Source organism: Anabrus simplex, chromosome 3, assembly GCF_040414725.1.
Source record: "Anabrus simplex isolate iqAnaSimp1 chromosome 3, ASM4041472v1, whole genome shotgun sequence".
NCBI classification, from domain to species: domain Eukaryota; kingdom Metazoa; phylum Arthropoda; class Insecta; order Orthoptera; family Tettigoniidae; genus Anabrus; species Anabrus simplex.
Genome location: NC_090267.1, coordinates 465,804,611 through 465,926,506, shown reverse-complemented (window position 1 = coordinate 465,926,506; position 121,896 = coordinate 465,804,611). Strand labels below are relative to the sequence as shown.

The 121,896-nt window shown below is 40.0% G+C and overlaps 1 protein-coding gene across 1 annotated transcript; it reads left to right on the top strand.

Annotated features, from left to right (window-relative positions):
- Positions 1 to 3,673: 3,673 nt before the first annotated feature.
- On the top strand, positions 3,674 to 62,880 carry LOC136866525 (inositol oxygenase). The gene is made up of 7 exons (XM_067143572.2): positions 3,674 to 3,830; positions 40,763 to 40,928; positions 44,790 to 44,998; positions 52,386 to 52,522; positions 52,617 to 52,751; positions 57,011 to 57,106; positions 62,400 to 62,880. Exons 1-7 carry the CDS (start codon positions 3,804 to 3,806, stop codon positions 62,506 to 62,508), a joined length of 879 nt encoding a protein of 292 aa, XP_066999673.2. The 5' UTR covers positions 3,674 to 3,803; the 3' UTR covers positions 62,509 to 62,880.
- The last annotated feature ends 59,016 nt before the right edge of the window (positions 62,881 to 121,896 follow it).

Here is a 121,896-nt window from a genome sequence, read left to right as displayed (position 1 = left end):
TCGGTAGTCGCCTGACCAAACATCCTGTTTTTCCTGCCGACGTACTTAACTTACACCAACTACATCTAACTTTAGTCTATCCATCTCCCTATGCAGATTCTCTAATCTACCACAACGATTCAAACCTCTAACATTCCATGCTCCGACTCGCAGAATGTCAGTATCCATCTTCCTGATGATCGCCCCCTCTCTTGTAGTCCCCACCCGGAGATCCGAATGGGGGACTAGTTTACCTCCGGAATTTTTTACCCGGGAGGAAGCCATCATCAGTATATCATTCATACAGAGAGAGCTGCATGTCCTCGGGAGTTAGTTACGGCTGTAGTTTCCCGTTGCTTTCAGCCGTGTATCAGTATCAACACAGCTAAGCCATGTTGAGTATTATTACAAGGCCATATCAGTCAATCATCCAGACTGCCGCCCTTGTAACTTCCGAAAGGCTGCTACCTCCCTTTCGATGAACCATTCCTTATTCTGGTCTCTCAACAGATACCAATCCGATATGGTTGCACCTGCGGCTCGGCTATCTGCTTCATTAGGACACGCAAGCCTCCCCACCGCGACAAGGTTACATCAGTTTACATAAATTTATCATTGTGATCTTCTTCGCTGTTTGCAATTATTTCATTTGGCCTTGTGGTAATATTAACTGGGAGATTCTTGAAGTAGTGCTTAATTGGAGGTATATAGGGCAAGAGGTCCATCATGCCCTTGTGTTTAGCTGCAGCGATCCATCGTTGAATTCCATATAGGGGATTTTGAATGACAGGTGACAATGATAACAATGAACGTCCTGACTTTTATTTAGCGCAAGAATTATGTCCAAGAAAGACGAATCTTCATTCAGAGTTTCCTTGAAAAATATTCTGAAATGGAAACCTTTCACAACTCTTTTTTTTTTTTTTGCTAGTTTCTTTACGTCGCACCGACACAGATAGGTCTTATGGCGACGATGGGACAGGAAAGGGCTAGGAATGGGAAGGAAGCGGCCGTGGCCTTAATTAAGGTACAGCTCCAGCATTTGCCTGATGTGAAAATGGGAAACCACGGAAAACAATTTTCAGGGCTGCCGACAGTGGGGTTCGAACCTACTATCTCCCGAATGCTGGATACTGGCCACACTTAAGCGACTGCAGCTATCGAGCTCGGTCACCACTCTTAACCACCTTATTTGTAGCCAATTAAGGCTTGACCATTATCAGTCCTTTTTTCTGTTGGCGATCCTTCCTCCACAGCCTTTGTGTATAAGAATGCTTCTCTCTTCACCTTGATCACTTTAAAATAAGGATTCTTCCACTTTGATGATTTCATAATTTGCACCCAGTCTTCTGAGGTGTAGATATTTGTCAAATGATGCATTAGGAAGATAATCTTCACCGTTAAACATGTTATGGAACAAATAAAACACATACACTCATAAGCAATGGTGGTCTGTAGATTAATGGACTTGGTTCACTATGGCGGTGACAAATTCTTAGCAACCTTCACCTTATACAGGAAGTGCCGCCCTGTGTGAAGCAGCAAACGAGTTATGGACTTAGTTTGACATGTCTGTCTGTTAGGTCATCGGCCCAGAGGCTGGTTGGATCCTCAATTAGCACCACCAAAGGTTATGCGGTTATAAGGAAACCGCAAAAACCAATGGCAGCACCAAAATGAGGCGTACTAGGCAAGAGGAGGAGTGAGGTAGTTTGCCATTGCTTTCCTCACTGGGTCAGAAAGTGCTATTGCAGCACGACTGACCCTATGAGCAACACCTTTCATAACACTCAGATGCACTAGTCGTGCTCTGAATGCCATTACTCAGCACCACCCATACCCCAGCAGCTTCCATATTGTCACAGCCATGGATGAGACTGGGACTTCGGTGAAAGCTATACTTTACTCTGGCCTGTGCCAAGAGATGGATACAAAAATATCAGTGAATAAATCGAAGTCTTGTTAGTCCCAGACTGCATTAATTCGCAAACTGACCACTGATGGGCTTGGCCCACTTTGGTTGTGAACTTCTCAATTGTTCTGGCGATAGAGGTGTAGGTGCGTGCGCGCTACTGATGGACATACGCTGCAGTACCAGGCGTATGCATAAGGTTTTGCCTGTTTTTTTTTTTTTGGTAAGGAAAACAAGCAATTTTCAAGCGAAATTATTATTTTTTGTTTATTCAAAATACTGGCTATTGGCTTTTACACACTTCCCCTATATTTCAGGTAAGTTATGGACACCATGCCAGAAAAACTTCTTGTCTTTTGCGGTAAAACCATTCTTCGAGCCATTTTCTAACTTCCTCGAAATTGCTTAGTGCTGGGTGCGAAGAGGTGATAGTCAGATGGTGCCAGGTCAGTGAAGTACGGCGGGTGCAAAATGATGTCCCATCCAAGTGATTTCAAGGTGTCTTTCACTGGTTTTGCTCTGTGTGACGGCGCATTGTCGTGTAACAAAATCACTTTGCCACGTCTTCTCGCCCATTCTGGTTGTCTTTCGATCAATGCGTGATTTAAATTAATAATTTGTTGGCGATAGTGTTGTGCATTGCCGGTTTCGCTGGGCTTCAAGAGTTCATAATACACAATACCGCTCTGGTCCTACCAGACACAAAGCATTGTCTTTTTGCCGAAGCGATTTGGCCTTGGTGTTGAAGGACCGGCTTCACCAGGTGGCAGCCACGATTTTCTCCGCTTCGGGTTTTCAAAATAAATCCATTTTTCGTCATCCGTCACAATTCGGTACAGAAATGATTTTTTTTCCGTGGCGTTGAAGCAGCATTTTAAAAGTGACTTTGCGATTTTCCATTTGGCGTTCATTCAAATCTTGAGGGACCAATTTACCGAGTTTATTGATCTTCACCATAGCTCGTAAACGTCTGCTGATTGTTTCTTGTGACACATTTAATGCTTTTGCCAATTACTGTTGAGTATGAGTTGTTTTATCATCCAGTAACGCCTGCAATTGCTCGTCTTCGCACTTTTGTGGTCTATCAGAGTGCGCAGTACCTTTCACATTGCAATCGCTGCGTTTAAATTGTCGAAACCATGTCTCACATGTTCACCTTCTTCTTCTTCTTCTTCTTCTTCTTCTTCTTCTTCTTCTTATTATTATTATTATTATTATTATTATTATCTCCCTTTGTGATTACGAGGAAGAGTGTTGGCCTCATAACACCGCAGAATGAAACCTGACAGAAAGAAAAAGGATAGAAAAGAGTCAATTCGGCCACATGGTCTAGAGGTATCGAGCTTGCCTCTTAACCTGGGGCCCTACATTTGATTCCCAGCCAGGTCAAGGATTCCTTTTTTATTCTTTACCAGGATATGAGGGCTGGTTAGAGGTTCACTTTGCCTACGTGAGAACACTTGGGAGCTGTCTGACGATGAGATAGCGGCCCCGGTCTAGAAAGCCAACAATAACGGCCGAGAGGATTATTATTATTATTATTATTATTATTATTATTATTATTATTATTAACATTAACAGACAGTTGTGAGTATATAATTCCTTGTAATTTTTTCATCACTTTATAACAAATACTGATTTGAAGAAATAATAAAATGGTTCGTTTTTTAAAACACAATTATTTTCCTTCGGAAGGTTATTTTCACGTTTTCCCCCCTCCTTCTCTTTTCTTAAATAAGAGGATTAGATAAGTAATGATGCAATCCGTGTTGCATCAGTATTGGTCAGGCGAGCGAGTGTATAACTTTTGCAAAGGCATCGTTGAGCAGTGAAGGTCAATTGATAACGAGTATATTAGGGGCTGTGTAATGGCGGCCGGATCCAGTAGCTAGAGCTATTTTATAGTGCCACGATGAGTCTCACAGAGCGGAGCCCGGTGGTGAGTTAACTTATGTAGAGCCGTTGAAATACTTCGACAATTTAATCCAAATTTTGGATCAAATGTATCGGAAACTTGTATAAGAAATTTTTGGGGGACATTTTTCTTAACCTTAAAAAAATTAATAATGTAGCCATACTTTTGAATGTCGACTCAGTTAATCTACGAATAAAATAAGAGTTTTGTCTGTACATTGATCAGAAATTTAAAAGAATTATATTTCTGTATCGGTCGTGTGCACAGTAACAAAGAAATGCACTTATTCATTTTCCGTCATGTCTGTCTGTCTGTCTGTCTGTCTGTCTGTCTGTCTGTCTGTCTGTCTGTCTGTCTGTAAGCGCATTACGAGGAAATGACTGAAGAGAATTGAATTAAAATCGGTATGTAAAGTCAGAGAATAAGGCGCTACAATCTAGACTATACATAATTTTATTCACGCTGAGAGAAATGGTAGTTTAGGGGAAGGCCTAAAATTCAATTTTCAAACATCTTTGTTATTAGTGGTCTTATCGATAAATAATACATAACTAACGTTATATAGAAATAAATTTCCGCTAATTTATGCCTTCTACATGTTTACCATACCGGCTATGATAACAGAGATATTTATGAATTTAGATATTTGTTGCCAAGTCCACATCAATGCCGAGCCAAGAGAAAATGGGTAAACAGAATTTAATGAAAATCGGTATGTCAAGTCGGGGAATAAATCACTACAGCCTAAGATATGAATATATTCACGTTGAGATAAAGTGGTAGTTTAGTGGGAGGCGTCTAAAATTTAATTTTTAAATACCTATGCTGTTATGTAATGTAATAAAATATTATTCATAGCGTGTACACGACTTTATCTAGAGTTCTATCTATGCTATCGCCACAATACGAGGTTCAATAACCATATTCCGCAATCATCTACATAAAATTTGAAGAACCATACATCATGCCACATTCCAAATTTATTCCTGAGCCTTGTGATGGTTATTTCTACCTGGCACACTACCAAACTCACCAATAACTTAGAAGACGAAATACAGTACTGTGTGGTCGATATACTCATCATGGGGAAAGTTGTATTAATCTTAATCAATGTAGAATTCTGTAGCTTGCCGAACACTATAGCATACGTGTAAAATAATTCTTTGTTTCTTAGTTTGTTAGTATACAAGGGGTGTATTATATATATAGGCCTATATATAAAAAGGAACTAGGCAAAATTACTGTTTGCCTGTTTACCAAAAACATGTCCTTCGGGATGAATTTAAGGTCGGGCCTGCCCCCTGATGAGAATTAAAGGGGCGCGGTATTTTGACCGTGCAAAGATAGCATAATCATTAGTCTTTTAATTTAAGGCTGGAATGAATGGTTTGACGAAACATTAACTGTCTCTGTATAATAAGTGGAATTTAACTTCTGAGTCAAAAGGCTTAGATGAATATAAAAGACGAGAAGACCCTATTGATCTTTATACGAAGTTATGTTTATTTTGTTCAGTGGTATTGTAAATAAGTATATTACCGTATTTTGTTGGGGTGGCATGAAGATAAACGTAACTCTATAATTAAAACATATGGATGATTGATCCGTTATTAACGATCATAAGATAAAGTTACCTTAGGGATAACAGCGTAATTTTTTAGAGTTCTTATCGACAACAAAGATTGCGACATCAATGCTGCATTTCTTTCTTTCTTAATCTGTTCACCCTCAGGGTGGGAGGACCAGTACTTCGCCCAGGCGATCTCATCTGCTATGCTGAACAGGGGTCCTGTGGGAGATGGGAAGATTCGAAGGGATAGACACGGAAGAGGGAAGGACGCGGCCGTGGCCTTAAGTTAAGTATTAAGTGCCATCCCGGCATTCGTCTGGAGGAGAAGTGGGAAATCACGGAAAACCACTTCGAGGGAAACGACCCCCCCCCCCCCCCTATTCAGTTGAACTCGCGAGGCGGAGTGGACCCCGTTCCACCCCTCGTACCACTTTTCAAATTTCGTGGCAGAGCCGGGAATCGAACCCAGGCCTCCGGGTGTGGCAGCTAATCACACTAAACACTACACCACAGAGGCGGACAGTGTAATGTTTTATATATTATTGCTAGTGTTTTCAACAGACTGAAAAGCGTTAAAGTTGTATTATTTCTCAGCCTTCATAGACGCAGTTGGAAGTTATGAACTACGCAGTTTCGGAGTACATTTGTTTGCATTTACTCTAGAACTGCTTAGCTCAATATGCCATCAAGCATTGCAAATTATATGTCAAGATTTATTTGTCCACATTCGTTATCTCCAGCATTACTAACACCACTTATTTGTGGGGTTGCAATGCGAACTGTGTTCTCCATTCGCTCGAGTATTAGGTTGTTTATAGCCAGCCCCGCGGTGTAGGGGTTCGATGCCCCGAATTCGATTCTCAGCCAGGTCAGGGTTTTTACCTGGACTTGAGGGCTGGTTCGAGGCCCACTCAGCCTACGTGATTATAATTCACCGGGCGAGTTGGCTGTGCGCTTAGGGGCGCGCAGCTGTGAGCTTGCATCCGGGAGATAGTGGGTTCGAACCCCACTGTCGGCAACCCTGAAGATGGTTTTCCGTGGTTTCCTATTTTCACACCAGAAGGCCACGGCCGCTTCCTTCCCATTCCTAGGCCTTTCCTATCCCATCGTCTCCATAAGACCTATCTGTGTCTGTGCGACGTAAAACAAATAGAAAATAAAATATAATTGAGGAGCTATCTGACGGTGAGATGGCTGCCCCGGTCTAGAGAGCTAAGAATAACGGCCGTGAGGATTCGTCGTGCTGACCACACGGCACCTCGTAATCAGCAGGCCTTCGTACTGAGCAGCGGTCGCTTCGTAGGCCAAGGCCTTTCGGGGTTGTTGCACCGTGGTGGTGGGGGGTAGGTTGTTTATAGTCTAAGGAGGGAGTTGTTCTTTCTTGGTTGTTCATTAAAATGTCAATTGCATTCAGTTAAATGATTAAAAGTATTTCATATTATCACTTACTGTATTCTAAAGATTGGGCATTCTGAGTTCAAATTTGTGGGTTCAATTTCAGCTCAGGATGGTGGATCTCCTGTGGCGGGATGGTGATAGAATACATCCACGGTATCCCCTGCCTGTCGTAAAAGGTCACTAATAGGGAAACAGGGCGTGTAAATTTGGAAGCGTGAGTTGACGACCACGGTTTCCTCAGTTGAGTTTGACATTGCTTTCATTTTCCTGTGTCAGGCTTCATAACTTCATCCTTGCTATCTTACCTCTTTTGGTCAACTCTTGTTTTCTTCCGAACCCGGGAAGCCAAGGGAGTCTTTTGTTTTCACGCCCTCCATGGCCCATCCCTTTCTCTTATTCATACTTTTATTCTTCAAAGTGTCGGATCTCTTCGATTTCTCTTCCTCCCTCCTTTCTTTCTTTCTTTCTTTCTTTCTTTCTTTCTTTCTTTCTTTCTTTCTTTCTTTCTTTCATTCTTTCTTAATCCGTTTACTGCCCATGGTTGGTTTTCCCCGTACTCTACGATGGACCCCACTTCTACCGCTTCAAGGGCAGTGTCCTTGAACCTGAGACTTTGGGTCAGGGATACAACTGGGGAGAAGGAGGAGGACCGGTACCTCACCCAAGCTGCCTTACCTACTATGCTGAACAGCAGCCTTGTGGGGGATGTGAAGATGGAAGGGATAGGCAAGGAAGACGGAAAGAAGCGGCCGTGCCTTCGGATGTGGCAGCTAATCTCACTAACCAATACACAACAGAGTTGGACCGATTTCTCTTCTGAGTAGTGTTAACAGAAAACGGTTGTCCAATTGCATTTTCTCTTAAAACAGTAATCACTACCACCACCCTCGTAGTCACAGTTCATCCTCATAAACAAGTGCCTGAAGTAAGATATTCTGGGCCATGTTGTTTCTATGGCGATTCTTCTTTCAGCAACTTTGAGAAAGAATAATAAAATATTTTCTTCCGTGAAATATAATCGTATGGCATTTTCTAAACTGGGAATGTTCTGTACATTCCTTGCAGGATTAAGCGAATAATTCCCCTATTTCCTCCTCATTCTGTGCGAACCATTCAGTAAACATCATGGGATGAAATGGTAGAGATTTGTCTTCGTGATTAATAGTCTACAGTCGAACCCCGATACCTCGAACCTCCATTACTCGATTTTTCAGTATTTCGAAGTAACTTAAATTGCCCGCTCATTTGTCATATTCTTCACGTGTTTTTATTTCTCTATTACTCGCAATTTCGATACACAAATATCTCGATTTCTCGAAGCAAATATTCCTCTCTTGGTAAAAAAATACTCTGTTATTCGAATTTTGTGCAACATTAACTGTGCAATACGGCATTTGTGGTTTGTGAGGAACAGTTAACAAGAAAAGAAAGGGTTACAGTGATGCTGGCAGCTAATATGACGGGAACCAAAAAACTAAAACTTCTAGTGATCGGAAAATCGGCGAAGCCTCGCTGTTTATCGGGTGTGAATTCACGTACGAAAGCAGCCACGGAAGTCGCGGATGACAAGCTCCATGTACGAATCTCGGCTGCGTGGTATTGACGAGAAATTCGTACGTAAAGAGAGGAAAGTTTAACCTAACAAACAGAATAGACTAACGGATTTTTAAAATCGAATGTGTTAATGGATGTATGTTCCTTGTGTTACTACTGTATGTACTGAATCCTGTCTTCTAAAATGGTACTAGGCCTAAGTTGTTATAATTTAAGTGAGGTAAGGGTGTATTCTGCCCGAAGGCAGGTCCGAACCTCCGCAGAGGTGTCCTGAGCCGGAGTTTACGTGCGGTAGGGTGGCCAGTTCCTTTCCGCTCCTGCTTTTCCTTAACCTCCACCAACAGCGCGTGGCAAACCCATCCAAATCTTGACCACGCCCAATGTTGCTTAACTTCGGAGATCTCACGGGATCCGGTGTTTCAACACGGCTACGGCCGTTGGCATAGTTAAAGTGATGGCGTAAAAAATAGAGTTTGTTTGTATATTTTTAAGTGCTGTTAAAAATAATGTATTCAGTATAATCCCGTAGATATATGTGATTCAATTATGTGCTAAACATGCTCAAAAACGGTATTATCGATATCTCGAAATTTCCTTAACTCGAAATAAAATTTAGCTCACGGGGTGATTCGAGATATCGAACTGGAACTGAGTAAATAGCTGGGCTGCTTGGATTACGTAGCTATCAGCTTTCATTCGGCAGATAGTGGGATCGAACCCCACCCAGCCTGAAGATGGTTTTCTGTCTTTTCTAATTTTCACAACAGGCAAATGCTGGGGGTGCACCTTAATTAAGGCCACGGCCAGTTCCTTCCCACTATTAGACCTTTCCTATCCCATCGCCGTCATAAGAATTATCTTGTGTCGGTGCGACGTAAAGCAAGTTGTATTTACTAGAAATGATTTAGTACGGTGGAACCTCGATACTTGAATCACCTCGGGAGCTAAATTTTATTTCGAATGATCGAAATCTCGAGATATAGAGAATACCATTTTTGATCATGTATAGCACATATTTTTTTCTATTTGCTTTACGTCGTACCGACACAGATAGGTCTTATGGCGACGATGGTATTGGAAAGGCCTAGGAATTGGAAGGAAGCGGCCGTGGCCTTAATTAAGGTACAGCCCCGGTATTTGCCTGGTGTGAAAATTGGAAACCATGGAAAACCATCTTCAGGGCTGCCGACAGTAGGGCTCGAACCCACTGTCTCCCGATTACTGGATATTGGCCGCACTTAAGCGACTGCAGCTATCGATAGCACATAATTGAATCATATGTATCTACGGGCTTGTACTGAAAACATTATTTTTTAAAGTATTTAAAAATATACAAACGAAGTCTAATTTATGGCATCACTTTAATTATTGCACTTATTATAGTAACGTTTTAGAAGACATGATACAGTACATACAGTAGTGAAACAAGAAACATATCTTCGTTAACACATTCGATAAAAAATACCGTTAGTTTCTTCTGTTTGTTACGAAGTTTAGATTTTAATTTTTTAAAATAAAAAATAATATATCCAACTAAAGAGAGTACTTAAAACCAGGAAATAATATATTTATTTTTACAAGTCACTTTACGTCGCGCCGACACAGATAGGTCTTATGGCAACGATGGGATAGGAGAGGGCTAGGAGTGGGAAGGATTTGGCCATGGCCTGGTGTGAAAATGGGAAACCACGCAAAATCATCTTCAGGACTACAGACAGTGGGGTTCTAACCCACTATCTCCCGAATGGAAGCTCACAGCGGCGCGACCCTAACCGCATGGCCAGATCACTTGGTAAGAAATAAAATGTAAAACCTACAAATAAGTAATATACATTCAGTTACTGCAGGTAGAAGTAATGCAATATACTGTTGTAACTTTAGTTAATAATAATATTAAAAAACCGGGCGAGTTGGCCGTGCACATAGAGGCGCGCGGCTGTGAGCTAGCATCCGGGAGATAGTAGGTTCGAATCCCACTATCGGCAGCCCTGAAGATGGTTTTCCGTGTTTTCCCATTTTCACGCCAGGCAAATGCTGGGGCTGTACATTAATTAAGGCCACGGCCGCTTCCTTCCAACTCCTAGGCCTTTCCTATCCCATCGTCGCCATATGACCTATCTGTCTCGCTGCGACGTAAAGCCCCTAGCAAATAAATAATAATAAATGATCATAAATAAAATTACTCATAAACTTGATAAAGTACTTTAAATAAATTAAGTTAATACAAATAATTAATCGAAATGTCCGTAGTATCGGCGCCAGAGTTCACCAAAATGGATCTCTCGAATTTTGATAGAGTATGATAATCAATTCTTTCTCTCCCAGGGCGTGTACATAAAAGCTGCGTACTAGTACATGTGCTTCAGACCTTACCTAACCTTCTGAAAACGACTAAATAGGTAGGAACTACACATAGGTTCATTAATGTGTTGTATGTGTTGGATATTCAGCCCGAAGGCTGGTTTGATCCTCTGCAGCTCCGCCAACAGCTGTCATAAATAGCCTAGGCGTCACTGAAGAGGCGTACTAGGGAAATGAGGAGTGAGGTAGTTTCCCGTTGCTTTCCTCACTGAGCCAGCAGTTGCTATTACATATCAGTCTGCCAAGCGCACTGAAATACATGCACCAACCGACCCTATGAGTGATATTTTCACACCATTCATAACAGGGACTGGCTGCATAAGGAATGGTATTACTAGCATCACTCATACCTCAGTCACTTTCATATTGTCAAAGCCAAGGATGAGACTGAGACAGGTCAATGAAAGTAACAAATTTGATATAGCCCATATCAGAAGACATAGTGCACTGTAAACACTACATCTCGCCAGCAAAGGTTCATCAATAACTCCACTTATTCTAAAATAACTAACTATATTCTCAATAAAATCCGTGCATGAACACCTCATCAACACCCCAAAATATACATATAATACACACACAAAATATTCCTGGAAGACTCCATATTTACAACAACAACAACAACAATGAAAACAGTGGGAAAACGAAAGTGAGAACTAAGCCACCATTTGTAGTTAGTCCGTTGAACAATGTATATACTGTATATGTACAGAATGTTAGTGGTATACGTGCAGATATTAAGCTGGTCGGCAAAGAAAAATACATCTCACAATATATGCTATGTACTTTTTACCTTGTTCTAATAGTTTGCCCATAACAGAGCCAAATATTTCAGGACCTAATGTGTTTTGAACGGTCGTAGCAGGATACGCCGGTGATGTCATTCTATCCACGCGTAGTGGAAGTACAGTAGCAGAGTATAGGGCTTGTTGAACCTGTTTCTTATCGCAGGCAAACACTTGTTGTTGTGCACTTCCCCTAAAGGCTTGGCAAGTAGGAGTGGTTGACTCGCGTGCCAGGCCACTTGCTGTACTCGAAAACCGGTCTAGGGTAGTCTGTGTGAAAAGTACACAGAATCCTTACAGATCCGTACCAGCACATGCATGCGAATCAAGTGTTGTGTAGTTGTGTGTGATTTATAAGACGTCAATGGCATTACTCAGTGATCCAAGCTGACAAAATGAAAGGAAATAGTTAATAAGTAAATGAAAAATGGGCGCAATATTTCTGTGCTGTTATTGCGACAGTCTACGATGAATTTCTGATAATAGACAATGCGGGTTGTCTATGCTTATTCATAAACTTTATAGGTCAATGAAAGGACGATGGACACTGAAAGAAAAGGCTATAAGTATTCAGTGAAATTGTTATTAATGCGACAAATTTCAAAAACATTGCTCGGAGGAAAAAAAAGCTACTGTGGAATTGCCGCCGGACATTTGTAATAGAAGGCGTATTCTTCTCTTTCCTAATCTGTTTACCCTCCAGGGTTGGTTTTTCATGGGACTCAGCAAGGGATCCCACCTCTAGCGCCTCAAGGGCAGTGTCCTGGAGCGTGAGACATTGGGTCGGGGATACAACTGGGAAGAATGACCAGTACCTCACCCAGGCGGCCTCACCTGCTATGCTGAACAGGGGCCTTGCGGGGGAATGGGAAGATTGGAAGGGATAGACAAGGAAGAGGGAAAGAAGCGGCCATGGCCTTAGGTACCATCCCGGCATTTGCCTGGAGAAGTGGGAAACTACGGGAAACCACTTTCAGGATGGCTGAGGTGGAAATCGGACCACCTCTACTCATTTGACCTCCCGAGGCTTAGTGAACCCCGTTCCAGCCCTCGTACCGCTTTTCAAATTTCATGTCAGAGCTCGAAATCGAACCCGAACCTTCGGGGGCGGCAGCTAATCACACTAACCACTACACCACAGAGGCGGACAGAAGGCTTATTACTGGACAGTAAGTGCCGATAGGTAAAATGATGACTGTAATGAACCCGTTTAATTAGAACTTCCGTAATAATATTACTACTATACTACTACTACTACTACTATTACTACTACTACTACTACTACTACTACTACCACTACTACCACTACTACTACTACTACTACTACTACTAATAATAATAATAATAATAATAATAATAATAATAATAATAATAATAATAATAATGTCTTTACTTTCCACTAACTAATTTTCACGGTTTTCGGAGACGCTGAAATGCCAGAATTTTTTACCGCAGTATTATTTTAATGCAAATAAATCTACAGACACGAGACTGGCGAATTTGAGCACCTCCAAATACCACCGAAGTGAGCTGCCATCGAACGTGCCAAGGTGAGATCAGAAGACCAGCGCTCTATTGTCCGAGCTGCTCAGCCCGGTATTAGAGCTTAGAGCAAGTTGGTCGTGCGGTTAGGGGCGCGCAGCTGTTAACTTGCATTTTGGTGATAGTGGGTTCGAACTCCACTGTCGACAGCCCGGAATATGGCTTTCCGTAGTTTCCCATTTTCACGTCAGGGAAATACTGGGACTGTACGTTTATTAAAGCCTCGAACGCTTCCTTCCCACTCGTATCCCTTTTCTCTCCCATCGTCGCTGTAAGACCTACTTGTGTCGGTGCGACGTAAAACAATTTTTAAGTACATGTTTCGGTAATTTCAAAGACATGTCTGCAATTATAAGATTAATAATAATTCGGACTTGTTAAAAGTTCACTATATTCTTTAGTGTTTTCTGACAGATTACGAGCTACGAAATTTGAGTGGGGCGTTTAACTTTTATTTTCATAATTGTTAGTAATAATAGACTAACAGTTATTATTATAATATTGCTAGTGGCTTTACGACGGATGCAAGCTGACAGCCACGCGTTCCTAATCGCACAGCCAACTCGACCAGTAATAATTTAATTTAATTTATTTAATAAATGTGCCACCAACAGAGACACGCTCCAATTATAGGTGGCTTTTACAAATTATTTGAACAAATAACATAGAAATACCAAAAAGAAGAAAATGTGAAAACGCTATGTAAATGAGATGATAATGCTCTGTACGAAATGGATGAAACAATATCTCATATACAGAAACCTGTTAATAAAGCAAACAAAAAAGTTGTAACAAAATCATGTAAATATTATACATATAAACAAATGACTTCGACGAGAAAAATTCTTTTAATATATTTACATATGTGTCATATTCATAAGCAAAGTCAAGATCTATATGATACTTATTAATTTATTGTATGTTTTACACATATTGATAAACGGAGAGTTCTTAAAAAATACAGTTTTGGAGGCTGGAGTAATAAACAATTGCCGAAATCTTAAATTTCCTTTTCCAACATTAAAGCATAACTCGTGAAGCGAACTATTATCGTCAATTAATGCATTAACCACCTTATAGAGATAAATTTGTTGAGCTATTACACGCCTACCGGCTAGCGATACATATTTAAATTCATTAAACAAAAATCCATATGAAACATAATTTCTAAAGGGGAATATCTTATATTTTTATAATGAATATATCTTAAAAAGCGTTTCTGCACCCTTTCAATTTGATTTTGATAAGATTTATAACATGGAGACCAAATTATACATGAATACTCAAGTTTTGATCGGACAATACTATTGAATAATAGAGTGAGTACATACGTGTTAGAAGAATCTCTTAAATTTCCAATTATAAAACTCAATTTCTTATAGGAATCATTAACCATTGTACTAATATGCTCCTTGAAAGATAAATTTCTTGTAACAATTACCCCTAAGTCATTAACAGAGTGAACAACTCTGAGTTCTTCATTATTAATTTTATATTTATAATTCAATGTATTTTTCTTATTTGAAATCTGAAGGAAACAGCATTTATTTATATTAAGTTACAAACAGTTTTCAATACTCCATGTGTATAAGTAATACAAATCATATTGTAATTTCAACATATCATCACCATTTTTATCTCCGTATAAAGTTTGACCATCAGCATATAATAAACACTGAGAAAACCTAATTCTAGTAGGCAAATCAGTAATATATAAAATAAAGAATAAAGGGCCAAGGTTAGACCCTTGTGGTACACCAAAAGTAACATTGTATGCGAAAGACTCATGTTGATGATAGTAAACATATTGTTTCCGTGCACTAAGATAAGATGCAAGCAGTTTTAACCAAGGAGGGGTCAGACCAAAGCATGACAATATTTTCATTAAAATGCCGTGATCTAATTTGTCGAAGGCTTTGGAAAAATCTGTGTATATTACGTCGACTTGTCCTTGGTTATTCAAAACGGCATGCGCATATTGTATAAATTTTAATAGTTTAGTCGTAGTTGATCTACCTGGCATAAAACCATGCTGATTGATATGTATACCGACCCTCACATGATTAAATATACGCGTGTACATTATTTGCTCAAATACTTTAGCCGGTGCACACAAAATACAAACAGGGCGATAGTTTTCAATATTTTTACTGTCCCCACAGTTATAAACTGGACACACTTTCGCTATCTTCCATACTTTTGGAAAGGTTTGCGATTTTACCACAATGTTATATAAGGCTCGTAAGGGGAAATCCAACACATTCGAACATGCTTTCAGTACGTACGGCGGTATTCCATCAACACCACATGACCTTTTAGGTTTTAATTTTTTAATAGCTAACATATATTTCTTTTCATCCACTACTTCTAAAGATAACGGATAATTAACATATACATCAGATGAATCAGGAACATCATAGGTTGGTGGAGGTTTCGAATATACCGATCCAAAAAAGTTTGCAAAGTCATCAGCTATAGTTTTATTATTATTAAGTAAGATATTGTTAAATTTCATGCCCTGTTGCAGACCCTCCTTGGTATTTCTTTTGCATTTCATATAGCTCCAAAACTGATTAACATCACTTTTGATATTCTCTTCAAGTCTAGAAATATAATTCTTATACGCTTTACTGATCATATGTTTCGTTTCTCTCCTTAACTGGTTAAATATTACCCTACTATACTCTGAATGTTTCCTTCGCTTTCTGTGGATTTCCTTCAGTTTCAAGTTATTTATTATGTCTTTAGTATACCATGGAAGATATTTTTTCTTTGTGTGAAAATTCTTCATTGGTACCGTTTCACAAAATACAGAGTGTACCTGAGCATAAAAATACTCAACAGCCTGGTCAGCGTCTGTAAATTCCACAATCCTAGACCAATCCATTCGCTCGAACATTTTATACATTTGAAAGAAATTAGCCCTTCTAAAGTCAAATAGCTGCTTAGGTTGTTCAGGTTGTTGTGAAACATGGCTACGCTCTCTGTTTAATAGTAACGTGACTGCAACTGCAGGATGATAACTATCCTCCTTAATTAAGGGGCACTCATCTCTATATACTGTTAATGTGTTAACATTCGTAATAATAAGAACAAGTGTATTTCCATTTGCATTAAGAATATTATTGACCAAGTGCAACTGATAGAGTAACATAAACTCAGCTAAGGATCTATATTAGTGTTCTGCGTTGTTCGAACTTGAGACGGGTAACCAAGACAGAACATCATGTGCCTTGCTGCATATGCAACCAGTATCACGCATGAGTGGAGCGTGTAAGCTAAAATGCCCGAGTTTGCTGAAATTCGTTCGACAGGCCATGTTCGAAGCGAAGCTTGCTGACTAGCGAGGATGGCCTTGCTTGCTGTACTGGCGTTGCAAGCAATTTGGTTTTTCCAGATACAGGGCGAAGGAATGGTTGAGTTACCCGTTAGTTTTGAGATGAAGCTCACCATTCCACGTGAATCGACGGACAGCGTTATGGCTAAAATTCAAAGCAGTGAATATAAGCTAATCAAGAAGGATGGGCTCAGTTCTAATGTTTAGAAGGAGTTCCTGCTTGTGGTCACTGCAGATAGTCAGCAGACAGGGTATGTTTCCTTTGAAATATGCAATGCACTGTTAACATATAAATCCCGTACAACTCGTTTAAAAAACACCTTTACAAATTTAATGCTAGTTTTTCTCGCCAAGTATTGCACGGCATTACAAAGCAAATCATAACTAGCGCGTGTGTTTTCATGTGTGCCAAAGATTTCCGACTATTTAACACTGTTGCCGAGGAAGGTTTTAAAGAATTAGGTCGAGAACTGATTAATATCGGTGCTAATTTTGGAAAAGTAGATATTGTGGATGTGTTACCGCATCCTTCCACCAGCAGTAGAAACGTCCAAGCAAAGGCAGATGAAATACGAAGCGAAATAATGCCGCTGATTATTTCTGCTATACACTACAAATGTTGCTCAGCTACTGTTGGTATGTGGACTGACCAATACTACCAAACCCATTATCCGACGCTGACTACGCAGCATATAGACAGAGAGTGGAAGCTGATCAGTAATGTGCTTTTTACTACAAAATTTCCAGTACAAAGAAAACAAGCGCAAGTATAATTCAGGAAGTTCACGAAAGAATGTCCGAGTTAAACATTCATAAGAAACCTTGAACAAAGAGAAATATTTAAATTAATTTTGAGGTTTATATTTAACTTTATGATTTATAATGACTTAACTTGAACAGTTGATATGAAAGGTCTTTGGTATAGTTAGTAGTGAAACATACAGCTTATGCATTAATAATGCACATTTAGTTTCCGTATAAAAGCAGTAAAGTATGCTAGCCAGGAGTAATGCACGTGGCAGCATGTGAAATTCATTAACCACTTCTCCGACAGGAGCGATATTTACTACATTATTTTCCAGTATTGCTTACCTATATATACGAGGCCGCCAGAGTTCAGTATATTGTAGAATCACAGTCTAAAAAAAGAGTTTAACTATTGACAGTTACATGCCCAGTCATAAGTCCACCATTGAGGCAAAAGCGAATGTTTCGATAGATAAAGGTGCGCGAGACGAACAGCAGAGTACGGCTAAACAAGAACGAGGGGAAGCGAGCACTTCTACCTGTGCCTGAGACAGAGCGTGAAGGAGCGAGTATGAAGGGGCAAGTTCGAACATAGCTCGCCTCGCCTGCGACAACCGAGGCTCCGTCATAGCCATACTCGCCAAATATGAACCGAACATAGAGCGTGTTTTGCACGACACTAATCTATATGCAGGTCCAAAATTTACAAGATGACTTTGCTCACCAGTAATTAATGGCAAGTTAAAGTCACCAGCTATAATAAGATCTAAATTGGAAAGGTCTTTATTAACTTCAAACAATCTATAGAAATCCAAATATGCTTCCAATTTGGTTGCAGGTGGAAAATACACTGACATTATTAGATAACTGTGACCATTAACTATAATTTTTACATATAATGCTTCAGTATCCCCAAAATCTAACGTTATTTGTCTTGATACTATATTTGCGCCTCCTCCCTTCTTTTACCTCCACGATCTTTTCTATACACATTAAAATCCCTACTAAACAGTTCGCTGTTAGCAACATGAGATTGTAACCATGTTTCTGTAATCAACAGAATATCGTATTCTGATTCACTATTGTTAACATAAAACTCCGAAATTTTAGTGTTTAACCCTCTTACATTCTGGTAGTAAATATTAATTGCATTAAAAACAGTTTTCTCAAAACAAAAAGTTATACAGTCTTATTTAATCCACTCACATCGTTCAGGGTTTTTAGATTAAACACCTGCCGATCACCCTCTCTTTTTCGGAGTTTAATGTTACCTCCATGACCTACGCATAGAAAAGCATAATTTCTCTCCTTCTTAATTATTCGAGCTTGGCCAAGGACATTTCTTCGTAGGGACGTCAAACTGTGGTTTATATACACCGTCTCATACTCAGAAAATCGGAGATGAGACGCATTTAAATCCCTTTTAACCTTGCATTTTTGAATGAGTTCATTCTTGACACTAGGGTGTACAAGCTTCACTACAATGGCACCTGAAGCTTGATGCAATTGCCTCTTCAACCTATGTTATAGATCAATCGAAAACAACAACAATAATAATAATAATAATAATAATAATAATAATAATAATAATAATAATAATAATAATAATAATAATAATAATAATAATAATAATAATAAATATTTACGTGCCAATGGAGACGCGCGGTGTCGGAATTTTGCCTACAGGTACTCTTAACGTACTTGTAAATCTACCGATCAGAAGCGGATCTATTTGAGCACCTTCAAGTACCAGCGGACTGAGCCAGGATCGAGTCTGCTAAGTTCATGAAACTAGTGCTTGAACCGTCTTAGCCACTCAGCCTGGCAACGTTTATTTTGATACGTTTAATAGGCACTGCAAAATTAGCAGTAAGCTAGAATGCTTTAATTTACCATTAAACATGTTCTTTTCGTTTGGAAAGACGAAAGGAAGGTACGTTTAATTTATTTATTTTTATAACATGTCCCTTATTGCAATAAAGCAAAACGTTCGATGACCGGGAGAGTTGGCCGTGCGGTTAGAGTCACGCGGCTGTGAGCTTGCATCCGGGAGATAGTGGATTCGAATCCCACTGTCGGCAGCCCAGAATATGGTTTTCTGTGGTTTCCCATTTTCACACCAGGCAAATGCTGGGGCTGTACCTTAATTAAGGCCACGGCCGCTTCCTTCCAACTCCTAGGCCTTTCCTATTCCATTGTCGCCATAAGACCTATCTGTGGCACTAACAATAGTAATAGTAATAATAATAATAATAATAATAATAATAATAATAATAATAATAATAATAATAATTGTTCTTACGTTCCACTAACTACTTCTTACGGTTTTGGAGACGCCGAGGTGCCGGAATTTAGTCCCACTAGAGTTCTTTTACGTGCCAATAAATCTACCGACACGAGGCTGACGTATTTGAGCACCTTCAAATACCACCGCACGGGGCCAGGTTGGAACCTGCGAAGTTGGAGTCAAAAGGCTGTCACCTCAACCGTTTGAGCCACTCAACCAGGCAGGAAGCACGAAATGTAGGTGCGTTTAATTTATTTAGTTGTATAACATGTCCATTTTTCGTTTGAAACAAAACGTTCGATGTGCTTCGATAACTCAATTCCGATGCTACTCATATGGATATCCTATCCAATGCATTCGTTTGTTGGCGTAAGGAACTGTCTTCCTTCTTCTACCTTTACGCAATGCACATCGGGGATCGTACCGTATTTCACGTCCCGGCGCGCCTATCCCAACCAATAATTATATCACACGCTCGTACAGGTCCTGCACCGACACAGGTTTTCAGGTCATTGCCATACTCACTAGACCACAGCGCTGACGACCACAGATATCCCAATCCCCTAAAGGACGTAACCAAATGAACCAGTATTAACGCTGACAGTTTAATACATCTCCAGGGTCCGAAACCGATAACTAGTGCTGTCTGAAGCCCCGAAGACGGAAACTAAATACTAACAACAACAAAACCAGTCTGGCGAGAATGTAATAAATCTACCGACACGAGGCTGACGTATTTGAGCACCTTCAAATACCACCGCACGGGGCCAGGTTGGAACCTGCGAAGTTGGAGTCAAAAGGCTGTCACCTCAACCGTTTGAGCCACTCAACCAGGCAGGAAGCACGAAATGTAGGTGCGTTTAATTTATTTAGTTGTATAACATGTCCATTTTTCGTTTGAAACAAAACGTTCGATGTGCTTCGATAACTCAATTCCGATGCTACTCATATGGATATCCTATCCAATGCATTCGTTTGTTGGCGTAAGGAACTGTCTTCCTTCTTCTACCTTTATGCAATGCACATCGGGGATCGTACCGTATTTCACGTCCCGGCGCGCCTATCCCAACCAATAATTATATCACACGCTCGTACAGGTCCTGCACCGACACAGGTTTTCAGGTCATTGCCATACTCACTAGACCACAGCGCTGACGACCACAGATATCCCAATCCCCTAAAGGACGTAACCAAATGAACCAGTATTAACGCTGACAGTTTAATACATCTCCAGGGTCCGAAACCGATAACTAGTGCTGTCTGAAGCCCCGAAGACGGAAACTAAATACTAACAACAACAAAACCAGTCTGGCGAGAATGTAACGTAACATGTTATACACTGGTAGCAGCCTTCAGCCGTTATCGTAGGTCAGTTGCTCGTAAACATAAAACCTGTTTGGCAAGTATATTACGTAACATCTCGTGGCATTGCATAGGTAGCGCTCAGCTGTCACAGTAGTACATTTGCTCTTAAACATAAACAGAACAGAAACCAGTTTGGCACGGATGGCGCGTGACTTGCCTGTTATCAAAGAAAAGCTATTCATTCCACAAGAACAAGGCATACTACCTATTCTAAAAATATTGTATCCCTTTGCTCTCGAAAATAACTTCCGAGGATTACTAAAAGTTTGATATATAGTGGTTCATCACATCGTTCTCTATTGCTACAAGAAATATCTGCACGTATACACCTTAACACTCTGTATACTGTATGTAGGTAAGTACCCTTCACTGTCTCTGTATCAACACGGCTTGTCGATTGTTATAATCGGCACTTATTATATCACACAGATACTGTACCTCATAATACTGTGTTCACTGACTCTAACACTTGTTTTAAAGATATATTCACTTCAGCAACACACGCTTGTCGTTCCTGAACATAAATTATGGAAAGTCTGAGATCTTTCACTAACATATAATACCAAACCACCACATGTGATACAATACCAAGTGCGTAAGCACTCCACAGTTGTAGGTCAGTCAAGTTCCATAAACATAATAAGACTACGTTCCACAAACGTTTGAAATCCAGTCCAGAATATTGCAGCAGTGTCACTCCAGTACAGTATATCCAGTTTCACTCCCGTATCGTGTGTGTACTTGTCGCCGTTTGATCACCTGCATATACAGAGCTCTGCTTCCCCCTTCTTCTCACATGATCCGTCGAGATTGATCCTGGCCAGCTAATTATGAGTAGATCCTCTAGTCAAGACCACGCCCTGAACTTCTTCCTGGCCCCAAGAAAATAACACCATCAACGGACTCTTGGGCGTTTCACATGAGTCATCGGAACTTTTCGATTACAATCAACAAGCTCACCTCATCGAACATTGGGCTATTCACATGATCATGACTAGTTATGACTAGCAATATTTCCCCAACAGTTTGTACAAAACAAATTACTCATACCACATACCAGCTTACAAATAGTAATGACAAAAAATACAACTGAAATAATAATAGTAATAATAATAATAATAATAATAATAATAATAATAATAGTACCGGGAGGTACACCTCAACTCCGCACATTAAAAAGAAGCGCCTTAAAGAACTCTATCTATCAAACCAAACGTGAAACAGCTACTGCATGAATTTGGGACATTAATCAGAAGATGTCACTATTGAATAACTTAGAAGTTTGTCATTCCTAAGTTTCCTAAATTGATTGGATATCTTTGTTTTGGTGTACATCAAGAAGTTTGAAATTTTCTACATTGATATCTCTACAAAAACTGAGGTCACGCACTCTGGTGCAAGGTGGAATACATTGTTATTGAAAGAAATTTTGTGTGTATAGGTTTTCTCAAGGAACTTAACTTTCATTTATTTTTTATATATATTTCAAGGCTTGCAACACTTCCTTTTCTTCGCGCCAGCTTTGGTGTCTGTCCAATCAAATTTTTCTGTAATTATTTTTCACCTATCACAGGCTTATTGTTGGTTTTTGGGTGTAACTTTAGATTCTGCCAAAAATGAGAGGGTGTGTCCGGATTTAGTCCAGAATCCTCTCGAACAATCCCCTCGGGTATATAAGCTGAGGCTTTTCTGGCTACCTTGTCTTATTGATCGTCGTTCTTCTGAGTGTGTGTTTTAAGACAGGAGGTGGGGGGGCCTCATTCTTCGGCAGGCAGAACACCAGCCCAGGTAATGGCCACCAATTGTCTATTTTTGTAGCTGTCTCCGCTACTTACGCGAGGGGAAGGTTCTAAACTTTAACTATGTAACCATCTCATTCTGAAATGTAATAGTCTTCTTTTCTAATGTAAACTTCATAAAAGTCTTTATCTTTAAATCAGGGATAGAGAGTGTGTTACCCTCTCGAGTTCCCATTCAATTTATCCTGAGGTGACTACGATTTTGTAACTGTTTCTCTTTTCCGTAAAGCATTAAATTAACCTTCATTCGAGTCACCTCAGTAGCTTGGGATTAGCCCCTGTATCATCGGGCCGAGAGCCCAATTAGGATTTTATACTAAATTTTCTAGGAGTGTAAGTGTACGCCTCCATTCATTTGTGTTCGGGCCAGTAATTAAACCTGTTCTTTTTCCACGAGGACCCAGTAGGTTGGGTACTAGTTAGCCCGTGTACTAAATTGTAAAATTGCAAGTTGGGCCTAGAGAGGCCAGAAATACGTAAGATTTTGTAAGAAATTGGGAGCGCAGTCTCCTTGGGTAATGTTCTAGAGCATGTAAGCTCCTTTCTGTGATTGCTGTAATATTGAGGGTGCCTTTGGAAGACTGTTTTGTAACCGCTGGAACAATGTGCTCTTAAATGGTAGTTTGGGAGATTTCTATACTTATCTATCTAAATTTCACATATGGATACTTGTAAATTGGGAGCCTGAAGCTCAAAATTTGTAAACTACTTATCCTTGGGTTTTCTATTTTGTACCTGATTACCAGTAGCCTACCTGAAAATATTGTTCTAAAAGAAATATAACCTTTATTTAAAGTTTTAAATTAATTTTTATATCGTAGTTAGACTAATTTAAGCCAACACCTTCTTTCACCTCTCTGCGTTCCACAGATACCCCGGAATAATAATAATAATAATAATAATAATAATAATAATAATAATAATATCTCTTACTTCTAAATACAGTGCGAGGGTCTGATATATGTACTATCACACTGTCAAGCTTGTAACTGTTCGACCCCTCATCAAGACACTTGGGCAGATGAAAGTTATTACCTGGGGACACATGAATATCAAATAAACTATTTGTGACTTGGCCGCAAATTGCCACGCAAATAGAAACAATTAACATTCCATGGTTCCCCATTTCTCTATGTGATGTTTGGGCGCCAGGGTTACAGTTTTAAACAAAACTGTAAACCGAAATTTATATTTACTAGCATAGAGACTTATACTTAAATCACAGCGGTAGGATTTTAAATAATTAACCATTAAGTATCGCTTAACAAAGAAAATTAACGCAATAAAAATACAAATTAATTTATTATACTAAAATAATGAGATGAATCGGAAAAGTTCCTTAAAGCGTGGAGGAATTTAGAATTTACTTTACTGAATTTACTAAATGCTTGCTTTATCTAATTGAAGCTCACCAATTGCAGCTTCCGTTGAAGTCATCTGGTTTCCGTGGTTACTCGTTCTCTTCTTCTCAATGTAGAATTTGCTCCATGGACATCCTTCCTTCCTTCTCTGATATGGTACGGGCTATCTGGACTAGCACTCCCTAATTGCCTAGTCTTTAAATTATACATTGGCCCTATACTTGTAAAAGCTGATCAGCGTTGATCGTATGAGGAGAAAATTCAGAGATATGAATTTTTCCATATTAGTAGAAATCTCAATCCAACTGAGCTATAATAGTTATACGGTACAGACTTGTACCAAATTCCGTAGACTTGAACTAAACATAGTTCTTCGTCCCGAAGACTTACTGAATATAACACAAGCCGTAAGCTTGTTTCGTCTCACGCAGATCCGATAACATAACCGCATCTAAGTACTGTATCGAAGCGATAACACATTGTACAAAATAACTATGTCGCGGAGCGACCACACAATGTCTCGAAGCGAGCACATACCGTCTCAGAATCAATAACGTCGTTCACAGTAGATGTTGTAGTTAGGTTCACAGCAGAAGTTGTAGTTAGGTTGTTAGGTGCCGTTCTCGTGGTGAGAATCTGTATATATCCGGGCTCACCCCCACTCTTGGTAACAGTTCAATCTCAAAACTCATATACAACGAAGTATCTGATTCGATAGCTCGAATTATCAACTCCCCTTCTCTTCTTTCTTGACAAGTCCAGTAGGCGTGGCGATGATGTTGCTGACCAGCTTGCAAGCCTCGCGCGCGGGTCACTGTTTACTAGCCTTGGCTCATGAGTTAAACCCATGACTCATGTAATTTTCCACGCTCAAGAATAACCTTCTCCGTATACACAAATATGAGATGAAATGACAACAACAATATTTCAACATATTAACCAAATCCAATACATAATAAATTCCTATCTTTCATAATATAATAATAAATAATAAATGGGTTTATAATATATACAATACGATTGCAAAAAACCTTATTGACGTAGAATAAATATGTTATTACGAATAATTGCCGATGGCGGATAAACTTGATATCAAATGATATCGCGTAAAATGATATTATCTTAAATTAGTAGGGCTGGAGAAGCCTGGACGGTTACAAGCTATACAAACGAAGGGATTAGTAATTAAGGCACATTAAGATTGTTAAATGCAGTGTTTAATATATTTGATATAATTATTTTAAAATAATTTGGTTGAAGGTCTTTCGTGAGGAGCATGTCGCTGTGTTGCGAGAGACGGCGAGGGTCAGTACTGTTTACAGCTGTGCTGTGTTTCATTCAGTACAATTACAGTATGCAATTCCTCTAAGAAAAAAATTGTAAAAACGAATTATTTCTACTGGTTTTACAAAACTGTCCTGACTGTTTTTGCGAGGAGTCAGCGGGTCTCCTTAAGGGCCCGGGCCTGCTGCATTGCTGGCCCTGAGTGCCCTAACGTTACGCTCCTTCTTAGCAACCGTGCAGGTTGTAATATTGGGTATGGGTGGATGGCCAGGCAATGAGATAAGAGAGTAGGGCACAACTTCGTTTTTATCTCTTACCGTCACTTAACAGGCGGAGATAACTCACTTCCGATAGGATAACATGTTCCAACAATGGTATCAGCGAAAATATCGCACTCATTACAGAGAAACACTACAACGCTGGCCTCGGTGTTATCAAGGCGTTAGCTACTTTCTTTTTTGCTAGTTGCTTTGCGTCGCACCGACACAGATAGGTCTTATGGCGACTATGGGACAGGGAAGGGCTGGGAATGGGAAGGAAGCGGCCGTGGCCTTAATTATGGTACAGCCCCAGCATTTGCCTGGTGTGAAAATGGGAAACCACGGAAAACCATTTTCAGGGCTGCCGACAGTGGGTTTCGAACCTACTATCTCCCGAATGCTGGATACTGGCCGCACTTATGCGACTGCAGCTATCGAGCTCAGTCAAGGCGTTAGCAGTGACAGAAAGGAAACAGTATTGCTCTTATGACAATGCAGTTGCCATATCCAACGGCTCTGCTCAACACCTCCACGGGAAAACGGCGGCACATAAATTAGTGACATTCAGTATTTAAGTTCAAGACAAAAAGCGGAATAAACTAAGCTACAAATTATTTTTATGAACTAAAGGGGACGGGAGTTTTACAGAGGTATTTTTGGTTTGTACACAGAGGGAAACTAAGGCACATAAAAAATCCTCAGCATTGAAGTGTAAGGCAAACTGGGCGAAAAAAATAGACAAATAATTTGTATGAGCTTGAGGGGTGAGGGATGCATTATATTGCATTTAATAAATTCCTCCAGGCGATAAAGGCTAGAAAACCGACGCAACAAATAAATACTGTAGATGACTCTACAAAAGATCACAGTATTAATATTAAAGAAAGAAATCACACACGTAAGCTTATCGCATAACTCTCACTCAACACAAGACAATTAGGGGAAAGTCGGGAGGTACCGGACAGTTTAACTTTTCTGCCATAATTTGTGTATGGAATAGGAAAAAATTCATGTAATGCATTTTATAAGCATCTATATTCTTGTATCAACGTACTCACTAGAATATATTTAATCACAATTAAAAACACGGACAATATTAACAAATTAAAGAGGTCATTACACTTTCGTAGGTTTGAAAAATGGAGGGTGTTATCGGACGGTCAATCTTCTTTAACAAAAAATTATTTTTTTTCACATTCAAAATAAAACAAATTAACGTTTAGCCATTCTGCAAATATCACACTCATTAGCGTTGAAGATTCTTGATGGACTAAACAAATATTTAGTCACAAGATCATTTAATTTATCAAAAATATGTCCACTTGCTCCTTGTTGAAGCCTACTGCTCGCTGCAAGCTGATAGACTCAGCCGTCCTCAACGGAGGTCTTAATGCCTCTTCATAAAATCATAAAAAGGGTCTTTCCTGCCATCATTTTAGTTTTATTAAACCTATGTTCAGCTCTCAGTTCCTCAGGAAATTGATACACAAGTTTTAAAAATTCTGTTTTGATGAGTGGCATGAGCTGACTGTCGGGGCCTTCCTATGCATGTACAGGTCATTCTCTTCTTCATCTGAGAATGTTCTCTGAAAAGTCTCACTGTTCGCCGTACACGCTTTTATTGGAATCTCTTTACCAGCTTCAAGAGCTTTAATTCTATCATCTAACGTGCTTTTGTGGAACAGAGGAACATTGACTGGCCTCTCTAATACTCATTTTATCGTCCCTGACACTATTCACTGCTAATATTATATTGCTTTCTTCCCATTATCCTCGTATCTTCCCCATGCTTACATAAAACAAAGGATAGTACTATCAGTAACCCGGACGGAACTGCAACCTATGTGTCCGATACCGCACGCCAGTTTCGTGTCCGATAGCGCCCGAATGACTCCCTTAACAAAGAACAGGAACTGAACGTTCGAAAAGAAACTGATTCTAAACCCACGATATTACAGGGTAAGGAATACTGCTTCTACTAATGTACTTAAAGTTCAATGCAACTTGTCCTTGTTACTGCTACTTCTTGGTAAAAGTAAATCCGTGCCGGCCGAAAATCACACAAAGGACAAAAATACACCACCACCCATAAACGACTCTGCCTTTCGACTGAAAAGGATGTACCCACCCTTCAAACATGCAGGCGGACCTGTGTGTAGGTAAACAGGTTCTGCCACATGCTGCTAACAAAGACATCTGTGAATTGTCCGATACCAGCCGCCGTCCGATACCTCCCGACCTTCCCCTACGCACTGATTTAAAGCCTAAAAACACACACGCAACAAATAAATACTGTAGATGACTTGACTAATGAAGTGAGCTGCCGGCGGTTCACAGAGTGAGGGACTGCACGAGGCTTGTACTGTACCAGAGCAACACAGAAGAAGGAAAATGAAGGAAGGCAACGAAGTGATGGCTGTTCCCGCCACTGTGCTTCCTCCCTACAAATGTAGGCTATGTATCTATCTTTCACAATACATTAAATTACTCCTTGTAGGTCCGTAAGAGCAATACTGCTTTCTTAACGTGGAATGCACCTCAATGGTTTGTTGTATCCAGCTATCCATAATGTCTGTATACAAATAGAAAAAAGAAAAAAAGAAAAAAGAAAGGAAAAAAGAAAAAAGAAAAAACGCTCATAGAATATCCCGATGCCCTATATTACCCGTGCAACAAACCAAAAAATGGCACCAAAATAAACCAATAAATACAATATACGGTAATAAAAAGTAATCCTACACCCGCCTCCAGTCATTCTTGCACTTCAACATATCCTCAGAAGCACTAATCCTTTTCTTCTCCATCTCCGTCTTCCTCCAATCCAAAACAACCCCCTCCAATTCCTTGGCCAGGGAGAGGGTGACACCCTCTAGGCGGCCCGCTCCACCCCCTCAGGGTGGGGAATGAAAGCGTCCGAGCGAGCGAGCAGCTCAATGTTAGCTTAACGCAAATCCCCTCCCCCCCTCCCCCGTGAAGGCTGCAGTAGGCAAAAACTGACCTGCGGCCACTATTCGGCAATATTGGGCAATCTTCACTTCGATTGGCTCGTGACGGAACACGCCCCTCTATAGAGTAGAAAGGGACAGGTCAAGCATGACCAGCGACAGAAGGGCAGGGTGGAGTTATTCCCTGTTTGCATTTTTTGCAGGGTTTCACTTGGAATCCCATAGGTACTCTTGGAGTTCCGAGGTCTATACTAGACTTAACTAAAGTTGGCGTCTGACAGGTAAAGTTGGAGGGAGGAGCACTGCACGTGCCATTTCACGATGTTGCCACATTCCAGCATTCCTTTCTACATGCTCTTACCCCTCGCTTCCGGCTCACTTGTTCCTTCATTCTGACCGCTGTGATCTGTTGTAGACTACCTGGCCAAGTGGTGTCGTCCCATTTGCGATCACTCTTGTACAATCAGGTTCTTATCAGTGACAGTGACAGGTTCGGCAACTCCCAGCAAGACGAGCTGCCCTGAAGTTTTATCTCTATGGCAACCGCAGTCGCCCGACACTCGTTTCCATGCCAAACACACAGCCACTTCCTTTATCCCGCCTCGGCAGGCAGTAAACGGACCACCCTCTAAGAAATGTCAGACACCAACTCTTATTATTAACAGTATAGCAACCGTGTAGGCTACGACTTGTGGCTGATGGACATCTGAAATTAGCAGACGTTGATGGATGGCCATGATCGAAAGACATATTTATGATCATTTGACTTTCACAAAGGGAAAAGTGGTTTAAAGTTTTTCAATTTTTTTTTTTTTTTTTTTTTTTTTTGCTGCTTATGTTCTCACATAACAAGAATGTAGATGACTGGACTTGACTGAGAATGAGATATTTAATCTTTGTATTTTATTTCTCAATTCTTCTCGAGTAAGATTTATGAAATGTTTGGGCAAGAGAAATGAAAACACTCTCCAGAACGGTTCACTAAAAAAACGATCTTCTGATTGTGTAATTATATAAAGAGAACCGTTGAATCGTGAACTGGAAGTCATTTAGGGTATCGGTAATTCTTGAATCGCACGACAGTTCATGAAAGAAACGCTTGACTACTTTCAGACGTGTTGGTTGCAATTCGTATGTTATTTTCCATGACCTAGCCAGTTCCTTTGCTTCTTCTAGAAAAGAGGAAAAATTCTGATTCAAATGCGACAAGGTATTGTACACATTTCTTAACAACGACGAAGCAAAGTTAATATCACGTGACTCCCTCTGTAATACTTTTGAAGATTCTGCAAAGTAAACAGCAACACAAAATCGAATTTACTGAGTTGCTTTATGAGTGACAGTGCCTCACTTACCTCTAACGATTTCGGAATATGCAGCATTTAGACATCCCGTAACAGAGGGGAAGTTATTTCTAATAGCCAAGACTCAGTGAAAGCTGGTGACCATCTCATCACGTATAATTCCTTTAAAGTCTCTCCTTCCTCCCTCTCTCTCTCTCTCTCTCTCACACACACACACACACTCTCTCTCTCTCTCTCTCTCTCTCACACACACACACACACATATTTATTCTGTTTGCTGCCAACGAGGCAAGCTCTCACCGAAGGAAACGTAGGCTCGCACATGCCGACTGAATAACATAATAGCATTGTGGCAATGTCCGACTCGTTGGTCAGCGTACTGGCCTTGGGTTCAGAGGGTCCCGGGTTCGATTCCCGGCCGGGTCGGGGATTTTAACCTTAATTGGTTAATTCCAATGGCTCGGAGGCTGGGTATGTGTGGCGTATTCAGCATTAGAAATCATCCTAGGTAGGGCCCTCATCTTCACAGACATGTAGATCGCATAATAGGCCGTCTACGAGAAAAAGACCCGCACCAGGCCTCTCCGCAGGCCATACGCCATTACTATTATTGTCGCAATTCAGAAATACCGGAAAGCGAGTCACTTAGCACCAGATTAAGATTCTGGGCTGCACAATGGATAAAATTTGCATTTGCTACCAGTCCCTTAATCTTTGCTTGAAGTCCATTATACTTTCCACTTCTGTTAGCCGCTCCATCGTAACCCTGCACTCTATATTTGTTGAGGCCAAGTCATTCCCTACCTATCTTATCTCTTGAAAGTCTTGCTAAGATGGCTAACTAGTCAAACACATTGAGAAGCCGGTTACTTTCTGTTATTTAGTTAAAGAAAATAGTGTTGAACAACCACAACAAGCATATTTCATTTCATATCTACGGACAGTTTCCCAATAGTATCAGAGACTAGCAGTTACCCGCGCCTTCGCTCGGGTGGATTTCGTAATTTGATCAAGGTAATCGTTCAACGGTACTGTACTAAGACATTATCTGAAAATCCCTAAAGTATAAAACCTCACCGAAAAACTGAGTTTCATTTATCCCTGAAACTCTTTATAAACCACCTTTGTGGTATTGCCTTTTGGGGCTAAGATGGCCATGCGATATACAACTGTACATGTGAGAAACAGTCTTCTCTGAAGTCGAAAAAAGAAACGTGTTTCTTTATTTTTAAAGGAGATTCCAAATACCTGTTTCCACGTCTGTAACATCTTCAGTTTTTGAGATATAAGTGTCCTCTTAAAAACAATTCAACTCTTTTTTTCACTTCTTTTCACCACCGTTAAGTGCCTTTTCCGAAAAAAAATATAAGTATCCTCATAAAAAGAATTCAACTCCTTTTTCACCCCCCCCCCCCTCCCGTTGAGTTCATTTCCTACCCCCAAAAATGAGTGTTTCTTTATTTTTAAAGGAGATTCCAAATACCAATTTTTACGTCTGTAATCTTCAGTTTTTGAGATAAAAGTATCCCCGTGAAACGAATTCAATTTGTTCACTTTTTTCATTCTGCCCCTTTAGTGAATTTTTCCAGAACCATAAAATGCGTCTTTCTGTATGTATAAAGGAATTTCGAAATACCAATTACTACAACTGTAACATCTTCAGTTTTTGAGATATACTGTATGTATCCTCATGAAAAGAATTCAACTCCTATTTCACACCCCGCCCCAACACATGTTGATATTTCCCCAAAATTGCGTGTTTTCCTATTTTTTAAAGGAGATTCCAAATAGTACTTGTTCACGTTTGTGTAGTTTATTTTAAGATATAAGTATCTTGATACAAGTAATTACACGAATGTTTCAATTCTTTCATCCCTTAAGTGGATTCCGAAAACAAAAAGAATACAGTCATGTTTATTTTTAAAGGAGATTCCAAATACCAGTTTTCACGTCTGCATCATCTTTACTTTTTGAATTATAAGTACCCTCATACAAAGAATTCAACTAAATTTTCAATTCCTGCACCCCTCTTAAGTGGATTTTCCGGAAACAAAAAAGTAAGTACTTTTTTTTTAAAATGAGACTCCAAATACCAATTCTCACGCCTGTAACATGTTAAGCTTCTGAAATATGCTGTAGATATATTTATTTTAAAAATTCACCCACTTTTCCCGTTTCTCTTCAGTGGATTTTCCGAAAACAAATTATCCATGTTTCTTTACTTTTACGTGAGGTTTCAAATACCAATTTTCACGTCTGTAACATGTTACATTTCTGAGGTATACTGTAGATAAAGTGTTTTTTTTTAAATTCACCACTTTGTCGCTCCTGCCCCCCCCCCTGAATTGTATTTTCCAAAAACAGAAAAAAACAAGTGTTTCATTTTTAAAGGAGATTTCAAATACCAATTTTTACGTCTGTAAACTTTTAAGTTTTTGAGATACAGATATACTCATTTAAACAATTCACCACCGAGCTCGATAGCTGCAGTCGCTTAAGTGCGGCCAGTATCCAGCATTCGGGAGATAGTAGGTTCGAACCCCACTGTCGGCAGCCCTGAAAATGGTTTTCCGTGGTTTCCCATTTTCACACCAGGCAAATACTGGGGCTGTGCCTTAATTAAGGCCACGGCCCTTCCTTCCTACTCCTAGCCCTTTCCTGTCCTATCGTCGCCGTAAGACCTATCTGTGTCGGTGCGACGTAAAACAACTAGCATATATATATAAACAATTCACCCCCCCCCCTTTTCACCTCCTTAGCGACGGAATATAAAAAAATTCCTCCCTTAGTGAGCACCTACACTCTAATATAAATGTATCCCCAAAATTTCGTTTCTTTATTTCCAGTAGTTTTGGCTCGGCGATGATGAATCAGTCAGTCAGTCAGTCAGTTTCGGTGCGGTCACAAAATATCCGAACAGGAAATTAACAGAAATCAGCTTCAAAATATCCGCAAAAAATATGTAGCCGAAACAAATACGCTAATGAGTCTCAAAATATCCGAGAAGTGTAAAAGTGAATGTAACTGCATAGGTGACAGGGGTTTTAAAAACGAACATTTTTTTAAAAGTTCGTTAGCTTTGTGTCCGTTCCTTACTTCTCTACAGTGAGGGTGAATTTTTATTCATTATATTTGGAAGATGTCCGCTTCTGTGGTGTAGTGGTTAGCGTGATTAGCTGCCACCCCCCGAGGCCCGGGTTCGATTCCCGGCTCTTCCACGAAATTTGAATGGTACGAGGGCTGGAACGGAGTTCACTTAGCCTCGGGAGGTCAACTGAGTAGAGGGGATTCCATTCCCACCTCAGTCATCCTTGAAGTGGTTTTCCGTGGTTTCCCACTTCCCCTCCAGGAAATTGCCAGGATGGTACCTTACTTAAGGCCACGGCCGCTTCCTTTCCTCTTCCTTGTCTATCCCTACCGATCTTCTCATCCCCCCATAAGGCCCCTGCCTAGCATAGCATAGCCGCCTGGGCGATGTACTGGTCCTCCTCCCCAGCTGTATTCTCCCATCCAAAGTTTCACGCTCCAGGACACTGCCCTTGAGGCGAAAGAGGTGGGATACCTCGCTGAGTCCGAGGAATAAACCAACCCTGGAGGGTAAATGGATTAAGAAAGAAAGAAAGAAAGAAAGAAAGAAAGAACGATATTTGAAAGATTTTTTCGACTACTTCGCCGACCAGTGGCTGAACTTGAGCTGTGGAACTGTCTTGGAAAACGGCACGAAACAAACTAGTGCCGTTGAAGTATGGAATTCTATGTTCAATAGTCTGACGATATAAAGACATCCCCGTCTAAGGAGTTGGTATCTAGTTTGGAAGAAAAACCTGAAAATCTTATTTTCAAATATCCAGGACGGATATGAATCTCTTTTTTTTTTCTGCTTTACGTCGCTCCGACACAGGTATGTCTTATGGCGACGATGGTATAGGAAAGGCCTAGGAATTGGAAGGAATCGGCCGTGGTCTTAATTAAGGTACAGCCCCGCCATTTGCCTGGTGTGAAAATGGGAAACCGGGGAAAACCATCTTCAGGGCTGCCGACAGTGGGGCTCGAACCCACTATCTCCCGATTACTGGATACTGGCCGCACTTAAGCGACTGCAGCTATCGAGCTCGGTGATATGAATCTCTAAGGTTCGAAGAAGGAGCTATCATATTTCAGGAGAAAGAGCCAAAAGGTCTACAGCTAAATGTGACGAAACTGAAGACATCGATTTTTTAAAAGAAAAATTCTTGTCATAAAATTGGACTGAAGCCTGTGAGCCGAGCTGGGTAGTTCAGTCAGTAGAGCTCTGGCCTTCTGATGGTGTGGTGGTGATTATTGTTTTAAGAGGAAGAACAACTAGGCAACCATCCTCTAAGGCCTCGAGTGCTGTAATACAACCAGGCCAGAAAACACCACTGTTCCACACTCTAATGACGTCATGCGCGACCTTACTTCACAGATCCCGTGAACGGATTATAGCTATTCAGCTCCCAACCGAAATATTCTGGGTTCGTATCCCGAAAATTTCTAGTGGTGTTTTCAAATAGGATGAGTGAGGGTTTTTATTTATATCGTGTCAGAAGCAGAGTTACATACATACAAACATACTGTATGTACAAAAATGTCTATAAAATATGAAAAAGATAAACTGTGCAGCAAAGGCTCAGATTGTGGTGCACCAGAAATTAGCGACGTCGAGTGCATTCCTCGTCGCCTCAAGCAGCTCTTTCTCAGTACATGTGGCAGGACGAAGATGGCATTCTAACAGATGGGCCGTAGTATGCACTTCACCGCAGCCACACAAAACAGAATCCCCAGTTTTGCAGATTGCACCTTTTAACACCCGAGCACGGCCTATTTAAAGATCTCCAACCATTCTTCAGGAGGTATTTTCCATTCTGGAAGGTGCTAAATTCTAGCTCGCCACAAAGTGAGTCTTGCTTGCTGTTGTGTTCCTTCAAGTTTCGATGTGGCCTTCAAGAAACGTTTGCGTGAACTTAACCGTGATGGTTCTATTTGGAGTCCATGGGCCTGTTTCATAATGCTACAAGCCTACAAGCATCAAGTTGTAGTTACAAGTGGATGTTCCTACACTTGTAGGAAAATTTCTTTTCATAAACAAAATTTCTACAATTGTAAAGTTGGTACATTTTACTACAAGTCTTACAAGTCAGCTGATTTCTGTAAGATAGCCAAGTGGAGTCAAACATGAGTAATTCTAAACAGCAACAAGTTGCAAATAAAATGTTAATCCTGAATAAAATCAGGGAAGCGAACGAAATTTTGTTAGGAGCTTTCTATACTTCACTCACGAAAGAAGACAAAGTTAGAGAGTGGAGGAATATTCATAAAATTGCCTTATCTCTGGAAGAGAATTTCCTCTGAGGCTTTATCTCACCCCACAGATTATTTAGAAATTGAAAGGAGAAAGAAGATAGCCCTTCAGAATGAACTGTTGGAAATAAAAATGTATAAATCAAAATTGGAAGCTTTGAAACTTGAGAGACTTGGGCCTACTCAAGTCTCAATACGCAAAGGACCTTACAAAGTGTGATGAGAATGTAAAAGAGGGGGGAGGGGGAGGGGGTATATAATATTTTAACAAATTAAGTGGCTGAAGAAGCAAATTTATGATTTTTCATTTATATTTTATTATTTTCTCCTGTATATTAAACGTTAAAGGAGTTTGTCTGTGTAAATATCTGCCTTTTATATGACATTATTTTACTATATCTTTTTACCTTTATAAGACATTATTTCATTTGATATTTTAGGTAAGCACACTTCCAGGCCAGTTAGCACTTGCATAGTAAAACTTAAGATTTGGCCCACACACTACCATGCAATTTATGGAATGGTTCCCATGCCTATCAACAAAGTCGCTCTCATGTACTACCACAGGAGCATCAATGTTTATTAGTGTTCCATCAATACATCCACATACTTGAGGCATATGAGCAATAGCCAGTCAACAACTGTGGGAAACTTGACAATATTCGCTGCATTCACAACTGAATGAACAGCTATGCACACACTAGATTTTGATACACCATGCATATCACCTACTGCATGATATTGCCCTCATTTCTTAACCAGTGTAATACTATAAGTAACTGTTATTTTGGGGACAGAGCACAGTTTCTGTTAATTGCATGATGAAGTTGATTACCCACATATTGTAGAAGTGACTCCAGTTTTACTGAACTCATTCTAAATCTTTCATTGTATTCATAAAAGCTTGTGAAAGCCATGTTAACTCTACTTCAGAAAGTTCTTTTACGTCTTTATCCATCCCCTATTATATCTTCATCATTATCGTTGCTACTTTATAACAAATAGATTTCCACACAAAAATTAACACAAAGCTTGAAAACTAATTGATTATTGAGTATTTAACAGCAAATTACACAGACTTGTATTCAATCTTACATGTCTAAAAACTTGTAAGAAAAATTGTATTTTCTACCAGTTCTTGTACTCTACAAGTATCTTTGTGAAACACAACATGAATTTTGACTTGTTGACAAGTGTTGTAACTTGTATAAATACACTTGTACCTACAAGTGCTTTTAGGAAACAGGAATTAATTTTTTCAAAAACTTGTATGAAAAATTACTGGTAACTTGTAGACTTGTAGCTTTATGAAACAGGCCCCATACAGTGGATGAGCTTGGGATTTTAATGATGGGGTCTCCTTACGGGCTGCTACCTCATGTCAGATATCAGAAGGTGCAATGCCAGCCAGATATTACAATTTTTCTTGCGGTGTAGGTCTTTGACAGCCTATGATGATGCGTCACGCTTCATTAATTGCTACGTCTACTTCTTTGGTATGGCAAGATCTGTATCATACTGGGCAAGCGTAGGCCTACTCTGCTGCCGAGTGACCTAATGCTAACGCTGAGGTTCTCACTGTGTCTGACTCCAGGTTGTTCCAGTCATCTTCCGTACCATATTAATCCTGGCAGCCACTTTGTTTTTGATGTTCAGACAATGCTTTATATAGGTTATTCCATGTTAAGAAAACAATATTGCTCTTATGGACCTACAAGGAGTGAACACAGCCCCTCTTACACATCCATAATTATTCGTGGTTAATGAATATTATAATGTACTTTAAGTTATACTGTATTATGAAAGAAAGAAAAAGGAAGAAGCATATTTTTCTCGTGAGTTATTAAAAATGACTACGTATCATTCTCTACTTCATAAATACATCCGAAGAGAAAAAGCACAATGGCCTCCCTTAATTTCCCTTGTTAGTTGCTCTGGTACATGTAATGCGTAATCCGTTACACTGGGCATCGCCGGCAGATTATCACTGTTGATCTATTTAAGTGTGTATGTGTTCTAATAGGGGCTGCCTTGCCGAGGCGGTAAAGGCGTGCTCGGTTCGCCAGGAAGGACGTGGGTTCGAATCCCCGTCAGGAAGTCTTAAAATTTAAGAAACGAGATTTCCACTTTCGGAGGTTCATATGGCCCTGAGGTTCACTCAGCCTACACCAAAAATGAGTACTAGGTTAATTCCTGGGGGCAAAGGCGGCCGGGCGTAGAGCCAACCACTCCAGCCCATCACGTGCCGAGGTAACAATGGCGCAAGCCTTTACCTTCCACTCCTCCAAGGGCCTTCATGGCCTGTACGGAGGTGACTTTGCTTTATGTGTTCTAATATTCTCGTACTGTACAGCAGTTGTTACGCAATATTTTGATGCTATAGTGTGCAGCGATACTCTACGCGCAGGGCCTCTCAAACGCTCAAAATCTCACGGGTGCATATCGAGGCGCAGAAACTCCGTGCACTGTGCATCGTTCCGACTCGACTCAACTCGGCTTGACTCGGATGGTGTAGTGCGCTTAGAACGACGAAGCGTTCGGTTATAGACGGCTTGTTTATCAGTGAAATAGATAAGCGCAAGACAACAACAAAATAATGGGGCAACCTGTTTCAAAGAAAGCAAAGACTTCAGAAAGTCCATTTCAGTCGAACTGGGAACTGTCGTATTTCTTTGCCAGTCGTGACGATAAAGCCAATAATTATGTGATTTAATCAAAAAGATCTATTTTCCAATACAAAGGCTTTGCTCAAATTCTACGAAAATTTGTCAAAGGAAGATTTTCCTAAGCTGCATCGAGAAGCAGCTAAGATTATTTCTATATTTGGTTCTACATGCATATGTGAACGGTATTTTTTCCTGCTTTGACTTGTACGAAAACTAGATTGCGTGCGAGTAGGCCTATTTCTGATTGTAATTTAAAGAAGCCTCTCAAATTGCTGTCAGCCGGTCCCTTGTTCCAGGCATAACTGGTATCATTGCAAAGATAAAGGAAAAGAAGAGCTAGAGAAGATAAATTGTCTGCTCAAACCAAATTGAAAGAAGAGTGTTTTAACACCGGTAACGTTGTCTCATACAACAGTGTCCCCGCTCACCGCACATAAACATTTCGCAGTGAGGGGAGGATCAGCGGGGAAGGTGGAGAAGGCGAAGACAGGCCCAACGGGTGAGACAGGTGTAGGGGAAGTGGAATGGGAGTTTGCACTCTGGTCAACCTAGTAAAGTCGTCTCCTGCACCTTGCGCCCGTGCACTGCACGGCGCATGCACCCTGAGAGGCCCTGCGTTACGGCATGACTTGTACAGATGCAGAAATTCGCTATGATTTTTATCTGTGCTTAGTTTTGTTACTTAACTGTTGTTTCTTAAGCGCATTTTATTTTTGCCACCGCTTTCCGGTATTAATGTGAAAATCAAAATTAGCCTTCCCTAAAGGCCCAGTCCCCTTGAGTTCCTGAAACTAGTTTTCAGCTTAATTTCTTTCTACTTTTATCTTGAAATTAAATACCGTACTGAGTTTCACCAATATATGCGCCGCCATTTCTCCGCTATGTTGTGAGCAGGAACGCTCGATATGGCAACCTTGTTGTTATAACAGCAAAATCGTTTTCTTAACATGGAATGGCCGAGCTCGATAGCTGCAGTCGCTTAAGTGCGGCCAGTATCCAGTATTCGGGAGATAGTAGGTTCGAACCCCACTGTCGGCAGCCCTGAAAATTGTTTTCCGTGGTTTCCCATTTTCACACCAGGCAAATGCTGGGGCTGTACCTTAATTAAGGCCACGGCCGCTTCCTTCCCACTCCTAGCCCTTTCCTGTCCCATCGTCGCCGTAAGACCTATCTGTGTCGGTGCGACGTAATACAACTAGCAAAAAAAAAAAAAAAACATGGAATGACCCATACAAGAAAGTGTTCGGTCTAAAGTAACCCTGAGATATTTTGGGACTTTATAGTGTGCCATCTTGAAAAGTAGGGCTCTTTCTCTTAAACCCACGGCCGAGACTTAAACTTAATCTGGGTATTCAGTGTCGTCCCATTTGCGATCAGTATCATTTGCGATCAGTCCCATTTGCGATCACTCTTATCAGTGACATACAGTCAGGTTGCTGTGAGGGAATTCCCTACTGAAGGACTGGTACAGGAAGACATCCCTCAAGTAACTGGCTAAACTATGATATTTACCGTTTGAGACAATGCGTTAATACCGGGACTGACAGAGAATAAAAAGGACTCAAATGAACCTTTTATTTAGAGTTACCAGATGGTTGTGGGTGTAAAGGCAGTTAAATGAGTTTTAAGAAGTAAGTCAAAAGATGGGCGTATTAAAACCGTTGAATTTTACACTTTCCGATTTCAAAACAAAGGATTTTGCTGTAACATTTTCTTGATATGCGGTGGGGGATGAGATGAGATTAATTTATACGGCCTATTTCTATGGCCGAATGCCCTTCCTCACACCTCAGTTGAGAAGCTAATGAAGATGAAATGTGTTATGGTGAATGAAATTGGGTAACGGGGTGGAAGGAATCAGCTCTGGCCTGTGGATAGGAACTGTCTCGGTATTTGCCTGGAAGTGAAAATATTAAACCATTCTGAGAACAGCCGAGGGTGGGGTTCAAACCCACGCGTTTCTAGAATGCAGAGCTTGGCTCCATAGCCGTAGCGCGTTAAAACGCGCAGCCACTCAGCCTACTTTCACCTATATAAGTAAAATTAGTCTGTACGCTCGGATTAGACGTACAAGATTTCAGAACTTAATGTTAAGAAAATGTTTAGATTAAAATAAGTTGAAGAAATTATAACTTTAAAATGATAGCGCGAAAAGATGAGATTGCATTCCGAAAATAGTGGGTTCGAACCCCATTGTCGGCACCCCTGAAGATGGTTTTTAGTGGTTTCTATTTTCACGACAAGCAAGTGTACCTTAATTAAGGCTATAGCCGTTTTCCTTCCCACCTCCAAGCCCTTTCCTATCCCATTGTCGCCATAAGACCTGTGTCCGTCCGACGTAAAGCCAGCGGTAAAAAAGCCCATGTCATCAAACATCCCTGACTTTTCCGTAAATTTCTGTAAAAGCATCCATAATAGGCCTATAAAGCACAAGGCTTGCCTCTCTTCGTCTCATTGGCCTGCATGTCGTAAGTAAGCACGCAGATAACAACAAAAGCTACATTAACGATGCATGACTACAGCTGGAATAATTACAGTATGTTAAAAACTATAGACTAATATTACCTCAAAAACGTTCAAGAGAGAGGGGATGGGTTGGGAGAATCCTTATCACACGGTTGCGTGGAGTGCGCCTTAATTAGCAGTCCCACTGCTGCATGGACGTTGGAAAACCCTGATAGGCTGCTGATAATTTTACAGTGATCGCAAATGGGACACGAACTGGTCTTTCTTCACATTCTTTTTTTTTTTTTCCACTGTAATAGGAGTGATCCCAAATGGGACAAATTTTGCTGTGATCGCAAATGGGACTGATCGCAAATGCGACACAACCGGGTATTCAACGGGCCCCACATAAACGTAGAAGGTGATCTTGAAAAGGAAATGGGCTTTAAAGGTTATCTTTCCTTAACGCTTTCATAATTCAAAGTCGAAGATCTTCGTCGGGACTGGAATTCGAGTCTTTTGCCCTTTGGACTATCACGAGAGAGACATAGTCAGCTCTTAATTATTAAGTTTGAACCCTGTATTTAATGTGGTCTGTCTAATAAGTTCATACAATTTCGTTTCCAGAGCGTGATCGACCCTTCCGAACATCTCCGACCGGAGCCCATATATGCAGGCAAAGCGCTGAATGCCTTCCGAAACTATGAGGTGGACGATGAGGATCCTATCAAGAGAAGAGTTCGGGAGACCTACCACAAGATGCATACCTTCCAGACAGTGGAGTTCGTAAAAGGTAATGGTATTATTATTATTATTATTATTATTATTATTATTATTATTATTATTATTATTATTATTATTATTATTATTATTATTATTATTATTATTATTATTACCGTGGTTGGTGGATCAGCAGAGGTGAAAGAAGGTGCCGGGGTGAACGGGCCTAACTACAAAGTCAAGAATGGAATTTAAAACTTTAACCAAGGTTATATTTTTTCTTTTTCAGAATTTCAAACTTAACAATCTTAACAAACTTAACAATCTTTCACTAAGTGAACACAATAATATATCAGGTACAATGACAAACTAGAAACAAGACAAGAAAGATCCAAATTTTAGTGATTTTTACACTCTTGGGCTACACGCCCCTAGTTTTACAATTTTGAGCTCTTAGCTCAATTTTACCAAAGCACAAATTTTAATGCAAGGGCAGAAAATCACTAATACATGGAGCACTAGCTCCAGCAATGACAATTTCAGCCCCCCCCCCCCCCTCCCCCGCCCCCCAGAGGCACTATTACAACACTTGAAAAAGAGCTAACGTGCTCTCAGTTCACAAGCCTACTCAAGGCAATATCACACTTTATAATTACTTGCCATCAAGGCACAACTTACACAAATGAAACGGGGGTATCTCGTACCCAACCTACTGGGCTTTAGCAGAAAAAGAACAGGTTAAGTAAACGGCCCGGAACACCAAGTTAAATGGAGGCGTGTACTTGCACTCCTAAATATGCATTCTTGAAACCTAAAAGGCACTAGGCCGATGAAACAGGGGTCTATGGAGGTGACTCGTATAAGAATAATTTAAGACATTACGGAAAAGGAAAAGACCAGTTACAAACGTAGTCACCTCAAACCAATGTGAAGGGGACTCGAGAGGGTACAGCACTCTCTATCCCCGATTTACAGTTAAAGATATTTACATAAGCCGGCAGAAAATTACATTACATAAAAGTAGGTTACATCGTTAAAGTTTCGGACCTATCCCTCGGGTTAAACTGCGGAGCTAGCAAGAAATAAAGATGTTAAACGGCCATTACCTTTCTGAAGACCTGCTGCCTGATGAAAGGGGCACCTCCCGCCTCCTGCTTCACATACACACACTTAGTTAGATGTTGATCAAGTGGCCAAGAGCCTTGAAAATCCGCAGTTTATAAACCCTCGGGGAAAGTTAGAGACCTTTCATGAATAATCAAAACACACCCACAGAATTTTATTGGAGGATACCAAAATTTACACTCAAAATCGAAGAAGAAATACGTGATTGGTTGGAAATAAATTACAGACATAATTCAAAACAGGCGGAAAGAAAGGATAAATATTGCCAAACCAAAAATGAATGAATGAAATTTAGTAACGAACTAACTTATGAATACAAAATTTCTTCAAATAAAGTTCCTTCACTTCGCACCAGTGTGCATGATCATAGTTTTTTGTAGTGACCTCTATGAGAGAATGTCCAAATTTCTTGATGAACGGAAAACAAAAACAAGTTGAAATACACGCAGTACAGGAAACTTCACCATCACAAAATTAAGGAGGTGACATCTTCTGAGGAAAAGTTTAAGTAGATTTAGTTCCAAGTTCAGTGTTTCTTCTGTAGACGAGTTTTAATTGGCGCAAGATTTAAATGTGCGGCGTAGAGGTGTACTCCCGGTACAATTATTATTATTATTATTATTATTATTATTATTATTATTATTATTATTATTATTATTATTATTAATATTATTATTATTATTATTATTTGAACCGCTATTGAGTGCATTCACAAAAAAATAAAGGAAATATAAAATAAACAAAGCATGAGACAAATTAATGACAGTTGCAGCACTCGTAAATTAAAATTAAATCCAGGTTAGGATGTGGGAAGCGGCGGGAGCCCTACGAGGCAATAGAACATAAGTCTTTCTTGGCCAAAACTTCAAATAAAGGCAATTTTCCTAAGAATGTTATTTTAAAAAGGAAAATATGGTTGAAAATTTTTTAAAAACGGAAAAACAAGATTTACGAAACATTCGAGATATAGTTGGGGACAAAACATGACGGCCTCAGTTCCTGGAAGCGAGCTGGAAGCCAGTAGTTAATCACACCCTGCACCCTGCTGAGTTAACAAGTTCTAAGTGATCCTTGTTTGTTTTGAAAAGGCTGCCAAACCACTTTCTTTCTTACTCTCTGTAATATTTACCCTTTCTTCGTGTAGAGTGCAGTAGCCGATTTGGCAACTCTGGCTGCAGTAGAGGTAGTAAATCCTATAAGTCGCTAATAGACACCGAGCTTCCGCTGGAAAGTAGTGGTGTGAGGCGAGGTCGTCATGATTTGTCCCCAACTACACTGACTGACAGAGCAAATGCAACACCAAGAAGGAGTGGTCAGAACTTTATGCCAATTGCAGGGTAGACTGACGTCACTGAGGTATGCTCATGATGTGAAATGCGCCGCTATGCTGCGCACGTAGCGAACGATAAATGGGACACGGCGTTGGCGAATGGCCCACTTCGTACCGTGATTTCTCAGCCGACAGTCATTGTAGAACGTGTTGTCGTGTGCCACAGGACACGTGTATAGCTAAGAATGCCAGGCCGCCGTCAACGGAGGCATTTCCAGCAGACAGACGACTTTACGAGGGGTATGGTGATCGGGCTGAGAAGGGCAGGTTGGTCGCTTCGTCAAATCGCAGCCGATACCCATAGGGATGTGTCCACGGTGCAGCGCCTGTGGCGAAGATGGTTGGCGCAGGGACATGTGGCACGTGCGAGGGGTCCAGGCGCAGCCCGAGTGACGTCAGCACGCGAGGATCGGCGCATCCGCCGCCAAGCGGTGGCAGCCCCGCACGCCACGTCAACCGCCATTCTTCAGCATGTGCAAGACACCCTGGCTGTCCCAATATCGACCAGAACAATTTCCCGTCGATTGGTTGAAGGAGGCCTGCACTCCCGGCGTCCGCTCAGAAGACTACCATTGACTCCACAGCATAGACGTGCACGCCTGGCATGGTGCCGGGCTAGAGCGACTTGGATGAGGGAATGGCGGAACGTCGTGTTCTCCGATGAGTCACGCTTCTGTTCTGTCAGTGATAGTCACCGCAGACGAGTGTGGCGTCGGCGTGGAGAAAGGTCAAATCCGACAGTAACTGTGGAGCGCCCTACCGCTAGACAACGCGGCATCATGGTTTGGGGCGCTATTGCGTATGATTCCACGTCACCTCTAGTGCGTATTCAAGGCACGTTAAATGCCCACCGCTACGTGCAGCATGTGCTGCGGCCGGTGGCACTCCCGTACCTTCAGGGGCTGCCCAATGCTCTGTTTCAGCAGGATAATGCCCGCCCACACACTGCTCGCATCTCCCAACAGGCTCTACGAGGTGTACAGATGCTTCCGTGGCCAGCGTACTCTCCGGATCTCTCACCAATCGAACACGTGTGGGATCTCATTGGACGCCGTTTGCAAACTCTGCCCCAGCCTCGTACGGACGACCAACTGTGGCAAATGGTTGACAGAGAATGGAGAACCATCCCTCAGGACACCCTCCGCACTCTTATTGATCTGTACCTCAACGTGTTTCTGCGTGCATCGCCGCTCGCGGTGGTCCTACATCCTACCGAGTCGATGCCGTGCGCATTGTGTAACCTGCATATCGGTTTGAAATAAACATCAATTATTCTTCCGTGCCGACTCTGTTTTATCCCCAACTTTCATCCCTTTCGAATCACTCCTCCTTGGTGTTGCATTTGCTCTGTTAGTCAGTGTATATCGAACTTCCACTGTACCTGTTACTCGTGCTGCCGCGAGTTCTCGTCAGACGCAGAGAGTACTCTATATACATCTAAGAGCTATATATTTTACTGACTAGAAATGTTTGCTGCAGGACGAATGGAGAAGTGGCTCAAATTTGACCACTTGAAAGCCACCATGATGGATGTTCTGGTGAAACTGAACGAGCTAGTAGACGAGAGTGACCCTGACACGGATGTTCCCAACATCGTTCACGCCTTCCAGACAGCAGAACGTATCCGCAGAGACCATCCTGATGACGACTGGTTCCATCTCACCGGACTTATACACGACGCAGGAAAGGTATTGTCTTAAAACACTTTCAGAGTTACTTTGATTGTTATGTTCCTAAAAAGCAGAGAAACGTAATTTCAGTTCAAGACTTTTTTTTGCTACTTGTTTACGCACTTCCAGTCTTTCTTGAATGCGAATGGGATGCATGAATGAAAGTGAACATGATTTTTTATTGTAACGTGTTAGAGAATGTATTCTTTTTTTGTTATTTGCTTTACGTCGCACCGACACAGATAGTTCTTATGGCGACGATAGGACAGGAAGCGGCCGTGGTCTTACTTAAGGTACAGCCCCAGCATTTGCCTGGTGTGAAAATGGGAAACCACGGAAAAACATCTTCAGGGCTGCCGACAGTGAGGTTCGAACCCACTACCTCCAGGATGCGAACTCACAGCTGCGCACTCCTAACCGCACGGCCAACTCGCCCGGTGAATGTAGTTGTAATTTATACTTTAGTTTTCATATGTCTAGGTTAGGTCATTTCAGTTTTTATACTGTTAGTATATATTAAAATGTAAATTGTTGCAATACTTAAATTGTAAAAATGATATTGTACAGTAGATACTCATTTATATACATGTGTCAGAAAGGTCCAGGAGCCCTAACTTCACCACAATAAAGTCGCTTTAATAATAATAATAATAATAATAATAATAATAATAATAATAATAATAATAATAACAATAATAATAAAAATAATAATAATAATGTCACATAAACACACGGAAGGTTTCCGGTGACGGAAGAAAGGGAAAAGGTTAGGATTGGGAAGGAAGCGACCGTTGCATTAATTAAGGTACAGCCCCAGCATTTGCCTGGTGTGAAAATGGGAAACCACGAAAAACCATCTTCAGGGCTACGGACAGTGAGGTTCGAACCCACTATCTCCCGCATACTGGATACTGGCCGCAATTAAACGACTGCAGCCATCGAGCTCGGTATACTTTGTTTTAAAAACCTTGAAATGATTTGAAACGAAAGGAAATCACTTGAAGTTAAGTCTAAAAAACTGTTTTAATGGACACAGTACCTTAAAATTACGCCAAAGTATCCAGTATATCTTCATCTTTTTCTTGGCGTATCTCCCTTTTCATTGGAGTCCAACGTTCTGCAATTTCTCCTCCATTTCATCATGTCCACTGCATCAGTTTGGTCGTCGGTGGATGCAGAGTAGCTTTTGGCCTACTAGTGGCAGCTGCTGATCCGTGGTTCGACAACTCTGCACTCCAACCGGCCAATCGAGCAGAGGCGGGGTGGCCACTGCTCCCTCGTGGCTCCGCGCCTCTTTATTCGGGAGACGGAGAGGGGCTAGTGCCCACCGTCGGCTGTCCTGAGAATAGTTTCCGTGGTTTTCCATTCCCCTGCTCTAAGGCAAATGTCGGGACAGTTGCTAGTATAGGCCACGGCCACTCTCTCCAAACACCACCTTCAACGCTCCTTATCTCCCAGGTCTGAGGGAGGGTGCTACCCTCTACTTTTCTAGTTAGTCACCTGGGTAAACACTAACAACTTGCATGTCAGAATTTATGATTTTGACCATTTTGGGCTGATTGGTCCGTATTGACTATTCGTCCGCCTTTTCAATTCTTACATATGTAACAATTAATTATTATTCACATATTAATTTAGGTACATGTTTCGGGTTTTTTCCAATCCCTTCATCAGCCATTATACAATATCAACATAACATATCAAAAAACCTTTCCACTCTATATTACTACATTCCACTTAAAATATCTAAACCCTGGATGTGTTATTAAAATATTATACGGACACTCGTTAAAGGATTATGGTTGTCATTAAAAAATCCTTGCATGTCTTTCTGCAGGCAGTCCATCCACCAGTTAAATCCTCCTGGTGGTCGTCCCCCATCTAGAATGAGGTCGAGGTCTGTTCTTGCAGCCGATGCTGGATCACACCGACCATGTGACCGTACCAGTTCACGGCTTCGTCCAGCCTGTGTCCCGATATTAATCGCACTGCCTTGCTTCTTTAAGCTCCCTTAAGGCCCCCATACACGATCAAACAATTTGCGCAACAAAGAGTTTGTGAAACGCCTTGTTTGCGTAAACTTTGATACGTACACGTTGCAATGGTTTGTGCAAATCTCCGTTCATTTTTTAAATTCTCGAGAGAGGATGTCCGACACAGAAGCTGCTTGCGCGGTGATAATTATTACTTGTTTGCTGCTATTGAGTATCTTACGTTCTCTACGGTACACACTAGGGCCCTGTCTGCTTTGGGATCAATCTCCTACATCTTCTCCAGCAGTTTCTCACACGCCACATCCTTCATATTCCTTTTTGGATACACCTCTCTCTTCACTTTCCAACTCGCGATAAACCTGAGATGAACTCTCACCAGAAGGCTTTATGAAAGATTCTTGTTGACGCCGTACTAAATCGGACTCAGGTAGATGCAAGGTAGATACAGGCGTACGCGTTGCCCACCGATATCCATGGAGTTCATCAGTATCATGTAACATATTTGGACGTAATGTTTCATAATCTTCCGGAGAACAGTTGGAATTTCTTATCGCCTCGGAAGTAGTGATGGGTAGCTCGTGAATGAGTCGTTCATAATGAACGCTTCACTCTTATGAAGTGTGAACTGACCACTCAATTTCAATGAACTGGTAGTTCAAACACTTCACAGTTCTCACACTTCACGTCATTCACAGTTCAAAAACTTCATATCATTCACAACTCATTCGATTTGTCTGTCGCTCGCTCACTCTCTCTCTTCTCTACCTACGTCATTCATTTCCTCCTTAAATACTCCCAGTCCCATCCTACCTGTCAATTGTGTTATTACACCATTAAAGATATATAGCCTACAAAGACAATGACAATCCGACAGAGTGAGCACAGCAGACATGCAAATAAAATGCTTGCCTTGAGAATCTGGAAGTAAAAAGTGCGCTGAATCTACAACCGAAAGAGTATCTTCCTTGCAGTAGTGTTCATATCATACACAACACTTAATTAATTAAACAAAACTGCACTTGGGGAATAGACTAATTAAATAATAAATCAAAATGAACGGACTTCTAGGTAACCATCCTCTATTAAAACTAATCAGAGAGAGAAAAAAACTGAAGGGATCCGACACTTCGAAAAATGAAGGTATCGGCCAAAGGAAGACAAAGGCCACGAAGGGCGTGAATTGAAGGACTCCCTAGGCCTCGAGTGCTCTAATAAAGTCGGGGTCGGAAAAGAATACGAGTTGACCAAGCAAGGTCGGATAGGGTAGATGAAAGTGAGGAGGCTGGCACAAGTAAGTGGAAGCAATGCCAGGACTCAGCTAAGGGCCCCGTAGTCGCCAACCCACGCTACAAAATTCAGAGCCCCTGGGGCCCCTTCTAGTCGCCTCTTACGACAGGCAGGCGGATACCGTGGGTGTTATTCTACCGCCCCCGCTCACAGGAGGATAACTATATGAAAGATTCATCAAGGTAGATAAATAGATATTTGTGGCAGTGGTAGTCATATTCATTCTATTTCGGATTGAATTTTAAGAGGAAAAAATATTATGATATGCGGAATAACGCTGGTAACCCTGGTGTTTTTCACGTGGCAGATAAAGACACTGTTGAGTGCATCATGCGAATAAGATGACCCCAGATTAAATGTATTTCCTTCGTTATATCTTTATCTTTTCCCTGTCCTTATCAACCATCATCTAGATGTTGTAAGCAAGCAAGCTATTTGGTCCATAATTACATAGCTCTGCCATCTGTTGATAATATTATTAAGTATTATGAAGCTTTATTGAGTGAGTGAGATACCGTGAACGAAGTCGCTGCTGAACGACATACTCAGCAGCTTCATCAGGCTTGATTACTTCATGAACTACTTCATGAACGAACTACTTCATTTGAACGGTTCACAGTAAAGAGTGTGAATGAGTGAAGTAGTTCATAGGAATGAACTGGTTCGACCCATCGCTACTCGGAAGCATTGAGGCTGACAGCAATGATTTCACCTTTTGCGTCACAGCTGTCGGAAGAGGACGGTCATGAAGTCTCCCGAACCCTCGAAGCTGAGAAAGATAGCTTTCGATAATGTCTTGATTACTTCTGTCACCATTTATTTAGGCCAGTGGCTTTAAGGAATACATGAAAGTGCATGTTTTGTTCCTTCGCGTCCCTGCTATGTTTTGTGCAGTCTGCACTCGCATAACAAACCGTACTGAAAAGTGTACACCATTACTGATTTTTACGTTTCATCACATAAAATAAACACACACGGTTTCTTATATACCACAGATATGTTCCTATCGTGTACTATTAGCACCTAGCTTCTGCGTGCACAGCGATTCTTATTCGAATTACCTCATTCAGGGCAGATTCAACGCGAGGGTCCTGCGTGACGTCACAGCTCTGCTTTGCTACTGCGCACCTCTCTCGTGATCCCTACCTTGATTTCTACGTACCTTGAGGTAGATGCAGGAAAGGTCTTCACGCGGCCAACTGTCGTCAAACACTGCCATAGATGTTCAAACCGCTTGTCAAGCAGTGTGTGTTGCGGAAATAATTTCGGTCTCTCCCGATTTGTTTCAAACAGTTGTGCAGCTAGTCAATCCGTGCCATACACTATTAAAATGTTTGTGCAAAACCCTTTGTTGCGCAAGTTGCTTGATCGTGTATGGGGGCCTTTAGTCTCGTCTACTTATCACTCCGCCGGGCTGAGTGGCTCAGACGGTTAAGGCGCTGGCCTTCTAACCCCAACTTGGCAGGTTCGATCCTGGCTCAGTCCGGTGGTATTTGAAGGTGCTCCAATACGACAGCCCCGTGTCGGTAGATTTATCGGCACGTTAAAGAACTCCTGCGGGACTAAATTCCGGCACCTCGGCGTCTCCGAAGACCTTAAAAAGTAGTTAGTGGGACGTAAAACAAATAACATTATTATTATTATTACTTATCACTCCGGTCGGGCGGGGTCGGGACAATTTCGCTTGGAGACGACGCTCTAGCCGATACCGCAACATCACTTTGATTCCCAGGCACGATGATGCGATATGATATATCGGCCGCCTTGTCGCAAAGTCTGACGCACACCCTCCTCCTTTATGAACGCCTATGACAGACACTAAGATTTCCTTGATATGCTCTATTTCCAGAGTGATTGTTCAGTGCGTTCATTTGATCGTTAAAGCAATACAGTTATTAAAAATTAATTAATTAATCATGTTACGTCATTGCCCGCTTCTGAGGTGTAGTGATTAGTGTGATTAGCTGCCACCCCCGGAGGCCGGGGTTCGATTCCCGGCTCTGCCACGAAATTTGAAAAGTGGTACGAGGGTTGGAACTGGGTCCACACAGCCTCGAGAAATCAATTGAGTAGAGGGGGTTTCGATTCCCACCTCAGCCATCCTCGAAGTGGTCTTCCGTGGTTTCCCACTTGCCCTCCAGGCAAATGCCTGGATGGTACCTAACTTAAGGCCACGGCCGCTTCCTTCCCTCTTCCTTGTCTATCCCATCAAATCTTCCCATCCCTCCACAAGGCCCCTGTTCAGCATAGGAGGTGAGGCCGCCTGGGCGAGGTACTGGTCATTCTCCCAGTTGTATCCCCGACCCAAAGTCTGAAGCTCCAGGACACTGCCCTTGAGGCGGTAGAGGTGGGATCCCTCGCTGAGTCCGGGGGAAAAACCGACCCTGGAGGGTGAACAGATTAAGAAGGAGAAGAATACAATGAACTTAACTACACAATTTAGATTCGAGAGAAAGTTAATAGCACAATATAAAATATACAGCTACTACAATAAATTATGATTACAGTGGTGCATAATACAAAGCAATACATTTAGTTATGAAGTTAAATTATAAGAACAGTCTTGGAAGAAAGTACCAAATACACATGGCACACACCGGCTGAGTGGCTCAGACAGTTGAGCGCTGGCCTTCTAACCCCAACTTGGCAGGTTCGATCCTGGGTCAGTCCAGTGATATTTGAAGGTGCTAAAATACGTCAGCTTCGTGTCGGTAGATTTACTGGCACGTAAAAACACTACTGCGGCACAAAATTCTGGCACCTCGGCGTCTCCGAAACGGTTAAAATATAGTTAGTGGGACGAAAAAGCAAATAACATTATTATTAAACAAGGCACAGTACGCAAAATAATTCTCTGAGAAGAGAAATAGTATGTTTAACATAGGTAATTTAAAATATTGTTGATTCAAATATAAGAAGAGGATTTTAACAGTAGAATGCAGAGATAAGAAAGAAAAGAACAACTAGAAGAATTTAAGCTGACATGAAGACAGTACAGAGATGACCTTCAGCAGTATATATATGGTTTATAGGAACCGGGCGAGTTGGCCATGCGGTCAGGGGCGCGCAGCTGTGAGCTTAAATCCGGAGATAGTGGGTTCGAACCCCACTGTCAGCAGCCCTGAAGTTGTTTTTCCGTGGTTTCCCATTTTCACACCAGGCAAATGCTGGGGCTGTAACTTAATCAAGACCACGGCTGAGTCCTTCCTACTCCTAGGCCTTTCCTACCCCACCGTCGCCATAAGACCTATCTGTGTCGGTGCGACGTAAAAAGAATAGCAAAAAAAGGGGTGGGGGTTATATGGAAGTATCAGACGCCGATTCAAAGTTGATTTGCTTCATAAAAAGGATATGCATATTGTATGTATTTAATTTATTATAAAGTTTTAGGTCCGTATCTGTAGTGTAGCGTTTCGATTCCCGGCTCTGCCACGAAATTTGAAAAGTGGTACAAGGGCTGGAAAGGGGTCCACTCATTCTCGGGAGATCAACTGAGTAATTGCGGGGTGGGGGTGGGGGGTCAGTTCCCACCTCAGCCATCCTGGAAGTGGTTTTCCGCAGTTTCCCACTTCTCCTCCAGGCAAATGAAGGGATGGTACCTAATTTAAGGCCACGGCCACTTCCTTCCCTCTTCCTTGTCTAGCCCTTCCGATCTTCCCATACCCCCCTCTACAGCATAGCAGGTGATACTGCCTGTGCGAGATACTTGTCCTTCTCCCCAATGATATCCCCGACCCAAAGTCTCACGCTCCGGGAAACTGCCCTTGAGGCGATAGAATTGGGATCCCTCGCTGAGTCCGAAAGAAAAGCCAACCGTGGAGGGTAAATAAATAAATAAATAAATAAATAAATAAATAAATAAATAAATAAATAAATAAATAAATAAATAAATAAATAAATAAATAAATAAATATAAAGTTATAGAATTCTGTTAAGAGGAGAATTCTTATGGCTTTTGTGTGGCAATTCTTATTGTAAAATACATTCTTGAAGCAGCCAGCCCTCATTTATCTTGGTGTATGCTTGTAGTATGCAGCAAACGCTTTGAATGAAAGGGAAAGTGACCTTGTTGTAACGTGGTATAGACATTGTTGCTCTCTACACAATCCTTTTTTTTCTTACAGGTGATGGCCTTTTTTGGTGAGCCTCAATGGGCAGTCGTGGGTGATACTTTCGTTGTTGGCTGTGAGTGGGGTGACTCCATCGTGTACCGGGAAACAAGTTTCAAGGACAATCCAGATGGACAAAACTGCAAGTATAAGTAAGTGGTTCATAAGAAACACCTAATTCAGGGCCATTTTAGGTTATGATATTATAGAATTTTGGTTCACATTTGTGCGATACTTTATTTTCAGTTCGAAGTATGGAATCTATGAGCCTAACTGTGGTTTGGATAACCTCGTGATGTCCTGGGGTCATGATGAGTACCTCTACCGTATGCTGAAACATAACAACACGAAGTTACCTGAAAAAGCACTGAACATGATTAGGTTTGTATCTGTTACATAATTATTAAAATTACATTTCACCTCATCTCAAACTTACAGCATTACAGTAGTATCTAATTACGTTCCTCACGTCGGTCTCAAAAGTAAATACACACTTACCAATCTAAGTCATGGAAATAATTGTATAGCACACATCAAGTACCAGGAGACGAGCAAGTTACAAATTTGACCTTTACTAGGTCAGGTAAAAGAGACTTAAAATCTGGGCAGTAGTCTCGTGGTAGGCCTATGCATTAATCAAAGATAAATTGGGAGAGGCACGACGGTTTCTTTTACTTTTCCCTGACCCATCACCATTTGAAAATATCAAAGCGATGTTTGAAACGTACTTGTTAAGAACCTTAAAATGATCAATCAATCAATCAATCAATCAATCAATCAATCAATCAATCAATCAATCAATCAATCAATCAATCAATCAATCAATCAATCAATCAATCAATCAATCAATCAAAAATCAGTCAATAAACCAATCAATCAATCAATTATTCAACAAATCAATTAATAAACCAATCAGTCGATCGATCAACCAATCAATCAACCAACCCAACAAATCAATCAATCAATCAATCAATCAATCAATCAATCAATCAATCAATCAATCAATCAATCAATCAATCAATCATCTGCATTTAGGGCTGTCATCCAGGGGGAAGATTCCCTATCAGTTGTTTACCGAGCCCTTTCTTAAATGTTATGAAAGAACTTGGAAAATTGTCGAACATTTCCCTTGATAAATTATTACAATCCCTTTTTCCTCGGCCTATAAATGAATATTTGGCCCAGTTTGTCCTCTTGAATTCAACTTAATCTACATACGAGGGTCGAGTCATAAGTCATGGCAACTATTTTCTTTTTCTCGCGAACAGGAGACAACGCGGAAAATCTAAGATATGCATTTTAAAATATAGGGCCTGTACTTATGCATAGTGCCTGAAGACAAATTCTGACTTCCAGAGATTCTCGTAGGAAAGTGACAGAACACAGGCCATTGGTAAACATTGTTTTATTGTGGTACTAGCTGATGTACTCGTGCTTTGCTACGGAATTCTACATTGTATAGAGAATTCTAGGTTAGGTAGTGTACAGGTTGTGAGCAAGATTGTCTTAAATTTTATAGCTCTTAACGTTACCCTAGAAACGCGATGGGAGGTCACCAAACATCTTTTCTCATATGAAGACTGAGGGAATTTTCACTGTAATGGTAGACCCAATTTCATACCATCAGTCACAATCAGGTTGGGATGTTTTCATTTTAATGCCTTTTTATATCCTCTTAGTGGTTTTCCCAACTGAAATGAACATAGAATGACGTCAATAGGAATGGCGCAATTAAAAGCAATGCTTTCATATTACGAAATACTCGTTCAAATCAAACACCACACATTTTCTCACTTTTAACGAACAGGACTACGCTGCCTATCTAACAGTCCAAAGTTCCAGACCTGGAATGACCAAACCGCAGACAGCCGTGATCCGTGAACACTCTTCGGCTTTCTTCGGCGGGGAGAGGGTCGAATTGTGGAGACTCCCAGGGCAAAAACTATGCCCAGTTATTATTCTGTTTCCTAGGAGTACCGATGAGTCGGAAAATATCAATTCACTACACTGGCGGCGGAAAAATCTATCGACTTGAAGGCAAATTTTTCCTCCAAGCCAGAAGAGAAACCCCCTCTTCACTGCTAGTATGGAACAAATTAAATGTAGATTTTAATAAAAGTGAAGAGATAGAATTTTGAGTTATTTAGTGAATATTGTGGTGCTATAATTTGGAAAAGGCCTAAATTGTTATTATAGACCAGGCCATACTACTACTACTACTATTACCACCACTAAGTGAGGCTCTGCCTTAAGTATGCACACTACTCATTCGCTGAAATACTATGATGATCCAGTGTGTATCAGAAAATGTATGAACCAGAGGAATGGCATGCTAAAGAAGAAAGTTTTCTAACTCCCCGGCTATTTCCCACAATATTCAGTCAGGCTGTTATACTCGGTACGCAGCAGTAATCCCATCTATCGGAGTTGAGAGGCAGCATAAGAGACAAAAAACATCACAATAAACAATTGTCATTGTAATATTATTGTTGATCAATGTTATGCACTTTCGATATTATAGGCCTTCACATTTCGTTTTATTCCGACTCTGAAATACCACTTTTATCATAGTCGGTACGGTAAAACTGAATAAAAGATAAATGATCGGAAATTGTATTCTCTATAACTTTTTTATATAGTACTTTTCGATAGGACCAATAACATTGGTATTTAAAAATTACATTTTAGAAGCCTTCCCCTAAACTACAATTTCATCCAGGATGATTAAAATTGTTTATAGCTTAGACTGTAGTTTCTTATTCCCCTACTCTATATACCGATTTTCATTAAATTCTGTTAACCCATTTTCTCGTGGCTCGGCATTTATATGGACTTAACAACAAAAATACAAATTCATGAATATCTGTGTTATCATAGCCGGTACGGTAAAAATGTATAAGACATAAATGGTCGGAAATTTAATTCTCTATAACTTTGGTTATGTAGTATTTATCGATACGACAATTAATAATATAAATATTTGAGAATTACATTTAGGCCTTCCCCTAAACTACCATTTCACTCAGCGTAAATAAAATTACTTATAGCTTAAATTGTAGTGGCTCATTCTTTGACTTTGCATACCAATTTTCAATGAAATAGGACCACTAATAACGTAATTATTTAAAAATTAAATTATAGGCCTTCCCGTAAACTACCATTTCACTCAGCGTGAATAAAATTATTTATGGCCTAGATTGTAGCGACTTATTCCCCGACTTTGCATACCGATTTTCATTAAATTCTCTCTGGCCGTTTTCTAGTGATGCGTGTACAGACAGACAGACAGACAGACAGACAGACAGACAGACAGACAGACAGACAGACAGACAGACAGACAGACAGACAGACATTACGGAAAAGTAAAAAGTGCATTTCCTGGTTACTGTGGACATGACCGATGCAGAAATACCATTCTTTTCAAATTCTGAGCGATGTACAGACAAAACTCTTATATATATATAGACAGCAAATACACAAGACTACGTACAAAGGACAGGTCTCAACTGGTTACAGACCTTCGAAATAATCATCCAAGGTTTCCACTGTGCGTTGCCAGCGGTGGGGGAGGCGCTGAATACCATTCGCTGCATGTGTATCGCTAACGTGTGACACCTCTCTGCGAAATGCTGTTACGGTGTCCTCTTTGTTAGCAAACCGTTGTCCACGTAATAGCTTCTTGACTTTAGGGATTAGATCATAGTCACTTGGGCTCTGCATGACTTTGGCGTCCATTTCTGCCGCGGTGAACTGCTATTTTAATATACGATCGTTGTTCCTGCTTGTTGACTTCCATTTTGTGACGCTCTCACTCACACACTGAACTTAGGGGCATGCTTAGACCCGCACTGTTGTTTACATACACCATCTAGTGGCATCATACGCAAGTACATACCGTACGTTTCCAAATGCATATCTTAGATTTTCCGTGTTGTCTCCTGTTCGCGAGCAAAGAAATAGTTGCCATGACTTATGACTCGACCTACGTATTATGAACTTTTTCTTTGGAAGGCCCCACTCAAGCTGACTCTCTAACAATGTAATCCGCGCCAACTCTCCCCTGACAGCTCGGAAAATACCGCTTCCTCGAGCAGCTTGTCCCCTTACTCCCAAGTCTTCCACAACCCAAGTTTGCAACATTTTGTACCACTGCTCCTTTGTTGAAAATCGTCCAAAACAAATCGTGCTGCTTTCCTTTCGATCTTCTCCAGTTCTCGAATCAAGTAAAGTAATCCTGGTGAGGGCCCCATACACTGGAAACAAGACTTATACGCCCTCTCCTTTACATCCTTACGACAGCCCCCGAATAATACCCTAAAGAATCGCCAAGTTACCAACACCTGTTCGTTTGTTCCATTAACTATGTCTACTTTACTGCCCCTTCTGTTCACCTCCGTTATTTAGTGCGAGTGTATACAGAATTGTCAATTCCTGAGGAGGTATTTCGATAGGAATTAAAACGTTGAAAATACTATGTATTAATCCGGTATGAGCACAAAATAAATTAAACTTATTTTCGTTTGAAAGAATACGTGTAAGAATGTGGATGTGGAGTCTGTTTTGAGTCAGACTGCTCTTTATAGAATCCAATGCATGCCTAATAGCTGAGGACAAATCACTTCTTGCTTTCCTTGACGCAGGTTCCACTCATTCTACCCGTGGCATGCTGGTGGTGACTACAGACACCTGTGTACAGAGAAGGACGAGGAGACGTTGAAAGCGGTGCTGGAGTTTAAGTAAGTATAAAATTCATTACTTCCTTATTCCACTATAGTGTCATCCGTTTTTGTACAGGGTGCTTTCAAATTCCATGAGTTGTTGTTGGTGTGTTTGAGTCATCAATCCATAGACTGGTTTAATGCAGCTTTCCATGCCACCCTATACTATGCTACCTTTCCATTTCTACGTAACTACTGCACCCTACATCCACTCTAATCTGTTTGTCATATCCATACTCTGATCTACTCCTACCGTTCTTACCGGCTAAACTTACTACTACTAAATGTTTTCATTCCTCAAGGGGGAGGCGGGCCTCTTAGACGGTGACGCCGTCTCTCAGGCAGCGAGATTTGTTACGGTGAAGGAGATGTGCGGAAAAGGAGAGGGAATTGGCGGCCGAGGCCTATACTAGGAACTGTCCCGCCATTCGCCTTAGTGCAGAATGGAAAACCACGGAAAACCATTCTCAGGACAGCCTTGTGGTTCAACCCTCTCTGTCTCCCGGATGCAGAGGCGTAGAGCCATGATAGAGCTGTGACCACCCCTCCTCTGCTCGGTTGGCCGGTCGGAGTGCAGAGATATTGGTTCACGGACCAGCCGTGGCCACTTGTGGGGCTTACACTTCCCTCAAAAACTAACTCAACAAGTCCTGGTGTCTTAAGATGTGACCTATCATTCTGTCCCTTCTTCTCAACAAATTTTGCACAAATCGTTCTCGCTTCACCACTTTGATTCATTATCTCTTCATTCGTGATCCGTTCTACCCAACCCACCTTCAGCATTCTTCTGCAACACCACACTTCAGAAGCTTCTAATCTCTTTATTTCTGAGCTTGTTATCGTCCATGTTTCACGCTTCAGACGAAAGTCTTCCAAAACATCTTTCTGATTACTATATAATTGTTCGAAGTGAGCAAATTGTTTTTCTTAAGAAAGGCTCTTCTTGCTCGTGCTAGTCTGCATTTTATGTTTTGATAGTATGGTTTATGTCTTACTTCCTTCATATGTCATGTATGTATGTTCAGTCCGTCAGCGGTTCCGCTGGTGGGATCGTCAACAGCTCTGCCATCAGCTGTCATAGATAGCCTAGGCATCACTGAAGAGGCGTACTAGGGAAATGAGGAGTGATGTAGTTTCCCGTTGCTTTCCTCACCGAGCCAGAGTTGCTATTACATATCAGTCTGCCAAGCCCACTGAAATGTATATACCAGCCGACCCTATGAGCAACATTTTCACACCATTCATAGCACGGACTGGCTGCATAAGGATTGGCATTACTAGCATCGTTCATACCTCAGTCACTTTCATATTGTCAAAGCCAAGGATATGACAGAGACAGATCTATGAAAGTAACAAAATTGCTCTAGCCTATACCAGAAGACATAGTGCACTGTAAACACTAGGTCCTGCCAGCAAAGGCATTTATGTCATATATAATACTATATTGTCACCTTTTTGAAAGTCATTCGGCTAAAAATTAATTGAAACATCTATCTATCTTCTATTTTAATCTGTTTACCCTCCATGGTTGGCTTTTCCCTCGGACTCAGCGAGGGATCCCACCTAAGCAGAGGAAAGAAGTTGAGCTACATTTTTGTTTAACCGAGGGAGTTGGCGAGCGTTCAGGGTCGCCTTGAGCAGACCCCTTGATGTTATTCGACAGGAGTAGGCTACATAGCGACACCGGGTTTCACCCTCTCCCTACCTCATTTTCACAACCATCACACATCTAGATGCGCAGGTCACCCATGGGGGTCAATTATAAAGACCTGCATCATGCGAGCCGAACATGTCCTCGGACACTCCTGACACGAAAAGCCACACGATAAATAAATATAAAAATACAGAGCAAATGCCACCCGCCCTTGTCGATGGTCTGCCTTACATTCACTGCGTCGAGCTAGCAAATTGTTATCTATATATTATTAAAAGAGTTTACTAAAACCAGCTTTGGCAAATCCTTCCGTCCGTTCTACTGGAGCGATTTGCTTCATTTTTGTTTTATTCTCTCAGGAATTACCTGCCAGTGAATCATGAGATATTGGTAGGTCTCTAAGTTCAGCCAACTTTGAGTAATCATAAAACCAAATCATTAAATGATCACTCCAATAATTGCAGGCGAAGGCTTACCCCAACCCGCAATACATTCTGTACTTATCACGTTGCTATGTGACAAACACTTCCGATATATGTAATTTTCATCCTTAGTAATGCCATTGCATGCTGCCATGTTTGATAACTACCTGTCAATGATCACGGAAGAATACTATACCCTGCTAGATACTCTTTGATTCTCTAACCTTTCCCAGCTTCCAAATATATTCAACAGATGGCAGAGCGTTTTTAATAACTTACATGCTGCTGAGAGAAAAAAGTCTACGTACAAACAGATCTCATCATGACATACGCCTTAGTCATTATCTGGGAACTAATATCGAAGGATAACTTAGCTACACTAGAAGGAGTGAAGGCCATAAGGCCATGTATCTTAAAAAAGTTCTCTGCCTGGCAAAAAACACTCCTTCGAGACTAACCTATGAGCTCACAAGACAACCGCTCTATATAGAAAAACTGCGATTAAAAATACCATTGCCTTTCCACAATACCAAGCTTTACATCAAGAACTGAAAGATAAAAAGGCGAATATATGGATAGATTTTTACCAAAATGATGACGTCAGAATAAATTAATTCTGACTACTAACTGCGGCATACCATAAAGCGCTTCTATTTAATGTTCATAAAACAATTGCAAAGGGCAGGCAAAACAATATGACTATGACAGGCATATCAAGAGTTATCTGACCTATTTATAATAATAATAATAATAATAATAATAATAATAATAATAATAATAATAATAATAATAATAATAATAATAATAATAATAATAATAATAATAGGTCAGATAACTCGTCATAATATGCCTGTCGTACTCATGTTGTTTTGCCTGCCCTTTGCAATTGTTTTATGAACATTGAAAAAAATGAAAACTTACAACCTGTTTTCCAGTCATTGACCGGGTCAGGGATGGAATGAATGAAGGAGATATAGGCTGTTAGTACGATGGGGTCGCCACACCCAAAGTGATTTATTAATGAATGAGAGATGCTATGAAATGAGAATGGAGAGTGTTGCTGGAATGAAAGATGACAGGGAAAACCGGAGTGCCCGGAGAAAAACCTGTCCCGCCTCCGCTTTGTCCAGCACAAACCTCACATGGAGTGACCGAGATTTGAACCACGGTATCCAGCGGTGAGAGGCCGACGCGCTGCCGTCTGAGCCACGGAGGCTACTTTTTATGAACATTAAATAATAATAATAATAATAATAATAATAATAATAATAATAATAATAATAATAATACAATTTGATTTACGTGGCAATGACACATATAGGTCTTAGCGACGATGGGATAGGGCTGCCGTCAATGGGGTTCGAATCCACAATCTCCTGAATGCAAGATCAGGGCTGCGCGCCCCTAATCACATGGCCATCTCGCTTGGAATGTATTATTATTATTATTATTATTCTTGTTACGGAGGTCTCCTTGGTAGTTAGAGGTGAAAGAAGGTGCGGGCTGGAATAGGTCTCAACTACAAAATTAAAGTTAATTTAAAACTGTAACAAAGGTTTTATTTTCTTTTCAAAATCAACAAATAACAGAGTATAACAGGTACCAAGTAGCAGATCAACAATTAATAAATACAGCTCATTACAAAATTTGGGCTTCGAACCCCAAGTATACTTTCTGAGCTCTCAGCTCACGATCACAATTGCTAAAGAGCAGAAAACCCCTAAGTACAAGGAGCACTTGCTCCTAATTACAATGTTAAGGAAAAGAGCAGACCCGCTCTCAATTTGACAAGCCTCTCAAAGGCCACAACAACTTTCACTTCAGACTGCCCTCAAGGCACACCAAGAAACAGGGGTATTAGATACCCAACCTACAGGGCCTTTACATGAGGAAAAACAAACATCAGGTTAAGTTACTGGCCCGTAATGCAAAATAGAATGGAGGCGATAACTTGCACTCCTACACAACGTTTTGTCTAAAAACCTATGTGGCGCTAGGCCGATGATCAGGGGCTAATCCCAATCTATGGAGGTGACTAGCCGGCAAAATAAGTTTAAGACTTTAAGAAGGAAGAGAAAAACGGTTACGAAAACATAGTCATCTCAAATTCAAAATGAAGGGGAGTTCGAGAGGGTGAAGCACTCTCTATCCCCGCTTTATAGTAAAAGAGATTAGAAGTTTTTACATACACAGAAAGGAAATTTACATTTTAAAGGAATAGGTTACATATTAAAGGCTTCGAACCCTCCCCGAGAGTTAAACTGCTGAGCTAGCGAAAAATAAAGATGTTAACAGGCCATTACCTTGTTGAAGAACTTCTGCTTGAAGAAAGAGGCGCTTCCCGCCCCCTGTTACATATTCACACACTAAGAGAGATGTTACTGAAGTGGCACCGAGACAAGAAAATCAGCAGTTTATATACCCTCGTGGAACCCAAAACCTGAAAGAAAGAAATTTAACAAAGAACAAACTTATGGATACAAGGTTTCTTCAAAAAACAGTTCCATCACTTCGCACCAGAGTGCACCATCGTAGTCTTTTCTCTGTAGAGACATCTAGAAGAGAATGTCCACACTTCTTGATACGGAATAAACAAACACAAATCGAAATAGACACAGTTCAGAACTCCTCAAAATTACCAAATTTACAATAGTGACATCTTCCGAGAAACCGTTGAGTTAATACAGTTTGTTAAAGTTCAGGCTTTCTCCTGTAGAGGAGTTTTTAACTGGCGCAATATTTAAATTGCGGGGTCGGGGTGTACCAACCGGTACAATTATTATTATTATTATTATTATTATTATTATTATTACAGTAATACAGCGATAAGTAGCTCAGGTGGTATAGCGCTGGCCTCTTGAGCTCAAGTTGGAGGGTTCGAACTCGGCTCAGCCCGGTGGTAATTCAAACTGTTTAAATACGCCAGCCTCATGTCGATATATTTGCGGGCACCTAAAAGAACTCCTGCGGGACAAAATTCCGGCACTCCGACGTCTCCGAAAACCATAAAAGAAGATACTTGGGCGTTAAATCATCATCATTATTATTATTATTATTATTATTATTATTATTATTATTATTATTATTATTATTATTATTATTATTATTATTATAACGTAAATACGGCAACTATTTAAGAATAGTATTAATTTGTTATTCATTGTCATTGTTCTTGTCTCGGGCATGTCTGAGTAGAATTTTAACTGATCATGCATTGATTTCTTTCTGATTTCAGCAAATACGATCTGTACACAAAAAGCGATGAAATACCAGACATTGAGAGTCTTAAGCCATACTACCAGTCTCTCATTGATAAGTATATACCTGGAGTTCTGAATTGGTGAGAACACTCCCTGTTCCGGTTCTTCTCTAACACTGGATGGAAATGAAAAGAGAAGAACGAAGAGGATGATACTAAAGAAGAAATCTAGAAAAGAGATCATAATAGATCTCTTGACATAGTTCTTGCTGTGCAAGATGAATTACTGGGTTCAATCCTCGTCTTTGCAGTTGGACGTTCGGAGAGAACTGGGACGAAGGAATGTCTTTTCTGTTTGAGAATCGGTGAATTGAGCAAATAATTCTGTAGTGTGACTATTTTATTAAATGTGTGGACTGATTTTTATTGAATATTTACCATATTCATAGTTTTTATTACTATGTCCTTATGGGTTGTATATAAATATTTTGTAATTAAATAGTTGTTCTCAACTTGATTGTAAATTTTCAAGAACCATACCTGTTCATCATCATCATCATCATCATCATCATCATCATCATCATCATCATCATCATCATCATCATCATAAGAAGAAGAAGAAGAAGAAGAAGAAGAAGAAGAATGTAAATTATGAAGGAGTTATCTAGATCTATGAAGTATTTCCTTTGAGATAACAAATTATTGTTATTATCTAATAATCGAGAAGAACAGGAATTGAACTCGGGACCCCTTGGACGGAAGACCACCTTGTTGACCATTTAGCCACGGAGCCGGACACATAACAAATTACACAAGGTAAAATATCCGGCATGCTGGCCTTTGATCCAAGAGATCCCAGATTTGATTCCCAGGTGGGTCGGAGATTTTAACCTTCATTGGTTAATTCCGATGATTTGGAGGCTGATTGTTTGTGTAGACTTCAGCATGTGCACCAGGCCTCTATAGAGTCCTTATATATATATATATAAAAAGACAAACCGCTCGATGATTTGTTCATGCCGATCTTGACGTATGACCTCAAAATTTATTTTCAACACCTAGAGAAAATCAGAATGCAATTGAGCCCGAGATATAATATGTCATATAGGTTCATAGGTGAAGCAAAATGGATTAGTTCAGGAAGTTGAGTTTACATAAGGGTTGCTGGATGGAAGCTAATTGTATTACACCACAACAGCCAGCCTAGGGTTGTACGACATTGAAAAGGCATAGGTAAAAATAAAAGATCAGTAAGCATTGTAAAACACTGGACTATTATCTCAGCAACGAGATATGGTAAGACCTACTAAGAGTGCAAATGTTATTGTTTGTTGTTAGTTTTCGTCAACCAAAATCTAAATTTTAAGTGCTGAAGTCCGATTGAATTATTCTTTGTTGAATTAACCAAAGAATCATGAAGTAATTATTCAAACCGGCACATAGATTTGTTGTAGGTTGATTTTAGAAGAAAAAAGATTAAAACACGTTGAACTATTCTTGGGCAACTGGCATCTTAAAACAGCGGCGTCCAAAACCGCTTCACAGTGTGTACATTGGCACATTGCTGTGAAATAAGAGTCGGCAGTGGAGGAGGAAGGAGAACACCAGGTAAGGAGTAGTGCGAGCGAGATATATCAGGGATTCGAAGTGATCCAAGTCCATTTGGAATACTTAAGTCCTAAAGTTTCTAGCTCATAAATAATTTTTGGAAATTTAAATACAGTTTAGAAAATGCTTAATTGCCAGGGTATTTTCTAATAATACAATTTTAATGTCATTGGCTTTAAGTCTCACTAACTAGTGTTTTTACGGTGTTCGGAGATGCCGATGTGCCGGAATTTAGTCCCTCAGGAGTTCTTTAACGTGCCAGTAAATCTACCGACACAAGGCTGACCTATTTGAGCACCTTCGAATACCACCGGGCTGTGCCAGAATCGAATCTGCCAAGTTGGGGTCAGAAGGCCAGCGCCTCAACCATCTAAGCCACTGAGCCCGGCGAGTATTTTCTGACTTAAATTTTGACATGCATATGAAATGATAAGTTATTTACTCCGGTGAAAAATTTCATTTATTAAACGAAACAAAAATGGGCTTGGTTCACTCCGGTTGTAAATTGTAATTTATTCGATGAAACAACAATTACGGTCCAAATTACTTTGTAACAGAAATCACTGTTAGACCATTATATGTGACTGTAACATGATTTAATACAAAGTAGAGAATTTTAAACATTTTTTCCACGTAATCATATAAACACAATTCAACTCAATCAGTGTATACAAATTAATCATTGTGATCTTCTTCGTTGTTTACAATTTCATTTGACCTTGTAGTAATATCAAGTGGGAGATTCTTGAAGCAGTGATTAATTGAAGGGCAAGAGGTCCTACGTGTTGTTGTGTTTACAGTAGCTACAGAGATCCGTCGTTGAATTCCATGTAGGGGCTATTGAATGACAGGTGACAATGATGACAACGATCGTTCTGCACTCTTGTTTGGCGCAAGAATTACCTCCAAGAAAGACAAATCCTCATTCAGTTTCGTTAAAAAATATTTTGAAAGGGAAATCTTTCACCACTCTTAGCCGCCTTATTTGTAGCTTCACCCTTAGCAGCCCTTTTCCTGTTGGAGATCCTTCCTTCACAGCCTTTGTGTATAAGAATGCTTCTCTCTTCATCTTGATCACTTTAAAATAAGGATTCTTCCGCTTTGATGATTTTATCATTTGCACCCAGTCTTCTGGGGTGTAGATATTTGTCAAATGATGAATTGGGAAGATAATCTTTACATGTTATGGAACAAATGAAACACATACACTCACAAGCAATGATGAACTGTAGATTAATGGAATCTGTTCACTGTGACAGTGACAAATTCTTAGCAACCTTCACCTTACACAGCAAACGAGTTATGGATTTAGTTTGATATATCAGTGAATAAATCGAAGTCTTGTTAGTCCCAGACTGCATTAATTCGCAAACTGACCACTGATGGGCTTGTTGTGAACCTCTCAATTGTTCTGGCGATAGAGGTGTAAGTGCGCGCGCTCTACTGATGGACATCCTCCACACACACACACACACACACACCCCCGCCCCAATGGTGCAACAGCCACGACGGGCCTTGGCTACCAAGCGACCGCTCCTCAGCCCGAAGGCCTGCAGATTATGAGGTGTCGTGTCGTCAACACGACGAATCCTCTCGGCGGTTATTCTTGGGCTTTCTTGACCGGGGCCACCATTTCATTGTCAGAGGGCTCCTCAATTGTAATCACGTAGGCTGAGTGGACCTCGAACCAGCCCTCAGATACAGGTAAAAGTCACTGACATGGCCGAGAATCGAACCCGGGACCTCCGGGTAAGAGACAGGCACGCTACTAGGCTGCAGTATCTATACTCTATGATCTGCAGCACTCGATCTTGTCAATTTGTCGTAAGTCCACTTGCTCTCGATCCGGGAAGGGTCAAGGGATTATTCAATAAATTATGACTTTGTATATTAACGATTCTTTTCAGTATTAAGGTGAGAAAGAACTGCCAATCTTGCCCATGCTAAATGACTAAATGTTCACAATTCTGGTACACTTTTCTCAAAATATATTTGGGCTAGCAGTCCGACTCCATTGCTAAATGGTTAGCGTGCTGGCCTTTGGTCACAGGGGTCCCGGGTTCGATTCCCGGCAGGGTCAGGAATTTTAACCACCATTGGTTAATTTCTCCGGCACGGGGGCTGGGTGTATGTGTCGTCTTCATCATCATTTCATCCTCATCATGATACGCAGGTCGCCTACGGGAGTTAAATCGAAAGACCTGCACCTGGGGAGCCGAACATGTCTTCGAACACTCCCGGCACTAAAATCCATACGCCGTTTCATTTCTTTTTTGGGTGGGCAATTAAAAAATTTTAACGCTTATTATTTGCACCTTTAACAGTAACAATGAGAATTATTACCGAAATCAAATACCTTTACTAAAAATGTGCCAACAATTGTAATTTAATTACAACTTATAGAAAAAAAAATTCTTCTCATTTCTCTTAATTAAGGTCATGTTGATGTGCAGAAAGAAATCAGGGATCTACCATTAGTTTTCTTGTAAATGGTACCAAAGTACAAAAATATACATAAGTGAGGAAAACTACGCTAACGTTTTAGGATAATTCTTAGAATACTCCTGCCCCATATTCTAGATTATTCTTTCCTCCTTGGTTACTTTGTGGTTCCTCCTCTTTCTTCTGGCGATGCAGTATTTGTAATCTCTTCAATCTTTGCTAAGAATTAAATATACCGGGCGAGTTGGCCGTGCGGTTAAGGTCGCGCAGCTGTGTGCTTGCATCCGGGAGATAGTGGATTCGAACCCCTCTATCGGCAGCCCTGATGGTGGTTTTCCGTGGTTTCCCATTTTCACACCAGGCAAACGCGGGGGCTGTATCTTCATTAAGGCAACGTACGCTTCCTTTCCACTCCTAGTCCTTTCCAGTCCCTTCGTCGCCATAAAACCTATCTGTGTCGGTGCGACGTAAAGCAAATAGCAATAAATAAATAAATAAATAAATTAAATAAATAAATAAATAAATAAATATTTTCTTTGAAGAACTTGATGGAGCTGCAGTTCTTGCGTAAGGTTCAACTTCAACATGTGGTGAGTACATGAAGGTGTTTTATGCAACATTAACTTCTACCTCATTTGAACCATTCCCAATTTCATCCAAACTAAGCTCACTTACACGGCGAAATGTCCATGTATATATTACTTGGCACGTAAGGCTATATACTAAAAAGCAAACATAGGTGCCCTATTCTCTTTTCGCAATTGCTCATCACTGCTGCCAACTTGACTAGTTACATATTGAAATCACCAGACGTAATCATAACAAACTGGATGCCGGAAAAGTGCGAACACGGAAATTTGCGAACACATCATTAAAGCGGAAATTTGCGCACACTTGGGATTATTACTACCTGACTAGGGTTTTCCAGGTCTTGGTAAATATTTCGTTGCCGGAAATCTGCGAACACTATCCTGAGATTCCCATCTGATCAGCTTTTCGATTTTAACATTGTCTTTGCAACCTCCCACACCATGTCACGAACATCTACAAGGTAGTTTTGTAACTATGCGAACAATATTGGGGATTTCCGCTGCGGCTGGTTCCACCGACGGTTCGGGGCGCATACCCATACTTTTGCTCACTTTACTTTTAACCTCTATAGCGTTAACAATTAGTGGTGGGGACGGAGCGGTTCGGTTCGGAGCAAGTACTGTGACGTCATTACTCGGTTAAACCGAGTACAACTTTATAGCGGTAAATTTAAAATTGATATTGACCTTCTAAGCTACAGTTTACATTCATGAAGAAGATTATCAATTATTATCAGTGGTACAATACTCCGTACTATCTGTTATTGGTTATTTGCACAATTTTTATAATGTAATATAAATTTAACAGATAACGTAACAAACAGTGTAATTACAGCCCTGTGCTTAATATGAGACACATCAAGTAGACATAAATAAAGAAATAAACATACAAATGAATAAATAAATACAATAAATATAAATGCACATGGATAAACGTACCGTATTCCATAATGTGATAATTGACGAAACGAAATCTAGTGCTTTGAAATGTGCCTAAACTCATATAATATCAAACATTTCATTTATAACTATGTGGTAAAGAGTTAAATGAAAAATCTGTTAAGATAACTTCAGTAATGGAAATAAGTACAGTATACAAATGAACTCAATTCTTCATCTTGTGACAAGCATTAAAATCAAGACACAATACGTTGTACACAGACAGTATGGGAAGTACCGTTAGTGTTCTGTATTGCATGGAACAGGTGTTATATAGGAGGAATTTCCATTCAGAAATATCAGAGTTTCAGCTCGTTTTGCAGAAAGCGACGACCTTCGGTCCGAACGAATTTGTCCAGCACATGCAAAACACCTCCAATGCGGGCACAGATGTAGCAGGTACGCTAAGGTAAGCAGGAGCAAGTTCACTTAAGGGTCAATGAATATTGAAATTTCACGACCGTATTGTAATCAAAATCGACTTTCAACCTATTAGGTCATATTGCATACATCTAGTGCGTGTCGAAGAGATGTTAAGTACAGAAAAAAGTAGCGAACTGGACACCAGTGGGATCCGAACCCACAACCTCCCGAGTTCGCGTTGGTAGCTCTACCAACTGAGCTATGGTGGCCTCGATGTTTTTTGCTCTGTTGGAAATGATCTAAGCTACAGGTCTGGCTCTATCCTCTACAACCCTCAGTGACTGCTTGTCTTCGCATACAAAAGTAGCCAAACTCCTATGCAACTCACTTTTTTCCTGCACTGTCTCATCCATACGTAGGAATGGAATTACTTTCACGATGTGCAACTGTATTTGTATCATGTCCTTACGATACGCCCGTTTTATGTGATTCCATAAATTTGACGTTCCTCCACCTGTCCAATAGATTTGATAGCAAATTTTAGAAGTAGCGGATTTTCTACCTGGACTGCTAGTAAAATACTGCCATGCTTGGGAGGACTGTCATGGCATTGTTGCTTCTTTCCTATTACAAATATCGGTAGAAAATATAGCGCAACAACTTTAAACAAAGACATATGTAGTATAAGGAAACACAAATGGAACACACAGTGGTGTTGCGAGTCTAGCCTGGCTGGAAGGTTTACCGAAACACCCGCAGCGCTATACGGAGTATTCGAGTTGAATCGGTGCTCCGCTGTGACGTCACGAAAACCTGAAGAACCGAGTTACTCTCCAGTTCTACTCGCTCCGTCCCCACCTCTATTAACAATATTGAGTATAGAAATTGTTACCACGATCAGGGGTAGGCCCTCCGCTCATTACAATGGTTACGCGTACCGTAAGTATAGAGAAACAAAAGCAGGTGTTGTTACGTGGCCATGTTTACGCCAAAAGTCATGTCACTGTAAGGAATTGATGCGGTCGAAGAATGAACAAGTAGGCTACTTCTCGTATCCGAACATTTGTGTGGACCACCTGATGACGCCGCTCAAGAAGTGAAGAAGCATGTGTGTAACGCCAAGAAGAGGGCTCGAGAAGAAACTACACAGTTATGCGAGATATACACCGATGAAACAGGAAACCTACATAATTAAGGTTAGTAAAGAAACGTCCTTATTTATATTATAATAAATTTCGTGTTATATTAATATGAAGTACAGTGCCATATGGTAAAATAAAGCAAGAATGAGTTTTGTATTACAAATCATATTATAGGTCAATAAATAACAATTTGTAATGTATATTTACGAAAATTCATATATTTACTGCTAATATAGTGTACTATTATTTGGCATAGCCTGAACATCCGGAAACAATAAATTGTTGGAGCTCTTTTACTCTCTTGACATAAATTGTTTTTTTGTTGTTGTGATTGTTAGCTCTAGATGGTACTTAAAAGCAAATTTTGACCGAACAAAAATTATAGAGCGTAATAATTTCTACAAAATTGGTTATTATGATTTTTTTAAAATGCATTGTAAGGTTAGAATGAGACAATATATTTAGAATATATTTAGATGTTTTAATATATACTCTAATAATATAATTAAGATGGTCGTCAATATGCCCCACGCAGAATCGTTGAAGAGGACCTTGCGAAATCAGCGAAGTAACGAGCGTGGAAATCAACAAGAGCCAAAAGAACGTGGTGACGTTATTCTCAATGAAAAAATCTTAAAAATGACCGATGGTAGCAGTTTTCTTCTTCTAGATGACGAACTAGAAGAAAGAATCCTAGTTTTCAGTGGAGACAAAGGAAAGGGAAGTTTAAAAACATCTACACATTTTTTTGGGGATGGTACCTGCCAAGTTGGGGTCAGAAGGCCGGCGCCTTAACCGTCTGAGCCACTCAGCCCGGCATGAAGAAATGCTTATGGAGAAAAATTCAAAGTCTGGGTTTACAAGAGGAATACCGTCAGAATACCGTGCTGCAGCAAACAGTTTGCACAAGTCTACACTGTTCACGCAAACCTAGGAAGCCGGCCGGACGAAACCAATGTGTTCCCTGTGATATTTGCCCTGCTCCCTATTAAGAAGGAAGAAACCTACATTCGCCTGTTCCTTCTTATTAAGTAGTAGTTTCACAGTGGTGTCCCAGTAAAATCAATGTGGATTTTGAGGCAGCTGCAATATCGGCTCTACATCAAGTTTTTCCCTCAATTCAAGTGAGTGGGTGTCACTTGCATATGAAGAAATGTAATAATAATAATAATAATGTTATTTGTTTTACGTCACACTAACTACTCTTTTACGGTTTTCGGAGACGCCGAGGCGCTGGAATTTAGTCCCGCAGGAGTTCTTATACGTGCCAGCAAATCTACCGACACGAAGCTGACGTATTTGAGCACCTTCAAATACCACCGGCCTGAGCCAGGATCGAACCTGCCAAGTTGGGGTCAGAAGGCCAGCGCCTTAACCGTCTGAGCCACTCAGCCCGGCATGAAGAAATGCTTATGGAGAAAAATTCAAAGTCTGGGTCTACAAGAGGAATACCGTCAGAATGAAGAATTAAGGCTTCACGTCACCATGTGTGCGGCACTGGCATTTTTGAAACCGGAGGACGGATGGCTCCAGATTCGTGCGGAAACTCCCGACAACCAGAAACTCTTCGAGTTTTTCGACTACTTTGCGGATACATGGCTACAAAATGGAGAATTCCCCATCGAAATGTGGAGTTGCTACGGTAAGAGACATAGAACCACGAATGCTGTAGAAGGATGGCACAACAAATTAAATACTATCGTTGGAAGCCCCCATCCCAGAGTCAACATGCTGGTGGAATATTTGAAGAAGGGAGCGAAACACACAAATTGTATGCATATGAGGTGAGAAATACATCTTGAAGGGAAGAAGAGAAAGAGAAAATACTTGAAACTGGACGACAGGATTGAGAAAACCATAAAAGTATATGACGAGACAAGAGACATTAGGTCCTGCTTAAAAGCCATTTCTCATATTCAGAAATTGGAATAAATTACGGTAACCCACATGTAAATACATAGTGTAAATATATACGTGTGTAAAAATGACGAAGCCTATAAAAGCCGATTTTAAACGACGAATGTATGAAACAATGACGAAGCCTATGAAGGCTGACTTTAAACACGCCAAAATGGTAAGGTGATAATTATCATTTTGACAGTCCAAAGCCCGTGTAAAGTGTGATGGAAATCAGTTTCAATAATTTGTATGGATTAAAGTTTTTTTTTTTTTTTTTTGCAATTTGCTTTACGTCGCACCGACACAGATAGGTCTTATGGCGACGATGGGACAGGAACGGCCTGGGAATGGGAAGGAAGCGGCCGTGGCCTTAATTAAAGTACAACCCCAGCATTTGCCTGGTGGGACAATGAGAAACCACAGAAAACCATCTTCAGGGCTGCCGACAGTGGGATTCGAACCCACTATCTCCCGGATGCGAGCTCATAGCTGCGCGCCCCTAACCACACGGCCAACTCGCCCAGTAGAGATTTTTTTTTTTGTTTGACTTTTTACAGGGATCGCTTACATTACATGTCTTATTTCCTTTTTTGAAGATAGTGTTCGCAAATTTCCGACAACGAAATATGTACCAAGACTTGGAAAATCCTGGTCACGTAGTAATAATCCCTAGTGTGCGCAAATTTCCACTTTAATGATGTGTTCGCAAATTTCCGTGTTCGCACTTTTCCGGACACCTAACAAACTATAACCTCAATGTAGGCTAAGCATCAATAATGACGGTTCCCTTACCCAGGTAATTGAGAAATTAATAAACCTATTCATAATCAAGTCTGTTTTCAATCTCTGTGTGTCGTTGGCTGAATGGTCAGCGTTCTGGCCTTCGGTTCAGAGAGTCCCGGGTTCGATTCCCGGCCGGGTCGGGGATTTTAACCTTCATTGGTTATTTCCAATGGCCCGGGGGCTGGGTGTTTGTGCTGTCCCCAACATCCCTGGAACTCACACACCACACATAACACTATCCTCCACCACAATAACACGCAGTTACCTACACATGGCAGATGCCGCCCACCCTCATCGGAGGGTCTGCCTTACAAGAGCTGCACTTGGCTAGAAATAGCCACACGAAATTTTATCTCTGTGTGGAATTATTTTGATATACGCATTACTATAAACGCATTCTTCGGTGTTTCTTCTTCTTCTTAATCTGCTTACCCACCAGGGTTGGCTTTTCTCTCGGACTCAGCGAGAGATCCCACCTGCACCGCCTCAAGGGCAGTGTCCTGGAGCGTGAGACATTGGGTCGGGATACAACTGGGGAGGTCGACCAGTACCTCGCCCAGGCGACCTCACCTGCTATGCTGAACGGGGGCCTTGGTGGGGGATGGGAACATTGGAAGGGACAGACAAGGAAGAGGGAAGGAAGCGGCCGTGGCCTAAAGTTAGGTACCATCCCGGCATTTGCCTGGAGGAGAAGTGGGAAACCACGGAAAACCACTTCCAGGATGGCTGAGGTGTGAATCGAAACCCCCTCTACTCAGTTGATTTCCAGAGGCTGAGTGGACCCAGTTCCAACCCTCGTACCAGTTTCCAAATTTCGTGGCAGAGCCGGGAATCGAACCCTAGAATGATTAATGACTACGGCGCAAGTTTTACTGATTTTAACACGGCGCAACTCATACGACACTCTTTATAGAGGAGGTGACGTTGCTTTCCTTTTCGGTGGATATTTTTCAAACGTTTTTTTCTTTTTTCTTATGCATCCTAGTTGAATTCTATACATACGAAATGGACGAAATAAGACCGCAATTAATAAAATGCTGCGTTCGTCATTTGATACAAACTATTATTGGAACATGCCACAATTCTACTTACCTAAGATGACCCAAACTGATTTACAATCCTACAGAATAAAGAAAGTATGCTTTACTTACACCCACAAATGTAACACCGAGCTCGAGAGCTTAAGTGCGGCCAGCATCCAGTATTCAGGAGATGATTTTCTGTGGTTTCCTATTTTCACACCAGGCAAATGCTGGGGCTGTACCGCAATTAAAGCCACGGCCGCTTCCTTCCCACCCCTAGCCCTTTCCTTCCCCATTGTCGCCATACGACCTATCTGCGTTGGTGCGACGTAAAGCAAATTGTAAAAAAAAAAAAAAAAAGTTAAAAAATAAGTAACACTAGTGATTTTCACAGTACGCCAGGGGCAGTATTATCTGCGCACATTTTATCGACAGATTTGTGTACGGGTTTGAGGAGTAAGGAGGGAGCAATTCCGGTTCCGTAAGTACTGCCAACTGAATGGAAATGAAATCCGAATTGAATCGATAAAATGATCGATCGATATGAATTTTGCTAAACCTTTGTTATCTTAAGCCAACAACTGTGTCACACACACACATTATATAACATTTCTCGATGCGAATCTTATTCCTAGAGTGAATTCTATAGTTTGGCTTTGCTGTGTAAATAACAACAGTACTAGTACGTAAAGTGTACGCCAGATGTCGCACAGCGATGCATAAGCGATTCATAGTTTGTGTTTCAAAGGTTGCCAGTACGAATCTCGAAGATTGTCGAGGTCGACCAATTCAGCACTAGGGTGTAAATCTATCCAGAAAAGGTGCGCAGATAATACGTATCTATCAGGTCACGAAAAACCATGACTACATAGTGCCAACCTGTAAGATTAACAGTAAGTGTAAGGCGTCATACCGGACCTTAGGATCCCTAAACTGTATGGTTAGTGACACTGAATAGAACCGAACAGTTAGAAAATAACTATAAATCACTACCTTCAGTGTTCAGTAAGGTTGTACTGTACACTTATACAGTGTATAAGCTTACATGGCTATAGGGACTGTAACGATTTCCCTTATACTTTCTCTAGATGTTTTCGATTGAGCCATTGTATGCTAGTAAAACAGAGTACCACAACATCACGACATACCGCCTCAAGGGCAGTGTCCTGGAGTGTGAGACTTTGGGCCAGGGATACACCTCCAGAGGAGGGCCAGTATCTCGCCCAGATGACCTCGCCTGCTATGCTGAACAGGGGCCTTGTGGAAGGTGGGAGGAGGGAAGGAAGCGGTCGTGGCCTCAATTTAGATACCATCCCGGTATTTGCCTCGAGAAGAAGCGGGAAACCACGGAAAACCACTTCCAGGATGGCTGAAGTGGGAATCGAACCCCCTACTGCTCAGTTGACCTCCCGGAGCTCAGTGGACCCAGATTCAGCCCTCGTACTACTTTTTAAATTTCGTGGCAGAGCCGGAAGTCGAATTCAGGCCTCCTTTCCAACAGAACAGAAATATGGCGTAAGCCACCATTCCTCAATTGTTAGAGCAACCAACCTGAAATCGGAAGAGTGTGGGTTCAGATCCCACTGGTGTCAGGATGGCCGTTTTTGTTCTGTACTTAACATCTCTTCAATACGACCTAATAGGTTGAAAGTTGATTTCGAAAACATTTTACTTCAGTGTGGTTTCAGACCACAGAGAGGCTGTCAGGATCAGATTTTCAGTATGCGCCAGGTAATTGAAAAATGCTGCTAGAGGAATATGCAGTTGTGTTTATGTTTCGTAGATCTAGAGAAAGCATATGACAGGGTACCGAGGGAAAAGATGTTCGCCATACTGGGGGACTATGGAATTAAAGGTAGATTATTAAAATCAATCAAAGGCATTTATGTTGACAATTGGGCTTCAGTGAGAATTGATAGTAGAATGAGTTCTTGGTTCAGGGTACATACAGGAGTTAGACAAGGCTGTAATCTTTCACCTTTGCTGTTCGTAGTTTACATGGATCATCTGCTGAAAGGTATAAAATGGCAGGGAGGGATTCAGTTAGGTGGAAATGTAGTAAGCAGTTTGGCCTATGCTGACGACTTCGTCTTAATGGCAGACTGTGCCGAAAGCCTGCAGTCTAATATCTCGGAACTTGAAAATAGGTGCAATGAGTATGGTACGAAAATTAGCCTCTCGAAGACTAAATTGATGTCAGTAGGTAAGAAATTCAATAGAACTGAATGTCAGATTGGTGATACAAAGCTAGAACAGGTCGATAATTTCAAGTATTTAGGTTGTGTGTTCTCCCAGGATGGTAATATAGTAAGTGAGATTGAATCAAAGTGTAGTAAAGCTAATGCAGTGAGCTCGCAGTTGCGATCAGCAGTATTCTGTAAGAAGGAAGTCAGCTCCCAGACGAAACTATCTTTACATCGGTCTGTTTTCAGACCAACTTTGCTTTACGGGAGCGAAAGCTGGGTGGACTTAGGATACTTATTCATAAGTTAGAAGTAACAGACATGAAAGTAGCAAGAATGATTGTTGGTACAAACAGGTGGGAACAATGGCAGGAGGGTACTCGGAATGAGGAGATAAAGGCTAATTTAGGAATGAACTCGATGGATGAAGCTGTACGCATAAACCGGCTTGGGTGGTGGAGTCATGTGAGGCGAATGGAGGAGGATAGGTTACCTAGGAGAATAATGGACTCTGTTATGGAGGGTAAGAGAAGTAGAGGGAGGCCAAGACGACGATGGTTAGACTCGGTTTCTAACGATTTAAAGATAAGAGGTATAGAACTAAATGAGGCCACAACACTAGTTGCAAATCGAGCATTGTGGCGACGTTTAGTAAATTCTCAGAGGCTAGCAGACTGAACGCTGAAAGGCATAACAGTCTATAATGATAATGTTTGTATGTATGTTTACTTCATTTTGTATGAGTTTTTTTGCCGACCCAGTGGTGTAGGGTAGCGTCCCTGCCTCTTACCCGGAGGCCTCGGGTTCGATTCCCGGCCAGGCCAGGGATTTTTACTTGGATCTGAGGGGCTGGTTCGAGGTCCACTTAGCCTACTACGTACTACATGTACGGTTTTAGGGCCTGAACAAATCGTTTTCGGGCCCGACCGAGTTTTGTTCTTCGCGTCGTGAGGCTTAAAATAAGGTTTGTCTCATACTTGTACGACAAATTCGATATTTCGCCTATATTAATGTACCAAAGGGCCTAAATCTAGGGAATTGAGAGGGCTGTTAAAATTTCTTGTAGATGGTGTTAACCGCAGGGTCCTAAAGGTAAGTAGGCCTACACAAAATTCGATTTAGATTGGTGGAACGGTATGCATTTGTATAACAGACAGACAGACAGACAGACAGACAGACAGACAGACAGACAGACAGACAGACAGACAGACAGACAGACAGACAGACAGACAGACAGACATTCTGGTTTATATATACATTTATTTAATGCATTAACTAATTAATTAATTAATTAATTAATTTATTTATTTATTTATTTATTTATTTATTTATTTATTTATTTATTTATTTATTTATTTATTTATTTATTTATTTATTTATTTATTTATTTATTTATTTATTTATTTATTTATTTATTTATTTGCATACTACAGGATTCTCATCCCGATTACAGTGACGTCATATTTACACAGAACGATAATTGTACCACTAATTTTACATTCTACTATATGTAATAAAATGAAGAGAAATTTTTAAAAGTAAAAAGTGAAAAAGCAGGAAACAATTTATTAATATTCACAAAAATCATTAAAGTGCAATTTATATGAAAAATAAAGCTACTATGTGCTCTTCTATCTCTCAAAAATATTCCTATTCATGCTAGGCAATGAAAACTAAACTACGGGATAAGTATTCTTCAATGCGGAAATCGGGAGACTCAAGTAAATAGAGGAGAGTTACAAGAGATTGTTAACCCCACCCCAAAGTGAGCCTCTTGTATAATAAAGGAAGCTTGAATTTTTCCCCAAGGTTTCATAATCTACTGACAAGAGTGAGAGAGTGCATAGTGTTTCATTATCTGTTTGCCTGACAACTGGCACACACGGTAGTTTTCCCCCAAATGACTCGTTTGTGTTCCTTATTACAATCTCTGTTTAGCATCTGGTGTATGCTTTCTCTTTCGCGGAATGAGTCGGCTACACAGTATGGGTCGTGTAGCTGTAAGCTTGGTTAATGGAGAAGGTGGTTCGAACGGCAACAGCTCAAAAAACAACTTCTGTGGTTTTCCAGTCCTCGCCCTTTCCTTATTCTACAATCACCCAAGACTTGTGTGTGCAACGTTAGCCTAAATCATCATCATCTGTTTACCCTCCAGGGTCGGCTTTTCCCTCGGACACAGCGAGGGATCCCACCTCTACCGCCTCAAGGGCAGTGTCCTGGAGCTTCAGACTCTTGGTCGTGGATACAACTGGAGAGAATGACCAGTACCTCGCCCAGGCGGCCTCACCTGCTATGCTGAATAGGGGCCTTGTGGAGGGATGGGAAGATTGGAAGGGGTAGGCAAGGAAGAGGGAAGGAAGCGGCCGTGGCCTTATGTTAGGTACCATCCCGGCATTCGCCTGGAGGAGAAGTGGGAAACCAGGGAAAACCACTTCCAGGATGGCTGAGGTGGGAATCGAACCCACCTCTACTCAGTTGACCTCCCGAGGCTGAGTGGACCCCGTTCCAGCCCTCATACCACTTTTCAAATTTCGTGGTAGAGCTGGGAATCGAACCCGGGCCTCCGGGGGTGGTAGCTAATCACGCTAACCACTACACCACAAAGGCGGACGTTAGCCTAAATCTCTGGTTAAAAAATGTGTGGCCATGCTTTCTTCGTCTTAGCGTATTATTATTATTATCCGTTTAACTTCCAGAGTTGGTTTTTCCTCGGACTCAGCGAGGGATCCCACCTCCGCCGCCTTAAGTGCAGTGTCCTGGAGCGTGAGGCTTTGAGTCAGAGATACAATTGAGATGAGGATCAGTACCTCGCCCAGGCGGTCTCACTTGCTGTGCTGAACAGGGGCCTTGTGGGTTGATGGGAAGATTGGAAGGGATAGACAAAGAAGAGGGAAGGAAGTGGCCGTGGCCTTAAGTTAGATACCATCCCAACATTTGCCTGGAGGAGAAGTGGGGGTGGGGGCTCTATGTAGTTGTCCTTCCGAGGCTGGGTGAACGCCGTTCCAGCCCTCGTACAACTTATTACTACTATTATTAACAGTAGTAGTACACTGTTTCTTCTTTTCTTCCCAATATATCTTCATTCGTTCACTGAGTGCCTTTCTGCGTTCTTCTGACCGTGTATATGTAAAACAGCATGTTCTGACTGACTGATTCATCATCGCCGATCCAAAACTAAATGAAATTTTAAGGATACGTTTATATTATTTTAGGTGCTCACCAACGGATAATTTTTGGATATTCCATCGCTAAGGGGGTGAAAAGGGTGTTGAAGTGTTTAAATGAGTATATCTATATCTCAAAAACTTAACAATTTACAGACGTAAACACCGGTATCTGCAACTCCTTTAAAAATAAGGAGACAAGTATTTTTTCCTTTTCGGAAAATATCCTTAAGGGGATTGAAAAAGGTAAAAAGTGACCTTTTATGAGGATACTTATATCTCATAAGCTAAAGATGTTACACACATGAAAATTGCTATTTGGAATCTCATTTTAAAATTTTGTGTATTACGAAAATCCGCTTGGGGGGGGGGGGGGGGGTGAGCAGGAGTGGCAAAGGGGGCGAAATTTTAAAATGAGTATATCTCAAATTCGTTTCATGTTACAGACGTGAAAACTGGCATTTTCAATCTCTTTTGAAAACAAAGAAACGCGCATTTTTTGTTTTCGGAAGAAAACACTTGATTGGGGTGGGGGAGGACGGAAAAATGGTTTAATTCTTTTTTATTAGAATACTGATATCCTCAAAACTGAAGACGTTACAGACGTGAAAACTGGTAGTTGGAATTTTTTTAAAAAATAAACACGCATTTTGTTGATTTTGGAAAATCCACTTAAGGGGCCTGGAGAAAGGACTGAAAAACAGAGAGAATTATAAGGATACTCATATCTCAGAAACAGAAGATGTTACAGACATGAACGTTTGTATTTGGAATACCTTTTAAAAGTAAAGAAACACGTATTTTTCTTTAGGAAAAGCCACGTAAGGGCGGGGTAAAATAAGTGAAGAAATAGTTGAATTCTTTTTATGATGATACTTATATATCGAATACTGAAGATGTTACAGACGTGAAAATTGGTATTTCGAGTCTCCTTTAAGAACGAAACACGTATTCTTTTGTTTTCGGAAAATCCACTTAAGGGGGGTGTTGTTGAAAATAAATTAAATTGGTGGTGTTTTTTTTTTTTTTTTTGCTAGTTGCGTTACGTCGCACCAACACAGATAGGTCTTATAGCGACGATGGGATAGGAAAGGCCTAGGAGTTGGAAGGAAGCATACGTGGCCTTAATTAAGGCACAGCCCCAGCATTTGCCTGGTGTTAAAATGGGAAACCACGGAAAACCATCTTCAGGGCTGCCAACATTGGGATTCGAACCCACTATCTCCCGGATGCAAGCTCACAGCCGCGTGCCCCTGACCGCACGGTCATCTTACCCAGTATAAGTGTTCTTGAGTATTTTTATTATGATACTTATCTATATATAAAGGAATGTCCTGATTGATGGTATATCAACGCCCAGGCAAAACTACTCTACATAAACAAATTACATTTTGGTGATATACAGTATTGTTATTACAACGTAGGCATCCACTAAGGAAGGGCTTCAAAAAGTTCCATCTCTAAGGGGTTGGAAAGGGGAGGAACCCTGAAAAACCGAAATATTCATTACTCTGAAACTGTTTTCCGAACAAAATTGAAATATCACTCAATTATTTCTCCTTTATGAAATGGATGTTAAATAACACAAATTTAGAAACAAAAATATTAATTTCTCTGAAACCGGTCGACGTACGAGGTTGAAATTTCACATGATGGTTCCGCCCTATATGTTTTAAATTTATAATAAAATGTGGTCTTATATAGTACACCCCTAAGGGATTTCAACTGGTGGTGGTGGTGGTGGTGGTGGGGGGCTAATGACATCAATATTAATTCCTTTCATATCGTTTGGCATATGAATTTGAAAGTTCACATGACCGTTACTTCTATATGTCTTCGACTTTAAATGAAAAGTGATCTTAAAATAATACACCCCTAATTGGGTTTGACCGGAAGTGTGAGGCCTAAAAGCATAGATATTCGTCACTGAAACCGACTGGCATATGAGATGAAATTTCACATTATGGTTGCCCTTATGTGGAATAAATTTTAAATAAGAAGTGGTCTTGAAAAAATATATTCCTAAGGGGTTTTGACCGGGCTTTAGGGCCTGCTGACAAAAATATTAATTTCTCTGAAACCGTTTGACATACGAGTTTTAAATTTTACATGATTGCTCCGCTACATTTTAGACTTTAAATAATAACAGGTCTTAAAACAATATACCCCTAAGGGATTTTAAATGGGTGGTGAAGCATTTAAGACAAAATTTTATTCATCCCTCCGAACCGTTTGACATATGAATTTGTAATTTTTCAAGAACTTTGCAAGTCGTAGGTGTGAAATATGATATAATTCAGAATATTTCACATATAAATGGATTGGGACTATGTAGAAGTTGTTGAAGTTCACAACAGCCAAGGTACTCGATCGAATTTCCGATTTTTTTCTTTTTGATAAATAAATAAATAAATAAATAAATAAATAAATAAATAAATAAATAAATAAATAAATAAATAAATAAATAAATAAATAAATAAATAAATTTAAAACTCAGGGGTTTTTCTTCTTTTAAAAAGCAATAACTAAATAAATAAACAAATAAACTGTAAAACTGAGGGGTTTAACTGAAATAATCTTAAACTTACTGCACAACATTTTTGAGACTGCATACCATTAAATATTCTCACGCACGTTGAATGTCTAATTTTTAAAGATGTAAACCTTTCAAATTACTAATAAAATTCTACAAGTGTAATACATATAATAGGCCTAAATAATAACGGGGGTTGCATTTCGATTTTTATCAGAGATCAGTGCTGCCCTCTATAAACATAAAATTCTGTCTTAGATTTTAAATAAGAAGTGATCTTAAAATAATATGCCCATAAGGGGTTTTGACTGGGTGATGAGAAATAATGACAAAGATATGCATTTATATGAAACCGTTTGATTTCTTTCTTTCTTTCTTTCTTTCTTTCTTTCTTTCCTTCTTTCTTTCTTAATCTGTTTACCCTCCAGGGTCGGTTTTTCCCTCAGACTCAGCGACAGATCCCACCTCTACCACCTCAAGTGCAGTGTCCTGGAGCTTCAGATATCGGGTCGGGAGATACAACTGGGGAGGATGATCAGTACCTCGCCCAGGCGGCCTCATCTGCTATGCAGAACAGGGGCCTTGCGGGGGGATGGGAAGATTGGACGGGATAGACAAGGAAGAGGAAAGGAATCGGCCGTGGCTTTAAGTTATGTACCATCCCGGCATTTGCCTGGAGGAGAAGTGTGAAACCACGGAAAACCCCTTCCAGGATGGCTGAGGTGGGAATCGAACCCACCTCTACTCAGTTGACCTCCCGAGGCTGAGTGGACCCCGTTCCAGCCCTCGTACCACTTTTCAAATTTCGTAGTAGAGCCGGGCCTCCGGGGGTGGCAGCTAATCACACTAACCACTACACCACAGAGGCGGACACCGTTTGAATTACGAAGTTAAAATTTCAAATGATATCCTAGATGTTAAATAACAAAAAGTTTGAAACAAATTTGACCCATCAGAGAGTTAAATGAAGTTTTAGATCCGAAAACAAATATATTCCTTCCTTCCTCCAAAACAGTTTAATATACGAAGACAAAGTTTCAAATAACGGTATATATTTTAAATTATATAACCATTCTTCCGAAACCGTTTCAGGCACGAACTTAAAATCTATATATATAAAATAACTTGTCCTGACTGACTGACTGACTGACTGACTGATTCATCATCGCCGAGCCAAAACCACTGGACATAAAGAAATGAAATTTTGTGGATACATTCATATTAAGATGTAGGTGCTCGCTAAGAGGGGATTTTTGGATATTCCGTCGCTAAGGGGGTGAAAAGGGGGTTGAAATTTTAAAAGGAGTGTATCTATATCTCAAAACTTTAAAAGTTTACAGATGTAAAAATTGGTATTTAGAATTTTCATTATAAATAAAGAAACACGTATTTTTTTGTTTTTGGAATATCCCAATAGGAGGGGTGAAAAGGGGTGAAAAATACGCTGAATGCCTTTAATAACGATACTTATATCTCAGAAACTGAAAATATTACAGACTTGAAAATTGGTGTTTGGGATCTCCTTTAAAAATAAAGAAACACGTATTCTTTTGTTTTTGGAAAATCCAATTAATGTGGGGTGTGAAAAGGGGGTGAATTTTGAAAATGAGTGTATCTATATCTCAAAACTTGTAAAGTTTATAGATGTAAAAATTAGTATTTAGAATCTTCTTTAAAAATAATGAAACACGTAATTTTTTGTTTTCGGAAAATCCCAATAGGAAGGGTGGAAAAGGGTGAAAATGGGTTGAATGCCTTTAATGAGGCTACTTATATTTCAGAACCTGAAGATATTACAGACCTAAAAATTGGTATTTGGGATCTACTTTAAAAATAAATAAATATGTATTTTTTTTTGGTTTTCGGAAAATCCTAATAGGAGGGGTGAAAAGGGGTTGAATGCCTTTAATGAGGAAACTTATATCTCAGAAACTGAAGATATTACAGTCCTGAAAAAAGGTATTTGGGATCTCCTTTAAAAATAAAGAAACGTGTACTTTTTGTTTTTGGAAAATCCAAATAATGGGGGGTGAAAAGGGGGGTGAATTTTTAAAATGAGTGTGTCTACATCTTAAAACTTTAAAAGTTTACAGATGTAAAAATTGGTATTTATAATCCCCTTTAAAAATAAATAAATATGTATTTTTTTTAGTTTTCGGAAAATCCTAATAGGAGGGGTGAAAAGGGGTTGAATGCCTTTAATGAGGAAACTTATATCTCAGAAACTGAAGATATTACAGTCCTGAAAAAAGGTATTTAAGATCTCCTTTAAAAATAAAGAAACGTGAACTTTTTGTTTTTGGAAAATCGAAATAGTGGAGGGTTGAACGGGTGGTGAATTTTTAAAATGAGTGTACCTGTATCTCAAAACTTTCAAAGTTTACAGATGTAAAAACTGGTACTTAGAATCTACTTTCAAAATACAGAAACACGCATTTTTTTGTTTTCGGAAAATCCCAATAGGAGGGGTGAAAAGGTGTGCAAAATAGTTTAATGCCTTTAATAAGGATCCTTATTTCACAGAAACTGAAGATGTTACAGACCTGAAAATCGGTATTTGGGATCTCCTTTATAAATAAAGGAACATGTATTTTTTGTTTTTAGAAAATACAAATAGTGGGAGGGGGTGAAAGGGGGGTTATTTTAAAAATGAGTGTATCTATATCTCAAAACTTCAAAAGTTTGCAGATGCAAAGATTGATATTTAGAATCTCCTTTAAAAATAAAAGAACACGTATTTTTTTTGTTTTCGGAAAATCCCAATAGGAGGGGTGAAAATTAGGAATAAGGGGTTGAATGTCTTTAATGAGGATACTTATATCTCAGAAACTGAAGATTTTACAGGCCAGACAGTTAGTATATGGAATCTCCCTTAAAAATACAGAAACATTATTATTTTTTTTTTGGAAAATCTAATTAATGGGGGTTAAACAGCAGTGACAAATTGGGGTAAATTTTTAAAAGGACTATATCTACAGTATATCTCAGAAACGTAAAATGTTGCGGACGTAAGAATTGGTATTTGGAATCTCCTGTTAAAGTAAAGAAACAGGTATTCTCGGAAAATCCAATGAAGGTTGGGGAGGGGGGTGAAAAATTGAAAAAATTAATGAATTAATTGTATGAAGATACTTACATCTAATAAAAACTAAAGTTGTTACAGACGTGAAAATTGGTATTTAGATCTTCTTTAAAAATAAAACGACGCGTTTTTGGGGGGGGGGCGGAGAATCATTTTTGGGGGCGAGTGTGAAAAGGAGTTGAATTCGTTTCATGAGGACACCTATCAAAACTGAAGATAATCGGTATTTAGAAGATCCTTTACTGTTAAAGAAACAATAAATTTTGCCGGAAAATTCACTTAAGGGGGGCGGGGAGTGTGAAAGTAAGTGAAAAAAGTGAATTATTTTTATGGGAATACTAATATCTCAAAACTGAAGATAACACACGTGAACATTGGTATTTGGAATCTCCTTTAAACACAAAGGAACACGTTTTCTTTTTTGGGGGGGAGGTAAATCAACTTAACCGCGGTGGGGTGAAAACGGAGGTGAGACCAATTGATTATACTGTTCCTAATGTACTTATAAGGAGCCTCCGTGGCTCAGGCGGCAGCGCGCTGGCTTCTCACCGCTGGGTTTCGTGGTTCAAATCCCGGTCACTCCATGTGTGATTTGTGCTGGGCAAAGCGGAGGTGGGACAGATTTTTCTCCGGGTACTCCGGTTTTCATTCATTCCGGCAACACACTCCAATATCATTTCATTTCATTTGTCATTCATTTAATCATTGCCCCAGTGGAGTGCGACAGGCTTCGGCAGGGCTTATTCATTCCATTCCTGACCCGGTTGAATGACTGGAAACAGGCTGTGGATTTTCAATGTACTTATTCTGATCATGGATCGATCATTTTTAATCTCTCCTGGGTTCGTTTTCAAGAGCCATCTTTTCTTTTGGAGAACCTTCTTAGATTACAGTAGATTCTTCTGGCATATAAACAAAAATTTAAACATATTTGAAATAAACGATAGATATATGATTGACCGTGCAATTGTTCACCTCTGTAACAAGGTCAATAATGCACGGAAGTATGTCATTCGTATCGCCAGAAGTCCTGCGCACTTGCCTACGGGCGACAATGGTGCTGGTCATACTGTCATCAATGACAACGGCAGCAGATGTAATTTACCGCCAAGTAGAGGTTCAGTACCGCCAAGGCACCCAAGACGACACCACGCCGGATCTCCTCAAGAATTTGATCCACATTAAAAATGCTTATAGGAAAAGATGGCAAAGATTTAGGGACCCAACTGACCGGGTGGAATACCTTGACCTATCCCAGGAAGTACGAAATCGATTGCTGGAGAAAAGATTGAAAAATGGGAGGAACGTTGCCGTAATCTCTCAGAAAATGAGTCAGATCGCGAATTTTGGCAGAATCTCTCAGAAAACGAGTCAGATCGCGAATATCGGTGGGTTATATATAAAACGATAAGCATTCAATTATAAATTTCAGTATAATACCGTAGCGAAGCACGGGTATCTTGCTAGTCTATATATATAAAAGAACTTGTCCTGACTGACTGACTGATTCATCATCGCCGAGCCAAAACTACTGGACAGAAAGAAATGAAATTTTGGGGATACATTCATATTAATATGTAGGTGCTCGCTAAGGGAGGATTTTTGGATATTCCGCCGCTAAGAGGGTGAAAAGGGGCGTGAATTTTTAAAATGAGGATATCTATATCTCAAAAACTGAAAAGTTTACAGATGTAAAAATTGGTATTTGGAATCTTCTTTGAAAATAAAGAAACATGTATTGTTATGTTTACGGAAAATCCCATTAAGAGGGGTGAAAAATGGGGGAAATGGGTTGAACACCTTTTATGAGGAGACTTATATCTCAAAACCTGAAAATGTTATAGACGTAAAAATTGAAATTTGGAATCTCCTTTGAAAATAAAGAAACACGTATTTTTGTGTTTTGGGATAATCCGATGAATAGGGGGTGAACAGGAGTGACAATGGGGGTGAATTTTTCAAAATACTATATCTCCAAATTGTCTAAGACAGGTAACATATTACAGATTTGAAAACTGGTATTTGGAATTTCCTGTAAAAGTAAAGAAACATAAATATTATTTTCGGAAAATCCACTTAAGGGGAACTGAAAAAGGGGATGAATTTTTAAAATTAGCGTATCTACAGTATATCTCAAAAACTTAACATGTTGCAGACGTGAAAATTGGTATTTGGAATCTCCTTTAAAAATAAGGAAACACGTATTCTTTGGTTTTCGTAAACGACTCTTAACGGGGGGGGGGGGGGGGGTGTGAAAGGATTGAAAAATTACTTGATTTATTTGTATGAGAATGTATACATACCAAAAAATTAAAGTTTTTTAAAAACGTGAAAACTGGTATTTGGAATCTGCTTTAAAAATAATGAAACGCGCAAACACGCAATGGGGGGAGGGGGAATAAACTTGGTAGAGGGGGATGAAAACGGAGATGAATTCCTTTTACGAGGATACATATATCTCAAAAACTAAAGATGTTACAGAAGTGATAATTGGCATTTGGAAGCTCTTTTAAAGAAACGAGTAAGGTACTGTTTGTTTTTGGAAAATTCACTTGAGTGGGGAGTGTGAAAAGAAGTAAAACATATAATTTTTTTCTGGAGAATCTTATATCTCAAAACTGAAGGTTAAAGACCTAGAAATAGGTATTTGGAATCTCCTTTAAAAATTAAGAAACAAGCATTTTTGGGTGGGGGAAACCAACTTAACGGGCGGGGATGGAGTGATAAAGGAGTTGAATTCTTTTCATGAGGATACTTATATCTCAAAAACTGAAGATGTTAGAGGCATGGAAATTTGCATTTGGAATTTTATTTCAAACTAAAGAAACACGTAATATTTTGTCTTTGGAAAATCCACTTAAGGGGGGGGGTAAATTAATTGAAAAATTAGTTGAATACTTTGTATGAGGATACTTATATCTCAAAAACGAAAGATGTTACACACGTGAAAATTAGTATTTGGAATCTCCTTTAAAAATAAAGAAACACCCATTTGCGGGGGGAGGGGTTGGGGGGAATTAACTTGGGGGCGGGGGCGGTGAAAAAGGAGTTCAATTATTTTTTATGAAGATACATATATCTCAAAACTGAAGATGTTACAGTCGTGATAATTGGCATTTGCAAGCTCCTTTATAAACAAAGAAACATTTTTTTTTGGTTCTCGAAAAATGCACTTGAGGTGGGAGGGTGAGAGGAAGTAAAAAAATTAATTCTTTTTATGGGGAAACTTGTGTCTCAAAAACTTAAGGTTGCACACGTTAAAATTCTTCCTTGGAATCACCTTAAAAATAAAGTAACACGCATTTTGGAGGGGGTGTGGGTGGGAGGAATCAACTTAACGGGCTGGGGTAAAAAAGGAGTTGAATTCTTTTTATGAGGATACTTATATCTCAAAACCTGAAGATGTTAGAGGCATGAACATTTATATTTGGAATCTTCTTTCAAAGTAAAGAAACACGTGTTCTTTTGTCTATGGAAAATCTACTTAAGGGGGTGAATGAATTGAAAAATTAATTGAAATTTTTGTGTGAGGATACTTATATCTCAAAAAATTAAAAATGTTGTCCGGCTCCATGGCTAAATGGTTAGCGTGCTGGCCTTTGGTCACAGGGGCCCCGGGTTCGATTCCCGGCAGGGTCGGGAATTTTAACCATCATTGGTTAATTTCCCTGGCACGGGGGCTTGGTAAATGTGTTGTCTTCATAATCATTTCATTCTCATCACGACGCGCAGGTCGCCTACGTGGGTCAAATCAAAAGACCTGCACCTGACGAGCCGAACCTGTCCTAGGATCTCCCGGCACTAAAAACCATAGGCCTACGCCATTTCATTTCAACTAAAAATGTTAAAGACGTGAACAATGGTATTTGGAATCTCATTTTAAAATAAAATACAGGCACTTTTGGGGAGGGGAAATCAACTTAACGGGTAGGAATGGGGGTGAAAAAGGAGTTGATTTACTTTCATGAGTATAATTATATATCAAAAACTGAAGATGTTACAAAGTAAGGGGTGTGGGGTTGAAAATAATAAATAAAGAGTTGAAATACGTTATGAGGATACTTTATCTTAAAAACTGAAGCTGTTACAGGCGTGAAAGTTGGTATTTTGAATTTCATTTCAAATTAAAGAAACATGTATTTTTTGTTTTCGGAAAGTCCAATTAAGGTGGGAGACGGGTGGAAAGAATTGAGGAAGAAGCTGAATTTATCTCAAAAACTGACGGTGTTACAGACGTACAGGCATGAAAACTGATATTTGAATATCCTTTAAAAATAATGAAACACGTATTTTTTTCTTTTTGCTTTCGGAAAATCCAATTCAGAGTCTGAAAAGAATTGGAAAAGCGGGTGAATATTTAAAATGAGTACCGGTATATTTTCATTATATGTCGTCCGACTCCATGGCTAAATGTTTAGCGTGCTGGCCTTTGGTCACAGGGTTCCCGGGTTCGATTCCCGGCAGGGTCGGGAATTTTATCCATTATTGGTTAAATTCCCTGGCACGGGGGCTGGGCGTATGTGTTGTCTTCATCATCATTTCAGCCTCATCACGACTTGCAGGTAGCCTACGGGCTCCAAATCAAAAGACCTACACCTAGCGACCCGAACCCGTCCTGGGATCTCCCGGCACTAAAACCCATACGTCATTTCATTTTACAGTATAGGCCTATGTCAAAAACTTAACATACTAGGGACAAGAAACTTGGTATTTGGAAAGTCCTTTTTGTTTTCAGAGAGGGCACTTAACTGGGGGTGAGAAGTAGTGAAAAATATTTGAATTCTTTTCTTTGAGGATACTCATATCTTAAAGACTGAAAATATTACAGATTGGAAAAATTGATATTTGCAATCTCCTTTAAAAATAAGGAAACATGTATTTTTGTTTGCGGAAAATACACTTAGATGGGGGTAGTGGAAGGACTGATCAAGGGGTTGAATTATTTTTATGGAAATACTTATGTAGGCCTATATCTCAAAAATTGAATATGTTACAGATGTGGGAATAGGTATTTAGAATCTCCTTTAAAAATATGGAAACATGTATTAATTTTTTGACTTGAGAGGAGACTGTTTCTTGCATGTACAGTTCTATGTCGCATGGTCGTCTTAACCCGAAAAGGTAATACAAAAAACATGGTTTACAAAGAATTTCTGGGGTAAATGAAACTCAAATTTTGGGTGAGTTTTTATACTTTAGGAATTTTCAGATAGTCTCTTAGTACAATGCCGAAGAACGATTACTCTGATCAAATAACAGAATCCACGCGTGCGAAGCTGCGGGTAATTGCTAGTCTATATACAGGGTAATTCACCTAACATGTTACACAGAAATAACTTCTAAACCATTAAAGATATTGGCATTATGTTTTCATATTCGTAAATGGTACCCAGGGCCTTGTAAAATAACGTGCTACTTAGTCTCGCGGGCTGATTAATAACCGAGATATTGATACTAACTCCATATTTTTAAATGGAACGGCACAAATTCATATAGCTGGCCTAAAAGATCAACTGCGTACAAGTTCAAATATGTAAGTATTTTCAAAATAGGACAATTACTTTTTGAGATATAAATAAGAACAGCATGCGCGGTTTTGCTGCCGCATCAGACGGCGTGAGGTCGGGCAAGGACATATTGAGGAGCAAGCTGCTTCCTGGCCTTGATTCCAGTCACAGAACGGATGCCAGGCATGTACTGTAAACATAATGTGATGTACCGTAATATACCCTGGGTGTGCAACGTTATTGTATGACTGGCGAACACACAACGGGAAAGGGAGATTAAGTTGTATTGTTTTGTTTTGACATGTAATAGGTTGCGCTCAGTTTAGCGTTTTTTCTCACGGATGGGAATGGGAAGGATTTGGAAAGGAAATCGTCCGTGGCCTATCGCAAAGGAACCTATCCGTTATTTGCCTGATGTTGAACATGGGACACCATGAAAATCACTTCAGGTTGGTCGAGGCAGGACTCGAACCTGCGTTCTCCCGAATGCACTACAGTCGTGCTGGAGCTCTGTGGAGATTAATGCATGTAAAGTAAAACATAAATAATTGTGTTGCTGTCATCTCACCACGATCAGCTCTGACCATTTGCTTTTCTAGAAGGTGGTCTTCCGGTGTTTTGTGTTATGTTTATTTCTCAACTCTTAGAATAGTATGAACTGTACACTACAACCAGTGACATATTACTATTACATATTACTATTTATTGAACATAACAGTCGAATTAGCCCCAATACGTGTTCACAAGGACAGCTGACAGCAAAATAAGAAAAATAGAAATACAAAATTTCTGGGCATGCCATGAGGTTCATTGGATACCCCGGAAACGTGACACTCCCAAGGGAGGGTCACCGCAGCAGTCATCCTCAGTCCCTACATGTCACGCCCCTCGTCTACACTTAATATTTTAAAAAACAAATTAAATGAACAATAAGGGATAATAAAATAAAAAACAAGAACTAATATTAAGGACAATCTACCACTACTGCCCGGCCGTGTCATCACCCCTGGTGAGAAGACACTAAAACCAGTGACAATTATAGCTTTCGTTATGTTCCTTTCAAGGCAAAGTACTTATTTTATTCGTTTTCAACACATCAACCTTTTCTGTCCTGTCATGTGTTCGTCTGTCATACACACTTTGCAGCCGGGCTGAGTGGCTCAGACGGTTAAAGCGCTGGCCTTCTAACCCCAACTTGGCAGGTTCGATCCTGGCTCAGTCCGGTGGTATTTGAAGGTGCTCAAATACGACAGCCTCGTGTCGGTAGATTTAATGGCACGTAAAAGAACTCCTGCGGGACTAGATTCCGGCACCTCGGCGTCTCCGAAGACCGTAAAAGTAGTTAGTGGGACGTAAAGCAAATATCATTATTATTATTATTACACACTTTGCACACCCATCACATGTGTACGAGGTGCTTACATGCCTGGTATCCATTCTGTGGCTGAACTCACTCCCGGGAAACTGCTTGCGCCTCAATATGTCCTCGCCCGACTTCACGCCGTCTAATGCGGCATGCAAAACAGCACATGCTGTTCTTACTTATATCTCAAAAAGTAATTATCCGATTTTAAAAATACGTACATATTTGAACTTGTACGCAGATGAACTTTTAAATTAGTTGTATGAATTTGTGCCATTCCATTTAAAAATATGGAGTTAGTATCAATATCTCGATGGTTAATCACCCCCTAAGCAGCACGTTATTTTACAAGACCCTGCGTACCATTTACGAATATGAAAACAGAATTCTGATATCTTTAATGGTTTAGAAGTTATTTCCGTGTAACATGTTAGGTGAATTACCCTGTATATAAAAGAACTAGCAAGATACCCGTGCTTCGCTACGGTATTATACTGAAATTTATAATTGAATGCTTATTGTTTTAGATATATAATCCGCCGAAATTCGCGATCTGACTCGTTTTCTGCGAGAATCCTCCAAAATTCCCGATCTGACTGGTTTTCTATTATTTTACGGCACGTTTCCTCCCATTTTTAAATCTTCCTTTCCAGCAATCGTTTTCGTACTTCCCGGGTTAGGCTCAGGTATTCCTCCCGGTCAGTTGGGCCCGTAAATCTTTGCCATCTTTTCCTATAATATTTTTTAATATGGATAAAATCCTTCAGGAGATCAGGCGTGGTGTCATATTGGGTGCCTTGGCGGCACTGAACACGCGGCCGGACTGCATTCTTAGTCATTACCCGTCCAGGAGCCGTTACCAGCGCGGTCCGCACATTTGACGACGGTCCGAAACATTATTATTATTATTATTATTATTATTATTATTATTATGTGTTGCTGGAATGGCTGATGACAGGGAAAACTGGAGTAACCGGAGAAAAGCCTGTCCCGCCTCCGTTTTGTCCAGCACGAATGTCACATGGAGTGACCGGGATTTGAACCACGGAACCCAGCTGTGAGAGGCCGGCGCGCTGCCGCCTGAGCAACGGAGGATCCTTATAAGTACATTAATAACAGTAAAATCAATTGGTCTCAACTCCTTCTACACCCCACCGCCGTTAAGTTTATTTACCGCCTCCCCCCCCAAAAAAAAATTAAAAGAAGGCTTGTTTCTTTATGTTTAAGGGAGATTCCAAACATCAATGTTCACGTCTATTACCTTCAGTTTTGAGATATAAGTATCCCCATAAAAGTAATTTACTTTTTTCACTTCATTTCACACTACTCCCCCGCCCCCACTAAGTGAACGTTCCCGCAAAAAATACTTGTTTCTTTAATAGTAAAGGATCTTCTAAATACCAATTATCACGACTCTAACTTCTTCAGTTTTTGATTTATGTGTCCTCATGAAAGGAATTCAACTCCTTTACACTCCCGCCCTCCAAGATGGTGTCCGCCCAAAACGCGTTTTTCTTTGTTTTTAAAGGAGATCCAAATACGAATTTTCACGTCTGTAACAACCTTAGTTTTTATTAGATGTATGTATTTTCATACAATTAAGCCAATTATTTTTTCAATTCTTTCACCCCCACCCCCCGCTTCATTGGATTTTAAGAGAATACGTGTTTCTTTACTTTTAAAGCAGATTGAAAATATCAAATTTCACGTCTGTAACATCTTCATTTTTGACATATCAGTAGCCTAATTAAAAGAATTCAACACCATTTTCAGTCACTTTTACGCCTCCCCTCCACCCAAGTGATATTTCCGAAAACTAAAAATACACGTTTCTTTATGTTTAATAGAGATAAAAAATACCATTTTGCACTTCTGTAACATGTTAAGTTTTTTAGATATACTGTAAAAATTCTCATTTTAAAATTTCACCCCTTTTGAGTTCCCCTTAAGTGGAGTTTCCAAAAACAAATCGCCTATGTTTCTTTACATTTACAGGAGATTCCAAACACCCACTTTTTACGTCTGTAACATTTTACGTTTCCAAGATATTCTGTAGATATAGTCTTTCAAAAAATTCACACCAATTTGTCACTCCTGTTTAACCGCCATTAATTGGATTTTCCAAAAACTAAAAAATACGTGTTTCTTCATTTTTAAAGGAGATCCCATGTACAAATTTTCAGTTCTGTAATATCTTTCGTTTCTGACATATATGTATCCTCATTAAAGGCATTCAACCCATTTTTCACCCTTTTACACCCCTCCCATTGGGATTTACAGGAAACAAAAATACGTGTTCCTTAATTTTTAGAGGAGATTCTAACTATCAATTTTTACATCTGTAAATTTTAAAGTTTTAAGATGTAGACACACTCATTTTAAAAAATTCACCCCCCTTTTCACCCCCCCAATATTTGGATTTTCCAAAAACAAAAAAATACGTGTTTCTTTACTTTTAAAGTAGATCCCAAATACCAATTTTCAGGTCTGTAATATCTTCAGGTTCTGAAATATAAGTAGCCTCGTTAAAGGCATTCAACCCAATAATCACCCTTTTACACCCTTCCTATTGGGATTTTCCGAAAACAAAAGAATACGTGTTTCTTTATTTTTAAAGGAGATTCTAAATACCAATTTTTACATCTATAAACTTTAGAAGTTTTGAGATATAGATACACAAATTTTTAAAAATCACCCCCTTTTCACCCCCCCATTAATTGGATTTTCCAAAAACAAAAAAATACGTGTTTCTTTTTTAAAGAAGATCCCAAACACCAATTTTCAGGTCTGTAAAATCTTCAGGTTCTGAAATATAAGTAGACTCATGAAAGGCATTCGACCCCTCCTTCAACCTTTTCCACCCTTCCTATTAGGATTTTCCGAAAACAAAATATACGTGTTTCTTTATTTTTAAAGGAGATTCTAAATACCAATTTTCACATCTATAACCTTTAAAAGTTTTGAGATATAGATATACTCATTTTAAAATATTACCCCCTTTTCACCCCCTCCCTTAATTGGATCTTCCAGATACAAAAAGAGACGTGTTTCTTTATTTTTAAAGGAGATCCCAAACACCGATTTTCAGGTCTGTAATATCTTCAGTTTCTGAGATATAAGTAGCCTCATTAAAGGCATTCAACCCTTTTTCCGCCCCTTTTCACTCCTCTATTGCGATTTTCCGAAAACAAAAAAATACGTGTTTCCCTATTTTTAATGAAGATTCTAAATACCAGTTTTTACATCTGCAAACTTTAAAAGTTTGGATATATAGATTCACTCATTTTAAAAATTTACCCCCTTTTCACCCTCCCATTAATTGAGTTTTCCAAAAACAAAAAAATACGTGTTTCTTTATTTTTAAAACAGATCAAATGTACCAATTTTCAGGTCTGTAATATCTTCAGTTGCTGAGATATAAGTACCGGTATCCTGATTGAAGGCATTCAACCCATTTTTCCCCATTTTCACCCTTTTTCACCCCTCCTATTGGGGTTTTCAGAAAACAAAAAAATACGTGTATCCTTATTTTAAAAGAAGATTCTAAATACCAATTTTTACATCTGTAAACTTTTAATGTTTTGAGATATAGATACACTCTTTTTAAAATTTCACCCCCCTTTTCACCCCCTTAGCGACGGAATATCCAAAAATCCTCTCTTAGCGAGCACTTACATCTTAATATGAATATATCCCCAAAATTTCATTTCTTTATGTCCAGTAGTTTTGGCTCGGCGATGATGAATCAGTCAGTCAGTCAGGACAAGTTATTTTATATATATAGACTTGTCCTGACTGACTGACTGATTCATCATCGCCGAGCCAAAACTACTGGACATAAAGACATGACATTTTGGGAATATATTCATATTAAGATGTAGGTGCTCGCTAAGAGAGGATTTTTGGATATTCCGCCGCTAAGGGGGTGAAATTTTAAAATGAGTGTATCTATATCTCAAAACTTTAAAACAGATGTAAAAATTGGTATTTAGAATCTTCTTTAAAAATAAGGAAACACGTATTTTTTTGTTTTCAAAAAATCCCAATAGGAGGGGTGAAAAGGGTGAAAAAGGGGTTGAATGCCTTTAATCAGGATACCGGTACTTATATCTCAGAAACTAACCATTTTACAAACTTGAAAATTGGTACTTTTGATCTCCTTTAAAAATAAAGAAACACGTACTTTTTTTGTTTTTGGAAAATCCAATTAATGGGAAGGTGAAAAGGGGGGTGAATTTTTAAAATGAGTGCATCTATATCTCAAAACTTTTAAAGTTTATAGATGTAAACATTGGTATTTAGAATCTCCTTTAAAAATAAAGAAACATGTATTTTTTTGTTTTCGGAAAATCCCAATAGGAAGGGTGGAAAAGGGTGAAAAATGGGTTGAATGCCTTTAATGAGGCTACTTATATTTCAGAACCTGAAGATATTACAGACCTGAAAATTGGTATTTGGGATCTACTTTAAAAATAAACAGGTATTTCTTCGTTTTTGGAAAATCCAAATAATGGGGGGGGGGGTGAAAAGGGGGTGTATTTTTAAAATGAGTGTGTCTACGTCTTAAAACTTTAAAAGTTTACAGATGTAAAAATTGGTATTTAGAATTTCCTTTTTAAGAATAAAGGAACGCGTATTTTTTGTTTTCTGTAAATCCAAATAGGAGGGGTGTAAAAGGGTGAATAATGGGTTGAATGCCTTTAATGATGATACATATATCTCAGAAACTGAAGATATTACAGAACTGAAAATTTGTTTGTGGGATCTCCTTTAAAAATAACGAAACACGTATTTTTTGCTTTTGGAAAATCCAATTAATGGCGGTTAAATAGGAGTGAAAAATTGGGGTGAATGTTTTGAAAGACTAGGCCTATATCTACAGAATATCTGAGAAACGTAAAATGTTACAGACGTAAAAAGTGGGTATTTGGAATCTCCTGTAAATGTTTTGGAAATTCCACTTAAGGGGAACTAAAAAGGGGTGAAATTTTAAAATGAGAATTTCTACAGTATATCTCAAACAACTTAACATGTTACAGAAGTGAAAAATGGTATTTTTTATCTCTATTAAAAATGAAGGAACGTGTATTTTTAGTTTTCGTAAATACCACTTGGGTGGAGGGAGGGTGTAAAAGTGACTGGAAATTGTGTTGAATTATTTTAATTAGGCTACTGACATCTCAAAAATGAAGATGTTACAGAAGTAAAATTTGATATTTGGAATCTGCTTTAAAAGAAAAGAAACACGTATTCTCGGAAAATCCAATGAATGGGGAGGAGGGGTGAAAGAATTGAAAAATTAATTGACTTAATTGTATGAGTATACATATATCTAATAAAAACTAAAGTTGTTACAGACGTGAAAATCGGTATTTTGATCTCCTTTAAAAACAAAGAAAAGAGCGTTTTGGGGGGGGAAACCATCTTGGGGGGCGGGAGTGAAAAGGAGTTGAATTCCTTTCATGAGGACACATAAATAAACAAGTGAAGACGTTAGAGTCGTGATAATTGGTATTTAGAATATCCTTTACTATTAAATAAACAAGTATTTTTTGTGAAAAATTCACTTGGGGGGGTGGGGGAGTGAGAAAGGAAGTGAAAAAATGTGAATTATTATTATGGGGATACCTATATCTCAAAACTGAAGGTAATAGACGTGAACATTGGTGTTTGGAATCTCCTTTAAACATAAAGAAACATGCCTTCTTTTTTTTGGTGGGGGGGGGGTAAATCAACTTAACGGCCGTGGGGTGTAAAAGAAGGTGAGACCAATTGATTTTACTGTTCATAATGTACTTATAAGGAGCCTCCGTTGCTCGGGCGGCAGCGCGCCGGCCTCTCAGAGCTGGGTTCCTTGGTTCAAATCCCGGTCACACCATGTGACATTCGTGCTGGACAAAACGGAGGCGGGACAGGTTTTTCTCCGGATGCTCCGGTTTTCCCTGTCATCATTCATTCCAGCAACACTGTCCAATATTTCATTTCATTTGTCATTCATCGATCATTGCCCCAGAGGAGTGCTTCGGCAGCCTTCACAATTCCAATTGTCGCCGCTAGATGGGGCTTTAATCATTCTATTCCTGACCCTATCGAATGACTGGAAACAGCCTGTAGATTTTCGACGTACTTATTCTGATCATAAACGGGTTTTTTAAATCTTTCCTGGGTTCGTTTTCAACAGCCACCTTTTCCTTCGGAGAACGATCTTAGATTACAGTAGATTCTCCCGGCATATAAATAAAAAGGTAAACACATTTGAAATAAACGATAGGAATGAGATTGACCGTCAAATTGTTCACCTCTATAATGCGGTCAATAATGCACGGAAGTATGTCATTCGTATCGCCAGAAATCCCGCACACTTGCCTACGCGCCACAGTGGTGCTGGTCACTTTGTCAACAATGACAATGGCAGCAGATGTAATTTACCGCCAAGTAGCGGTCTTGCATCTTGCTGTGGGGTGCAGAATATCAAATAATAATAATAATAATAATAATAATAATAATAATAATAATAATAATAATAATAACTTTCTGGACCGTCGTCAAAGGTGCGGACCGCGCTGGAAACGGGTCCTGGACGGGTAATGACTAAGAATGCAGTCCGGCCGCGGGTTCAGTACCGCCAGGGCACCCAAGGCGACACCACGCCAGATCTCCTGAAGGATTTGATCCATATTAAAAATACTTATAGGAAAAGATGGCAAAGATTTAGGGACGCAACTGACCGGGTGGAATACCTGGACTTAGCCCGGGAAGTACGAAATCGATTGCTGGAAAGAAAGATTGAAAAACGGGAGGAAACTTGCCGTAATCTATTAGAAAACGAGTCAGATCGCGAATTTTGGCAGATTCTCGCAGAAAACGAGTCAGATCGCGAATTTCTGCGGATTATATATCTAAAACAATAAGCATTCAATAATAAATTTCAGTATAATACCGTAGCGAAGCACGGGTATCATGCTAGTCTATATATATATAAAATAACTTGTCCTGACTGACTGACTGATTCATCATTGCCGAGCCAAAACTACTGGACATAAAGAAATGAAATTTTGGGAATACATTCATATTAAGATGTAGGTGCTCGCAGAGAGGATTTTCGGATATTCCGTCGCTAACGGGGTGAAAAGGGGTGTGAAATTTTAAAATGAGTGTGTCTATATCTCAAAACATTAAAAGTTTACAGATGTAAAAATTAGTATTTAGAATCTTCTTTAAAAATAAGGAAAAAACGTACTTTTTTATTTTCGGAAAATCCCAATAGGAGGGGTGAAAAAGGGTGAAAAAGGGATTGAAGGCCTTTAAATAGGATAGCGGTACTTATATCTCAGAAACTGAAAATATTACAGACCTGAAAACTGGTACTTCTAATCTCTTTTAAAAATAAAGAAACACGTATTTTTAGTTTTTGTAAAATCCAATTAATGGGAGGGTGAAACGGGGGGTGAATTTTTAAAATGAGTGAATCTATATCTCAAAACTTTGAAAGTTTACAGCTTTAAAAATTGGTATTCAGAATCTTCATTAAGAATAAAGAAATACGCATTTTTTGTTTTCGGAAAATCCCCAAAGGATGGATGAAAAGGGGTGAAAAAGGGGTTGAATGCTTTTGGTGAGGATACTTATATCTCAGAAACCGAAGATATTACAGACCTAAAAATTGGTGTTTGGGATCTCCTTTAAAAATAAAGAAACACGTATTTTTTGTTTTGGGAAAATCCAATTAATTGGGGGGTGAAAAGTGGGTGAATTTTTAAAATGAGTGTATCTACAGTATATCCCAAAACTTTTAAAGTTTATAGATGTAAAAATTTGTATTTAGAATCTTCTTTAAAAATAAAGAAACACATACTTTTTGTTTTCGGAAAATCTCAATAGGAAGGGTGGAAAAGGGTGAAAAACGGGTTGTATGCCTTTAACGAGGATACTTATATCTCAGAACCTGAAGATATTACGGACCTGAACATTGGTATTTGGTATCTCTTTTAAAAATAAAGAAACACATTTTTTTTGAAAATCCAATTAATGTGGGGGAGGGTTGAAAAGTGGGGTGAATTTTTAAAATGTGTGTATATATATATATATTTCAAACGTTTAAAGTGTACAGATGTAAAAATTGGTATTTAGAATCCCCTTTAAAAATAAAGAAACACATATTTTGTTTTCGGAAAATCCCAAATGGAGGGGTGAAAAGGGTGAAAAAAGGGTTGAATGCCTGAAATGAGAATACATATATCTCAGAAACAGAAGATATTACAGACCTGAAAATTGGTATTTGGTATCTCCTCTGAAAATGAAGAAACGTGTATTTTTTGTTTTTGGAAAATCTAATTAATGGGGGTTAAACAGGAATGACAAATTGGGGTGAATTTTTAGAAAGACTATATCTACAGCGTATCTCAGAAACGTAAAATGTTACAGACGTAAAAACTGGTGTTTGGAATCTCCTGTAAATGTAAAAAACATAGGTGATTTGTTTTTGGAAACTGCACTTGAGGGGAACTAAAAATGGGGTGAAATTTTAAAATGAGCATTTCTACAGTATATCTCAAAAACTTAACATGTTATCGAAGTGAAAATAAACATGTATTTTTTGTTTTCTGAAAAACCACTTGGGTGGTGTGGTAAAAGTGACTGAAAATGGGGTTGCATTCTTTTAATTAGGATACCGATATCTCAAAAGCTGAAGTTGTTACAGACGTGAATTTTTTATTCGGAATTTCCTTTAAAAATAAAGGAATACGTATTTTTTTGTTTTCGGAAATCCACCTAAAGGGAGGAGAGGAATTGAAAAATTAGTTAAATTATTTGTATGAGGATACTATTATCTCAAAAACGAAAGATTTTGCAGACGTGAAAATTGGTATTTGGAATCTGCTTTAAAAGTAAAGAAACACGTATTCTTGGAAAATTCAATGAAGGGGGGAGGGAGGTGAAAAATTGAAAAATTTAATTGTATGAGGATACTTACATCTAATAAAAGCTAAAGTTGTTACAGACATAAATTGATATTTGGATCTCCTTTAAAAACAAAGGAAAAAGCGTTTTGGGGCGAAATCATTTTGGGGGCGGGGGTGAAAAGGAGTTGAATTCCTTTTATGTGGACACATATCTCAAAAACTGAAGATGTTAGAGTCGTGATAATTGGTATTCAGAAGATCCTTTACTATTAAAGAGACAAGTATTTTAACGGGAAATTCGCTTAAGGGGGGGAGTGTGAAATGAAGTGAAAAAAAGTGAATTATTTTCAAGGGGATATATCTCAGAACTGAAAGTAACAGACTTGAACATTGGTATGTGGATCTCCTTTAAACATATGGAAACACGCCTTCATTTTTTTGGGTGGGGAAGGGGGGTGAAAAAGGAGTTGAGAACAATTGATACTGTTCATAATGTACTTATTCTGATCATAAACTGATCATTTTTAATCTTTCTTGGGTTCGTTTTCAAGAACCATCTTTTCCTTTGGAGTACATCAAGTTAGATTACAGTAGATTCTCCTGGCATATAAATAAAAATTTAAATACATTTGAAATAAACGATACGAATGATTTTGACCGTGCAATTGTTCACCTCTATAATAAGGTCAATAATTCACGGAAGTATATCATTCGGGTCTTGAGCAACATCATGCCTCCTTCATTCCGTAGAGCACAAGCACTGTTGAGAGAATACTCCAAGATAAATGAGAACCATGACTTGCCCATCCATTCCAATATTCCTGACCTTCAGAGGAACCGGTTGAAATCTAGACATCCGCCAGTTAAGTTCGCTCAGAAGCTCACAGAAGACAATTTCATCCCCTATGCCCAATGGAAGGAAGATTAGATCTCAAAAACAGGTGAACATCTCTGGCCTTTCTTCCCACCTTATTCGAGGTCTGATCTCCCAAGAAGAACTTGGACCATCCGTAATAGGATTCGATGTGGTCATGGTGTCTGTGCTGCGTCCCTGTATAAATGGGGAAAGATACAATCCCCCGAGTGTGACTGTGGTGCTCCTTTTCAAACCATCGAACACATTGTAAAGGAGTGTAGCAGAAGAGCCTACCCTGGAGATTGGTTTGATTTTCTAGAGGCCAATACAGAGGCTCTAGAATGGATAACATATTTGGACATTAAAATATAATGTACTTGCTTTCTTTTTTCTGTATATACTTATATGCCATACGATAAATAAATAATCGTTCTTGCTGTGGGTTCCAGACCATCAATAATAATAATAATAATAATAATAATAATAATAATAATAATAATAATAATAATAATAATAATAATAATAATATTCAGGACCGTCGTCCAAATGTGCGGACCGCGCTGGGAACGGGTCCTGGCCGGGTAATGACTACGAATGCAGTCCGGCCGCGGGTTCGGGACCGCCAAGGCACCCAAACGACACCACGCCGGATCTCCTCAAGGATTTGATCCATATTAAAAATGCTCATACGAAAAGATGGCAAAGATTTAGGGACCCAACTGACCGGGTGGAATACCTGGACCTAGCCCGGGAAGTACGAAATCGATTGCTGGAAAGAAAGATTGAAAAATGGGAAGAACTTCGCCATAATCTCTCAGAAAACGAGTCAGATCACGAATTTTAGTGGATTCTCTCAGAAAACGAGTCAGATCGCGAATTTCGGCGGATTATACTGTATATAAAACGTTAAGCATTCAATTATAAATCTCAGTATAATACCGTAGCGACGCACGGGTATCTTGCTAGTCTATATACACTGACTGACAGTGACAATGCAACACCAAGAAGGAGTGGTTCGAAAGGGATGAAAGTTGGGGAAAAAACAGAGACGGCACGGATGAATAATTGATGTTTATTTCAAACCGATATGCAGGTTACACAATGCGCACGGCATCGACTCGGTAGGATGTAGGACCACCGCGAGCGGCGATGCACGCAGAAACACGTCGAGGTACAGAGTCAATAAGAGTGCGGATGGTGTCCTGAGGGATGGTTCTCCATTCTCTGTCAACCATTTGCCACAGTTGGTCGTCCGTACGAGGCTGGGGCAGAGTTTGCAAACGGCGTCCAATGAGATTCCACACGTGTTCGATTGGTGAGAGATCCGGAGAGTACGCTGGCCACGGAAGCATCTGTACACCTCGTAGAGCCTGTTGGGAGATACGAGCAGTGTGTGGGCGGGCATTATCCTGCTGAAACAGAGCATTGGGCAGCCCCTGAAGGTACGGGAGTGCCACCGGCCGCAGCACATGCTGCACGTAGCGGTGGGCATTTAACGTGCCTTGTGACGTGGAATCATACGCAATAGCGCCCCAAACCATGATGCCGCGTTGTCTAGCGGTAGGGCGCTCCACAGTTACTTCCGGATTTGACCTTTCTCCACGCCGACGCCACACTCGTCTGCGGTGACTATCACTGACAGAACAGAAGCGTGACTCATCGGAGAACACGACGTTCCGCCATTCCCTCATCCAAGTCGCTCTAGCCCGGCACCATGCCAGGCGTGCACGTCTATGCTGTGGAGTCAATGGTAGTCTTCTGAGCGGACGCCAGGTGTGCAGGCCTCCTTCAACCAATCGACGGGAAATTGTTCTGGTCGATATTGGAACAGCCAGGGTGTCTTGCACATGCTGAAGAATGGCGGTTGACGTGGCGTGCGGGGCTGCCACCGCTTGGCGGCGGATGCGCCGATCCTCGCGTGCTGACGTCACTCGGGCTGCGCCTGGACCCCTCGCACGTGCCACATGTCCCTGCGCCAACCATCTTCGCCACAGGCGCTGCACCGTGTGCACATCCCTATGGGTATCGGCTGCGATTTGACGAAGCGACCAACCTGACCTTCTCAGCCCGATCACCATACCCCTCGTAAAGTCGTCTGTCTGCTGGAAATGCCTCCGTTGACGGCGGCCTGGCATTCTTAGCTATACACGTGTCCTGTGGCACACGACAACACGTTCTACAATGACTGTCGGCTGAGAAATCACGGTACGAAGTGGGCCATTCGCCAACGCCGTGTCCCATTTATCGTTCGCTACGTGCGCAGCACAGCGGCGCATTTCACATCATGAGCATACCTCAGTGACGTCAGTCTACCCTGCAATTGGCATAAAGTTCTGACCACTCCTTCTTGGTGTTGCATTTGCTCTGTCAGTCAGTGTATATAAAATAACTTGTCCTGACTGACTGACTGACTCATCATCGCCGAGCCAAAACTACTGGACATAAAGAAATGAAATTTTGGGGATACATTCATATTAACATGTAGGTACTTGCTAAGGAAGGATTTTTGGATATTCCGTCGTTAAGGGGGTAAAAAGGGGGGTGAATTTCTAAAATGATGATATCTATATCTTAAAAACGTAAAAGTTTACAGACGTGAAAATTAGTATTTGGAATCTCCTTTAAGAATAAGGAAACACGTATTTTTTGTGTTCCGGAAATCTCATTAACGGGAGTGAAAATGCGGGAAAAGTGGTTGAACACCTTTTATGAGGAGACTTATATCTCAAGAACTGAAGATGTTACAGACATGAAAATTGCGATTTGGAATCTCTCTTGAAAATAAAGTAACCTGTATTTTTGCATTTTTGGATAATCTGATGAATAGGGGATGAACAGGAGTGACACACGGGGTGAAGTTTTAAAAAGACTATATCTGCAAATTATTACAGACACGTACCATATTACAGATTTGAAAACTTGTATTTGGAATTTCCTGTAAAAGTAAAGAAACATTAATTTTTTTTTTTTTTTTGGAAAATCCAGTTAAGCGGAAGTGTGAAAGGGGGCGAATTTTTAAAATTAGCGTATCTACAGTATATCTCAAAAACTTAACATGTTGCAGACGTGAACATTGGTATTTGGAATCTCGTTTAAAAATAAGGAAACACATATTCTATGGCTTTCGGGAAAACCCCTTAACGGGGGGGGGGGTGAAAGAATTGAAAAATTAGTTAAATTATTTGTATGAGAATGTATATATATACACACACACACACACCAAAAATCTAAAGATGTTACAAACGTGAAACTGGTATTTGGAGTTCCTTTTAAAAATGAAGAAACACGCACTTTTGGGGAGGGGGAATCCACTTAACGTGTAGCAAGTGGGGTGAAAAAGCAGTTGAATTACATTTATGGGTAAACTTATATCTCAAAAACTGAAGATGTCACAGACGTGAGAATTAGTATTTGGAATCCCCTTTAAAAATGGAAAAACACGCATTTGTTTTTTTTTTTTCGGAAAATCGACCTATGGGGTGTGGGGTCGAAAAATAAGTAATTAAGTTGAAATATGTTTATGAGGATACTTTATCTTAAAAACTGAAGCTGTTACAGACGTAAAAGTTGGTATTTTGAGTTTCCTAACAAAATAAACACGAATTTTTGTTTGAAGTAGAAGAAGAAGAAGAAGAAGAAGAAGAAGAAGTTGAATTATTCTTATGGGTATACATTTATCTAAAAAAACTGAAGATGTGACAGACCTACAGACAGAAAACTGGTATTTGGAATCTCCTTTAAAAGTAATGAAACACGTTTTATTTTTGGTTTTCGGAAAATCCTTTTAAGGGAATGAAAAGAATTGGAAAACCGGGTGAATTTTTGAAATGATTGCCGGTATATATATATTACTGTACATATCAGAAACATAACATGTTAGATACAAGGAACTTGGTATTTGGAAAGTCTGTTAAAAATACAGGAACCTGTACGTTTTTGTTTTCGGAGAAAGCACTTAACAGGGAGTGAAAAGAAGTGAAAAACAGTTGAATAATTTTTTATGACGATCCTTATATCTCAAAAACTGAAGATGTCACAGACGTGAAAATTGATATTGGGAATCTCCTTTAAAAATAAAGGAACATGAATTTTTGTTTTCTGAAAATACACTTAGATTTAGGTGGGGGAAGGGTTGATAAAGGGGTTGAATTATTTTTATGGGGATACTTATGTATATCTCAAAAACTGAAGATGTTACAGATGTGGGAATAGGTATTTTGAATCTCCTTTAAAAATAAATACTCATGTATTTATTTTTTCGACTTGAGAGAAGACTGTTTCTCACATATACTGTTCTATGTCGCATGGACGTCTTAGCCCCAAAAGTTAATACCACAGACATGGTTTACAAATAATTTCTGCGGTAAATGAAACTCATTTTTGTAGTGAGTTTTTATACTTTAGGTATTTTCAGATATTGTCTTAGTACAATGCCAAGGAACGATTACTTTTTTCAAATTACGAAATCCACGCGAGCGAAGCCACGGGTAATTGCTAGTTATACATAAAGTGTGGTCTTAATAAATATTTTAAAAACATTCATCCCCTAAAAAAGCATTCATTCCTCCATTACTTTTCGACGTAAAAATGAACATTTTACAGGTTGGTTGCTTTTACGTCCTAGATGTTAAATAGGATATGATTTAAAACATTCCAATTCTTCTGTAGGGGGTTCAAATGAGTGTTAGATCGGAAAATAAATAATCATTCTTCCAAACCGTTTGACATACGAACTGATAGTATTTTACTGACAGTGGACACTACAAAATGTAAAACTTTGAATTATAACTTTAAGTTTAAAGCCATAGGGAAGCACGGGTATTTTGCTAGTGCTGTATATTTCCTTTAAGGTTTCTACGTAAATTTATGTTTGCTTACTAAGCTTCTAAATTCTGTTCTATCTTGAATGGTTTCCTCGGTAATACCAACTTCTTCTCGACTTTATTTTATTCCACTAATTGTTCTGAGTTTTCAGTAATAATTTACGCATTTCATTGTCAGCCTGTTTATATCCTTTCTGTGTAGGTGTCCACATAATTTTTATCACCTTTTTCCACACGTATCTGTGATTTTTTCTGTGACTTGATAAATTTCCTGTGGTTTCTTTTTTATCCAAATTCCATTTTCATATTTTGGTCATAGGATATTTCTGAGAGTTTTCCTCTCTTGTTTTTCGTTGGTTTTTTACATTTTTATTTGTGGCGTTCCGCTAGTTATCAGGATTTCCGATGTGTAAACTCCATCTGGTTTGATGACTGTGTTATAGCGTCGTAATTTTGCATTTTTTAAAATATAGATTTGGTTGTTGTACCTGTTCTTGGTGATTTTACACAACCCAGTGGGGTCGTGAGTGCGAACTATGTCACACATGTGGACTTCACACTTTTTTATGGTCAGGTACCTTTTTTCTGTTCTTATTTTTTAAATATTTGCTTTACGTCGCCATAATAATCAGTTGAATTTCTCTGGACAAGTTCACCGTGAAGTAATAGTCACGGCTTCCTCATTGGGATTTGACCTATGATATGGTACATTGTTATACGACCTAAAGTGAGTGATACTCGGTTAAATATACCGAACTTTTGAACGAAGTTATCAATTATTGTTTTCCATGAAGGCAGAGGCGTAGCCAAGTGTGTGTAAGGGGGGGGGGGAAATTTCTTTTTTTTTTTGCTAGGGGCTTTACGTCGCACCGACACAGATAGGTCTTATGGCGACGATAGGATAGGAAAGGCCTAGGAGTTGGAAGGAAGCGGCCGTGGCCTTAATTAAGGTACAGCCCCAGCATTTGCCTGGTGTGAAAATGGGAAACCACGGAAAACCATCTTCAGGGCTGCCGATAGTGGGATTCGAACCTACTATCGCCCGGATGCAAGCTCACAGCCGCGCGCCTCTACGCGCACGGCCAACTCGCCCGGTGGGGAAATTTCTGGGCGATAGACCCCACCCCCTGGAAGTTTTACAAAAGAAATAAATGAAAAAGACAATAAACAAATGAAAATCGACGCAATGGGTTGGCTCTTTTTAACATTCGCAGAGATATAATTGTAAAACCAAGAGATCCCCTGAATCTATTTTCTAAGAAGCCTCGAAAGTTGGATTTTAGATTGTAATCTGAACATACCATTAGCCGTAAACTTGCTGACCTTGATTACATTGTTCTTGTTGTGTATTTCAATGTAATATTTTTTAGCGTACTGCAATTGGAATACCAACATTTTTTTTTGCTAGTGGCTTTACGTCGCACCAACACAGATAGGTCTTATGGCGACGATGAGATAGAACAGGCCTAGGAGTTGGAAGGAAGCGACCACGCCCCTAATTAAAGTACAGCCCAAGCATTTGCCTGGTGTGAAAATGGGAACCACAGAAAACCATCTTCAGGGCTGCCGACAGTGGGATTGGAACCCAGTATCTCCCGGATGCAAGCTCACAGCCGTGCGCCCCTAACCGCACGGCCAACTCGCCCGGTCAACATAATTCACTTGTCAGTATCCTTACAATGACACTCACGCATGCGCACATCACTCAAGCACAAGCACCTTCATTATGTCATATCATCATTTTGTATATATAACCCCCCCCCCCCCCAATCGGTCGATCCTGGCTACGCTACTGCATTAAGGACATCTTACTGGAGTGTAAGCCTCAGTAACTTCGCAGAACGTTTGAACGTATCGTATGGAATCTACTTCTCACCGAATGTCAGCGATCTGTCTGCAAAGGGATATTTTCCCTCACCAGAAGGAAAAAGAAACACGTATCAAACCCCCTCCCCCCCCCCCATCCAAATCCATTCCTGTGGAAGTATATCCACCCCTACAACAGACCGTTAGTTATCACAAGGGCCCGGAAGTTTATGACATGCCATATTTTTTTTCTTTGCATTATTTCCACGAAAAATACAACTTACGGTGACTAAAATTATGCAATTTTCAAGGGTCATATAAAGTCATATTTTGACTCTTTTAACTTTTTTTGTCATTTTCTGATAACTTTTTAGATTACGGTCATATTTCCCCGTGAATTTTCGAGTTTTTTTCATCATATTTTTAATCTTTCTATTCCATTTGCGCATACCTGCTTGCAGTCGTCTCAAAGACAGATTTTTCTCATATTCTAATTGTTGTCTGTAATTTCTTACAATTATCTTTCTTAGAAATAATATATATGTATTTTTGTGAATTAGGAGGGTAAGCTGTACTCCCAAACACAATCGCTTAGGGGAGTTTTGAACATAATTGCATGCGCCCTTGACTTCTGCCAGGCAAATCGAGATGGGATTATTAATTACAATGGTAGTCCCTCCTTACTAATGCTAGTTACAAAGGAGTTGGAGAAGGATCCCATTCCTACTGCCAGTCAAAGTCGATGTGCAGAGTAATGATTACAATAGCAGACGCCATTCTGCTGAGTCACTATCGATGTAAAATATTAATTATAATGGCAAACACACCCTTTATGCGTCGCTACAGATCGACTTCAATGGATATATATAGATCGAAATACTAAGTACATGCATGTTTACAATATTGCAAACCTTCATTTACAGATTAACTATTGCTAAATGATACATGATATCGATAAACGGATTGTACTTTAAGACTCCATATTTAGCGGCCTAAATGGCTGGCCTTAAGATATTTTCTCCCGTCTCATCCATTTATGGGTAAAATTGAGTTAGGAACGTTGAATAGGGTGAAATTTTCGTAATGTTGTCTCACAGTACATCACTTTTGGGTACGAATGTGACAGCTACATATATATATAATTTGGCTCAAGTATGGATACTGCATCGACACAGCTCTGCACAGCCTCAACTGAACTCTAATGATTTGACGTATTTCAAATATGCCCCAATAACTGCCTGCGATGTTGAGCGGTCTTTTTCCCGTTACAAGACAATGTTGCGTGAAAATAGAAGATCGTTCCTATTTGAAAACTTTTAAGATATATGTAATTCTTTCTGATCGCCCATCAAAGTGTGGCATTTATTTCTTTCTATGCAGAGTCGAGAGTTACCTCTGGATTGAGTAATTAAATAAATTCAAAATATAATAATAAAATTAATATTATTACTTATTTATTACTATTGAATGTTCTAGATTTTAAAAGTATTCCGTGGGCTTGGCAGACTGATATGTAATAGCAACTTCTGGCTCGGTGAGGAAAGCAACGGGAAACTACCTCACTCCTCATTTCCCTAGTACGCCTCTTCAGTGATGCCTAGGCCATCTATGACAGCTCATGGTGGAACTGTTGAGGATCCAACCAGCCTTCGGGCTGATGACTAAACATACATAGATTTTCAATGTAATGTTAATTTAAACAGCGGCAAAATTTTGAAGATTCGAAAATGTTACCAACAAATTTTTAAGTCATATTTATTATCATATTTTAATACATCTTTAGGTCACAAACACCCGAGCCCTAGTTATCACTCGCTTACAAGCCTCAGCAAATCAAACATTTAATCTTCACTTTCTAACCACCCATTCCGGCCTAAATTTGCAATTTAATTTTACACCACTGGAAACCCTTGTCTGAGCACATTCACAGTGCCCTCAGCTAAAGCAACTGAATCAAAGAATCGCATCCTCACCAGTCTTTGAAATCACCCAATGGACTTAAATCCTGTTAAATGTAGACTTGTGAGTGCACCAGGGATATTGTATGTCATTCTTCACATATTTGCCACCTTATCTTCAGAATACAACACCTCAGCGAAGGAGCCAACGAAAATATAATCAGAGTACTATGTTAAACTTTTCAACTTCATACATGAATACATACATACATACATTATCATTATAGACTGTTATGCCTTTCGGCGTTCAGTCTGCAAGCATCTGAGAATTTACTAAACGTCGCCACAATCCTCGATTTGCAACTAGTGTTGTGGCCTCATTTAGTTCTATACCTCTTATCTTCAAATCGTTAGAAACAGAGTCTAACCATCGTCGTCTTGGTCTCCCTCTACTTCTCTTACCCTCCATAACAGAGTCCATTATTCTCCTAGGTAACCTATCCTCTTCCATTCGCCTCACATGACCCCACCACCGAAGCCGGTTTATGCGTACAGCTTCATCCATCGAGTTCATTCCTAAATTAGCCTTTATCTCCTCATTCCGAGTTCCCTCCTGCCATTGTTCCCACCTGTTTGTACCAGCAATCATTCTTGCTACTTTCATGTCTGTTACTTCTAACTTATGAATAAGATATCCTGAGTTAACCCAGCTTTCGCTCCCGTAAAGCAACGTTGGTCTGAAAACAGACCGATGTAAAGATAGTTTCGTCTGGGAGCTGACTTCCTTCTTACAGAATACTGCTGATCGCAACTGCGAGCTCACTGCATTAGCTTTACGACACCTTGATTCAATCTCACGTACTATATTACCATCCTGGGAAAACACACAACCTAAATACTTGAAATTATCGACCTGTTCTAGCTTTGTATCACCAATCTGACATTCAATTCTGTTCAATTTCTTACCTACTGACATCAATTTAGTCTTCGAGAGGCTAATTTTCATACCATACTCATTGCACCTATTTTCAAGTTCCAAAATGTTAGACTGCAGGCTTTCGGCACAGTCTGCCATTAAGACCAAGTCGTCAGCATAGGCCAAACTGCTTACTACATTTCCACCTAACTGAATCCCTCCCTGCCATTTTATACCTTTCAGCATTTGATCCATGTAAACTACAAACAGCAAAGGTGAAAGATTACAGCCCTGTCTAACTCCTGTAAGTACCCTGAACCAAGAACTCATTCTACTATCAATTCTCACTGAAGCCCAATTGTCAAAATAAATGCCTTTGATTGATTTTAATAATCTACCTTTAATTCCATAGTCCCCCAGTATAGCGAACATCTTTTCCCTCGGTACCCTGTCATATGCTTTCACTAGATCTACGAAACATAAACACAACTGCCTATTCCTCTAGTAGCATATTTCAATTACCTGGCGCATACTGAAAATATGATCCTGACAGCCTCTCTGTGGTCTGAAACCACACTGGTTTTCATCCAACTTCCTCTCAACGACTGATCGCACCCTCCCTTCCAAGATGCCAGTGAATACTTTGCCTGGTATACTAATCAATGAGATACCTCGATAGTTATTGCAATCCTTCCTGTTCCCTTGCTTATAGATAGGTGCAATTACTGCTTTTGTCCAATCTGAAGGTACCTTACCAACACTCCACGCTAATTTTACTACTCTATGAAGCCGTTTCATCCCTGCCTTCCCACTATACTTCACCATTTCAGGTCTAATTTCATCTATTCCTGCTGCCTTATGACAATGGAGTTTATTTACTATCCTTTCCACTTCCTCAAGCATAATTTCACCAACATCATTTTCCTCCTCCCCATGAGCTTGGCTGTTTGCAACACCACCATGATGATTTCCTTTTACATTGAGAAGATGTTCAAAATATTCCCTCCACCTCTCCAGTGTTTCCCTGGGATCTATTATGAGTTCACCTGAATTACTCAAAACACTGTTCATTTCCTTTTTCCCTCCCTTCCTAAGATTCTTTATTACTGTCCAGAAAGGTTTCCCTGCTGCTTGACCTAGCCTTTCCAGGTTATTACCAAAATCTTCCCATGACTTCTTTTTGGATTCAACAACTATTTGTTTCTCTCTGTTTCTTTCATCTACGTACCAATCCCTGTCTGCCTCGGCCCTTGTTTGGAGCCATTTCTGATAAGCCTTCTTTTTACGTTTACAAGCTGCTCTCACTTCATCATTCCACCAAGATGTTCGCCTTTTCCCATCTTTCCACACAGTTGTTCCTAGGCATTCCCTTGCCGTTTCTACTACAGCATCCCTGTTTGCCACCCATTCACTTTCTATATCCTGAACCTGCTTACTGTCTACTGTTCGAAACTTCTCACTAATCATATCCATGTACTCCTGTCTAATTTCCTCGTCCTGGAGATTTTCTACCCTTATTCGTTTGCAGACAGATTTCACTTTCTCTACCCTAGGCCTAGAGATACTTAGTTCGCTACAGATCAGATAGTGGTCTGTATCATCAAAACATCCCCGAAAAACTCGTACATTTCTAAAAGATTTCCTGAATTCAAAGTCTGTTAAGATATAGTCTATTATGGATCTGGTACCCCTAGCCTCCCATGTGTAGCGGTGAATAGCCTTATGCTTGAAGAATGTATCGTAACAGCTAAACCCATACTAGCACAGAAGTCCAGCAAACGTTTCCCATTCCCATTAGCTTCCATATCTTCCCCACATTTACCAATCACCCTTTCGTATCCTTCAGTTCTATTCCCAACTCTCGCATTGAAATCGCCCATTAGCACTATTCTATCCTTGCTGTTGACCCTGACTACGATGTCACTCAATGCTTCATAAAACTTGTCAACTTCATCCTCATCTGCACCCTCACATGGTGAATACACGGACACAGTTCTTGTCCTAATTCCTCCCACTGACAAATCTACCCACATCATTCGCTCATTTACGTGCCTAACTGAAACTATGTTGCGTGCAATGGTATTCCTGATAAAGAGCCCTACCCCAGACTCTGTCCTTCCCTTTCTAACACCCGTCAAGTACACTTTATAATCTCCTATCTCTTCCTCCTTATCTCCCCTTACCCGAATATCACTTACTCCTAGCACATCCAAATGCATCCTCTTTGCTGACTCAGCCAGTTCTACCTTCTTTCTTCCATAAGACCCATTAATATTGATAGCTCCCCATCGAATTCCATTTCGTTCGCCAAGTTGTTTCCAAGGACTCCCTCGCCTGTCAAATGGGAGTGGGACTCCATTACTCCCATAGGTCCGAGGCTTGCTGAAAGTGTTCTGAGCTAAAAATAAAATATCGTTAATTGATGTTAATATCCCAAATACTGTTCAACTGTAGAACTTATATATATGTAAAAAACACTTCTTGTAAATAATAATAGAATATTAATAAAGTTGCAAACCCCTTAACTAAGAGACCAAAAACCCCTCCCATCTCCTCCTTCTTCACAACCTTTACCCACCTCCTTCCTCCATCACATCTCCCCAAGCACGCATCTCTTGGCCAGAGAGAGAGAGGGCGTAATCCTCTAGGTGGCCCGCCCTACCCTTTAGTGGGGAATGAAAACCTTTGTCAGTCAGACAGAGAGAGAAAGAGAACAGGAAAATACAGGAATTTGCTCAGTTCCACTTAGATGATGGAGTTTTGGTCATTACTGGTCCCTAATCGCCTCCTTTCCTACATGTAGGCCTACTGCATCCTAGAAAGATCAATCACATTTGAGGTGAAACTGTCTTTGTTTTCGGTCCGACGCTGGGCGTGCTGAAATGCCCGTCACAAAATTGACGCTATTTCGCGACACTGATGACTCCGTATCTATAAACGATATCACAGTACAATTATATGATTATACAATTATTAAATTATGATTTCATACCAAAACATTTTTGTAACGTCACCCGTCAAAACAAGGTGGCTACCAAATAAAACCCCATTTTGGCGGAACCACCCGCGAGAGCAATCGTTATAACTTCGAAACCGTCAGTCCGATTTCAAAAAACAAAGACCCGTTTGGAAGCCTAAAAAATAATATAAAAATAATTGTAATTGGTGAACCCGTTAGCGATGGATGTCTCTTTTCTGAACATTTCGACCAATTTTTCACAACGTGCTACTTTGATGAACCACAACATTATAAGAGAAAACGTCGGGTTACTCCACAATTGATAAGACGACTAAATTATGCAGAAAATGAGACAAAAACAGATCTGAAGGGCCAAAGTAGAAGGCGCATCGATCAAAAGACTGATAGATTTAACAATGAAATAATATAGGTTAAAATAAATAAATACATAAATAAATAAATAAATAAATAAATAAATAAATAAATAAATAAATAATATAGGAAACCAAGAAATATTTCTCAAGATAGAAAACATCTCAGATAGCATCCGAAAAAGGAGAGCTATATTCCTCGGACATATTTACAGAATGAACCCGGGAAGACTGACCAATCAGATAATAAGACTTTTTTGAGACAAGGAAAACTACAGTGCGCTGGTTTCAGGAGGTGAAGTGGTACCTGAAAGAAATGGGAATGCAAGGAACGGAAATCAGCAGCAGGGATGCTTACAATTCGAGTATCAAGCCCACTAAGAGATTTCAAGGAAAAGTTAGATCCCGTACCCAAGCACCGTGGACAGAAGAAATGAGGAGGTTGCAGAGTGAAAGGATGAAAGAGAACTGGACGAGGATTAAAGCCCAGAAACGGTAGAAGCTAAATTCGGATTAACGTGATCCATAGTCGGCCAAAACGAAAGAGAAAGAAGAAGAAACAAATGAATAATAATAAGAAGAAATGAATGTATATGTGTTTTGGGGTCATCAGTCCATATACTGGTTTGATTCAGCTCTCTATGCGACCTTAGCCTGTGCTAACCTTTTTATTTCTACGTAACTAACACATCCTACATCTAATATAATCTGTTTGTCATATTCATACTTTAGTCTACCTTTACCGTTCTTACCTCCTTCACTTCGCTCAAAAACTAAACTTTCGGGATAGAGTGGGTTCGAACCCCACTTTCGGCAGTCCTGAAGATGGTTTTCCGTGGTTTCCCATTTTCACACCAGGCAAATGTTGGGGCTGTACATTACCTAATGCCACGGCCGCTTCCTTCCCACTTCTAACCCGCTCCTCTCCCATCGTCGCCATAAGACCTATCTGTGTCGGTGCGACGTAAAGCAAATTGTAAAAATAAAAACCTGGGTGTCTTAAGGTGTGTCCTTCCTTCGACTTCATTGCGGTAATCACATTAACGAGGTTGTAAATACAGGTTGCAGATTTCTTCACATTGTTAGGAAGGTATTTAGGGGTTGTAGTAAGGATGTAAAGGAGATGGCGTATAAGTCTCTGGTAAGACCCCAGTTAGATATGGCTCGAGTGTATGAGACCCAAACCAGGATTACTTGATACGAGAACTGGAAAAGAACTGAAGTAAAACAGCATAATTTGTTCTTGGTAATATCTGACAAAAGAAAAGTGTTGCGAACATGTTGCCAAGTTTGGGCTCGAAAGACTTGGGAGTAAGGAGACGAGATGCTCGACTAAGAGGTATGTTCCGTGCTGTCGGTGCAGAGATGGCGTCGAATGACATAAGTAGACGAATAGACTTGAGCGGAGATTGTAAAAGTAGGAAAGATCATAATATGAAGATAAAGTTAGAATTCAAGAGGATAAATTGGGGCAAATATTCATTTATAGGGAGAGGAGTAAGGGATTGGAATAAATTAGCAAGGGAAATGTTCGATGAATTTCTAAGTTCTTTGAGAATATTTAAGAAAAAGTTAGGTAAACAAATGATAGAGAATCTGCCAACTGAGTGACTGCCTTAAATGCAGATCATTGATTGACTGAGGGAGGTAAATATATATATAATTGGATGTTGGTGTATTTGACGTTAATAGACTCAAAAACTACTGGACCAATTTCGCTGAAATTTTCACAATTTGTTCTTATTTCATCTGAAAGGGATTATGAAGTGGTTTGAACAAAATCGGTAAGGTAGTTTTATTATTATGAGTAATTTTATGTAATTTTATTAAACTCCAAAGCCGCACCAAGATTGGATCGACTTGATCGACAGATTGTCGCTAGGCGACAGCAGCTTACATTATACCATGATAGTCCGCTAAATGAAATGGCGTGTGGTTTTTAGTGCCGGGAGTGCCCGAGGACATGTTCGGCTCGCCACGTGCAGGTCTTGTGATTTGACTCCCGTAGGCGACCTGCACGTCGTGATGAGGATAATATTTGCTGTATATAGGAGGATGAAAACACGCCGCATTGACTTACAAAGTACCTTTCTTGATAGGCGGTGCATTCTTATGCCTATTATTTTGAAATAGCAATCCAACATGCCGTGATCGAGATGTACTTTCATGTCATAGTACCAACATTGATAGGTCTGCCCATTTTGAAGAATGTAGCTGTGTATTAGACGTGTAAAATAATTAAGAAACTTTTAAAAATATATAATGTGCCCTATAATGCTTTGATTCACGTCAGGCAAACGCCAAGATTGAACCAAGAACATTGTAGTGACCAATACGCCCACCAAAGCGTGTGTGTTGGCAGATAGCTTACCTTGCCATCCGTATCTACACTCAGCAACTCAGTAGAACATGAATCAGGGTATCGGGGTATAAACAAGGGCGAAATTAAATAAGATAAGTGGATACGAAAAGTGCAGGGTAAGAGCAAATCCTACTAAAGAAAATATATAACAGAAAAACTTCGCTGCATTCAAGGTTTTACAATAAGGGATTTATTACAAAAAAAAGCATCAAATTTGTTACAAATATATGAGCTTTCCAAAAATAACTGGGGCAAATAAAATGTTGAGCCGTTGACTACCAGTTCACTGCCTTCACGAAACAGCAACGCTGTAACAAGCATGGAATCATGGAGTAAATAATGGAGTCAATAAAACGGATATCTGCACAAATATTCGTCTAACAGCAATCTCCTACTCATAAATATACTATGCCTCAGTACACCGAACCCTCGAGCTAACAAATATAAACACACTATGTACAGTGCTCGAACCGAGTATAGATCCCTGGTCCAGCTAAGAGCAAGGCACCTAACATCCACATAAAAAATAATAGGAACTCAACTCCATCGTCCTAGGCTCAACACATAAAACACGTTTAAAATAAAGCAAAACAAACGGAAATGCAATCTCTACTAGCAGCGTAACATCAATGTCGTCCTTCCCCTCAAGACACTTTACAGACCACAGGCAGCTTATACTGCCACATTCCAAGACCGTGACGTCAGATACCCCATCCCCTCGCCGGCTCTCTGCACGAGACAGGCGGCGGCCATACTTTATTTCATGAATAGCCCTCAGCTGACTACCCGGGAGAACAGACTACCGGGAGAATTTCGCTTTCACCGTACCTCTCGTAACTTGGCTCCCACAGCGCTCTCGTAATTATACATGGGCTACACGCTATCGTGTCAATGTCATAAACAATACAACATAATCTCATTTCCGCCACTACTGGGCTCATCCATAAGTATACAAGGTCGCAATCCAGTGCGCTATAATCATATGGCCATTATAAGGCGTATCAAACTCATACAACACTTATTTATCTGCGCTAGGGCTATCTCTATATCAACACTCACAGTCAGCTACAGTACATGCATAATGCCCATATTCCTCAAACATGATGGCACGCCCACCCTGTCACATTAACCTAGGTGAGTTTAAGGGGTAAGTCCCGATATCCAATGAATTACATACGACCACAAAGAAATATACCCTGACGCTGCACTATAAACAGTATCTGTCTGCATGACATGACTAACTTGACCAAGATGATCCGACATGAACAATGGAGACAACAAGTACACTATCATGACACTACCGAATAGAAATGTAATCACACAAACAAGGAATATACAACCTACTACCTACCCTAATGTACTGAGTTCGAGTCCTGGGTATAGCTATACTGCACAATGAATTATTCGAATCTAAATTTACATGTTGGCTGACGGTCAATCTTGTTCCTATCTTGTGAAGTTTAAAATTACATGCTTATTACCAATTGGAAAGCTCTGACCTGAAATGTACATGACGGAGCGGCCCCCCATATGGACCACTGGAATTACAGCATCATGACAGGCGTCAACGCTGGTAGCAGATACAGGCGGACGACTGGAGACATTCTGGCTGGCGAGAACATTTCTTGCAGCTTCTTAGATGGTTGGAAGATGTCCCCTGCGACGTCGTGATGAGCAGGTACGCCAGATGTTCCCGGGTCGATTCCCGATGTCGTGACGACTCCTTGTCTTCTTGAGCTCCCGTTACTGCTTCCTCGCGATGAGTGTGCAGTAGCTCGTACTGGGTTGATGTAGGGGAAACTCTAAAGAAATGTCTTATTACACACAGTCTGGATTCGATGCCTGTTTCCACTAAAACCATTCCTCACACGTTCCTTTGATCAAGTCATTTTCTGAATTTAGACTTGATACACAAATGTTCTCTTCATCAAACTTGGTAACAATTTTATGTTATCCTTTCACACTGACCGAACTCCCAGAAATAAGAGATATCCTGAGCCTACATTAATTCGTGCGTTACGTTAGTTACAATTAGACCTCCAATAACAAGAAGCTACTAGTTAAACAGTCAGATATTAGCAGCACATCTTCTCTTGACAGCAGATCAGCCCATGTAATATCAAGAATTCAGCTTAATTATGCAGGTTGATTACTTACTTTTTTCCAGATTCAATCGTGCTAGGAGTGTGTGCAGCTCGAAGATAAGACGCTATTCTCGATGTCGACTCGCAGTGTGACGACCTCGTTCAAGCAGCCGTACAGTCAATGAATGAATCTGACGCGCTAAGCGGTCATGTATTTATAATCAGGCTGGCGTTACCACGCTCGCTTGGTGGCGGTCTGGATAAGCCGCGCCCGCGCCTGGAAGTTTCTCCCGCACAATGAGCGTCAAGTACCACACTTAACGTTTGCACTTATAACCATGTTGCATATCAAAATTTAGCGGAAATTAAGCAGGTTGCAATTCTCTTATCAGATCCAATGCAGCTCTTCCGTAGCCAGAGATATTAAATTAATTTCTTCTTCCCTCCATATCTTTAGTCAGCCCGCGACATACGCGAAGTGGTGCGCGTCCCCACTCTCAATTAAGAAGCTTGGCTTGGGCAATAAATTCCTTTTATGAGTCTCTGGAATTTTCATAACGATACAGCTGCTATGTTCTCACGAGAAATGCTTCCTCTGGGCTCTCTTATATAATAAACTATTATACAATGACTTCCATGGTGGTCTCAGGTAATCCCAATATCTAAGGCTAAAATCAAGACTATTGGCACAAGAACTGAATGGTTCAATAGAATATCAACAATGGAATGACAAGAGTTATCACCCCCCTCCTAACGAAGAGCAACTGGGGGTTCCCAACGAGCAAAGGCGAGTCTATGTAATCTATAGGTCTATAGGTGGGTATATAGGTATGTATGTATGTATTGCATCTACTCCTATACCACTCGAGCGATTTCAACCAAACTTAGTACACTTATGACTTAGTATCAGGAAAAAAACCTCGTGGGGGAAAGACACCGCAAGCACCCTTAAAGGGGGGCTTGGGGGACGAGTTAAAAAAATCGAAAATAGTGTTGAATTCATAGTTTTCCGGGTCTCTGAGATAAATAATGACGCTCCGGATTTTAAAGTCCAATTTCAGTCCCCTTCGGGGTGGGAGCGAGGGGGAGTGAGAAATAATAATAATAATATTAATAAGAAGAAGAAGGAGAAGAAGAGGAAGAATAGAAAATAGAGCCGAATTCATCATTTTCAGAGTGGCTGAGATGAATAGTGACACTCGGGATTTTTTAAAGTCCATATTCAGCACCCTTAGCGGTGGGAGGGGGAGGGAGATATAAACATATTAATGATAGAAAATAGAAGTCGAATGCATAGTTTCGGGGTCACTGAGATGAATAGTGACACTCCGGAATTTTTGTAAGTCCATGTTCATTACCCTTTGGGTGGGGGGCGATGTAATGAGATATAAAATTAATCGGTAATAGTGCCAAATCCACAATTTTCGGGGTCGCTAAAATGTATAGTGACGCTCCGAATTTTTTAAAAGTCCAAGTTCATCACCCTTTGAGGTGAGTGACGAGGGGAGAGTGAGATATAAAAATAATCGGAAATAGTATCGAATCCATAGTTTTCGGGGTCGCTGAGATGAATAGTGACACTCCGAAATTTTCAAAGTTCATATTCAGCACCCTAAGTGGGGGGGGGGCGAGGCGGGAGTGAGATATAATAATTATAGTAATAGAAAATATAAGTCGAATCCATAGTTTTCAGGGTCGCTGAGATGAATAGTGGCCCTCCACAATTTTTCAAATTCAAAGTTCATCACCCTTTGGGGTGGGGGGCGAGGGGTAATCTTTATATATAAAATAAGAGTTTTGTCTGTACATTGCTCAGAATTTGAAAAGAATGGTATTTCTGTATCGGTCATGTCCATAGTAACAAGGCAATGTAATTTTTACTTTTCCATAATGTCTGTCTGTCTGTCTGTCTGTCTGTCTGTCTGTCTGTCTGTCTGTCTGTCTGTCTGTCTGTCTGTCTGTCTGTCTGTCTGTCTGTCTGTCTGTCTGTCTGTCTGTCTGTACACGCATCACGAGAAAACGGCTGAAGAGAATTTAATGAAAATCGGTATGTGAAGTCGGGGGATGAGCCACTACAATCTAGGGTATAAATCATTTTACTCACACTGAGTGAAATGGTAGTTTAGGGGAAGGCCTAAAATTTAATTCTCAAATATTTATATTATTAGTGGTCGTATCGATAAATACTACGTAACGAAAGTTATGTAGAATTTAATTTCCGATCATTCATGTCATACATTGTTACCGTACCGACTTTGATAACACAGATATTCATGAAATTGTATTTTCGTTGCCAAGTCCATATCAACGCCGAGCCACGAGAAAATGTGTAAACGGAATTTAATGAAAGTCGGTGTATAGAGTCGGAGAATAACAAACTACAGTCTAAGTTATAAACAATTTTATTCACCCTGGGTGAAATTGTAGTTTAGGGGAAAGCGCCTAAAATTTAATTTTTAAATGCCCATGTTATTGGTCCTACCGAAAAGTAGTACATAACAATAGTTACAGAGAAACCAATTTCCGACCATTTATGTTTTATTTGGTTTAACCGTACCGACTATGATAAGAGTGGTAATTCAGAGTCGGAAGAAAACTAAATGTGAAGGCCTACAATACTGAAAGCTCATAGCATTAATCAACAATAACATTACATTGACCATTGTTTGTTGTGATGTTCTTTGTCTCTCATGCTGCCACTCAACTCAGATAGATGGGATTACTGCTGCGTACCGAGTATAACAGCCTGACTGAATATTGGCGGGAAATAGCTGGGGAGTTGCAAAACTTTCTTCTTTAGCATACCATTCCTCTGGTTCACACATTTTCTGACACCGTGCTGCTGGTACGTAACTCACTGATTCATCATAGTATTCCAGCTATTTGATCCCTACTCTGACGCTCTGGTTTGAATGAGCAGTGTGCATACTTACGGCAGAGGCTCCCTTAGTAGTAGTAGTAGTAGTAGTAGTAGTATGACCTGGTCTAGAATTACAATTTAGTTATTCCAAATTATAGCACCACAATTCACAATATAACTCAAAATTCAACCCTGAAAAGAGCCGTTTCTTACCAAAAGCTTCTTACTCTTCACTTTTGTTAAATTCTACATTCATTGTATTCCAAAGTAGCAGTGAAGAGGGTGTTTCTCCTCTGGCTTGGAGGAAAAATTTACCTCCAAGTCAGATAGATTTTTCCGCCGCCTGTGTAGTGAACTGAGATATTCCGACTCATCGTGTACTGCTAGGAAACAGATTAGTAAAAGGGCATAGCTTTTGCCCTGGGAATCTCCACTATTTGACACCCCCACCCGGCCGAAAGAAGACGAAGTGTGTTCAGGGATTCCGGCTGTCTGCTTCTTGGTCTTTCCAGCTCTGGAACTTTGGACTGTTAGTTCGGCAGGGTAGTACTGTTCGTTAAAAGAAAGAAAATGTCTGTTTTTTCATTTGATCGAGTATTTCATATGAAAGCATTGTTTTAATCGCGCCATTGCTACTGACGTCATTGTAATGACGTATGTTCATTTCAGTTGGGAAAACTACTAAGACGGTCTTTCCGAGGATGTAAAAAGGCAGGTGGAGAACGAGTGTTTGCCATTATAATGAAAACTCCCCAATCTGATTGTGACTGATGGTAGGCAAGAGGGCCTACAATTACAATGAAAATTCCCTCACCCAGTTTTCATATGAGAAAAGATATTTGGTGACTTCCCCGTCGCGTTTCTAGGGTAACGTTAAGTGCTATGCAATTTCATACAATCCTGCTCACAACGTGTACACTACCCAACCTAGAATTCTGTATACAATGTAGAATTCCGTCGCGAAGCACGGGTACATCAGCTAGTGAGATATAAAATTAACCGGAAATAGTGACGAATCTATTGTGTTCGGCGTCGCTGAGATGTATAGTGACACCCCGGATTTTTAAAAGGCCAT

What these genes read in the sequence shown, in the direction of transcription:
- LOC136866525 (XM_067143572.2), top strand. Translation starts at nt 3,804, where the DNA reads ATGAGTCTCACAGAGCGGAGCCCGGTG. An exon ending in TCACAGAGCGGAGCCCGGTG is followed by an intron (nt 3,831 to 40,762) that starts GTGAGTTAACTT and finishes TTTCGTTTCCAG; the next exon opens with AGCGTGATCGACCCTTCCGA. An exon ending in AAAGCGGTGCTGGAGTTTAA is followed by an intron (nt 57,107 to 62,399) that starts GTAAGTATAAAA and finishes TTCTGATTTCAG; the next exon opens with CAAATACGATCTGTACACAA.